General features: G+C 50.5%; 3 protein-coding genes across 10 annotated transcripts; 1 reads left to right on the forward strand and 2 right to left on the reverse strand.

Annotated features, from left to right (window-relative positions):
- Positions 1–7,984: 7,984 nt before the first annotated feature.
- On the reverse strand, positions 7,985–53,586 carry LOC138739701 (uncharacterized). Of its 3 annotated transcripts, none has more exons than XM_069892283.1 (4): positions 53,216–53,586; positions 39,509–40,214; positions 9,480–10,564; positions 7,985–9,446 (listed from the first exon to the last, which is right to left on the reverse strand). In XM_069892283.1, exons 1-4 carry the CDS (start codon positions 53,291–53,293, stop codon positions 8,061–8,063), a joined length of 3,255 nt encoding a protein of 1,084 aa, XP_069748384.1. In that variant the 5' UTR covers positions 53,294–53,586; the 3' UTR covers positions 7,985–8,060. The 3 variants fall into 3 exon arrangements, with proteins under 3 accessions (XP_069748384.1, XP_069748385.1, XP_069748383.1); XM_069892284.1 differs by having other exon boundaries at positions 7,985–8,810; positions 8,871–10,564; XM_069892282.1 differs by having other exon boundaries at positions 7,985–10,564.
- Positions 53,587–66,143: 12,557 nt separating this feature from the next.
- On the reverse strand, positions 66,144–95,972 carry LOC138739700 (ankyrin repeat domain-containing protein 50-like). Of its 4 annotated transcripts, XM_069892281.1 has the most exons (5): positions 91,634–91,722; positions 82,414–82,959; positions 73,769–73,998; positions 68,353–71,428; positions 66,144–66,234 (listed from the first exon to the last, which is right to left on the reverse strand). In XM_069892281.1, the coding sequence occupies exons 2-4, from the start codon at positions 82,812–82,814 to the stop codon at positions 68,355–68,357; spliced, it is 3,705 nt and encodes a 1,234-aa protein (XP_069748382.1). In that variant the 5' UTR covers positions 82,815–82,959; positions 91,634–91,722; the 3' UTR covers positions 66,144–66,234; positions 68,353–68,354. The 4 variants fall into 4 exon arrangements, with proteins under 4 accessions (XP_069748382.1, XP_069748380.1, XP_069748379.1 ...); XM_069892279.1 differs by lacking the exons at positions 66,144–66,234; positions 91,634–91,722 and adding an exon at positions 95,524–95,972 and having other exon boundaries at positions 67,679–71,428; XM_069892278.1 differs by lacking the exon at positions 66,144–66,234 and having other exon boundaries at positions 67,679–71,428.
- A 7,040-nt stretch (positions 95,973–103,012) lies between these two features.
- On the forward strand, positions 103,013–121,577 carry LOC138739702 (hemopexin-like). 3 transcript variants are annotated; one of them, XM_069892286.1, is made up of 10 exons: positions 103,013–103,173; positions 111,926–111,987; positions 112,764–112,841; positions 114,206–114,348; positions 114,601–114,748; positions 115,159–115,371; positions 116,626–116,736; positions 117,658–117,788; positions 118,343–118,493; positions 121,179–121,577. In XM_069892286.1, the coding sequence occupies exons 1-10, from the start codon at positions 103,028–103,030 to the stop codon at positions 121,403–121,405; spliced, it is 1,410 nt and encodes a 469-aa protein (XP_069748387.1). In that variant the 5' UTR covers positions 103,013–103,027; the 3' UTR covers positions 121,406–121,577. The 3 variants fall into 3 exon arrangements, with proteins under 3 accessions (XP_069748387.1, XP_069748388.1, XP_069748389.1); XM_069892287.1 differs by lacking the exon at positions 121,179–121,577 and adding an exon at positions 119,190–119,322; XM_069892288.1 differs by lacking the exons at positions 114,206–114,348; positions 114,601–114,748.
- The last annotated feature ends 319 nt before the right edge of the window (positions 121,578–121,896 follow it).

Consider the following 121,896-nt stretch of genomic DNA (forward strand, 5'->3'; position numbering starts at 1 on the left):
ATTAGAACTAGATGAATTAGGGGAGAAGATACCCGAACATATATTATATAAATGGGATGAAAAATTGGTACAACGTAGGAATTCTCCAGTATTACATCATCTGCTCAATATTTGGAAGAAGATTCATGTAGAAAGAATAAAACAAATTGCCAATTACCAAAACTAATACTGACGCAAAATCAGCTAATCCCTTTTACAATAGATAACCTTTCCTTTAGAGAATGGGAGATAAAAGGGATCAAAAGAATAGAAAATTGTTTTTCAGGAAATAAATTACTATCCTTTGAACAAATTAATGATAAATATAATATAACTCAAGATACAGTGCTGGCGTATTACCAACTGAAAACCTACTTGAAGGATAAATTGGGAAGCAGTCTGAGGTTACCAGAGGGAAGTAACTTTGAATATGTGATTACAGACACAATGATAATCAAAAGATTTATAACAAATATGTATATTAAACTGCAAGAAAAGGAGAATGAGGAAACAAATGGTAAAACTAAACAAAAATGGGAACAAGATTTAAATATAAAGATAAAGAAGGAAACATGGGAGAAGTTATGTTCTGGAACGATGAGAAATACAATAAATACGAGGTTACGTATGATACAATATAACTGGATACACAGGCTATACATTACACCTCAAAAGTTAAATAAATGGGACCCAACAGTATCTGACAGATGTTTTCGTTGTAAAAAAAGAAATGAGAACAACAATTCATGCAATCTGGACATGTGAGAAAGTAGAAAAATTTTGGGAAGATCTAAACCAGATATTAAATAAAATTACAGTAAACAATATTCCAAAAAACCCAGAGATCTTCCTCCTAAGTAACTAAAAAACAAAGAATTTGGACTCGATTTGGATGGAGCACAAAAAAGATTTGTTAGGATAGCTCTAGCCATAGCAAAAAAATGTATTATGTCAACCTGGAAATTAGAAGACAACTTGAGAATACAACAATGGTACATAGAAATGAATAAATGTATTCCATTAGAAAAATAACATATAATTTAAGAAATAATATTACAATTATTTGAACAAATATGGGAGCCATACATGAAACACAATAGAGAAACCTACCGGGGACATCTACCACCTAAAATGACAGAAGGAGAAGGAAATGAGAAGAATTGACTCAGTGGAATTTCTTGTTTATTTTTATCGAGTGACAACATTGTTTGACTGGTTTAATGTATCTTCGATTCTGAACTTTAAATGAATGGGAAGGGAGGTAGGGAGGGTGGGAGGGGAAGAGGAGGGTGGGGGAGAAAACAACACTGTTAATATTTGAAAAGAAAATATATGTATCCTTGATCAATGTGGTTTATAGTGTGAAAAATAAAAAATTTAAAAAAAAAGAATTGGGTGCATGGAGTGGAGGTCCTCGAGACTGGATCTGGGACTCGATAACTGTAGCTGGGATGATGCTGATCTGGGCCCTGGTGTTGATGATGAAGCATCAGCTGCCGATTGCATCTCACAGGTAGAGAAGGGTGTGTCTTGGCCAGCCGCCGTAGCCATTAACACCGTCCAGCACTTCCGAGCCTTAGCTCTCCAGTGCTGGTGGAAGAAGCAGAGGCCTGAAGTGGATGGCTTGCTTCTGGCTATGTTCTTTGAGGCCCTTGCTGGGATGAGTGTTCCTCCGCAGTGCTAGAGCGATTCCACGTGTATAGAATACCTCGCTATAAATCTATTTACAATTCTTTTGATTGTTTACATGTTCACATTCTGTACAGTTTATTTTTTTCCACTACCAGTTAGTGGTAATCCTTCTGCACCAGCAGGAAAAGGAAGCTCTTGTGTGTGAAATGTCATGTATGTACTCTAACGATAAATCTGAACTGAGGGTACGGATGACACAGGACATTTAATCATCCATATGATACTAACTGTGACGATTATAGTTCCTGTTAACTGTTACGATACATTTTTTTTAAATGTTTCTGACTGTTGCATATTGCAACTCCATCTGACTTGAAAAAGTAATATTACAGCAGAAGACACCTCAGAGTTCATTTTTAAATGGGATTGGGAATCGTTCAAGCCATAGCTCCTGAGCCTTTTGAGCGACCTTCCAGGGGTCATCAAAGCTCTCCTGGGACAGTAATGGCCAGATGTCTTTGGGCATCTGGTCGAGGGAAGATGCACTGAAAGGATGGGCAGTCGGTGTGTTTGCCCATGAGGGCGAGCATCTCGTCCATCAAAGTCATTGGAGTTCTGTCTCGCAAGGTGTCGAGGTGCAGCATCCAAGTAGCACGCTGGCGCCTGGAGAAGCCGAGGGAGCCAGTGAGCACCCGCTTGATGGTCCCTGTACTTATCTTCCGCGGGAGGGTGCTGAACTAGGTGCAGCACTCGTTTGGTGGTGGCCTGGTCCAGGACAGCGACCACATGATAAAACTTGGTCGTATCTGATGAAATCTGGTGGAGGTGAAACTAAGCCTCTCTGTGGCTGAACCAGGTCTCAGGCTCCTGAACCCAGAAGTCAGGAAGCTTGATGGCTATAGTGTTGATTGAAGAGTCATTCATATCGGGTTCAAAGGCATTTGATCCTGTCAGGGTCACCAATGTAGCGACGGCTACTCTGTTACTGAATAACTCCACAACCAAACGGGTTGAATTCAGTGAGCAAAACTGATTTATTGAGATCTGCTTGGCTGGTCTTACACTCCCAGCCCAGACCTGGCCTGAGAACTGCGCCATGGGCCCCGACGCCGCCAGGGCATCATGTGGGCCGCAAAGCGTGGGCTTCTAAGCCTGGTGCCGAGGTTGGGAAGAAACCCCCAACAGCGTCATTTTGGCTGGCCGCCCCGCCGTGTGCGTGACATGCAGGGCCAGTTCGCCTGCCTAATGGCGTGCCGCCACAGTGGTCGATTTTTTGAGTTTGAGATTAGGCTTCTTTGTGGCCATCTTCTGAGAACCCAAGAAGCTTATTTAAAAAAAATAATTTAAAAATTCAGGCATTAATTAATTCTCCCAGAGAGGCAATTTCCAAGTTTTCCTCCTACGGCGTCACCCCAAGCCCCCCACACCCCCACCCCCACCCCCCACTGTGAAGGGGACTTGAGCTCGAGATAATTTTATTGAATCTGTCATTCTTCTTGTATCTCTCTTTGAAGTTAAATCTCATTATATTTTAAATACAGTAAATGCTTTGTTATTTATCATTATGCGAGGTGATGCAGAATGTTTATCCATTTATCAATGAATTAAAGCTGCATAAAGCTGCATTTACAAAGTTTGGTTTCTGGATTAATAAGATAGGAATTTGGAATCTCGTCCTCACGTTTCCTTGAAATGAGCAAATACAAGAACCTGGAAAGTGTTGCGTTATAGAGGAGACCAAGAAAATGGGTAAGCGAGGAGGAGTCGATATTGTCTCGTAGACCTTTGTGGGGTCCTGGTCCAGAAGGGGGGGAACACATGGGATCGAGGAGGAGTCAGCCGATTGGATGCAAATTGCCTGTGGTATTGAAGGGTTGCTGTTCAGATCGGAGGTGGTGTTCCACAGGGGTCAGTAGCGGCCCCGACCTACACCGTGAATGGCAGTGGCCTGAGGAGTGTTGAACGAAAATGGTCATGGGTGGTGAGGAAGGCATTGGCTGCGGAGCAGCTTCACAGGGATGTGGTTATGAGGATACCCTGGATAGGAATGTGGCCGGTCTGTTTTCCCTGGAGCAGAGGTGACAGGATCGAGGTAGATAAGAGATTCCTGAAGTGTCATAAAACAGATGTAACATGTCATTAACTTTAATCTGCTTTAAGGCAGATTCACCAACAGCAGAAATTACCTGGCGCTCCTTCGAGGCAAAGAGACACTGAGTGACATGGATTCACCTCCCGCAGCCACACAGACTCCTGATCGATCCATCGGCCGCCCGAGCTGCAGATCCGAACTTCCGACACTCTCTTGCCTCCCGGTTCCGATACCGGGGGAGGGGGTAGTACAGGTAACAGTAGTGACGGGGGGGGGGGGGTACAGGTAACAGTAGTGACGATGGGGGGGGGGGGTACAGGTAACAGTAGTGACGGGGGGGGGGGGGGGGGGGTACAGGTACACAGTAGTGACCAGGCGGAGGGGGGTGTACAGGTGCACAGGTGTGGACGAGGGGAAGGGGGTGCACAGGGAGTGACAGGGAGTTGCCAGCCAGTCTCCTGCAGTCCGAGGCCCAGAGTGAATCCATCGACCGCAGTCCCCAGCAGCCGGCAGTGAGTCCCTGATCGAAGTTGCCAGTAAACCGCAGCATGCACGCATTCCTCCCCTCCAGCCCACAGCCTGCGTGATCCTCAGCCATAGAAGCCCCCACTGCTCCGTCGTCGAGGTCACCATTCCATGGAGTCATCTCCTCTGCTTCTTCTCAAACGGGGAGTGGTCTCCCAGTTTCTGGTGCCCTGCCCCAGTCCTGCACTTCCGAACACAGGCAGTGTCATTCAGGGCCCAGACCTTTTGGTCAAAGGAATTTAAAATAAAACTGTCAGCTCCCTCAACAGAGTTTAAAGCAGTTGACAGACTGGGCGATGGTAGCATGTAGAGGAGACCTGTGTCTCTGCTATTCACTCTCCAGGTGTGACGGAGTAGAATACAGCCCTCTCTCCCGACATACCTGTACACCCCCTTCCCCCTAGTCACACCCTGTGCACCGGTACAGCCCCTCCCCCTGGTCACTCCCTGTGCACCCTGTACACCCCCTTCCCTCTAGTCACACCCTGTGCACCGGTACAGCCCCTCCCCCGGTCACTCCCTGTGCACCCTGTACACCCCCTTCCCCCTCGTCACACCCTGTGCACCGGTACAGCCCCTCCCCCTGGTCACTCCTTGTGCACCGGTACAGCCCCTCCCCCGGTCACTCCCTGTGCACCCTGTACACCCCCTTCCCTCTAGTCACACCCTGTGCACCGGTACAGCCCCTCCCCCTGGTCACTCCCTGTGCACCCTGTACACCCCCTTCCCTCTAGTCACACCCTGTGCACCGGTACAGCCCCTCCCCCTGGTCACTCCCTGTGCACCGGTACAGCCCCTCCCCCGGTCACTCCCTGTGCACCCTGTACACCCCCTTCCCTCTAGTCACACCCTGTGCACCTGTACAGCCCCTCCCCCGGTCACTCCCTGTGCACCCTGTACACCCCCTTCCCCCTCGTCACACCCTGTGCACCGGTACAGCCCCTCCACCTGGTCACATCCTTGTGCACCTGTACAGCCCCTCCCCCGGTCACACCCTGTACACCCCCTTCCCCCTAGTCACACCCTGTGCACCGGTACAGCCCCTCCCCTGGGTCACTCCCTGTGCACCGGTACAGCCCCTCCCCCGGTCACTCCCTGTGCACCCTGTACACCCCCTTCCTCTAGTCACACCCTGTGCACCGGTACAGCCCCTCCCCTGGTCACTCCCTGTGCACCGGTACAGCCCCTCCCCCGGTCACTCCTGTGCACCCTGTACACCCCCTTCCCCCTGGTCACATCCCTGTGCACCGGTACAGCCCCTCCCCCGGTCACACCCTGTACACCCCCTTCCCCCTAGTCACACCCTGTGCACCGGTACAGCCCCTCCCCTGGTCACTCCTGTGCACCGGTACAGCCCCTCCCCCGGTCACTCCTGTGCACCCTGTACACCCCCTTCCCTCTAGTCACACCCTGTGCACCGGTACAGCCCCTCCCCCGGTCACTCCCTGTGCACCCTGTACACCCCCTTCCCCCTAGTCACACCCTGTGCACCTGTACAGCCCCTCCCCCTGGTCACTCCCTGTGCACCTGTACACCCCCTCCCCCGGTCTCAGTAAAACATGGAAGTACCGGGCGAGGTCCATCTCCATGTTGATTCCTGAGTGTCCCGTTTTTCTTGTGACCCATTATTCCCCTTTTCTTTGCATAAAATCTCCGGATTATCCTATTTCTGCCCGAACTAAATCCTGCCCCTCCTTTTCTCCTTTGTTTAAATCCTCCTCCTCAGTTCCCCAACCCCCTCCAGGTCTGCATTCAACCCCAGCCGCTTCTCCCTGCCCCGCGTGGCCCCCTCGCTTGTGCGTAGAGCCTGGATTTCCCTTGCCCTCGGACCTTGACCCCACTTGCCTGTCTGCCCCTTTCCTCTAACAGGAGCATGCATGTCCCCTTGGGCTCGGCAACACATGTTTCAAAGCATACCACTTCCTTCAAACAGCAGCACGGTTTGCTTCATGAAGATCCAGTGGCCCGGATCTGGTCGGGCGCTGTCTGTAAGGAGTTTGTACCTTCTCCCCGTATCTGCGTGGGTTTCCTCAGGTTCCTCCCACCATTCAAAAAACGTATGGGGGCTGGAGGTCAATTGGGTGGCCGGGCTTGGGAGTCCAAGGGGGCCGGGTGTTACTGAGCTGGGAAACCTGTTCCAGTGAACTGCAGCAACTCCTGGTCTTGTCCCTCCAATTCCAAACTTTAACTCGTGGTCCCGCTCAGTCTCTCCCTGTAACTACCTTGAACATTGGAGAACATGGTCACTGGTCCCAAAGGCTCGTCCACAATCACCCTCAATTTACCCCTCCAGTCCCCCAACCAGGTCAAGCATTGCCCTCTCCCGTGTGGGTCTCCACATATAGCCGGAGGAAACCGTCCTGAACACATTTGCCAAATCCCACCCCGTCTAAACCTTTTCCCTGTGACTTTCCTCGTCAATATTTGGAAAGTTAACCCCCCCCCCCCCCCCCACCAACTATGACAACCTTATTTGACCCACAACTGGGAGCAAACTCCCTGTATATTGCTGCTCTAATTCTCGTAGACGATTTGGGGGCCTGTAGTTCACTCCCAACAAGTGATCATGCTTTTCCTGTTCCTCAGCTTCGTCCAGACCCTCAGCTCCATTCACAGACCCTCGGCCCCGTCCACAGACCCTCAGCAGCTGACCCGTCACTATCACCACCTCTGCCCACTGCCATGACATCCTCCTTCACCAATAACACAAGACCCCCCCCCCACACTTCTTTCCCCCCTGAAGCACCTGCACAATGGGATGTTGGGCTTCCAGTCCAGCCCCTCCCTTAACCAGGTTTCTGTAATGGTCACCACGTCCCAGTCTCACGTGTTTACCTGTGCCCCAAGTTCAACCCCTGACCCATGGGGCCACAGAACAACAGGACAGAAACAGGCCCCTTCTGGTCTGTGCCAAACTATCATTCTGCCTGGTCCCACTGACCTGCCCCCAGTCCATGTCCCTCCACACTCTCTCATCCATGGACCTCTCCAAATTCTTCTTAAATGTTAAAATCGAGCCCGTATTCACCACTGGCACCTCGTTCCACACCCCCACCACTCTCTGTATGAAGAAGTTCCCCCTAAACCTTTCTCCTTTCACCCTTAACCCACGTCCTCTGGTTTGTATTTCACCTCCCCTCAGTGGAAAAAGCCTGGCTACATTTACTCTGTCTACCCCCTCATCATTTTAAATACCTCTATCAAATCTCCCCTCATTCTTCTACACTCCAGGGATTAAAGTCCTCACCTGTGGAACCTTTCCCTGTAACTCAGTTCCTGAAGACCAGGCAACATCCCAGTAAATCTTCTCTCCACTCTTTCTACCTTATTGATATTCTTTCGGTGAACAAAACGCCACACAATTCTCCAAATTTGGCCTCACTAATGTCTTCTACAACAAGCCTCCAACATTAAAATGGGCACAATTTAAACCCACAGTCCTTCTCCGCTCCCTGTCCCAAACGTTCTCTCATCACCCTCGGTCCTGACTTCTAACCTCTCCCCTGCCTGGAGAAGATCCCCTCCCCCCGCCGCCAGTCTGGTACAGCCCCACCCGTGAGACCCAAGGCAGCCTGCTGGAAATCGCCTTCCCCAGACTGTTCTCCCTGAACCGAGTCCACATTTCTCCGCCAGCTCCTTTGGCGCAATTCTGTTCGCAAGTAGAGTCTCCCCGGCTGGCTCGGCCACAGTGGGCAAGGGGTCGGCCGTGAACGTTGCCGGAGCGCGGGGTCGCCAGGACCATCAACTGCGTCTCACTGCCGAGCGGTGTTTTATTATCTAAACTGCAGGGAGTTTCTGGACCCTGATTTCCAGCCTGCGACGTGGTGGCGGCTCAGCAGCGGAGTCCGGTCGGTCTGTCCTCGGCCTCCGAGTCGGACGAGGAGGGCATCATCTGCTTCAGCACATTGCAGGGGCTCTCGGGGTCTGGACACATCGCTGCCCAGCGCTGCTCCCACTCACAGCGGCAGCTGTCAGGCATCGCGTCCGCCCCTACCCCACGGGGCGGGGTGGCCGGGGACACCCCTACCCCACGGGGCGGGGTGGCCGGGGACACCCCTACCCCACGGGATTGTGTGGCCGCTGTTACCCCTACCCCACGGGGCGGTGTTAGATCAGTCACCCCTACCCCACGGGGCGGTGTGGCCGGGGACACCCCTACCCCACGGGGCGGTGTGGCCGGGGACACCTCTACCCCACGGGATTGTGTGGCCGCTGTTACCCCTACCCCACGGGGCGGTGTTAGATCAGTCACCCATACCCCACGGGACGTTGTGGCCGGGGACACCCCTACCCCACGGGGCGGTGTGGCCGGGGACACCCCTACCCCACGGGGCGGGGTGGCCGGGGACACCTCTACCCCACGGGATTGTGTGGCCGCTGTTACCCCTACCCCACGGGGCGGTGTTAGATCAGTCACCCCTACCCCACGGGACGTTGTGGCCGGGGACACCCCTACCCCACGGGGCGGTGTGGCCGGGGACACCCCTACCCCACGGGGCGGGGTGGCCGGGGACACCCCTACCCCACGGGACGTTGTGGCCGGGGACACCCCTACCCCACGGGGCGGTGTGGCCGGGGACACCTCTACCCCACGGGATTGTGTGGCCGCTGTTACCCCACGGGGCGGTGTTAGATCAGTCACCCCTACCCCACGGGGCGGTGTGGCCGGGGACACCCCTACCCCACGGGGCGGTGTGGCCGGGGACACCTCTACCCCACGGGACTGTGTGGCCGCTGTTACCCCTACCCCACGGGGCGGTGTTAGATCGGACATCCCACGGGACGTTGTGGCCGGTGTCACCCCTACCCCACGGGGCGGGGTGGCCGGGGAAACCCCTACCCCACGGGGCGGGGTGGCCGGGGACACCCCTACCCCACGGGGCGGGGTGGCCGGGGACACCTCTACCCCACGGGATTGTGTGGCCGCTGTTACCCCACGGGGCGGTGTTAGATCAGTCACCCCTACCCCACGGGGCGGTGTGGCCGGGGACACCCCTACCCCACGGGGCGGTGTGGCCGGGGACACCTCTACCCCACGGGACGTTGTGGCCGGTGTCACCCCTACCCCACGGGGCGGTGTGGCCGGGGACACCCCTACCCCACGGGGCGGTGTGGCCGGGGACACCTCTACCCCACGGGACTGTGTGGCCGCTGTTACCCCACGGGGCGGTGTTAGATCAGTCACCCCTACCCCACGGGGCGGTGTGGCCGGGGACACCTCTACCCCACGGGACGTTGTGGCCGGTGTCACCCCTACCCCACGGGGCTGGGCGGTCTGGGCGCACCCGCACCATGGGCAGATCCCGGGGCCCGGCAGGGTACGGCCTGGGGTGGTTCTGAGCGACCAGGGAGAGGGGCAGAGGGCGAGAGGCGGCAGCTCCAGAACGCGGCCCCTCCGCGCCGTGGCACTGGGCGGCAGGACAGGCGAGAGAGGGCCCGAGTCCGGCCACCCAGCCAGCAGCCCTCGCCGGGGGATAGCGGGCCGCCGGGGAAGCTGCGGCCGGCCGTTCTCCAACTGCGACGAGCCGCTGGTTGGAGACGGCCGTGGGAAGGGCCGCTTCCTCGCCGGGAGGACGCGACTCGGCCCGCGCTGGGCTGGGTGGGGGCGGCAGGACGGCCGGGAAACGGCGGCCGGAGAGGTGGCGACAGGAGGCATCAGCACGGCCCCCACCAGGCTGATCAGGGCGCAGATGGCTGGGAGAAGGGCCGAGGCATCGACGTGGGGCAGCGGCGGCCGCTCGGCCGTCGGGGAGCTGCGGGAACCGCTGCTGGAGCTGCGGGAACCGCTGCTGGAGCTGCGGGAACCGCTGCTGGAGCTGCGGGAACCGCTGCTGGAGCTGGCGCCCCGGGGATGTTCGCCAGCCGGCCCGGGCCGCCGCCGCAGGACCGCGGATTGAGCAGGGGGCTGTGGTGGAGGGAAGGAGCCCGAGATGGACTGCGCCGAGCTGGAGCCTTTGCCGGGGAAGGGCGGCGGGAGCGCGTTCCCCGCGGGCGAGTGCGGGGACAGAGCGCCTTCCGAAGCCGCAGGTGGCTGAGATGCCACCACGACCTCCCGCGCCGCCATTGGACGTGGGGTCGAGGTTTCCGCCGGGTTCGGCGAAGCAGAAGCGGCCGAGGACCTGGTCCCGGAGTCGGTGTCGGGGCTCCGGCCGGAGGACGTGTGGGTTGATGTCCGCGAGAAGAGGCTCCTGGTTCTGAGCGGCAGTGGCGACGACAGCGAGATCCAGGCGGCCGGTGGCCGCGGCGGGGACGAGCCGGCTTCGCTGCCATTCACACAGCCCTGGTCCTCTCGGCTCCGGGCCGTGGCGGGATCGGCCCCATCGGACAGGCAGCATTCTGTGGGGCAGAAAGGAAAGGCGGCAGTTTGTAGGGGACAGGGGAAGGCTGGACGGACACACACGGGGGGCCCAGCCGCTCCGTCTCGGAGCTGAACCTTGCCCTTCATGGCACCGCACTCGGCCCCTCTCGTTCCGCCTGACCTTTCCATAGAACATTCCGGCACGGTTCAGGCCCTTCGGCCCACCCGTGTTTTGCCGACCCGTGTACACCTACTCTCCAACCATCTCACACCTTTCCCCACTTCACACCCATATCCCTCGGTTTTTCCTTCATCTGTGATCCTATCGGACAATCTTCCAACTGTCCCTGTCGTTCCAAGCGCCCACGACTGCAATTGTCGGGAAATTTAACATAATGACTACCCGTGTGGTCGTTCACACTGGACCCTGAGTGGAACAGTCCCGGTGGGTGACCAGCGACGAATTTTTCCAGTACAATTTACACTGCAGGCTTCCTCCAACAAGTTGTATCAGGATCAATCACGGGGCAGGAATTGCCTCTTGTAGGACGTCCTCTGGACCCGCCCTGGGAAACAGGCGCTGGCCATGTCTCTCAGAATCTTGTGGACCTCTATCAAGTCTCCTCTCATCCTTCTACGCTCCAAAGAGAAAAGTCCCAGCTCTGCTAACCCGGCCTCATCAGACTCAATTCCCAATCCAGACAACATCCTGATAAATCTCCTCCGGTCCTTCTGTAAAGGTTCAAACCTTGTGCTTTTGATTCTTAGTTGATTTTGTGCCTGTCTCTTTTGTGCCTGCTTTTTCTCCAAGATGTGAAGGAAACGTGAGCATGAAAAGTTTTCTATCTCTAAGTTTTTGAATTTGTATATATTTTTGTATCTTTATACAGTCTTCTTTCTTTGGCTTGGCTTCGCGGACGAAGATTTATGGAGGGGGTAAAAAGTCCACGTCAGCTGCAGGCTCGTTTGTGGCTGACAAGTCCGATGCGGGACAGGCAGACACGATTGCAGCGGTTGCAAGGGAAAATTGGTTGGTTGGGGTTGAGTGTTGGGTTTTTCCTCCTTTGTCTTTTGTCAGTGAGGTGGGCTCTGCGGTCTTCTTCAAAGGAGGTTGCTGCCCGCCAAACTGTGAGGCACCAAGATGCACGGTTTGAGGCGTTATCAGCCCACTGGCGGTGGTCAATGTGACAGGCACCAAGAGATTTCTTTAGGCAGTCCTTGTACCTTTTCTTTGGTGCACCTCTGTCACGGTGGCCAGTGGAGAGCTCACCATATAACACGATCTTGGGAAGGCGATGGTCCTCCATTCTGGAGACGTGACCCACCCAGCGCAGCTGGATCTTCAGCAGCGTGGACTCGATGCTGTCGACCTCTGCCATCTCGAGTACTTCGACGTTAGGGGTGTAAGCGCTCCAATGGATGTTGAGGATGGAGCGGAGACAACGCTGGTGGAAGCGTTCTAGGAGCCGTAGGTGGTGCCGGTAGAGGACCCATGATTCGGAGCCGAACAGGAGTGTGGGTATGACAACGGCTCTGTATACGCTTATCTTTGTGAGGTTTTTCAGTTGGTTGTTTTTCCAGACTCTTTTGTGTAGTCTTCCAAAGGCGCTATTTGCCTTGGCGAGTCTGTTGTCTATCTCATTGTCGATCCTTGCATCTGATGAAATGGTGCAACCGAGATAGGTAAACTGGTTGACCGTTTTGAGTTTTGTGTGCCCGATGGAGATGTGGGAGGGCTGGTAGTCATGGTGGGGAGCTGGCTGATGGAGGACCTCAGTTTTCTTCAGGCTGACTTCCAGGCCAAACATTTTGGCAGTTTCCGCAAAGCAGGACGTCAAGCGCTGAAGATCTGGCTCTGAATGGGCAACTAAAGCGGCATCATCTGCAAAGAGTAGTTCACGGACAAGTTTCTCTTGTGTCTTGGTGTGAGCTTGCAGGCGCCTCAGATTGAAGAGACTGCCATCCGTGCGGTACCGGATGTAAACAGCGTCTTCATTGTTGGGGTCTTTCATGGCTTGGTTCAGCATCATGCTGAAGAAGATTGAAAAGAGGGTTGGTGCGAGAACACAGCCTTGCTTCATGCCATTGTTAATGGAGAAGGGTTCAGAGAGTAAAAGCTTTCTTATTCACCGTTATGAAAGTCTTGTTGCGAAGTTATCAAAATGTTTATCCATTCTATCAACCAATTAAAACTACACAAAGTACAGCCACAGAGTTGGATTGATTGATTGGATTCGAGACCGAAATTTGGGATATGAGAGTTCACGCTTTGGAAGATGGTACTTTGAAATTAGGATGTATTAGAGTAAGGCAAGTGTCATCTATATTGTTACAGGTGTCGAGCGGGCACACAGCAGGGTATGGCAAACCACCACCATCAGTTCACAGACTTAACTGACACATCGCTGGCGAGCAGCGCTGCGAGCCAAAGTACAGCGAGTGGATCAGATGAAGCACCTGCCTAAAGGCACAGCCGCTAATGGCTCATCGTTTTAACCTGCTGGTCCAAGCTGTTCAATCATTAACAGGCAGGGAATAAAAGGTCTGTATGTCTGCAATAAACCAGTCTTGAGTTGACCACCTTTGTGTGTGTGCCTTTATTTAGTACCATCTACTGTATTGGTGACCCCAAAATGAAGATTCAGCAAATTTGAATCCTTATGGGAAAGGAGGAAAGTTCAACAGCAGTAACAACTGCCGCCACCGTGACGTTAATGCAATTGGACTTCATTTGCCTCCTTTCTGGACACATCAGCCTTAAATTTGGTTTCGTCAAGCTGAAAGAGTTTAATCTTCGGGGTATAACGGCGGAAGACACAAAATTTTGGCATGTCGTGAGTACATTGGATGCGGCCACTGCATCGCGAGTAAACGAATTTATTGCTCATCCTCCGGCAGAAGACCAGTACACCAGATTCCGCCAGTTTATTCTTGATACATTGGAACTTACTAGGCATGAGTGTGGCATGTGTCTTTTGAACATGGAAGGCCTAGATGACAAGAATCCATCAGACCTGATGAATGAGATGCTGGTCATTCCCATTGTCTGCTTTTCAAAACCTTATTTCTGTCAAAACGTCCTGCTCACGTTGCCATACCCATTGATAACATGGATTTCCGCCATCCCCATGACGTGGCTCGAGAGGCTGACAGGCTCTATCGTACTCGTACACAAGAGTCTGCCCGAATACATCCAGTTTTTGCTACTGAAGCATCTCCCGCATCCTACCAGCCTCCTGTATCTGCAGTCCAATCCAAGAGGAACATGCTGATGTACATTGAGAGTGGGTGTTTTTACCATCGCTGCTGGGGAAAAAATGCCCATAAGTGTGTCCAGCCATGTACCTACTACAAAAAGAAGTCGGAAAATGAGAGCCGGCTGCCAGTAGTGGCCTCGGCAGCTGGCGTACATATTTGGGTAAGCACAAATTCCTTGTAGACACAGGTGCTGAACTTAGTTTGCTCCCACTGACCTATTTTGAAAGGATGCATAAAAAATACCACTTGACCCCGTGAGTAGCAAATGGAACTGCCATTCCAAGTTTCGGCACTAAACACGTCACAATCGGAAAAGGTGGAACCATGTTCCATTGTCCTCACTTCTGTTGCTCAACCCATTTAGGGTGCAGTTTTTTTTTACATTCCCGTGACTTATTAGTAGACGCAAAATGCCAAAAATTAGTTCACGCCACCACCTTTCAGACATATCCACTGGCGTGCATCAAGGGGAGAGTTTCAAAGCTTGGAGTACATACGTTACACAAGGACACATATACTGCCCTACTCAACGAATTTCCCCATATTCTCACCCCTAACTTCAATGCCTCAACAACAGCCCATGGTGTGTCTCATTACATAGACACATCAGGCCCACTGGTCCATGCCAGGACTTGTCATCTGGCACCTGATAAATTGCAGCAGGCAAAGGCAGAATTTAAAGCAATCGAAGAATTGAGTATCATTCGATGCCTAAACAGCCCTTGGGCCTCACCTTTGCATACGGTACCCAAGAAGACAGGCGGATGGAGACCCTGCGGTGACTACCGTCGACTTAATGATGTCTCTACACCTGACAGATACCCAATTCCACACATACAGGATTTCACCGCCCATCTACATCATTGCCGCAATTTTCAAAGATTGATTTGGTTAAGGGATATCATCAGATACCGATTCATGAAAATTATATTCCCAAGACAGCAATTATTACACCGTTTGGTCTTTTTGAATTCCTCAAAATGTCATTTGGCTTAAAGAATACCGTGCAAACTTTTCAGCGGCTTATGGATGCTGTAGGCAGAGATTTAGACTTTGCATATATTTACTTGGACGACATCCTTGTAGCAAGTCAAAATGAGCAAGATCACCGTGTAGTGCGCGTTGAAAGAACCAAAGACTTGTTGATCCAAACCAAGGCTTTTATTAACTAAAAGACTGGAGCATATCACAAGTAGGTCGACCAGTCCAGAATGACCTGGTCTGGCTAGGAGCAATCCTTTAAGACCTGCCAGTAGGTGTGTCTACGCTCTCAGCCACTCACAGTCATCCTCCACTACCCTCTGTACATATGTACAAATATACATTGGTGATAGAATCTGGACTATCAAACACCGCCTGCATTTGTGCCACCTTTTCCAATGACTCCAAGACTTTGGTCTGACAATTAACCTTGACAAGTGTCAATTTGGCAAGTCAACCATAGAATTCTTAGGGCATAAAATTACATCAGAACGCATATCTCCATTATCAGGCAAGGTAAATGACAACCATACATTCTCCAGACCTGTCATCATCAAAGGGGTACAGGAGTTTTTGGGAATGATAACTTTTTATCACAGATTTATTCCCGGGATTGCTGACATCCTGCAACCCGTTTGACATCATCTCTGCTCTAAACAAAAACATTATTTGGACTGCAGAGGCAGAGGGCACATTTATGTCCGCCAAAGAGGCAATAGTCAAAGCAGCAATGCTTGCGCATCCAAATCCTGAAGCGGCTTTGACGCTTAGCACAGATGCCTCAAGAACAGCTGTGGGTGCAGTTTTGGAACAGTACGTCAATGGCCTTGCCTTCTTTAGTCGTCATCTAAGATCAGTGGAAATGAAGTACAGCGCCTTTGATCGAGAACTATGAGCACTTTATCTGGCTGTAAAGCACTTTCGTTATATCTTGGAAGGTTGACATTTCACCATATTCACAGACCATAAACCACTAATTTTTGCCTTTAGCAAAGTCACAGATCCTTGGTCGGCAAGAAATCAATGACATTTGTCCTACATTTTGGAGTTTACTACGGACATGGCATCATATTTTGGGAAAGGACAATCTTGTTGCAGATGTGCTCTCTAAATCAAGTTTGTGCCATATTCAGGGTGGAGTCAACATTGCTGAACTGGCTGCGGCACAATCCGCGGATCCGGATATATAGGCATACAGTACAGCTATTACTGAACTCGACATTCAACAGATGGCACCACAACAAGGTAGTCCAGAACTCCTTTGTGATGTATTGTTGGGCTATCCTCGACCATTGGTCCCATCATCTTGGAGACGCCGTCTTTTTGATGACATTCACAATCTATCACACCCATCCATCAGGACTTCAGTCAAAATAATGTCAAACAAGTACATGTGGCATGGGCTTAAAAAAGATGTCGCGCAATGGGCACGAACATGTATATCCTGCCAATCTGCGAAAATTCAACACCGCACCAAGGCACCCCGCAGCCTTTCCAGACACTACGCAGAAGATTTGAGTATGTGCACATGGATCTGGTTGGACCATTACCAGTATCACAGGACATGAGGTATATTCTCACAGTAGAAGACCGCTTCACATTCTGGCCAGAGCCATTCCATTACCAGTCAGTGATACTGAGGCATGTGCTAGAGCGTTCATCTTAAATTGGATTGCGAGATTTGGAGTGCCTACACACATAACTTCGGACCGTGGACCACAGTTCACTTTGGTGTTATGGGCCACCTTGGCTCATTTGTGTGGTACACCATTGCACCACAGTCCAATGGCCTGGTGGAACGTTTCCATCAACAACTTAAATCTTCACTGAAGGCCCGACTCACCAGACCCAACTGGGTCAATGAAGTACGATGAGTATGAACAGCTCCAAAAGAAAATCTGTCTGCATCGTCTGCAGAATTTATGCATGGTACGGCCTTTATGGTTCCAGGAGATATTCACTTCACAAGCAATTAAGACATGGATGTCCTGCAACAACTCCGCAAGGGTATTGCTAACAGCAAACCATCTTCTACCAACTGGTATGGCAAACCCAGGCAACAAGTGCCCCAATCACTATTAAACACTGAATTTGTATTCGTACGAAGACATGTTCCAGGGGCACCATTACTAAAACCACACGAAGGACCATTTCGTGTGATCAAGAGAGATGGAATGGTATATGCATTAGACATCAGAGGGCATCTGCAGCTATTCAGCGTGGACAGACTTAAACCCGCCCATACAGACCCTACTTCACCAGTTCAGTTCCCTCAACCCAGGTGACGTGAACGTCCACCTAAGTCAAGTGTATCTGACATCTTAAGTTATGGTGTCGATTCTAGGGGGATGATGTAGCGGGCACACAGCGCGGTATTGCAAACTGTCACCGTCAGTTCACAGACTTACCAGACACAACGCGGGCTAGCAGTGCTGGGCGCCAAAGTACAGCAAGTGGATCAGATGAAGACCCTGCCTAAAGGCATGGCCACTAATGGCTCATAGCTTTAACCAACTGTTCACTAACGAGCTCATTAACAGGTAGGGAATAAAAGGTCTGTGAATGTCTGCAATAAACCAGTCTTGAGTTGACTACCTTTGTGTGTGTTTGCCTTTATTTAGTAGGATCTACCATAGTAGCCGCTACACAGGGTATATTATATTTTACATTATATATTAATATGTCTTTAAATGAGATAGATTGTGGGGGGGGGGGTTAGTATAGGTCACTTCACAAACAAACATTAACATTTCACAAAAGACACATCATTTGAAATGGAAGAGCTGTGCATAAGCAGAGATTTCATGTCCACAGTGACTTTACAGAAACTTTGAACAATACCTGCGGAAACTTCACAAGTAGGTGTTAATTGGACTGACATCTTTAAAGTATGACAGAATATGTTGTGCTTTATATTGTAAATAGACATGATTTTGGAAGATAAAGTGTGGCAACTTTTTTAATGTAGGTCACATACAAACATTTCAAAACAGATCGCATTTAAAATACTAGAGTTCTGCTCAAGCCAGACAGGACGGCTTCTGGGGGCCTTTTCAAAAACTTTGGAGAGTGACCAAGTGACTTCACTAATGGATTGTTGTTTGGAAAAACAACAGATGAAAGAACTCAGAGGATTAAGTTCGGAGCTGCAGGCTGTATTGGAGAGCTGTTTGCTGCTCTAAGAGGGTCATGTAGTTTTTTTGTAGGGGGTTAAATAGGCTTTTCTCTGTGAGAGAGATCAATTCTGCAGTTTTACAAGCAGCAGCTGGGACTGGAACAGGACAATCTGGCAAGACTATGGAAACCCCCATTTGAAAGATGGGTTTTGAGTGCTTAGTTCAGCCGAGTTAAAGCCCTTGTGGTTCAGACAAGAGGAGAGGACTGGTGCCTAATGTTTCACTTGAAATCAAGGAAACAAAATGGAACTCTGTGGTGACCTGAATAAAAGAGGTTATCATCTGGAAAACCCTGATGGGGCAAATTTCTTTGTCAAGACACTGATTAAAAGGGAACAACAAATCTCTCTCTGCAAACCCTACAAAAACCTTCTTGAGTTGTAGCCATTTACCTTTCAAGCACCAAAGCCTGGTGAACTTTATAAATGTTAAATTCTGTGCACAATACAAGAATTGCCTGCAACCAGTGAACTTGGAGAAGTGAGAAATGAGATTGAACTGTGAATTAAAGAACTTTTCTAAATTTACATACACATGCAGGTTAAGTTAGGTTAGTTAAGTTAATAGTAATAAGTTAAAATTTGATCCTGTTTTCATGTTTAAAGATCATTAAAAGCTGGGTTTTGGGGTCCTCTGGGCTCATAACAAAAGCAAAAGATGCCCAGGCTCAGAAACTGATTCCGGTGCCAGCAATCTGTCTGGTTAAGAAATAGGAAACAAAGGGTTGGGGTAAGCGGGTCGTTTTCAGGATGGCAGGATGTGACGAGTGGGGTGCCGCAGGAATCGGTATTGGGTCCTCAGTTGTTTGTAATTTATGTAAATGATTTGGATGAGGGGATTATTAATAATTTGAGCAAATTTGCAGATGACACGAAACTGGGTGGCGGTGTGGGGTGTGAGGAGGATGTCAGGAAAATGCAGAGGGACTTGGACAGGTTGGGGGTGTGGCCTGCTGAATGGAAGATGACGTTCAATGTGAGCAAATGTGAGGTTATCCATTTTGGGGGCAATAATAGGAAAGCTGAGTATTATTTAAATGGAGACAAGCTAGGGAGTGGGGAGGAGCAAATGGATCTGGATGTACTTGTTCACCGGTCACTGAAGGCTAACATGCAGGTTCAGAAAGCTGTGAAGAAGGCTAATGGCATGTTGGCTTTCATAAAGAGGGGATTGGAGTATAGGAACAGAGACGCCCTTCTGCAGTTATACAGGGCCCTGGTGAGACCCCACCTGGAGTATTGCGTCCAGTTCTGCTCTCCAATTTTGAAGAAGGACATACTAGCTATAGAGGATGTGCAGCGCAGATTTACAAGGTTAGTTCCAGGGATGGCGGGGTTGACATATGCTGAAAGGCTAGAAAAACTGGACTTGTATCTGATGGAGTTTAGAAGGATGAGGGGGGACATGAATGAGGTATACAAAATCATCAGGGGGATAGACAGGGTGAAGTCGGATTACTTGTTCCCAATGATGGGGGAGACGAGGACTAGAGGGCATAGTTTAAGAATACAGGGTAGGCCCTTTAGGACGGAGATGAGAAAACATTTTTTTACCCAGAGAAGTGTGAATCTGTGGAATGCTCTGCCACAGAGGGTGGTAGAGGCAGATTCGCTGACTATGTTCAAAAGAGAGTTAGATAAGACTCTAGTGGGCAAAGGAGTTAAGGGTTATGGGGATAAGGCTGGAAAGGGGTACTGATGGTAGTGATCAGCCATGATCTGTAAAATGGCGGTGCTGGCTCGACGGGCCTACTCCAGCTCCTATTGTCTATTGTCATTCCGAAGGCAGCCAGAAGGATTCAGACCAAGCCAGTGGTTCCTCTCTCTGCAGAAACACAAGACAACTTTGAATTTTGTGCTCTCTCTCTCTCCCTCTCTCTTTCCCAAAGATCTTTTGGCTTCAGTTTACCAAACAAACTGAATTTTGTTTATGATCTTTGCTTCATTTGAGATCGAAGTTTTGTGAGCCTTGTATGTTTTGTGTCAAAGTTTTTCTGTGGGCTGGTTGGAAATATAACTTACACTTTAATTCCATATGTTATATTTAGGCTGGGGAATTTATTAGTTTTACATTGTTACAGGAATTTGCATAGTAACCAGTGGGAATTGTTATAAAAGGGGGGATTTTGAATTAAAGTTTGAAGGTGAATTTTTTTGTTAATAAAGAAATTGTTCATCTTTACCCCTGTGTGATCTGCCTTCTTTGTGGTTGCTGGTTTCATCTTGTAAAAATACCAAATATGATTTCTCTTTTAGAGAGAGAGAGAACTAAGTTCTGCAACATGACTAGCTGGCAGGCTTGTTGAAACCCCATTTTGTAGATGGGTTGTGAGTTCTAAGTTTAGCCTATTGAAAAACCTCTTGTACAAGAGGAAATGGCTGGTTACAGCATTTCTCCTGAAATAAAGGAAAGAGGAGGAACTCTGTGGTGACCTGGAACAGGAGGTTATCATTTGGAAAAACCATGATGGGGCAAGTTTCTTTGGCAAGACACTGAAGTGGCTGATCGGAGGAAATCAGTTTGTGTGTGTCCAACAAGCAACAAATTTCTCTGAAATCAAGAATCTTCCTGAGTGGGAGCTTTAAGCACCAGAGCCTGGTGAAAATTCATAAATGTTAAATTCTGTGCAGAGTCTAAGAATTGCCTGAGACCAGTGAACTTGGAGGAGTGAGAAGAGAGATTGGACTGTGAATCAAAGAACTTTCCAGAACATATACATACATATTACATATACTTGAGCTTAAAATTAGAAGGGGGTTAAGGTAAGAGTAATAAGTTAAAGTTTTATCCTGTTTTTAGGTTTAAAGAAAATTAAAAGCGACTTTGTTTAAGTAATTATTTGTCTTCGTGAATTTCTATTGCTGCTGGGTTTTGGGGTCCTCTGGACTCATAACTACATTTTCATTCAAATAAAAACTTAATTGTGAACTTTGTTTGGAAGAAAGGCTTGTAAAATTTATCTAAATGAATTAACAACTAATTTTAAAGCCAAGAGACAACCACACTGTAACAGTAGAATATTCCAGAAGTGTGTAAACATTTCTGTGAATTGCGCAGCTTGAAATTGAGCCAAAAGCCAGCCAGACCGTTGGCGACCTTGATAAAGAAAACCTACAGCTCTCGTAGTAGAATTGTCAGGAAGCCCAGAAATTGTAAACATAAACATTGAGATAAAAAAGTTTGTGTGCAGAACCACAGAGAAAATCCAGCCAGCAGCAAATCTAAAAGGGCCGAATAAGATAAAAAAATTTTTTTTACAGATCCAGCAAGAACCAGGAGAAGCCAGGTTGCAGAGTGAAGAACCAATACCATCACTTACATACCAAGGATCCCCACCAAAGTTGCAGAGATTAAAATGATTCCTTGAAGCTGAGGATGTTATACAATTTTTGGAATGACTTCTGCATGTTTATGCTATACCAGCATTTGGAAATATTAAGGATACTTCAATAATTCCTAAAGATGTAAAGAAGTCTAAATCATTGTCTCAATAGAAATGTTTGTTACTGCTGGGTCAGATACAAGCACAAGAAATAACAAGGAAACAAAGGAGAAGGAAGATCAGACTGTTCAGGAAAGCTGTTTGTATTACAAAGATAAGCACGTTTTAGAAAAATGTTCACAATTGGAGAAAAAGTCGTATGATGAGAAATTAACCTTTTTAAAGAAGAATGGAATATGTTTCGACTGCTTGTATAAATGACACATCAGCAAAACTTGTCATAAACAACTCAGGTGTGATATATGCAGTTTAAAACATCCCAAGTTACTGCTCACTCAACGAAGTTAAGTTAAGGAGGAAGTCAAACAATCTGAATCCAAGACTAAAGACACAGTCAGAGAGGATGATTCAGCTTCAGTTCAGACAAACAGTCTTACTGGGGCCGGCGACAAAGCCCCCTCAATAGTTCCTGTACAGGTTAAAGCTAAAAGAGGAGCTTCATACTGAAGACCTGCACATTTCTTGATCCAGGAAGTACCACCTCATTTTGTACTGTTGAATTAATGAATATACTTAACCTTCATGGTAAAAGGTCACAGATCTTGTTGAAGACAGTGAACGATGAAAGGAACATTGAACCTAATATAGTTTCAGATTTACAGATTGCTGGATTGAATAGCAATGAATTTTGCCATTTTCCAAGTGTATATACTCAGAAGTCTAAGGCTGTGAATAAGGAGAATATTCCCTATCAGGAAGATATCAGCCAGTGGGATCATCTAAAAGATGTTTGTTTACCAAAGGTTGATGTCAAGATTGAGATGTTAATTGGATTAGATGCACCAAAAGCTCTCGAACCTCCAGAAGTAATAAGGAGTCAAAATGACAGACCTTATTCTGTGAGAACGTTGCTCAGATGGACAATCAATGGACCATTAGGAGGAAAAATGGATAATGATCAGGAATCATCGAACATAAATATCAACAGGATTTCAGTTGTGAAACTTAATGAGCTGTGGGAACAACATCTTAAAATTGATTTTCCTGAATGTCTCACAGATATTCAAGAACTTTCAAATGAGAACAAGCAGTTTCTGGATTTAGTTTCAAGTTCTGTTTAACATGTTGATGGTCATCACTGTATATCATTACCTTTGAAAAAAAAGAGAAATTTGTAGGCCAGACAATAAAATAATTGCAGAACAGCATATGCTGAATTTGAAGAGAAAAGTCAAGAGAAATTCTTCCTTTCATTTGGAATATACCCATGTCATGTTGGACATGATAACCAAGGGTTACACAGAAAAGACTCCAGAAGATATTTTGGAACGTAAAGATGGTGGAAAATGGTATTTATCTCATCATGGATTTATACATCCACAAAAGGAGAAACTACACATAGTATTTGATTGTGAAGCATCATTTCAAGGAGTTTCCTTGAATTCTCAACTTCTATAAGGTCCAGACTTAACCAGTAGTTTAACAGGTGTTCTGATAAGATTTTGTAATGATCCCATTGTAATTACTGCAGATATTGAAGCGATGTTTCATCAAGTGAAAGTACCATCAGAAGATCGTGATTTTCTACGATATTATAGTGGCCTAATGGTGATTACAACAGTTATCAACAATATGATTGAACACAGAATGACAGTTCATTTATTTGGAGCCACTTCATCACCGAGTTGTACAAATTTTGCTCTCAGGAAATGTGCTGAAGATAATGAAGAGCAGTTTCGTTCTCAAGCAATTAGTATAATTAGAAATCATTTCAATGTTGATGATTGTCAAACTTCAGTAGTTTCAGAAAAAGAAGCAATAAATCTTTATCAGAGTTAAAGGGGATCTGTAATAAGGGAGATTTCTTCCCTATGAAATGGATGATCCACAGTGGAGATGTGTCGGCTGTTATTCCTGAGGCAGAAAGAGCAAAGGAGGTAAAACATCCTGACTTGGATTGTGACCTTCTACCTGCTGAGAGAATTCTAGAGATGCAATGGTGTGTTCAATCTGATGTTTTCAAATTCAAAATTGTTTTGAAAGAACACCTTTAACAAGAAGAGGTATTTTTATATTATTATAAGCCACACGTGGTCAAGTAAAGGAATTATGTTCTGATAATGGATCTAACTTTACAGGAGCTCAACTAGAGTTATGAAAAGCAATTCAAAATTGAAATCCACATCAAATTCATGATGCCTTACTTCAGAAAGAAATTAGTTGGATATTTAACCCACCCACAGGATCACATCAAGGATGATTCTTCACCAAGAAATTCTTGGTTGGGGGGGAAAATCATGGATATAGCTCCAGACGGGGGGAGTCACGTGATGGAGTAGTGGCCGGACGGTGAACTCCAGCCCTCTCCAGGAAAGTCAGAAAAAACAAAGCAAAACACAAAGGCACAGAAATAAAAATCAAAGTAAAGTGAATATAAAGGTGGAAAGAAGATGGCGACGAAAAAAGAAAAGTCGAAACCAACGGTAAGAAGAGAGGAAGAGAAGACAACAGAAGATGAAGGAAAAGGCCTTACCTGCTCGAAGAGGCCCGCGGTGGAGAGAGAAACCCGCTCCCTCAGGTCGGTAGAAAGTGGACTACAAAAATGGCTCGCTGAGCCGAGTAAAAGTGCGCAACCGCGCATGAAAAAAAACACACCGACGGGAGGGGTGACCAGCTGGGGAGTCGATCTCCACAGCCGGCAACGACAGCTGCAGAACACCTGCAGCAAGAGGAGAACATAGAAGACAACGAAAACAAGAAAGAAGAGAAGAAAAGGGCAACAAAGAAACAACAGATGGCCAACCCAGAGGAAGAAGAGGAAGAGGAAGAGGACAGTGAAATAGAAGAAGAAGGGAAAGGCAAGATAAAGGATTTACTTTCTCTTATTAAAGAATACATGGAGTCATTTAAAGAATGGCAAGCGCAGGAATTTAATGATTTAAGAAGAAGAATAAACAATACAGAAGAGAAAATGAATAAAATAGATATGACCTTAACAGAAATGGGAAAGAGAATGGACAAGATGGAAGAGCGGGAAACAGCAGTAGAAATGGAGGTAGAGGACTTAAAAAAGAAATTAGAGGAATCTAATAAAAAAGTTATAGAGACACAAGAACTGTTAGCTCAGAAAATAGATATAATGGAAAATTATAACAGAAGAAATAACATAAAGATAGTGGGCCTTAAGGAAGATGAAGAAGGCAAGAATATGAGAGAGTTTATAAAAGATTGGATCCCCAGGATCCTAGGATGTCCAGAACTACAGCAAGAAATGGAAATAGAAAGGGCACATAGAGCATTGGCCTTTAAACCACAACCACAACAAAGGCCAAGATCTATTTTAGTAAAATTCCTAAGATATACTACAAGAGAAAAGGTACTGGAGAAGACAATGGAAAAAGTAAGAGAGGGCAACAAGCCACTGGAGTACAAAGGGCAAAAAATCTTCATTTATCCAGATATAAGTTTTGAACTCCTGAAGAAGAGAAAGGAATTCAATACAGCAAAGGCGATTTTATGGAAGAAAGGGTATAAATTTATACTAAAGCATCCAGCGGTATTGAAAATATTTATTCCAGGACAACAAAACAGACTATTCTCGGATCCGGAGGAAGCACGAAAATTTGCAGAACAATTACAAAATAGACTGAGAGATGAAGACGTGTAACGAGAGTACAAAACACTGCAAACTAAAAAGACATAAGTTTTGAGCTCCTGAAGAGGAGGAAAGAGTTCAAAACATCGAAAACGATCTTATGGAAAAAAAAACTATTCTCGGATCCAGAGGAAGCAAGGAAATTTGCAGAACAACTACAAAACAAACAGAGAGATGAAGACATGTAATAAGAGTAAAAATGACCACGATTTATATGTATGTGGGTAAAGGGGTATATGTGTGTATATGTATAATGTGCATACATGAGTGTATCCGTATTTAGAGGAAAATATAGATAGTATGGACAAGAATTAATAAGGGAAGGAAAAGGAATAGAGGGAATAAGGAGGGAATTAAAAGAGTGACCTTTGTCACATATGAAAAGCAAAATCTTTTCTGGGGGGGCTGGGTGGGGGGGTATTACGGTCACTGCAAAATCAGCTGACGCTTGCGAGTGAATTCGCAAATCCAAATGGAGAGGGGAGATGTGGTTGTCCGACAAGGGATAAAGGACAACTCAGGAGGGGAAGGGGGGATTGGGGCTAAATAAGTTTTAAATAGGAGAATAAGGAAAATGTTTGATGTTTTAGGAATGTTGTCTTATAAAGGATTCAAAACAAAAAAACAGAAATGGATAAGAAGGAAAAGTAATGATGGAGAAACAGAAAGGGAAGATAAACAAAGTATAAAATGGCTACGTTGAACTATATGACTTTAAATATTAATGGAATACATAACCAAATTAAAAGGAAGAAACTGCTAAGTTTACTGAAAAAAGAAAAAATTGATACAGCATTTGTGCAAGAAACACATTTAACTGAATTGGAACATAAGAAATTAAAGAGAGATTGGGTAGGACACATAACAGCAGCATCGTATAATTCAAAAGCAAGAGGAGTAGCTATATTAATTAGTAAAAATGTGCCATTTAAAATAGAAGAGGAAATAATAGATCCAGCAGGGAGATATGTAATGATAAAGTGTCAGATATATTCGGAGTTTTGGAATCTACTCAATGTATATTCACCTAACGAAGAAGATCAAAAGTTCATGCAAGATATCTTTTTGAAGATAGCAGATATGCAAGGGAACATATTAATAGGAGGGGATTTAAACCTGAATTTGGATTCAAATATGGACAAAACTGGGAAAAAAATTAACAGAAAGAACAAAGTAACCAAATTTATAATTAAATCGATGGAAGAAATGCAACTTTTGGATATATGGAGGAAACAACACCCAAAGGAAAAGGAATATTCATATTACTCGGCTAGACATAAAACATATTCAAGAATAGACCTATTTTTGTTATCAGCTAGTATGCAAGATAGAGTAAAAAAAACAGAATATAAAGCTAGAATATTATCGGACCATTCACCCTTGATATTGACAATAGAGTTAGAGGACATCCCTCCAAGAATGTATAGATGGAGATTAAACCCCATGTTGCTTAAAAGGCAGGATTTTAGAGAATTTATTGAAAAACAAATTAAAATGTATTTTGAAATAAATACGGAATCAGTGAAAGATAAGTTTATACTATGGGATGCAATGAAAGCATTCATTAGAGGGCAAATAATAAGTTATGTAACCAAGATGAAGAAGGACTATAATCAGGAAACAGAGCAGTTGGAAAGGGAAATAGTAAATATAGAAAAAGAATTAGCAATGAAGGAAGGCACAACTAAAAGAAGAGAATTGGCAGATAAAAAAATAAAATATGAAACACTACAAACATATAAGGTGGAGAAGAACATAATGAAGACAAAACAGAAATATTATGAACTAGGAGAAAAAACGCACAAAATTCTAGCATGGCAGATTAAGACAGAACAAACTAAGAGAATGGTATTGGCATTAAGGAAAAAAGACAAACAAATCACATATAATCCAACGGAGATCAATGAAAACTTTAGAGAATTCTATTAACAATTATACCAAACTGAAAACGAAGGGAAGGAAGACAAAATAGATGAATTTTTAACTAAAATTGAACTACCAAAATTACAAATAGAGGAACAAAATAAATTAACAGAGCCATTTGGAATAGTAGAAATACAAGAGATAATAAAAAAATTACCAAATAATAAGACACCAGGAGAGGATGGATTCCCAATAGAATTCTATAAAACATTTAAAGACTTATTAATTCCACCCCTCCTGGAAGTAATCAACCAGATTGATGAAACACAAAGCTTACCAGATTCATGTAAAACAGCAATAATTACAGTAATACTAAAGCAAGGAAAAGATCCACTCTCACCAGCGTCATATAGACCAATATCCTTACTTAACACAGATTATAAGATAATAGCTAAACTATTAGCAAACAGATTAGCAGAGCATGTACCGAAAATGGTAAATTTAGACCAAACTGGATTTATCAAAAAAAGACGCACAACAGACAATATTTGTAAATTTATTAACTTAATTCATGCAGTAGAAGGAAATAAAGCACCTCCAGTAGCAGTTGCTTTAGACGCAGAGAAGGCCTTTGACAGAGTAGAATGGAATTATTTATTCAAAGTATTGCAAAAATTCAGTTTACCGGAGAAGTATATTAATTGGATTAAAGCATTATATAAGGGACCGTTAGCGAAAGTGACAGTAAATGGACATGTATCAAAGCAATTTAACTTAAGCAGGTCAACACGGCAGGGATGCCCACTATCACCTTTATTGTTTGCATTAGCTATAGAACCACTAGCAGAACTGATAAGAATAGATAATAATATAAAAGGAATAAAAATAAAAGACAAGGAATATAAAATCAGTTTATTTGCAGATGATGTTATAGTGTACTTAACAGAACCAGAACTATCAATAAAAGAATTATATAAGAAATTGAAGGAATATGGAGAAGTGTCGGGTTACAAGATAAACGTAAATAAAAGTGAAGCAATGCCTATGTATAATGCGGATTTCTCAAAATTTAAGAAGGAATCACCATTTAGATGGCAAATGCAAGCAATAAGATACCTAGGTGTACAAATAAACAAAAATCTCGGCCAACTATATAAACTCAATTATTATCCACTAATGAAAAAAATTACAGGACGATTTAGAGCATTGGAAAGATTTACCACTAACACTAATAGGAAGGATGAACTGTATTAAAATGAACATTTTTCCAAGGATATTATACTTATTTCAGGCATTGCCAATACAACTGACAGAGAAATTCTTCAAGGAGTTAAAGAAAATAATAAGGAAATTTTTATGGAGAGGGGGGAAACCGAGGATAGCACTAGATAAATTAACAGAATGGTATAAACAAGGAGGCTTACAACTGCCAAACTTTAAAAATTATTATAGAGCCGCACAATTAAGATACCTATCAGATTTTTATCAAACAAGGGAAAAGCCAGATTGGACGAGATTAGAATTAGATAAAATAGGGGAAAAGATACCTGAACACATATTATATAAATGGGATGAAAAATTGGTACAACATAGAAGTTCTCCAGTATTACATCATCTCCTCAATATTTGGAAGAAGATTCATGTAGAAAGAAATAAAACAAATTATCAATTACCAAAACTAATATTGACGCAAAACAAGTTACTCCCTTTTACAATAGATAACCTTTCCTTTAGAGAATGGGAAAAAAAGGGATCAAAAGAATAGAAAATTGCTTTTCGGGAAACAGATTATTATCCTTTGAACAAATGAAAGATAAATACAATATAACTCAAGATACAGTGCTGGCATATTACCAATTGAGATCCTACTTGAAGGACAAATTAGGAAGCAGTCTGAGGTTACCAGAGGGAAGTAACTTTGAATATGTGATCACAGACACAATGATAATCAAAAGATTTATAACAAATATGTATATTAAACTGCAAGAAAAGGAGAATGAGGAAACAAATGGTAAAACTAAACAAAAATGGGAACAAGATTTAAATATGAAGATAAAAAAGGAAACATGGGAGAAGTTATTTTCTGGAACGATGAGAAATACAATAAATACGAGGTTACGTATGATACAATATAACTGGATACACAGGCTATACATTACACCTCAAAAGTTAAATAAATGGGATCCAACAGTATCTGATAGATGCTTTCGATGTAAAAAATAAATGGGAACAACAATTCATGCAATCTGGACATGTGAGAAAGTAGAAAAATTTTGGGAAGATCTAAACCAGATATTAAATAAAATTACAGAAAACAATATACCAAAAAATCCAGAGATCTTCCTCCTAAGTAACATAAAAAACAAAGAATTTGGAATTGATTTGGATGGTGCACAAAAAAGATTTGTTAAGATAGCTCTAGCCGTAGCACAAAAATGTATTATGTCAACCTGGAAATTGGAAGATAATTTGAAAATACAACAATGGTATATAGAAATGAATAAATGTATTCCATTGGAAAAAATAACATATAGTTTAAGAAATAATATTGAAATATTCGAACAAATATGGGAACCTTACATTAAATACAATAGCGAAAACCTACCGGGGACAATCATTACCTAAGTTGATGGAAGGAGAAGGAAATTAAAAGAATGGACTCAGTAGAATTTCTGGTGTATTTTTGTTGAGTGACAACATTGTCTGACTGGTTAAATGTATCCTAGATTGTATACCTTAAATGGACGGGGGGGGGGGGGGTGGGGAGAAAATGGCACTGTATATGTGTGAAAAGGAAAAAGTGTGTACCATGGTTAATGTGATTTATGGTGTAAAAAATAAAAAATTTAAAAAAAAGATATAATTCCAGACAAGAAAGGTTTTGTTTGGCAAGCAAGGATTAAAACAAAGACTGGTTACTTAAATTGACCTTTTTCTAATCTTATACTCCCATATTTACTTTGTGGATCTGAAATAGTAATTATTACATAAAATAATGTCTATTATAATAATTAGGGGCCAAAATGTAAAGGTTAAAACCTTATGTTTTTCGATTCTTAGTTAATTTTGTCCCTGTCTCTTTAAGAGAACTATTGTTTGTTACCATAGTGACTATGATGTAATATGTCACAATATCCACCCAGACTAACAGCTTCCTCATTATTCGACAATATGTGAAGGAAGCGTGAGCACGGGAAATTTTTCTTTGAAATTTTGTATCTCTAAGTTTTTGTATCTCTATATATTTTTATATGTTTTACAGTAAATGCTTTATTATTCATAGTTATGAAAATCTTGTTGCGAAGCTATGCAAAATGTTTATCCATTTTATCAACAAATTAAAACTACATTAAGAAACAGCAACAGTTTGATTTGTTGAATTAAAGAGATTGAAATTTGGGATATCGCAGCTCACACTTTGGAAGGTGATACTTTGAAATTAAGATGTCAGAATAAGGAAAGTCTTGTCTTTACCCTCTCCAAACTCTTCCTACAATAAGGTGACCTGAACTGAACACAATACTCTGTGTGGTCACAACAGAATTTCATAGAGCTGTATCATTACCTTGAGGAAGAGCTCAGGCCCGAAATGACAGTAACATATCTTTACCTCCTATGGATGCTGTGAGACAGGCGGAGTTACTCCAAAATTTCAGTGTGTGTTTTACTACAAAGCTGCAGACCTTCCTGCTTCACATTACCTCAGGATTCTTGATCTCAATCCCCTGACTAATGATCTCAATCCCTAGCACTTCATAAGCCTTCTTAACTTGTGCCACAACCTTGAGTGATCTTTTGGATCTAGACCTGAAGATTCCTCTGGTCCTCCACACTGTTAAGAATCCTGCCATTGAGTATGGACAGCTGGAATTTCCAAAAAGCATCACCTCACACTTATGGGATTAAACTCCATCTGCCACTTCTCTACCCAACTCTGCATCCTGTAAAATTTAAAGTGAAATTTATAATTTTTAAACATTTTAATTATAAATTTAGACATACAGCACAGTAACAGGCCCTTCCAGCCCACAAGCCCATGCCACCTAATATCACCTGATTTACCAGTAGGTTTTTGAACGGTGGGAGGAAACCGGCGCCCTGGCAAAAACCCATGCAGATAACAGGTACAGACTCCTTGCAGACAGCATGGGATTCAAACACTGGTCCCAATCGCTGGCGCTGTAAAGGCAGTGTGATAAGAGCGAGAGCGAGAGCGAGAGCGAGAGCGAGAGCGAGAGCGAGAGCGAGAGCGAGAGCGAGAGCGAGAGCGAGAGCGAGAGCGAGAGCGAGAGCGAGAGCGAGAGCGAGAGCGAGAGCGAGAGCGAGAGCGAGAGCGAGAGCGAGAGCGAGAGCGAGAGCGAGAGCGAGAGCGAGAGCGAGAGCAGATGAGGTGGCTAGTTGCATTACCGGTTGCAGCATCTACAGGCCAGGTCTGACCCCCTGGAATCCAACATCCCACAGCAGCTGAGAAATCATTGCATTTCAGTTCACAAACTCATTTAAAAAGTGGAACAAAACTACGAGTGGGGAGAGAACGAGTGTGAACCACTCATGTCAGTGAGATCCTTGTGCTCAGTTTATTCTGGTGTGTGTCTGTCCATCCCTGCCCATCTATCCAAGCCTTGCAGGATGCTCACACCCAGCTCCTGGTCTAGAACTGGACCCAATGTCTGACAACATGCTCAAAGCTCCATCACCACCACTCCCGGTCACCACGTTCCTTCCCTCTTACACACCAGCTGTGAGCTCACTGTGGCAGAAGGTCCTCCTTGCTGGAGCATGGGAGATGACCCCCTCACACCCAGCTAATCTTGGGGTCCTTAGTGCTGCAGGGTGCACGGTGGAAGGCTGGCATCTTTTCACCAGGTTTGTTCTGGTCTTCTTTGTGGTGTCTCAGATGTGCAGTTGGTACCGGGATGGGGGGAGCGGAGGGAGGAGGAAGGCACTGGCATTGATCAGTGAGAGGGGTGGACAGGCCACCTTCTCACCAACCAGTTGCTCCCCAGCCAGTGTCAGGACTCTCCACACACAAACTACAAGCAGACCCTCACTTTGCACACTGTGTGGACTGGTGAACCTGGAGGTCACCACGGAGTGGTTAACCACCGTACCATCCCATTCGCTGTGGTAAGCACAACCCATCAGGTGGCATTCCTTCATGTTCTGGATATGGACCACCAGAGCCAACATCTATTGCTAGTCCTTCAACATCCTGGAGAACATTTTGCCCAGCTGCCTTCTTGAACACCAATGTGAGGGAGGGCAGTTGCCACTGAACACAGAAGGTGCCCTCTCTCCCAGTTTGTTGTTGCTCTGTGGCCAAGTACATAAAACCTGTGGCAGTCAACTGGTTTGTACAAACATCTTCATCCTCTCAGTAGAACGGTCAGAGGCCCAACCTGGTTGAAAAGGACATCCATCATTCCAGGGGCCCAAGGCGACCTGCCTCAACCACTATTGGCTGGATGTCTACAGTGGTGAAGAGCTTGGAGGAGTTGTGGAGCAAACCAACTCCTGTCTCAGGAAGGACCTGCACCCACTCCCATTCACATATCGTCAGACACCATCTCACTGGCCCTCCACTCTGCGTTAGATCACCTGGGCCACAGGAACACCCACATCTGGCTGTTCATCACACCAGCAAAACCTGAGACGTTGTCCCGCCTTCTGCAACTGGATCCTTGACTTCTTCATCAGCAAACCCAATCCACGTGGATCAGCCACATCACTCCCTCCTTGCTGAATCCCCTACTCTACACCTTCTACAGTCACTCATGACTACACAGCCCCGTTCAGCTCAGACACAATCTGCAGATTTGCTGATGACATCACTGTTGTTGACTGAATAACAGGAGCCAGTATCCAGGATGGGGATCGCAAACTTGGTTGGGTGGTACCAGAACAACCATCTTCTTTCAGCATCACCAAGTCCAAGGAGCTGGTTGTGAATTTTAGGAAGAAGTCCAGGGACTACGCACCTGTTCGCATTGATGGGACGGAGGGGGAGAGAGTCAGAACCTTCAAGTTCCTGGGAATCCATATTTCAGGAGACTTTCCTGAAGCCAACCTGAAGAAGGTAGAGATGCCCCTACAGAGAGTGTGAGGAGAATTGGCATGTTGTTGAATACTCCATCACACACTGTGTGGAAAGTTTGCTGGCTGGTTGTGTGAGAGATGAGTAAAGCTAATATGAAAATATGAGAGATGAAGAAAGCTAGTATGGATATTGTGTAATGAATAAAGCCAGTATGAATAGATAAGGGTAGGGTTCATCTGAATGAGATAAGGGTCTTCTAGACAGCAAATTCTGCATATTGAATTAGTAAGCCCTGAGGGTTGGGAAGGTGTGAATAAGGACAAAGGCAGGTTTGTGAATAAGGACAATGACATGATGGGACACAGACAGGATACCCCCCCCCCCCCCCCGGTCCTCCAAGTTCACAGAAACAGCACATAGGCAGACAAGATTGCCTAATGCCAAACTCATCCAGGAGGCAGAAGAATGTAAGGGGGGGGGGGTACTTCTATACTGAAATAAACTGTATAAAAGTTGGGTGAGCCCCAGTGTGTGTGTGTATTCCCAGGGTGAGGGGAATCACCCAACTTTGCATTGTTGTATAATAAATGTTATTTGTTCTCAATTTTTGTCTCGAGCAAATTCTGTGAAGGTACTTCTGTTTCTCACAGTTGTATCAGTCTTGTTTGGGAATTCGAGTGCCCAGGAATGCAGAAGGTAATAAACACAGCCAGGACCATCACCTGCTCTGACCCCCCCCCCTCCATTGCACCTGTCTACAGGCAGCCAACATCTTGAAAGACCTCCATCATCCTGATCACAACCTCTTCTCACTGCTACCTTCAGACCACTACCTTTAGGTTCAAGAGGTTTTTCTCCCCAACAGCTATCAGGCTCTTGAACATCTCGTTGTTACACGAATCAGGGACTGATCTGACATCACAAAAGGATCATCTGCACAATTGCTAAAGGCACTTATCTTTCTCAAGGATAACTGCGAATATTTATTATCTATATTTTATTTATTTATTACCCTTTTAATGCAAGTAAATTATTGTAGTTGTATCTTCTTGTTTGGCCACAGCAAGAATTTTGCACCATCCGTACATCCTACAATGCCCATGACCATAAACTCAATGACCCGTAAACTCATCATCAATGGGAACATTTTGCTGGAAATGGTCCAGAAAAGATTCACAGGATGTTACTGGGACTTGGTGGGGAGGGAGCTTGAGTTGTGGGAAGGAGCTGGAGAGACACAAGATGATAAGATATGGGAGCAGAAGTAGGCCATTTGGCTCATCGAGTCTGCCCCACCATTCCATCATGAGCTGGTCCATTCTCCTTCTCAGCCCTACTCCCCTACCTTCTCCCCATAACCTTTGATATCCTGACTATTCAGATTCCTGTCAATCTCTGCCTTAAATGTATCCAATGACCTGGTCTCCACAGCTGCCCGTGGTAGCAAATTCCAGAGGTTCACTGTTCTCTGGCTAAAGAAATTCCTCCCCATCTCTGCTTTAAATGGACTACCTTCAACCCTGAAGCTGTTCCCCCTTGTCCTAGACTCCCCTACTGTGGGAAACAACATTGCCACATCTACTCTGTCCAGGCCTTTCAACATTCAAAATGCTTCTATGAGAATCCCCCCTCATTCTTCTGAACTCCAAAGAGCCCGGTCAAAGAACCGAGAAATGTTCCCCATCTGCTGATCCCTTCATTCCAGGAATCGTTCTTGTGAATCTTCTCTGAACCCTCTCCAACACCAGCACATCCTTTCTTAAATAAGGAGCCCAAAACTGTCCCCCATCCCCCAAGTGAGGCCTCACCAGTGTCTTAGAAACCCTCATCATCACATCCGTGCTCTTGTATCCTGTCCCTCTAGATATGAGCATAAACCACTGATCAGCCTGGAGGTGAACCTGCATGTGGACTCCCAAGTCCCTCTGAATTTTCTCCCTAGCCAAATAATAGTTGGCCCTTTTATTCCTTCTGCAAAAGTGCATGACCGTACACTCTCCAACACCTCTTCACCCATTGTCTTGCGTCTCTCTGCAGCCTCTCCATTTCCTCATCAGTACCTGCCCCTCCACCTCTCTCTGTATCATCTGCAAACTTGGCCACAAAACCATTTATTCCACAATCCAAATCATTAACATACAAGGTGAGAAGAAGTGGCCCCAACACTGCCCCTGCGGACACCACTGGTAACCGGTCACCAACTGGAATAGGAGCTACCCTAGCTCCCATCTCCACTACCTACTCTTTGTCCCATTGAAAATCCCCTGCCTGACCTGACCTGTAGCACATCCTCACCCTCTGCTCGTGAAGCCTCCAACTCCCCAATCCCGCACTGGCCGCTCTACCTGTAGCACAGACTCCCACCCATCGTTGCTCTGCTTCACTTACAAACACCCCCTGAAACAAGGTACTGCCCCCAACAACCCTCAGATGCTGAGGCTAGGATTTTCTTCTCCGCTCTCTGCCTCCTGCCAGTCTGCCAACTTTCTATACAGGGACAGGGTTCCCCCTCATCCTTACCTACTACCCCACCAGCCTCTGCCACCTACAACATGATCCCACCACCAGCCACCTCTTGCCTTTCCCTCCCCTCCCTGCTTTCTGCTGGGACCACTCTCACTGTGATTCCCTCGACCATTCCTCCCTTCCCAGCACAAGGCAACTCTCTGTCTGCCTTATGGTCAACAAGGTTAAGGAGTTGTTTCATGGTTGTTGGATCCTAAATGTAGTGTCATATTGACAGTGATGGAACCCTCACCTTTAACTGTGCCCTTGGTCCCTTCCCCTGTGGCCGCACGAAACACCACACTTGAGCCTAGATCCTCCACCCTCACCACCATTCACAACGGTCGGCTGCAGCCACCGCTCCCACTGTGGGCTCCTCTGCGTCGGAGAGACTGGACGCAGGCCGGAAGGTCACTTCGCTGGGCACCTCGGCTCTGTCTGCTGCAGTACCAGGGGCCTCCTAGTGGCCACCCATTTTAATCTCACACCGACATCCGTCCATGGCCTCAAGCTCTGCCAAACCGAGGCCTCCCGCAAACTGTGCATTTCAGCACAGGTCCTTCAGCCCTTGATGTGATGGTGACCTTTGTAAATCTGACCCTTCCCTATTGCACATCCTCTACTGTGGGTGGGGGCAGTACTGAGGGGGTTCAAACTGTGAGAGGACATGGAACATTGCAGCACAGACCCTTTGATCCATGATGTTGTGCCAACAGATAGAAACCTACTCAACAATCTAATCCTTGTCTAGCTCACACCCACAACTCTCTTGTATCCACGTGCCCATCTGTGAGTCTTTTAAATGTCCCCATTGTTCCCACTCCCCATGTTAAGAAGGTGGCCCTCGTATCCCCTTTAAATCTCCCCCCCTCACTGGAACTCTGTGCCTCTTGTCCTAGACCGACCCCCCTCCAATCCTGTGGAAACGACTGTGACCCTCCACCTCATTGATGCCCCTCAGGATTTTATAAACCTCGACAAGATTTCCCCTCTGCCTCCTGCACTCCAGGGAGAAAGTCCCAGCCTGTCCAGCCTCTGTGTACAATCCAAGTCCGCTGAGCCCAGCAATAAAGAATTTGCCATCCGGTTTCCTAAGCACCTTACCTGTTACATCAGGGGCAAGGAGACCCCGTCTCTCTGCACTTCTACATTCAGTCCATGTCCCATTGTGGCGTCACTACTGGAATATAGAACATTTCAGCACAGGGCAGACTGTAACGCCCGGGCTGACGTGCTGATCTTTGTAAACCTACTCACCACAATCTAACCCTTCCCTACTGCATATGCTCTACTGACAGGGCGGGGCAATACTGAGGGGGTTCAAACTGTGGAAGGTCATAGAACATTACAGCACAGTACAATGTGATAACCTACACGTATCTACCAAAGCCGTTGACATACCCATCCTCCTGTTCGGACTCCGAATCATGGGTCCTCTACCGGCATCACCTACGGCTCCTAGAACGCTTCCATCAGCGCTGTCTCCGCTCCATCCTCAACATTCATTGGAGTGACTTCACCACCAACATTGAAGTACTCGAGCTGGCAGAGTCCGCAAGCATCAAATCCACGCTGCTGAAGACCCAACTGCGCTGGGTGGGTCACGTCTCCAGAATGGAGGACCATCGCCTTCCCAAGATCGTGTTATATGGCCACCGAGACAGAGGTGCACCAAAGAGGTACAAGAACTGCTTAAAGAAAGCTCTTGATGCCTGCCACATTGACCACCGCCAGTGGGCTGATATCGCCTCCAACCGTGCATCTTGGCGCCACACAGTTCGGCGGGCAGCAACCTCTTTTGAAGAAGACCGCAGAGCCCACCTCACTGACAAAAGACTGACCCCTGATTTAATCGTGGTTATGTGGGAAACATTGTGGTTTCTGGAGAATGTAATTTTGTTTATAACTGTGTACTCAGTACTGGTTTTTTGCAAGTCGGGAAGGTACCCTTCCTCAGGAGAGTGAGGAGGGCAAGGCCTCGGCCTCCACCTAAGCAACATTTTACAGGAGCACAACTGAGAGTGTCCTGTCCAGCTGCATTACTGTAGGGGACGGTAGCTGGAAAGCATTGGACTGGGTCAATGCAGAGGGTCATCAAAATGGCTGAGAAGATCCCTTTCCTCTATTGACAACATTCACCAGGGGGTGATACTTAAACAGGGCTGAAGAGAGTAAAGAAGACCCTCTCCATCCAGCACACAGCATCTTTAACCCACCACCATCAAGAAGAAGGTAGAGGCTGGGGAATAGCTTCTTCCTGCAGGCTGAGAGACTAATGAACTGCGGCAATCATCCCAATGTCTAAACTTGGAAACCAAGCAGGCTCAGGACTGGTCAGTAGTTGGAGGGGAGACCGCCTCAGAACACTGTAGGAATCTGTGAGTAGCGCTGGACAAAGTGGATTCTCTCTGACTGCCTCATGGTAGACAAAAGTCAAAGAGCATCATGAATGTTACATTCTCAATGTAGCATTATGTGACAGTAATGGAATCTTTGTAACGGGCCAAGCATTCGTGCGGTTAGATGAGCCGAATCGCCGCCCTTGTCGGTTGGCACAAGATGGTGTGGGCTCCCCCTTCCCTTCTCAGGAGAAGCCAGCGTTTAGCAACACGTGAGCAGGCAGCGACTCCACAACGCGCAGACATCACTCCCTCAAACCAAGGCGTTCCAGACAGGAAATGGCTCGTACCCTTACAGCAGCGTGTGAAATTCAAGAAAAGTCAGTTACTGGTTCACTCCTGTGTGAGTGGAGAGAGAGCAAGAGCGAGAACTGTTTATCTGATTTTGTGCGTGCACCGTGGTCTGGGGAGACACTGTTAGGTCAGGCTGTATATGTGGAGTCAGCTGATAATAAATGATTCTGCCTGGGCCCATTCAATTCCACTTATTCACCATGGTCGATGAACCCACTGACTGGCATATGGGGGAAACCCACATGGTCACAGGGAGAAAATGTGCAAACTCCACACAGACAGCACGGGTCGAGCCGGCTCTCAGACCCATGCAGCAGCACTGTGCCTCCAAATTTCTTAGCTGCCAATGTCAGCCCTCCTCCAACCTGCAGACATTCTTCATCATCCTCTAGTTCCACGTCCAGCCTCTCCTCTCTTCCTCAGGAAATTCCTCTTGTTCCCATTTCCCTGACACACCAGACTAAAGCGTACCCACATCCCGTGCCCACAATTCGTTCTTATAGAGCCTCCCCTCAGATGACCCCAATACCCCTGCAGTTAAAACCCTTCTTCCTGTCCCAGACACTTCCTTCTCCCACAACAGCCACTACTGAGACTCAACACCTCCATTGGAGGTCAATCCATTGGAGGAACAACTCTCTTCAGTGTCTCCTTCAGAGAGGTTTTGCCCAGCTGTGGGAGATGGGCAGCACGGTTAACAAAGCAGCCAGGACAACACTGCTAAGGTTTCAGGGATCGGCACCGAGCTGTCAGTAAGGAGTTTGAATGTTCTTCACAGGTCTGGGTGGGCGGGGGCTCCAATTTCCTCCCACCGTTCAAATTGTAGCGGGGGGGGTGTAGGTCAATTGGGTGGCACAGACTGGTGGACCGAAATGGCCTGTTACCCTGCCACCTATCTAAATAAATACAGGTAAATGGGTGGGCATTGCGAAGGGGATGTGGGACAAATGGGGAAAGCCACTTCCTCTTGCCTAATGGCCTGTGCTCCTCCCCCTGCCCCTTCTTCCCTCCTACCTTTTCATTCAGGCACCTGCCTGCTCTTTGCTCACACCTGGACAAAGGGCTCAGGCCCGAAATGTTGGTTCGATATCTTTGCCTCCTATCGATGCTGCAAGACCTGCTGTTTCTCTAGTACTTTCATGCATCACTCTGCCATCACAGCACCTGCAGGCATTCCTGTTTAACTGCATGATGCAGGAGACAAGAGGGGTGGTGGAGACAAAACTGAGGAAGAGGGGTGGTGGAGACAAAGCTGGGCACCGTTGGTGGACAGTGAGGAGTTTGCCAGTGTGACACGGGTGGTGAAAACATCAACATTCATTGAATGTGCCCACAGAGACGACACTTCTCCCTCTCAGGACCCATGAGGTACCTGTTAAAATGCATCGGAGAAAACTGGAAACCTTCTGCCTCGTTGAGGAGGTGCTGCAGGCTTCACCCGCCGCCCTGTGGTGTTGACTGACATTTGCCACACAAGTGATGGATCGTGTGTTGACAAAGGTGGCCTCTCTTGGAGATTTCTTGATGTGCAACTCCTCTCCAATCATTCCATTCGATTCCAGCCTGAACTTCTTGCAGAGGAAGCCTATCGGAATCCTGCGTTCTGTCTTGAACTGCTGAATGAGCCTGTTGTGTGTCACCAGAAGCTGAAAGTTGGTGCTGTAGAAAACCTCATAGACAATGTAAATACTCCTGACTGAATTGATCCAAGGGACATCCTGGGAGACCTGCAGGAACCAAGGTTTTAGCAAGAACAGCGAGACTTCCTTGTTGATGTTTTTAACAATCAGTTTGATGGACTTCAACACTCCCTCATCAATAACCATCTCCTCGTGTTTCAAGTCTCCTTGGTATTTGATGCTGTGTTTGATTCTTTGTTCCATCATTTGGATGTTACTGCTGTCAGGGCTGGCCAGTATTCCGCTCAGCGGCCCCACAGGGTAGAGGGCTTTGGATTGGAAGAGGCGAGACCCCATGTCCTTGGACCTTTTCAGGACCACATTCAGCAGGTCATAATGTTCAGCATCTTCCAGGTAGGGGACAGGGATCACTTGCATTCCCAGGTACGCAGCACACACCTACAAAACAGGCAGAGCACGGGACAGACTGGCAACGATCATGGTTTGTCATGCGCTTTCTTTTTAAATACAATATAGTTTTGCGATAATTTAGGGGTCTCTCATGAGTATGTCCAAAACAATGAATGGAAAGTGTTGTAGAGCTGAGGGATCTAGGATGAGGTGACCGGGTACGTGGAGGCACATGACAGGAGAGGCCAAAACCAGCTTTGGTTCCTCAAGGGAAAATCTTGCTGGACTAACCTGTTGGAATTCTTTGAGGAAGTGACCAGCCGGCTGAATAAGGGAGATGCAGTAGATGTTGTGTATTTGGATTTTCAGGCCTTTCACATGAGGCTACTGAACAAGATAAGAGCCCAGAGTCTAACAGGAACTGTTCTAGTGTGGGGAGAGCATTGGCTGATTGGCAGGAAGCAGAGAGTTGGAATACAGGGATCATATTCTGGTCGGCTGCCTGTTGTTAGTGGTGTTCACAGGGGTCAGGGTTGGGATCATTTCTTTTCATGTTGTATATTAATGATTTGGATTATAGAATGAATGGCTTTGTAGCCAAAGTCTGCAGATGATACGAAGGAAGCTGGAGAAGCAGGAAGTGTGGAGGGAACAGGGAGGCAGCAGAAGGATTAGCCAGATCAGGAGATGGGTAGAGAAGTGGAAAATGTCAGAAATGTCGGAAAGTGGACGGTCGTGCACTTTGGTAGAGAAAAAAATAAATGGGCAGATTATTTTCTAAATGGGGAGAAAATTGAAAATCCCCAGATGCAAAGGGACCTGGGGTCCTCGTGAAGGGAAGCTTACAGGCTGAGTCGGTGGTGAAGAAGGCAAATGCAATGCTGAGTTCACTTCAAGTGGAATAGAATCTAAGAGCAGGGATGTGATGTTGAGGGTTTATAAGGCCCTGGTGGGACCTCACGTGGAGATTGTGGGCAGCTTTGGGCTCCTCGTTTAAGAAAAGATGTGCTGATGTTGGAGATGGTTCAGAGGATGAACACAGGAATGATTCCGGGAATGAAAGGGTTATCATATGAGGAGTGTCAGGTTTTACATTTTAATTTTAAATTTAGACATACAGCACGGTAACAGGCCATTTCGGCCCACGAGTCCAAGCCGTCCAATTTACACCCTATTAACTTTCACCCCTGGTACGTTTTGAAGAGTGGGAGGAAACCCACGCAGACACGGGGAGAAGGTACAAACTCCTTACAAATTTAGACATACAGCTCAGTCAACGAACCCGTGTCACCCAAATACTCCAATTAACCTACATCTCCCATACATTTTTAAAGGGTGGGAGGAAACTGAAGCCCATGGAGAAAACCCACACAGACCCGGGGAGAACATACAAACTCCCCAGCAGGTTTGAACCCAGGTCACTGGCACTGTAAACTATGCTGTCCCTTTGGCGAATTAGAGAGTGGGGGAGGGGAGGGGGTAATCTTATGGAACATTTCAGATGTTGAAAGGCATAGACAGAGTAGAGGTAGAAAGGTATTTCCTGTGATGGAAGAGTCCAGAACAAGTGGACACAACTTCAGGATTGAAGGGCGTCCACTTAGAACAGAGAGTTGGAGGAATTTCTTTAGCCAGAGGGTGGTGAATCTGTGGAAGTGGTTGCCACAGGTGGTTGTGGAGGCCAAGTCTAGAAAACAATCTGAGGTCCCACCTGCGTTGACTGACCCCTGGTGTGACCAGGGAGATTCCATGTGGGTCCCCCTCATGACTGCAGAATCATCAGGTCTATGCATAATACAGGAGTAGTTGGGCCTCATCGGCATCAATTATGAGTTGCTTTACAGAGAGGAGGTTGGGCGGAGGGTAAAATAGTGCGGGAACTACAATCTGAGTCTTAACATGGACAAGACAAAGGAGATGGTTGTGGAGTGAAGGAGGATGAAGGTCACCCCCTCCCCACTGCACATCGATGGTTCCATCGTGGAGAGAGTGGGGAGCATCAAGTGCCTTGGTGTGCGTACAGGGACAATCTATCCTGGACCCACAACACCTCGTTATTAGTCAGGAAGTACCAGTAATGCCTACACTTCCTCAGGAGATATTGAGAACATTTAAGGTTCGTGATTAGCCAAGGCATCAGAAGTTATGGGGAGGCCGGGCAGTGGGGCTGAGTGGGGAAAATGGATCAGCTCATGATTGAATGGCAGGGAGACTCGATGTGCTGAATGGTCTCTTTCTGCTCCTATGTCTTATGGTCTTAGACTACAGGTACAGAGTACATTGAAAGTGGAGTCATAGTTAAATAGGGTGGTCAGAAGGCACATTGGCCTTCATCAGGCAGAGTACTGAGTGTAGAAGTTGGGTAACGGGGGCGGGGGGGGGTCACATTGCAGTTGGACCAGACGTCGGCGAGGCCCCATTTGGAGCACTGTGTTCCATTTTGGTCACTGTGCTACAGGAGATATGTTGTCGAGCTGGAGAGGGAGCAGAGAAGGTTAATGAGGATGTGGCCAGGACCTGGGGGCCTGAGCTACAGGGAAGTGGAGCAGGCCGGGGCTTTATTCCCTGGAGGGGCAGGAGGATGAGGGGTGAACAGAATCATGAGGGGAATAGATCAGGTGAACGCAGAGAGTCTTATCCCCGAGCAGGGGAATCAGTAACCAGAGGACATGGGCTTAAGGTGGTGGGGGGGAGAAAGGATGTAACAGGAGCCTGAGTGGTAATGTTGTTACACAGAGGGTAGTGGGTGTGTGGAACGGGCACCAGAGGAGGGGGGTGGAGGCAGGGATTGTTGCAATGTTTAAGATAAACGTACAAATTCATGGATAGGATGGCAGTGATTCTCAACCTTTTTCTCCCACTCACATACACCTTAAGCAATCCCTTACTAATCACGGAGCACCGACACCTAGGGATTACTTAAGGTGGGATGTGAGTTTAGGGGGGCAGTTTGAAAACCACTGGTTTAGATTTGGGCCAACACAGGCAGGGAGCAGTCAAAGCTCACTGTGCATGTTGTTATCAATGACTTGGGAGGAAGAGGTGCTGTGTATAGGGGTTAGGGAGATGGGAATGAGACTGTGGAGTAGCACCACAAAGGTTCATAAGACAGAGGAGCATAAATAGGCCATTCAACCCATTGAGTCTGCCCCACAATTTAACTGCTATTATTTTTTTTAAGTTTACATATACAGGACAATTTGGCTCTACGAGTCTGTGCTGCCCTCATTACACCAAATTGACCTACACCCCTCTGGTACATTTTGAAGGGGGGAAGGAACCAAAGCCCTGGAGAAAACCCACACAGACACGAGGAGAATGTACCAACTCCTTACAGACAGTGCGGGATTCGGTCCCGATCGTTGGCACTGTAAAGGCTTGACGCTAACCGCAAGACTAACCATGCCGCCCAAGCTGATCCATTTCCCTACTCAGCCCCCATGCCCGGCCTTCTCCCCATAACCTTTGATGCCCTGGCTAATCAAGAACCTATCAATCTCTGTCTTAAATACACCCAATGACCTGGCATCCGCAACCACCTGTGGCCACAAATTCCACAGATTCACCGGCATCTTTGTTCTAAGTAAACGCCCTTCAATCCTGAAGTTGTTCTCTCTTGTCCTAGACAGGCAAGGCAGGGACAACAGGCCGGTGAGTTTGACGTCAGTGGTGGGAACATCGCTGAGGGACGGATCTCCCGACGTTTGGAGGGTCAGGGTCTGTCGAGGTCGCCAGGGTGGATTTGTGCGAGGCAGGTTGTGTCTCACAGATCAGATAGAGCATTTCAAGGGATGAACAAGAGGGTGGGGCAGTAGATGTGGGCTTTATCAAGGCCTTTGACAAGGTCCCACAAGGATATACAAGTATTTAGATTGTCAAAGACTGATAAGGGGTAGTCAACATGGCTTTGTGGTCATGTTTAACCAATCTTATAGAGTTTTTTGATGAGGTTACCAGGAAAGTTGATGAAGGAAAAGCTGTTGTCTTCATGGACTTTCATCCGGAAGGTTGAGATGCTGGGTATTCATGGTGAAGTAGTGAACTGGATTCAACCATGATTGGACGGGATAAGCCTGAGTGTGGTGGTGGATGGTTGCTTCTCAGACTGGAGGCCTGTGACGAGTGCTGTGCCTCAGGAATCTGTGCTGGGCCCATTGTTGTTTGTTGTCTAAGTCAGTGATCTGGATGATAATGTGGGAAATTAGAACATCAAGTTTGCAGATTGGAGGCGTTGTAAACAGTGAGGAAAGTTTTCAAAGCTTGCAGAAGGATTTGGACCAACTGGGGAGGAAACCAGGGTGTTAGGGTTGACAAAGAGAAAAATAGAAAAAAGTCAAAGATACTGTGCAACAAAGATTACAAAAAGGGCAGGCAAGTGAAAAGACGAGGTAAGTTGCAGTAAAACAGAAATACAGCAAAATCAGTAACAGATACTGATTAGAGGGGACTGTACCTAAATGCATGGAGCATTACGAAGAAAGTAGATGACCTTGTAGTACAACTACAGACTGAAAGATATGACATTGTGGTCAGCACCGAGAAATGGTGGAATGACGAGTGTGATTGGGAGCAGAATGTCCATGGGTACACAGTGGAAGGATAAGCAGGTCAGGAGAGGGGATGGGGTGGCCCTGATGGGAAGCAATGATATTAAATCACTTGAAAGAAGGGACAAAGGGTCAGATGTGGTAGAATCTTTAGGGGTTGAGTTAAGAAATGGCCAGGGTAAAAGGACCCTGTTAGCAGTTATAGACAGGCCCCCAAACAGCGGCTGGGAAGTGGACCACAAGTTACAGCTGGAAATAGAAAAACTGCATCAGAAGGAAATGTAAAAATAATTATGGGGGATTTTAACGTGAAAGGGATTTGGGAAAGTCAGGAAGGTTCTGGATCTCAGGAGACAGAGATTGTAGGATGCCTACGGGATGGCTTATTGGAGCAGGTTGTTGATCAGCCCACCAGGGGATCGGCGGATTTGGATTGGGGGACATGCAATAAATCTGAGGTGATTGGGGAATTAAAGGTAATGGGACCCTTAGGGAGTAGTGATCATAACATGACAGAGTTCAGTTTCAAATCTGAAAAGGAGAAGCTGATATCAGGTGTGTCAATATTTCAGTGGAACAAAGGGAATTACAGTGGGATGAGAGAGGAACTGGCCCAAGTTGGCTGGAAAAGTCAGTGAGATGGAGGGATGGCAGAACAGAATTGGAGGATGTTTCTACAAGAAATAAAGAAAGTGCAGGATAGAAATATTCCAAGAGAAAGGAATATTATGAATGGAAAAATGGCACAAATGTGGGTAACGAGAGGGGTTTACGGCCAAAATAAAAGCAAAAGGGAGTGCAGACAAGGAAGCAAAAATAGTGGGAAAACAGGACTGGGAAACTTTCAGAAAGAGACAAAAAGTCATTAGGAAAGAAAAGATGAATTATGAAAGGAAATTGGCAAATAACATACAAAAGGATAAGAGTTAATTTAAATGTATGAAGAGTAAAAGAGAGACGGGTCGATATGGGGCCAATTGCAAATGATGCTGGAGAAATTATAATGGGAAATGGAGAGATGGCAGAGGAACTGAATGAGGATTTGGCGCCAGTCTTCACTGAGAAAGACAATAGCCATATTCCTGATAGTCTCTGGGAATAGAATTACGTCCAGTCAGGAGAGATGGTGCTTAGTCAGCTGAATGGACTAAAGGTAGATATGTCTCCGGGACCGGATGAGGGGCGTCCACAGGTTCTGAAGGAGGCAGCTTTGGAGATTGTGGAGGCTTTGGAAATGATTTTCCAGAAATCAATAGACGCAGGCAATGGTTCCCAAAGATTGGAAGGTCGCAAATGTAGTTCCGCTGTTTAAGAAAGCAGGGGGGAAGAATAAAGGAAACTACAGGCCTATTAGTCTGACGTCAGTGTTTGGAAAGTTATTGGAGTCGATCTTCAAGGACGAGGTTATGAAATACCTCGAGGTCCATGACATGATAGGTCCAAGCCAGCATGGGTTCATGAAGGGAAGAGCCCGCCTGACCAACCTAATGGAATTTTTTGAGGAAATCTCAAGTAGGATGGACAAGGAAGAGGCTGTGGATGTTGTGTATTTGGATTTTCAAAAGGTCTTCAATAAGGTGCCATATAATGAGATGAGCCCATAGAATTCCAGGAACGATATTAGACTGGGTGGAGGAAGCAAACGGTGGGATAAAGGGGTCCTGTCTTGGTTGGTTGCCGGTGACTAGTGGTGTCTGCAGGGGATGGTGTTGGGGCCATTTCTTTTTACAATGTATATCGATAATTTAGATTATGGAGTGAATGGTTTTATGGCCAAGTTTGCAGATGACACCAAGATGGGGGTTGGAGTAGGATGTGTTGAAGAAACCAAAAGGTTGCAGAGAGACTTGGACAGTTTAGGCGAGTGAGATCCAATGCTGAGAAATGTATTGTTGGACATTTTGGAAGAGGAAATAAACAGGCAGATTATTATTTGAATGGGAAGAAAATTCAAAATTTGGAAGTGCCAAGGGACTTGGGGTCCTCATGCAGGATACCCTAAAGGTTACCCACCAGGATCGGCAGTAAAGAAAGCGAATGCTACATTGATCTTCATTTCAAGGGGAACAGAGTATAAGAGTAAAGAAGTATTGACGAGGCCCTGTGGGGCACAGGTGAGACCTCATTTGGAGAACTGTCTGCAGTTTTGGGCCCCTTATCCTAGAAGGGATGTACTGATGTTGGAGAGAGTCCAGAGAAGATTTACCAGGATGATTCCTGAATGCAGGGGCTAACGTATGAGGAGTGTTTATTGGTTCCTGGACTGTATTTATTGGAGTCTAGGAAAATGAGAGGGGATCTCATTGAAACATTTCAAATGCTGAAAGGATTGGATAGAGTTAATATGAATAAGATGTTTCCCTTGGTGGGTGAGTCCAGGACAAGGGGGCACAGAATTAGAAGGTACCCATTTAAAACAGAGATGAGGAGAAATTGCTTTAGCCAGAGGGTCGTGGATTTGTGGAATCCCTTGCCACATTCAGCTATGGAGGCGCAATTATTGAGGGAGATTGACAGGTGTCTAATTAGTCAAGGTATCAAGGGACATGGGGAAAAGGCCAGAAATTGGAACTAGATGTGAGAATAGTTCAGCTCATGGTGGAATGGCAGAGCAGGCTCGATGGGCTGAATGGCCTACTTCTGTTCCTTTATCTTATAATTTTGTTTTGATCTGGATGATAATGTGATAAATTGGATCAGCAATTTTGCAGATGACACTAAGATTGGAGGGGTTGTGGACAGTGAGGAAGGATTTCAAAGCTTGCAGGGGGATCTGGACCAACTGGAAAAATGGCAGATGGAATTTAATGCAGACAAGGGTGAGGTGTTGCATTTTGGAAGGGCAAACCAAGAAAGAATGTACACGGTAAATGGCCGGGCACTGAGGAATGTGGTAGAACAGATGGATCTGGGAACCGAGAAAGAAAAGAGTTAACAGCTAGTGATAGTGTAGCTAGGTTTTGCAGCGTTCTAATAAGGTGGGCATGGAAATTCAAAAGGTCCAATTAGCATGACGACCAACTGTAGGAATTTACTCTGAACCAATCAAACAAGCAGGTCTGATAAGAGGCTGTCAATCATCTGTAGCTATGGCATTTGTACTTGGTCGGAATTGGATTGGGTAAGAATGTATTGTGTGAACTTTTGATTGGGCCAAATGTAACCCGACCATGTTTGAACAAGACAAAGGGAAAGTTTGAAACATATGATCAGACTCTGCCAGCGTTCATAGAGAGAGCATCTTTGTGAGACTCTGTGCAGATAACTCAGAATTCTGCCGAATAAAAAGTCTGACAAAGACGAAAGTTTCGGTATCGTCATTTCATGGAGTCCACCGAGAGAACTGGAATCCACAGAAATACATATACATAATTCCCTGAAAGTGGTGTCACAGGTGGACAGGGTTGTAAAGAGAGCTTTTGGCATATTGCTCTTCATACATCAAAGTATAGAGTACAGGAGTTGGGATGTTAAGGTAAAGTTGCACAAAACTTTGGTGAGGCCAAATTTGGAATATTTGTGTGCAGTTTTGGTCACCAAACTACAGGAAGGATATCAATAAGATAGAAAGAGTGCAGAGAAGATTTACTACGATGTTGCCCAGACTTCAGGAACTGAGTTACAGGGAAAGGTTAAATAGGTTAGGACTTTATTCCCTGGAGCCTAGAAGAATGAGAGGAGATTTGATTGAGGTATTTAAAATTATGAGGGGATGAACAGAGTAAATGTAGGTTGGCTTTTTTCACTGAGGGGGAGATGAGATACAAACCTGAGGACCTGGGTTAAGGGTGAAAGGGGAAAACTTTAGAGGGAACGTGAGGGAGAATGTCTTCACACAGAGAGTGGTGGGGGTGTGGAATGAGCTGCCAGCTGAAGTGGTGAATCCAGGCTCAATTTTAACATTTCATAAGATCCTGGATAGGTAACTGGATAGGAGAGGTATGGAGGCTATGGACTGGGTGTAGGTCAGCGGGACTAGGCAGAAAAATAGTTTAGCACAGACTAGAAAGGCCGAAAGGATCTGTTTCTGTGTTGTAGTTTTCTAAGGTTCTATAGATCAGTATGTGCAATTACAATGTTGTGGCCATTACAGGGACTTGGCTGGCACAAGGACAGGATTAGCCATGCAGGTTTAGATAGTTTAACAGGGAAAGGTTGCAGGATAAAATGGGGGGGGGGGGGTTTGTCTAGCATAAATGGTCAGGGATAGTAACAGTTGCAGAAAGGGAGGATATTGTGGAGGAAGTGTCTACTGAGTCAGTGTGGGAGGAAGTCAGAAATAAGAAGGGAGCTGTCACTGAGCTGGGAGTTGTCTATAGGTCTCCAAATAACCCTCAGGACCCCATGGAGCAGATCAGCAGGCAGATTTTGGAATGTGTGGAAATAACAGGGTTATGGTTATGGGAGACTTCAATTTCCCCAATATTGACTGGCACCTCCTGAGTCCAAGAGGGATGGATGGAGCTGAATTTGTCAGAAGTGTCCAAGAAAGATTCCTGACACAATGTGTGGACTGGCCGACAAGAGGAGAGCTCAGACTGGATCTGGTTCTGGGGAATAAACCGGGTCAAGTGCCAACCTCTTGGTGGGGGGAGCATTTCGGTGACAGTGACCACAATTCCCTGACTTTTACTATAGCTATGGAAAAGGATAAAAGCAGAGAAAATGGGAAGTGTTTCATTGGGGAAGGGCTAATTATGATGGGATGAGGCAGGAACTAGTGAGTGCAATTTAGAAACAAATATTCAAGGGAAAAACAACAGAACTAATGTGGAGGAAGTTTAGGGACCACTTGTGCAGGGATCAGGATAGGTTTGTCCCACTGAGACCAGGAAAAGATGGTCAGAAAAGGGAACCGTGGTTGACAAAACAGGTTAGGTAGCTGGTCAGGAGGAAGACGGAAGTCTATATTAGACTGAGGAAGTGAAAAACAGGAAGGGCTCATGAGAATTATATGGTAGCCCAGAAGGAACTTAGAATGGACAGGAGAGTTCAAAGGGGGCATGAGAGAGCCTTGGAAGTAGGATTAAGGAGAACCCCAAGGCATTTTATGTTTACATGAAGAACAGGATAATGACAGGATAAAGGAGGCAACATGTGCCTGGAGGCAGAAGAGGTTGGGGAGGTCCAAAATGAATATTTTGCTTCAGTATTCCCAAAGGACCTTGGATCAGGGTGAGGTCAGAATAGGACAGATATGTGTCCTGGACAATGTGGAGATTAAGAAAGAGGAAGTTCTGGATCTTCTTAAAAACATTAGTATTAAATAAATCCCGGGGTCAGATGAGAGTCCCCAGGTGGCTATGGGGAGGGAGGGAAGAGGTAGCTGAGGCTTTATCAATGATCCTTGCATCCTCCTTGGCCCCAGGGGAGATTCCGGAGGAATGGAGAACAGCAAATATAGTCCAGATAATAGGGAGAATCCTGGGAATTACAGACCGGTGAGTCTTACATCAATGGGGTGTAAACTAATGGGGAGGATTCTTAAGGACAGGATCTATGAGCATTTGGAGACATCCAGTCTACTCAAGGATAATCAACAGGACTTTGTGAAGGGAAGGTCGTGCCTCATGAGTCTAACTGAGTTTTTTGAGGAGGTAACAAAATAAATTGATGAGGGTAAGATGGCAAATGTGGATTTTAGCAAAAAACAGAATCATAGAAAATAGGTGTAGGAGGAGGCCATTTGGCCCTTCGAGCCTATACCACCATTCATTATGATCATGGCTGATCAGTACCCAGTTCCTGCCTTCTCCCCATACCCTCTAATCCAACCTACATTTAAATATTGACAAGGAGGCGGCCACAACTTCCTGTGGCAAAGAATTTACACATTTACACACATTTACCGCTCTCTGAGAGAAGACATTTTTCTTCATCTCAGTCTTAAAAAAATTGTATTGTTGAATTTTTTGAGGAGGTGACTAGGAAGGTTGATGAGGGTTGAGTAGTAGAGTAGTCTAAATGGATTTCAGTAAGGCTTTCGATAAGGTTCCACAAGGAAGGTTGGTGAGGAAGGTTCAGACACTAGGGATTAATGTTGAGACAGTCAGATGGATTCAATGGTGGCTAGAAGATAGGCACCAGAGAGTCAGGATGGAGGCCGGTGACGAGCAGTGTGCCTCAAGTATCGGTGTTGGGTCCCTTGTTGTTTGTCATTTACATTAATGATCTGGATGATGGGGTGGTAAATTGGGTGAGTAAATATGCGGATGATACAAAAATAGGGGGAGTTGTGGATAATTAAGATAGTTTTCAGGGACTGCAGAAGGATTTGGACTGTTTAGAAGAGTGGGCTGAAAGGTGGTAGATGGTGTTTAATGTAGATAAGTGTGAAGTCCTTCATTTTGGAAAGAATAACCAAAACAGGACACCTGCAGTGAAGGGGGGGGGGGCATTGAGGAATGCAGAGGAACAGAGAGATCTTGGAATAACAGTTTATAGTTCTTTGAAAGTGGATTCTTGTGCAGATAGGGTGGTGAAGAAAGCTTTTGGTTGCCTGGCCTTTATAAATCATAGCATAGAATTTAGGAGCTGGGAGGTGATGTTGAGACTGTTTAAGGCATTGATGAGGCCAAGTTTGGAATATTGTCGGCAGTTCTGGTCTCCAAATTATAGGAAGGACATCAATAAGGTAGAGAGGGGGCAGAGAAGATTTACTAAAATGTTGCCTGGATTGCAGTATCTAGAATACGGAGAAAGATTGAGTAGACTGGGACTTTATTCTTTGGAGTGGAGAAGGTTGAGGGGAAATTTGATAGAGGTATTTAAAATTATGCGGGGGATAAATAGAGTAGATGTGAATAGGCTCTTCCCCTTGAGGGTAGATGAGATTGGAACTAGGGGTCATAGGTTGAGGGTTGGGGGCAAAAGTTTAGAAGCAACTTGAGGGGAAACTTCTTCACTCAGAGAGCGTTGGCTGAGTGCAATGACCTTCCGCAAGAGGTGGTTGCAGCAAGGTCAATTTTGTCATTTAAGAGGAGGTTGGATAGGTGCATAGATGTGAGGCGGTTGGAGGGTTATGGGCAAGGGAGTGGGTAGGTGGGACTAGTGGAGTTCTCTTAAATTGATGCAGACTAGAGAACCCGATATGGCCTGTTTCCGTACTGTAATTGTTATATGGTTATTTCTCAAGGTCCCCCATGAGAAATTCGTTCAGAAAGTCATAAGGCATGGGATCAGTGGAACCTTGGCTGCATGAATTCAGATTTGGCTTGCCTGTAGAAGGCAGAGAGTAGTGGCGGAAGGAAAGTATTCTGTCTGGAGGTCGGTGAGTAGTGGGGTTTTGCATGGATCTGTTTTGGGACCCCTGCCCTTTGTGATTTTTATAAATGACCTGCATAAAGAAGTGAAAGGATGGATCAATAAGTTTGTGGATGATATGAAGGTAGGAGGCATTGTTGATAGTGTTGAAGGGTATCATAGGTTACAACATGATATCAACAGGATGCAGGCAGATGGGGTTCAATCTGGATAAGTGTGAGGTGATGCATTTTGGAAGGACAAACCTGAAGGCTGAGTACAGGGTTAATGGTCAGTTAACCATATAACCACAGAACAGGCCAGTTTGGCCCTACTAGTCCATGCTGTAACAAATCCCCACCTTCCTAGTCCCACTGACCAGCACCCGGTCCATAGCCCTCCAGACCTCTCCTATCCATGTAACTAGCTAGTTACTGAAGAGTGTGGAAGAACAGACTTCCATACATCTCCCAAGGTTGATAGGATAGTTAAGAAGGCCTATGGGATGCTGGGCTTCAGTAATAGGGGGATTGAATTCAGAGCAGTGAGGTCATGTTGCAACTCTACAAATCTCGGTGTTCTGTTCTGGTCACCTCATTCCAGGAAGGGTGAAGAGGGTGCAAAGGAGATTTACAGGACATTACCTGGATTGGAAAAGATGTCTTGAGGCAAGGTTAGCAGAGCTGGGACTTTACTCTTTGGAGTGTAGAAGGATGAGAGGAGACTTGATAGAGGTCGACAAGATTCTGAGAGGCATAGATAGGGTGGACAACCAGCACCTGTTCCCCAGGACAGGATCAGCAAACACCAGAGGACGAGTGTCCAAAGTGAAGGGGAGATGTCAGGGCGGCCTGGAATGCCTTGCCAGGGATGGTGGTGGAGGTTGGAACATGAGGGATATTTAAGAGTCTCTTAGACAGGCACATGGATGGAAGAGGGTTAGCAGGTAGAGAGGGTTAGTTTTTTTTGGGGGGGGGTAGGTCAAACATGATGGGCTGAAAGGGCTGTCCTATTTCAGGAACCTTGCTGAGTGCAGGTCGAGGACGTCCACCACTCAGCCCTGATCAACACCATGAACTCACTCCCATTTGTCCACTGGCCGAAGGAACTGGAATGTTTTCCAGAGAAACTATTAACAAGGCCTTCAGGAAACCAGTGTTTTCAGGAGTGGGAAGGATTGGGGGGACCGAGAAGGTGGGAATGGACGGCACAGGGCCAGCCTTGGGGCAGTGGAGGGGCCGAACAGCCTGCTGTGCTCACCTCCTGCCGGACCAGCACCCAGTAATCATCCGCCTGCTGCCGGTCGATCTGCTCCAGCCGCTCGCTGCTCTCACTCATGCTGGCCCGGGCGGGGAGCGCCTCGGCTCGGCCGGGGCATCTGTCTCATCCCCTGGGCGCAGGGGAGCGGCCGGACCCGATGAGCGAGCGAGCGAGCGCCGCGCCCGCTTCTCCCCAGCCTTCGCCCTGACCTCACACCGCCCATTGTGACGGGCTCCGGCCGCCCGTGGTCGGTCTGGGACACCGGCGTCACGGCTCCGTGACCACCCCTTCACACAGGTCCCGTTGTGACCAATCAAGAACCAATCCAATCACTTGTGAGCAGTGGCCAGGTGTGACAATCAATGACCAATGACTAGTCATCAAGTAGTGACCAGAGACCAATGACCAGGCAGTGACCAATCAATGACCAATGACCAGGCAGTGACCAATCAATGACCAATGACCAGGCAGTGACCAATCAATGACCAATGACCAGGCAGTGACCAATCAATGACCAATGACCAGGCAGTGACCAATCAATGACCAATGACCAGGCAGTGACCAATCAATGACCAGGCAGTGACCAATCAATGACCAATGACAAGGCAGTGACCAATCAATGACCAATGACCAGGCAGTGACCAATCAATGACCAATCAGTGACCAATCAATGACCAATGACCAGGCAGTGACCAATCAATGACCAGGCAGTGACCAATCAATAGTGACCAATCAATGACCAGGCAGTGACCAACCAATGACCAGGCAGTGACCAACCAATGACCAGGCAGTGACCAATCAATGACCAGGCAGTGACCAATCAATGACCAGGCAGTGACCAGTGACTCTGGTGTTTGCTACCACGGGTGCTTGTGGAGGCCAGGTCGTTGCGTATATTTACAGCCTAGATTGAGCGGTATTTGAATAGTCAGGGTATCAAAGATGATGGGGAGTGGGGCTGAGTGGGAGAATTGACCAGTCAGGATGGAATGGCCGGGCAGACTCAATGTCTTACTTCACCTCCTATATCTTATGGTCCAGAGGAGAGAGCTCTCGTGCAGAGAAAATTTACAAGGATGTTGTTCAGACTGAGTGACAGGGGAAGGTTCAACTGGATAGGACTTTATTCCCTGGGGTGTAGAAGAATGAGGGGAGATTTGATCGAGGTATTTAAAATTATGAGGGGATGAACAGAGTCAATGTAGGTCAACTTTTTCCACTGAGGGGAGGTGAGATACAAACCAGAGGGGTGAAAGGGGAAATGTTTAGGGGGAACATGAGGGGTGGGAAACATGAGGCGGGGGGAACATGAGGGAGGGAACATGAGGGGGGAACATGAGGGGAGGGAAATGTTTAGGGGGAACATGAGGGGAGGGAAATGTTTAGGGGGAACATGAATGGGACAGGAGGGGGGGAATATGAGGTGGGGGAACATGGGGGGAAATGTTGAGGGGCAACATGAGGGTGGATGTTTAGGGGAACATGAGGGGGGGATTAATTAGGGGGAACATGTGGGGGGAAATGTTTAGGGGGTCAAGAGGGGGGAACATTAGGGGGACGGGGGGAAATGAGGGGGGAACATGAGGGGGGTAACATGTGGGGAGGAACATGAGGGGGGGGGAATGTTTAGGTGGAACATGAGGGGGGGAAGCACCTCACTGTTGATCATGAACAGCAATGGTCCCAACACTGACCTCAGTGACACTCTGCTCAACCCTGCTTCCTCACCAATGTTGATGCATTGGTAAAGAAAGTGCCCGAGTGAGGTTGCCTGAATTCCTCACCAACTCCCACCTGTTCACCAGGGAAAGAATCCTACCTGGACATGTCACTGCCCAGGGTGGGAACTGCTCTGCCCAAGACTGCAGGAAACGGCAGAGGGTTGTGAAGGTGGTTCAGACCCCCTTCCCTCCATCATACACCCCCTCCCCTTCATCAACTCCATCACAGACCCCCTCCCCTCCATCAACTCTATCACACACCCCCTCCATCAACTCCATCACACACTCCTCCCCTCCATCAACTCCATCATAACCCCTCCCCTCCATCAACTCTATCACACACCCAATCCATCAACTCTATCACACACTCCCTCCCCTCCATCAACTATCACACCCTCCCCTCCATCAACTCTATCACACACCCCCCTCCATCAATTCCATCACTCACCCCCTCCCCTCCATCAACTCCATCATAACCCCTCCCCTCCATCAACTCTATCACACACCCCCTCCATCAACTCTATCACACACCCCCTCCATCAACTCTATCACACACCCCCTCCCCTCCATTAACTCTATCACACCCCCCTCCATCAACTCCATCACACACCCACTCCATCAACTCTATCACACATTCCCTCCCCTCCATCAACTATCACACCCTCCCCTCCATCAACTCTATCACACACCCCATGTCCATCAACTCCATCACACACCCCCTCCATCAACTCTATCACACACTCCCTCCCCTCCATCAACTATCACTCTCCCCTCCATCAACTATCACACTCTCCCCTCCATCAACTCTATCACACACCCCCCCTCCATCAACTCCATCACACGCCCCCTCCATCAACTCCATCACACACCCCCTCCATCAACTCCATTACACACCCCCTCCCCTCTATCAACTCCATCATACCCCCTCCCCTCCATCAACTCTATCACACACTCCCTCCATCAACTCTATCACACACCCCCTCCATCAACTCTATCACACACCCCCTCCATCAACTCCATCACACACCCCCTCCATCAACTCCATCACACACCCCCTCCATCAACTCCATCACACACCCCTCTTCCGTCCATCGACTCTATCACTCACCCCTTCCCTCCCCTCCTGCATCTACATCCTGGTGATTCTGCCATGCCCGCGGGGAAAGGGATCTCAGGGTGATGTCATGTATGCCATCTGACAAGAAACGTGAACTTGAACTACCTCGCATCTCATCTCACCCCGGCCACACTCTCCTGTTGGAAGGATTATCGAGTGGGAGATTGCACCACCTGATCCAAGGACTGTTCCCCTCCTTCTGTAACCAGATTCCTGAGTGGACCCAAAAATAGACACCAATCTCTCTGGAACTCGGCACTGCGTCTTACTTGTGGTCCTATGTACGAGATGTTTCCTGGACTGCTCACAAAACAACCTCTTGAGCCTGAAATGCTGGCTTTGTATCTTTATCTATAAAGGGCGCTGTATGACCTGCTGAGTTTCTCCAGCGTTGAGTTTATACTTGAACCGCAGTGTCTGCAAACTTTCCTGTTTTACCTCTATCAGTGTGTCATTTTTTAATCTAAAAATATACTTTATTCACAATAAATTATTTATAAACCATTCAAGTCTTTTTACACTCATAACGTCAGTCATATCGCCACATCCTCATCAACGTACATCGTTACATTTGTTTCATCAGTACCCTGAGGCACCTTGTCATGTGGGTTGAGGGACTTCCCCTCAGTCTCTGCCCCTCAGTGCCTGGCAATGGGAGGACTCCAGACTGTGCTCCTTCCCATAGCGCCCTCACGTTGGCTGCGCCAAGCTTCAGTGTGGCTCCTGCAGTCTGGAATGTGCCAGTCGGCAGCGTCCCTTCACCGACTTCTCAGTCTGCTGGAAGACCAACAGGTTTGGGACGGTCTTCGAAGCTGAACGTTTGCTGTTGGGAACTGGGCAGGTTCCCACATGCTGTCCTGCTCCTCAACTATCATGTTCCCTGGCAGAGGCAGAGAAGCAGCAACTGTACCAGTCACTGGCTGCCGGCAGGTAACCGAACCAGCCCGCTCTTCTCTTGGCACTGCCGCGGTTCACGGGCTTCACGGATACACTGACATATGTCAACGCACACCGACACACGTACACACTCAAACACTCACAGACACCGACACACGTACACACTCAAACACTCACAGACACTCCGACACACGTACACACTCACAGACACACTGACACACGTACACACTCAAACACTCACACTCTGACACACGTGCACACTCACAGACACACGTACACACTCAGACACTCCGACACATGTACACAATCAAACACACACCAACACACGTACACACCAACACACGTACACACTCAAACACTCACAGACACACCGACACAAGTACACACTCACTGACACACATACACACTCAAACACACACCGACACACATACACACTCAGATACACACTGACACACTCAGTCACATGCCAGCACACTGACACATGTACACACTCAGATATACACTAACACATTGACATCCATACACACTCACACACAAACATACACACTCAGACAAACTGACCAGCATTTTAGTATACAGTACAGTACATCAAAGGAACAGGCCCTTCAGCCCAGGTGTCTATGCTGAACCTGATAGATATCTCCCCCCCCCCCAAAAAAAACCCTTCATATTCATGCCTCTTAACCACTACCACTGTACCTGCCTCTACTGGTACTCCTGGGCCTGGCAGCTCATTCCAGACCCCCATTACTCTATGTGCCAAATCATTGCCCTGCGCATCTCCTTTAAACCCCCTCCCCTCTCCCTGTTTAAATGCATGTCTGTTTAGGGAACTGTTTGGCTTAACCAGGATTAGAGTCCTGTCCCCTTCCAATCCTCCCTTCTTGTATCTCTGTACAACTTCCAATATTGTCTACCTGTTTAATTAACTACCAAATAATCTCGGCCTCCTCAGATACACAAGCTTGGGGCTGTTTTTCTGACTGTGTGTGAAAGTACGTGTGTGTGTGTATGCGTGCATGAGTGTGTGTGAGTATGGGTGTGTGTGAGTGTGTGTGTGAGTGTGTAAGTATGGGTGTGTGAGTGAATGTATGGGTGTGTGTGAGTGTGTAAGTATGGGTGTGTGAGTATGGGTGTGTGTGAGTGTGTAAGTATGGGTGTGTGAGTATGGGTGTGTGTGAGTGTGCGTGTGAGTGTGTAAGTATGGGTGTGTGAGTGAATGTATGGGTGTGTGTGAGTGTGAGTGTGAGATGGTGGGGCCACGGCCCGTTTCTCCCTCTTGCCGAAGCTCCGTCTCCCATTTTGCCGCCAGCGAGCGGCACCCACCCACTCAGCCCCTACAAGTTTAATGACGCGACCCAGCGCCAGGTCTGCTCTCAGTTTCCTCACCCACGCAGCTCCTCTCATTGTTTGATGTCGGCGAAGAATTTGCAATGCGGCTGAAGGTGCCTCCGGCCACAAACGTCGCTCCCTGCCTTGCCCCCAGACCCCTTTCTCCGGCACTTTGCCTCTTGAACTCCTTGTGTTTGTTTCTTGCGATTCAGGTTCCTGCCTGATGGTCCAACCTGTTCTGTGGCTCGTTGCCGCCAGCCTGGAGAGGAAGGGGGGGGGGGGGGAGACAGTGGAAGGAGCTGCAGTTTACCGCCTGCCCCCAGCTGCCCCCCCACTCCGCTCCACTCCGTCCTCCTCACACCGTACAAACTCTGCAGCCGGGTCCCCGTCCACTGGGAACAACCAAGGCACCGGAGGCTGCGACCCGGGGCAACAAACCACCTGCTGGAGGAAGAGGCTCCGGGCCGGAACCTGCACAAGGACGGAGAGGGAAGAGGGGAGAGTCGATGAAGGTGAGGGGACGTTGATGGGCAGGCGGAGGGGGGGTGGGAGGGGGTGTAGTAGGTGGGGAGGGATTAAAACGGAGCCAGATAGAGAAAGGGGAGAGGAGGGGAAGGAAGGAAGGAAGGAAGGGAGGGAAGGCAGAAAAGGGGGAGGGGAAGGGGAGGTAAGGGAGGAAGGAAGGAGCGGAGAGGGGGTTTCAGGGAAGGAGGGATGGGAGGGGGTGGGGTGAGGAAGGGGGAGATGAGAGGGTTAGAGGAAGAAAGGGGACGGAAGAAGGAAGGGGAGGGGAGAGGAGAGGATGGAAGTGAAAGGGAGGCAGAAGGGGACGGGAGGGGTTTGGAGGGGGAGGAGAGGGGACTGGAGGGTGACCGAGACCAGGAGGTATTGAGTGGAAAAGTTATGTGATGGACCGATTCTGGAAGCGGATGTCAGAAAGGTCGAGCTGGGGAGGGGAATGATCTGGGTGACGGCGGAGCTGGGGCACTGAGGAAAGAGGTGGGACGGATCAGAGAGAGAGAGGAGGCGCGGATGGGAGAGGCCCCCGGGATTGGAACATTCTCTGTCCAAACCATCGTGTTGCAGACTGCCCAGGCAGAATATGTGGGGTTGTTCCTCCAGTTTACGTTGGACCTCACTCTGGGAGTGGAGGACAGACAGGTCAGGATGGGAACGGGAGAGGGAGTTGAAATGGCAACATCCGGAAGCTCAGGATGCTCATTGTGGACAGAATGCAGTTGCTCTATGAAACAGACCCAAAGTCTCCATTGGTCTCACCGACGTCGAGGAGGCCACACCGGGAGCACCGAATGGAGTTGGTGAGGGTGGACGGGATGACTCTTTGCCTCATCTGGAAGGGCCGGTTGGGACTCTGCATGGTCATGGGGGGGGGGGGGGGCGGGGGGAAGTGTTTCACCTCCTGTAATTGCATGGGAAAGTACTGGGGATTATGGAGAGATGGGTGGGGAGGGATGAGCGGAAAAGGAGAGAGTGATCCCTGCAGAAGGGGGGAAGTGGTGGGAGGATTAGATGTATCTAGTGGTGGGGTCTAGCTGCATCTGGTGGAACTATCGCAGGGTGATGTGCTGAATGCAGAAGTCGGTGGGGTGAAAGGTGAGGAACACATTCCCCGTTCTGTTTGAGGGGGGGGGGGGGTATTAAATGGAACTAGACTGAGAAAATGGGGGAAGATGGCTCTGTTGCCAACAGTGGCGGGGAATCTGCACCCGCCCCCCAAAAGGACACGTTCAGATGTCCTGTAGTGGGAGGCCTCATCTGGAGAGCGGACGAGGCAGAAACTGGGAGAATGGGGTGGCAGGAGGAGTTGTCCCGCAGCCGGCAATGGTCCGTCAAGGATCATTTCCACCCGATAGGAGCGGGGCGCATGGGCCCGTGGCTTTGGCTGAGACACGTTGGGGTGACTGTGATGTCCTTTGTTCAGGGAGCGGAGGAGGGGTGGACATGTCCGAGCAGCGCCTCTCCCACCCAGAGCTGCGGTCTCGGCTGAAGGAAGCGCAGTGAGCGCTGGAGGAGCTCAGACGGAGCATCGTGAAGGAGCACGAGAGGGTCCTCAACATGTGCCAAGAGGCGCGGCTCCTGCTTCCGCAGCATCAGCCAGGTGGAGGAGGAGGGCGCCGAGTTGGAGCGGCGACTGGCGACCCTCACCCATCGCAACCAGACTCGCCTGCAGGAGGGCCTCGCCGAGATCCAGCGGAAGCAGGAGCAGATGTGGCAGCTTTGTGACCGGCTGCAGGCGCCGGTCCCGGCGACCGGCAGCGCGGACACTCACCGCCACGCAGGACAAGAGCGTGGATATCTCGCTGAAGGCGCCCCGGTTTGTGCCTCGGCCGCGACCTGGCCTGGCCCTGGGGCAGATCGTCTCCGACGAAAGGTCCGTCCGCTTCTCCGAGCCTGCCCTGTGCCCAGGCACCGGGGGCAAGCAGCGAGGCGCCGAACGGCGGCTCCGCTGCAGAGATCAGAGCCCCGGAGCGTGGGACAGGGACGGAGACCTCTCGAGTGGACGGCAGAGCCGAGCAGAGGTTCGCCATGTCTCCAAGTGTCTCGGATGTCTTACAGGGCAGCGTGGAGGGTCAGGGACGCTGGGGCAGAAATGGCTCAACGGGTCAGGCCGAAGACAAGACACTGGCCTCAACTCCGGGAAGGACGACGGGTGGACACGGGGGGACACTGAAGATTGTGTCCACGGCGCAAGCCTTACTGGAAAGGCGGGGGACCCGGAGCCCTCGCCCGATGCGCTCGTGGCACGAGAAGAGGTTTGGGGGAGGTGGGTCGCGGCGCCCTTCACATCCCCGGTCCCAGTCGGTCGCTGGACGCGGGCTCCGTGACTGCTTCGGAGGCCAGAGCCCCGCGTCCAACTGGCAGCCACGCTCCGGATGAAGTCTCCACACCCGGTCGTGACTCCCACCTCCCGAGACACCAGGAGCCACCGAGAGCCCTGCACCCAGAGACGGACACAGAGCGCTTCTCTGACCCCGTGGCTCCGGCCCGCGGGCCCGTGGCTCTGAGCACTTACCCCCTCCACCAGCCTCCCTCCCAAGTCAGAAGCCGTCACCGCGCTGACGAGTCCGAGCCTCCGAGGGACGGGCGGACAGACTCGCCGCTCAGCTCCCCGGCCGACGGTGGCTCTGTGTTCAGGGTGTCCAGGGTCTTCATCTCTGAAGAGGTCCCAGTAGGTTCCCGGTGTACCGAGCAGGGGAGCGCGCCCGACACCGACCGGAGCAAGGTGGAAGGTGCCAAGCCCTGCCAGCTGCCTGCTGCCAGCTCCGGCGTGTCAGGGCCATCAACCCACGGGAATTCCTTCAGCACAGAGCCGGCCGCGCAACGTTGCTCCGGGATCCCAGTCCGGGCCAGAGGGGCCGCAAACAGCTGCAGGAGACTGAAGAGGAGACCGTTCAGTCGGAGCTGTCTGGATCTCAGCACGAGCGGCGAAGCCCCAGCCCTGCGCCCGCCGACAGCGCACCCAGGGCCGGCGGACACAGCCAGTCTCTCCCAGAGATCGGCCTCGCCCAGCGAGAGCGTCGACTCCGCTGAGACTTTCCTGGATGATTCATCTGGAGGCTCCGGGGGGAGGCAGGAGACGACCTCGGGGCAGCGGGCTCAGTGAGTCTTCAGCGCAGAGGGAGCGCCGGCTCCCACATCACCAGGACCCCAGGGCGGGAGGTCAACGCAGCGGCTTCATCCAGGCTCCATCCTCGCCAAGATCCAGCGCTGAAGGCAGAGAGGGCGAAGCCTCCCGGACACCCGAGGGCAGCAGCAGCGGCGTTTCAGGCGAGACGAGCGGGCCGGGACCCCGAAGTCAAAGGGTCGCGGCTGAGCTGGGGGTCCCAGCCCAGCGGATCTCTCGACCTGCGCCACACCGTCGCCTCCCCGGAGCTGGGCAGGTGGGCCGCCCCTCGTCCCCGGAGCAGAAGCGAGGCCAACCCGAGCGGGGCTTGACGGGGAGCGGCGCCGTTCTGCAGGAACGGGAGGTTCGGCTGCGGCCGGGGAGACTTGAATCTCCCCTACGGCATTCACGCCGGCCGCCGTGTAGGCGGTGGATTACGGCAACCGGCGCCTGCAGGCCCGGGACCCGAACGGAGAGGCGAGCGCGCATTCGGCGGCGGCTGCTGGGCTGCGGCAACCGCTGGGGCGTGTGCATTGACGAGCGGGGCCGCCGTCACTCGCTGCCGCTCTTCCCGGCGCAGGGCGGCGCCTGTGCCGTGGGGCAGAGTGGCCTCAGCAGCCCGCGGGGCTCGGCGCTAGTGCGGCACGGCCGTGTGGCCGTGATGGACAGCATGCACAACTCCATCCAAGTGTTTCGCTACCTGTAGCGCGGGCGGGCCAGTCCGCAGGGGCCTGCCCAGTTCACGGTGCTACCTGCCCGGCTCTGAGCCAGAGTCGGGGTCCTGAGGAGAAGCGAACCCGCCAGTCGTCCGGACACGCCGTTGTGGTCGGGTTTAGCGCCCTGCGGCGAGCGGGGTCCCCGGTGGAGGTCACTACACTCAGGAGCCCTCAGGGGACCTGGGTGGAGGGTGCTGCACCGAGCAGTGCCCAGTCACCGTGTCCTGAGACGGTTCACCGACACCCCGGCCTCCTGCGGCCTGGAGGAGAGGGGGTCCCACACCTTTGTGGAGTGTGTGTGAGGTTGTAGCCCCTCTTCGCCCACCTGAAGGGGTGGCTCCTCAAATTCTAGTTGCACTTCAGCCCCACGCTCCTGATCGACGGCCGCCCGGTGCGGACGGGGCCGGACGTTCGGTCGATCTCCTCATGGGGTTGGCGCAACTGGCTGTTCATGGGTCGAGGCGGTGGGCAGAGAGGGGTGGGGGGGGGGGGTGTTGGGGAGAGCTGACTGCCTGCCAGTCTTTCGGGGAGACGTCCGGGCCGTGAAGTGTTGGAGCGAGAGGGAATGGCCCCGCACTAGTTGATGATGAAAATCGTGGTTGAATTTGACGTGTCAAACTGTGTCATAGAGGGGTGGTCGCCATCACTGCCTCTCGTGGGTTTGTTGCCCCATGTTACGGGGGGTTTGGTTGTAGATCCGTGGGGTTTTGTGTTTGTAACATTGTTGTTTGTGTTAAAATAAAACTGGGGGGTGAAGCAGGGAACGGGTGGGTGGCCGTGGGACTGAGTCAGGGTCGGGGGTCCTGGAGGAGGAGCAGCGGGGGCGGGAGGCTGCTGTGGACATATTCAGGGAAACTCCCACCGCCCGCCACATCCTATCAAGACCCCGAGCCCAGCGCCGACCTCGGAAGGAGATCCAGAATGAGGAGGGATCTCACGGAAGGTGCTTCTCCCGGCCGAACGGACCACGACCCAGGCGCCAGGATCTCAGCTGAGCGGGGACGGGTTCATTCGGAGGCGGCCAACTTTACGGGAAGGGGCCTTGAACCCATCCAAGAGGTGGACACACTTCTAGGCATTACTGGCAACGGGAGGTGGGGTGGGGGGGGGGGGGGGTGTGTGGCGATGTGAACATGACACCCGGATCATCCGCGACCGCGTCAATCACTCAGTCGGCATGGCAGGCCAGTCCCATTCGTGCCGTGGAAATCCTCCGACCCATAAATCTACCTCAATGTCCCCTGAACTTAGTAATCGTCCCCACTTCCACAGCTTCCAGATACGACCCCTCCCCCCCATCACATGAGTGAAAATGTCACCCCTCAGTTCCCTCTTCAACCCTAAACTCTTCTCACTTAAACTTGTTCTCGAATAATCTCTCCCAGAAAACAGACTGTGAGCGTTCCCTTTATCTGTGCAAAGCCTTTTAGAACCCTTCCTCTGCCTCCCACCCACACCCCAGCGAATAGCCTGTCCAACCTCCTGATACCCTGTTAGGACCTAAGCATTGGAGTAGAAGTAGGCCATTCAACCATGATCCCCACTGCCCGGCCTTCTCCCCATCACCTCTAATCAAGAACCGATCAATCTCTGCCTTAAATACACCTAATGAACCGGCCTCCACCACCACCCTGGCAACAAATTCCACAGATTCACCTCTCTCTGGCTGAATAAATTAATCCGCTTCTCTGTTTTAAGACCACCGTGGGAAACAATCTTTCTCCATCTACACTGTCCACGCCTTTCAACCTTCGAAATGTTTCAACGAGATTTCCCCTCATTCTCCCAAATTCCAACTATTACAGGCCAAAAACTGTAAACGGGACAAAAACACAAAAACCAGACTGGTCGTTTCCTGCTTCGCCCGTCCCTCCTTCCATTCGTCTCCTCCAAGTCGCAGGCACCCAACTGCGCCGTGGTGGGGCCACCTTTGCTGGTGTCCTCACGAGGGTGGGGGCACTAACAAGCTTTGTCCACTGGTCTGCGTGCTGCTTACAGACGATTTGAACAGAGCTTCGGTCCCGTTAGTTTCTCTCGAAGAGGTGTCTTCAGTCAAGTGTCGTCCACCCCTCCAGAACATTAATGTCTCAGCTGGGAGCGGCAGGGACTCAGTTCCAGCCACCGATCAACGAGGTCCCTGCCAACGTAGCGGACACGAGGTAACGCCAAGGGTCGGGGAGGACCCCTCCCCCCTCAGTGACCGGAGCAGGACATCAGGGGAACGTGGTCCAATCTCTGTGCACAGCCATTGAAACACGTGCGAAAGTCAGCACCGGGCCCGCATCTGTCCACACCACCCCCAGGCCAAGGCGTCGCTGCGTTTCTTGGACGGCGCCAGGCCTAACCCGGAGTTTGGCGCTCCCTCTGCGCTGCGGTGAGGAGGTGCGATCCCCTTCTCCCCACCGGTATCCGTGTGTGTCTGCAGGCATTCAAACCCAGAGATAGAAGCGACGCGGTTCAACCAAAGCCTCCAGTGGGGCGAGATTTATCCCAAACCATTACAGTATCAAAAGCAGAGAGGTGAGCGCAGCATCACGCTGCTGATGTCCCGCCAGGGAACCGCGTAGAAAAGGTAAAAAAAGAAACCGTCCATGGCTGGCCAGCAACTGCGCTACCCCGCACAGAAGAATCAGGGAGACCTCAGGACACGGGAAAACCGCAGCCGAAATCACTGCAGGGTCGAGGTTGGAGCCCGGACCCCATCCACGTGGCACCACCAAGTCTTCAGCTGATCAACGCCACCCCTCGGGAGGAGTCCTGGAATCCGTTCCCCCCCCCCCCCCCCCACCCATGCCTGGGGACCTGGCACCCACCGTTATCTGGGAAGGAAAGGACTCTCTGAGTCACATCAAGGGTTAAACTCAACCGTAGCTTGTGGGAGAACTTCCCCACAAGAGTCCAGCCCGTCCCCGATCTCTCCATGTCTGGCTACGTGATGCCCAGATTGGGGCAGGCCCCACGGCTGTCCCAGAGAAGGTTCCTTCCTCCGCCAGCGCTGCGTGGCGGGGCCGGGAGCAGCTTTAGTGCAAGGACCCGGTCCTGGGGAGGTGGAGCTGGGACTCGCACCAGGGCCGCAGCCAGATGTCCCAACCGCGTAGAAACGCAGTTGGGTTTCCAAACACAACTTGATCCCATACACATATCCCAAACGCAAAACCTGTACACAGACCCAAACAGTCCCTTCACCAAATATCTCCCCAAACCCCCCGATCTATGTAAAACGTGAATCAACCACCGCCAGCAAGCCGGCACCTGCAGCGGTGATGTTGGGTACGGGTCTTCCCCCAGTCCGCCCCTAGTCTCCAGGCTTTTGCATTGGCAGGGGCCGACCCCTGGGTTGCAGCAGGAATCACCCCGGTTCAGCACTTCACACCCAGGCCCTGTTAAAGTTGATGCTGGAAACTTGCGTCCTCACACCAGGACGGGCGCTGAATACTATCCAGACGCAAGCCTGGTCCACTCCAGACCGGCAGGACCAGCTCACGGAGCGCAGCTCCCCAATCCATTCAGGATTGTCCCACACAGCAGGTCCCGAGGGAGAACGGCTGGAGGCCGCAGTCAATAATGCACCGAGGAATCTCCCCGTCAACGAATCTCCACGAGCAGTCGCTCTGCCAGGAACAGAGAAAAGACGGTTCAGAATCTGCAGCCTCCCCGTCACTGCCGGGGGGGGGGGGGGGGGGGTGGGCGCCAAGCCAAGGGAGCGCAGCAATATGGGAGGGGATGCTGAAGGCGGTGTCGCGGGAGGAGTCGTGCCGAGGAAGGGATGCTGTGAGGGAACGTCGTGCTCCTGCAAGGGAGGTGCTGAGGGAGCGTCGCGCTGTTCAACAGTGTGCTGAGGGAGGGGCAGTGCCGAGGGTGCGCCGCGCTCCAGGAGAGACGGTGCCAAGGGAGTGATGAGGGAGCGCCGCGCTTCGGGAGAGGCCACCTGGTCTCATGAATGCGTTTGTAAAATGGGAACGGGGAGGTGCTGGAGGCGAGGTTTGAGTCAGTCGCGGGGAGCTCAGGGTGACCCCAGGAACCCGAGCCAACGGCACCACCCTCTGACCGCGGTTCGTGCCTGGCGACAGGAGATGGTCAATAACTGGCGGCGGGCCACATAAATCGATGCAGGGCCCAATCCACCGGTGTTTGCGTTGGGCGGGATGGTGCATTGAACAGGAAGAATAACGAAGGGGTCATTACAATGGTTTGTATAGTGCACAGTGAGGATCTGAAAGTGGGTCAAGGGAAGGCAGTTGGAATTTAACTGGGACAAGTGCGAGGCGGAGTTACTCGGTGAATGACAGGGCCCTGGGGTGAGTGGTAGAAGGGGGAGACGTGGGTGGGGAGGGGAGAAGAGGGGCTGGGTGCATAGTTCCCTGCCTCAGCTAGTCAAGAAGGCGTTTGACACGGTGCCCTTCATCGGCCAGGCCACCGAGTACAGGGACAACTAGACCAAGACTTGGTGTTCTGTATCCAGCTCTGCACTCGCAGCTCTTACCAGGGTGTTGTGAATCTGTTCTGTACCGACATGCCTGCCCATGGCTTCATGTGCTGCCAATCCAAGACCACCCGTAGACTGGAGGATCAACACTTGATTCCCCGTCTGGGCCCTCGCCGACCGCACGGCATTAACACCGACTTCTCTGGTTTCCACCAGCCCACACCCCGTTCTGCCTCCCCTATCTCTTTTCTCCAGCTCCTTTCCTCTCTATTCAGAGTCCCCCTCCCCCCTTATCCACCTATTACCTCCTGTCTGTGGGACAGTGTTCCTCCCCCGATTTGATTCAGGCGCCTACTGACATTTCGCTCAGACCTTAATGAGGGAGGGGCTCAAGCCTGCAACGTTGGTTATGCAGCTTTGCTGTATAAAGTGCACGGCTGGACCTGCTGAGTTGATGCTTCCTGCAACCGTGGGTGCACGGGGTCTGTGGCAGTGGATGGGACTGGGTCGGACAGTCTGGCCGTGGGGGTTACAGCCAGAAACTGCAGCGTGGCCTGATCAACACCCTGCAGGCAGAGTTAGAAACACAAAGGCAAGTGTCCTCCCAAATCCTGCCACTTCCCGCCGAGTGCGGGCTCACAAAACACCAGATCGTCACGACGTCTTCACTAAAGTGCGAGTGTGGCCAATTCACTTCAATGTTTGATCAAATTACAGCCCAGCTCCTTCCCAGAAAAACACAGCCTTTAATTCTGGATTGCTTGGACGCACCAAAGAATTCAGCTGCCTGGTCAACTCGAAGAGCGTCAAGACGGTATCTGCCTCTGGGCCGACTGCCTTTTACGTCCCGTGGATGCGTTTGACCTGCTGAGTTTCTCCAGCACCTTTGTATTTTTACTTCAAGCTCGGTGTCTGCAGACCTTACTGCTTTACAAGGATGCGGCTGGAACTGGGAGCTTAAGGAGAGGCTGGGAGTTTTCTCCCCGGAGAGTCGGGACCTGAGGCGAACAGAGGGGATCAGAAAGTCACGAGGGCCGCTGTATTTTTCCCTCCAGGGTAGGAATCAGGTTTAAAGGGAGAGAGATTTAAAGGGAACCCAAGTCCATCTTCTTCACACAGAGTGGTGGGTCGTCTGAGCGGCCAGAGCGGAGAGTTACTCCACCTGGAAGATGTTTGGAGGGAACCAAGGGAAGAGGCCAAAGGCGAGCCGGACGGGGCATCTGAGCCAGAGAGCGGGTCGAGAGGGAAGAGACGGACAGAATCACCCCATTCTGAGCCTCGGGCACCCCAAACCCCGCCTTACCCTCACAACGGGGTCTCCTTCTTGCAGCTGAAGCCACTGGTCGGACCCTCGAACTGCAGCTTGATGGCCTGCTTCAGGTTGAGCTCGGGGTCCAGGCTGGTGATGGCGATCAGCGGCCCCGCACCGCAGAGCTTCCGAGGGGAGGTCTTGGGGCCGCCGTTCCCGCAGCTCGGCGTCCCGTTCCGCCGGTCCTGCGGCGCCGGGCGCCGCTCCACCGGAGTCGGGCTGTTGGCCTGCGAGAGCCTCGGGCTGCCAGGCGCCTCGCGGTGGGGGCTGGCGTGCGGCGGCGCCGCCGGGGCCCGGGGCAGCGTGGAGCCGGGCGCGTGCTGCTGGGCGAAGCTGAGGCCGTCGACGGGCGCAGTGGACAGCGAGGGCGACGCGGACGCGGCGAGCGTGGAGGGCGGCGACTCGCGCTGCTCGCCGGTGGGGTCCGGGGCCCCGGGGCTGGGGGAGCGCCGGGAGGCGGCTGCCGGCGCCAACGGGCCGTTGAAGGGCGGCGCGCCGAACCTCTGCAGCAGCGCCATGACCTGGGTCTGGCCGCGCCTGGCCGCCACCTTCATGGGCGTGCGGCCATACTGGTCGGCGTGGTGGGCGTCGGCGCCCTCCTCCAGCAAGATGCGCACCACCTCGGCGTGGCCCTCCTGCGCCGCGATGCCCAGCGCCGTGGCGCCCTGACGGCAGGCCTGTTCCACCGGGGCCCCGGCGTCGAGGAGGGCGCGCAGCACGGCGGCGTGGCCCTGCCAGGCGGCCGAGTGCAGCGCCGAGCGCCGCTCGTGGTCCAGCGCGTTGACCTGGGCGCCGGCCTCAAGCAGCAGGCCGACCAGCTCCAGGTCCCCCTGCCAGCTGCAGACGTGCAGCGCCGTGCGGCCGGCCGCGTCCCGGGCCTCCAGGTCGGGCGGGCCGGCCTCCAGCAGCAGGCGCACCATGTCCCGCCGGGGCTCGAGCGCCAGCAGGTAGAGCAGCGGCCTGCCGTCCGCGTCCACCACCTCCGCGCTCGCCCCCCGGCTCAGCAGCAGCCGCGCCGCCTCGCCGTGGCCCTCCAGCGCCGCCGCGCACAGGCAGGTGCGGCCGTCGGCGCCGCGGGCCTCCAGGGGCGAGCCGCGCTCCAGCAGCAGCCGCAGGCAGTGGACGTGGCCCTCCTGCGCCGCCAGGAGGGCGGGCACCCGGCCGTCGTGGTCCCGCTCGCCGACCCGCGCGCCGTGCTCCAGCAGCGCCCGGCACACGGCGCCGTGGCCCTCGAAGCAGGCCGCGTGCAGCGGCGTCCAGCCCAGGTCGTCTCGGTGGTTCTCGTCCAGGCCGCGCTCCAGCAGGGCGCGCACCGCGGCCGGGCGGCCGTGCGCGGCCGCCGCCCCCAGCGCCGTGCGCCCCTCGCCGTCCAGCGAGTCCACGGCCGCGCCCCACTCCAGCAGCGTGCGCACCGCGGCGGCGTGGCCCAGCGAGGCGGCGGCCAGCAGCGGCGTGCGCCCCGCCGGCGCCGCCTCGTTCACGTCGGCGCCGGCCTCCAGCAGCAGGGCCACCACGTCGGCGCGGCCCTCCAGCGCTGCCAAGAGCAGCGGGCTCAGGCCGTCGCGGTCGCGCTGGCCCACGTCGGCGCCGGCCTCCAGCAGCAGGGCCACCACGCCGGCGTCGCCGCGGCCGGCGGGCACGCAGAGCGCGGCCACCGACAGGGCCGAGCGGCCGTCGCGGTCGCGATGGTTGACGCCGGCGCCGTGCCGCAGCAGGATCTCCGCCGTGTCGCGGTGGCCCGCGGCGGCGGCGGCGATCAGCGGCGTGCGGCCGTCGCGGTCCTCCCGGTCGACGCCGGCGCCGCGCCGCAGCAGCGCCAGGACGATCTCGTCGTGGCCGCCCCGGGCGGCGGCCCGCAGCGCCGTGCGCCCGTCCGCGTCCGCGGCGTCCACGTCCGCGCCGCCGGCCGCCAGCAGCGCGTGCACCGCGGCGGGGTGGCCGCCCCAGGCGGCGGAGCGCAGAGCCGTCCAGCCCCGGCGGTCGGCGTGCTGGAGGCGGGCGCCATGCGCCAGCAGGCACTGCACCACCTCGGCGTGGCCCAGGCGGGCGGCCAGGGTGAGCGGCGTCTGGCCCTGCTCGTCCTCCGCCTCCAGCTCGGCGTCCCGCGCCAGGAGCAGCTTCACCGCGTCCAGGCTGCCGCCGAGGGCGGCGCGGGCCAGCGGGGTCCGGCCGCGGGAGTCCCGCCGCTGCACGCTGGCGCCGCTCTCCAGCAGCGCCCGCACCGAGCCCTCCCGCTCCGGGGCGCCGTGAACGAGCGCCGCCGAGTCGGGCCGCTGCTGCTCGCCCGCGGACGCGCCGGCCTTCAGCAGGACCTGCAGCACCTCCTGCTCGAGGGGAGGCGCGCCGGCCGGCGGGGTCTCTCCGCCCAGCGGGGCCCCGCACCACACCATCCAGAGCGCCAGGCCCCAGGGCTCGGGCAGCAGCCGCGAGTGCACCAGGTGCCGCGCCAGCTCCTGCACCTGGGCCGGCCGCAGTCGGCCAGCCTGGAGGCTCAAGCCCATGGCCAGCAGGGCGTGACCCTGCGCCGCGCTGCACAGGTACCGCTGGGTGCAGTGTTTCACGTCGAGCAGCCACTCGGCGAAGCTGTGGTGGAAGAGCAGCCGCGTGTCGTGGGGCCCGGGCCGCAGGAGGGGCGCCACCGCCTGCAGCCGGCGCTGGAAGTCGGCCTGGCTGAGGCTGCGGCAGCGGCTCCACACGGCCCGGTAGAGCTGCGGCAGGCTGAGCGGAGAGCGGGCGGCCAGCAGCGCGTTCAGGAGGGGCTGCACCTTGGCGAAGAGCTTGCGGCTGAAGAGGCGCTGGCACATCCAGAGGTAGAGGCCGTGCAGGGTGCCGGGGATGTGGCGGATCTCCCGCAGCGCGACGCGCCCGTCCCGCACGCCGTCCAGCACCCGCTCCAGGTACAGGAAGCAGCCGGTGCTCTTGATGTGCAGCAGGTTCAACATCTCGGCCGTCTCCCGGCTCAGGTGGCGGCGCAGCGCGGCCTCGCGGTCCAGGCGGCTCAGGATGTACTGCTGCACGTCCTGCACCGTGTGCGGCTTGCGGAGGTCGTCCAGGCACAGGCGGCGGAACCCTGCGGAGACGGGGAAGCGGCTGAGTGGGTGGGTGCAAGGGCTGCGAATGCTCCGGGGACGGGCCCCGCCCCCAGGGATAGGCCCCGCCCCCAGGGACAGACCCGCCCTCAACCCCGTCCCCAGGGACAGGCCCCGCCCTCAGCCCCACCCTCAGGGACAGACCCGCCCTCAGGGACAGACCCGCCCCCAGGGACAGACCCGCCCCCAGGGACAGACCCGCCCCCAGGGACAGACCCGCCCTCAACCCCGTCCCAAGGGACAGGCCCCGCCCTCAGCCCCACCCTCAGGGACAGACCCGCCCTTAGGGACAGACCCGCCCTCAGGGACAGACCCGCCCTCAACCCCGCCCCCAGGGACAGACCCACCCTCAACCCCACCCCCAGGTACAGACCCGCCCTCAGCCCCGCCCCCAGGGACAGACCCGCCCTCAGGGACAGACCCGCCCTCAAGGACAGACCTGCCCTCAGGGACAGACCCGCCCTCAACCCCGTCCCCAGGGACAGACCCGCCCCCCAGGGATAGGCCCCGCCCTCAGGGACAGGCCCCGCCCCCAGGGACAGACCCGCCCTCAACCCCGTCCCCAGGGACAGGCCCCGCCCTCAGCCCCACCCTCAGGGACAGACCCGCCCCCAGGGACAGACCCGCCCTCAGGGACAGACCCGCCCTCAGGGACAGACCCGCCCCCAGGGACAGACCCGCCCTCAGGGACAGACCCGCCCTCAACCCCGCCCCCAGGGACAGACCCACCCTCAACCCCGCCCCCAGGTACAGACCCGCCCTCAGCCCCGCCCCCAGGGACAGACCCGCCCTCAGCCCCGCCCTCAAGGACAGACCTGCCCTCAGGGACAGACCCGCCCTCAACCCTGTCCCCAGGGACAGACCCGCCCCCAGGGATAGGCCCCGCCTTCAGGGACAGACCCGCCCTCAGGGACAGGCCCCGCCCCCAGGGACAGACCCGCCCTCAACCCCGCCCTCAGGGACAGACCCACCCTCAACCCCGTCCCCAGGAACAGACCCGCCCTCAACCCCGTCGCCAGGGACAGACCCGCCCTCAGGGTCAGACCCGCCCTCAGGGACAGACCCGCCCTCAGGGACAGGCCCCGCCCCCAGGGACAGACCCGCCCTCAACCCCGCCCCCAGGGACAGACCCACCCTCTGACCCGCCCCCAGGGACAGACCCGCCCTCAGGGACAGACCCGCCCTCAGGGACAGACCCGCCCTCAACCCCGTCCCCAGGGACAGCCCCGCCCCCAGGGACAGGTCCCACCCCCAAGGACAGGCCCCGCATCCAGAGACAGGTCCCACCCCGGAAAAGTCCCCACCATCAGTCCCACCCCCAGGGACAGGTCCCGCTTTCAGAGATAGGCCCCGTCCTCAGTGACAGGTCCCACCCTAGCACAGGCCCCGCCCCCAGGGACAGCCCCCGCCCCAGGGACAGGCCCCACCCCCAGGGACAGGTCCCACCACATCCCGGTACAGGCCCCGCCCTCATCCCCACTTCCAGACACAGGCCCCGCCCCCAGGACCCACCCTTGGACCTGCTTCCGGATGTGCAGGCCCTGGCCCCATCCCCACCCCTGGCACATGTCCCACCCAGGGACAGGGCCTCAGCCACGTTTCCATGGTCCGGCCCCACCCCATTCCACCCTCTCAGGCACCACTCCCACTCTACAAGCACTGCCCTCAGCCCAGGTTCCAGAAAGGCTCTATCCTTGGCTGGCTTCCAGAGACAGGCACCGCCCCCAGGGACAGCTCCTTCCACCCCAGGGGAGGCCTCACCCTCAGCCACCTTTCCAGAGACTGGCCCTGCCCCATCCCACCCTCTGGCCTCCCCCAAGGACATGCCCCACCTCTTCGAATAGACCCCAGCCTCAGCACTTGGCATTGCCTCCAGGCACAATTCCTGTCCCCAGCCACAACGAGGATCAGTGTGTGTGGGACCCGTCCCCTAGTGAGGATCAGTATGTGGGACCCATCCTCCAGAGAGGGTCATTGAGTGTCGGAACCGTCCGCCAGTGAGGGTCAGTGTGTGTGGGATCCGTCCCCCAGTGAGGGTCAGTGCGTGTGGGACCCGTCCCCCAGTGAGGGTCAGTGTGTGTGGGACCAGTCCCCTAGAAGAGGGTCATTGCGTGTGTGACCCAACCCCCAGTGAGGGTCAGTGCATGTGGGACACGTCCCCCAGAGAGGGTCATTGTGTGTGGGTCCCATCCCCCAGTGAGGGTCAGTGTGTGTGGGACCCGTCCCACAGTGAGGGTCAGTGTGTGTGGGACCTGTCCCCCAAAGAGGGTCAGTGTGTGTGGGACCCGTCTCCCCCACCTCCCCTCGCCTTCTTGCCTCACCTGTAAACATGCGACTGACGGCCTTGTTCTCTTTGCGTACTGAGCAGACGACCAGTAACCAGGAGGGGAAGAGCTCATGCTGATTGGCCAGGAGCTCAGCGATGCTAAGACTCGGTCCTGAGGGTTTGCATTCAGGGTCACGGCAGCTCTCGCCCTCGTCGATGGAATCCACCAGTAGCAGGAGGGTCTGGGCAGGGGGATCGAGGTCCAACAGAGGGAGGAGTACAGCTCTGCAGCAGGGAAAAGGAGCAGGTCAGAGCTGGCATCAGGTGCACACCTTTCTCTCCCCCCAAACCCCAACCATGACTTACTGGGGTTGGCAGCCTTCATATCAGAGTATGGGGCGAGTGAGTGCCTGCATCAGGTTGGATGGGGAGGGGAGAGATGGGGGTGGGAGCAGTGAGTTACAAGGAGGGGTATTTAGGGAGGGTGGTCAGGAAGGGGAGTAGGTAGGGGAGTTTGGGATTATTGCACTTCTCACTGTGATCCCCTCACTTAGTAGTGCACCTCCCACAATGTGTCCCTCCCTCAGTGTGGATGTTTCATGGTGCAGTAGTGCGCAGCTCGAGGGTGACTGAGGTGGAGGGACCATGCCGGTGGGGGCAAAGGGTGTGTGAGGAAACTGCAGGCTGCCTCACCAGCCCCGTGAACCATGCTGTGCTGTAATGACACTCATTGGGTGAGATCCCGTGGGCCCGGACAGGCACATGACCTGCACATGCGTGAGCTGAATATGGAGTCTTCTGCCTGTGAGGCAATGTGAGTCGAAGCTGTGTGAACACACCCTGCCTCACCGACACGCAGCAACTCCTTACGTGCAGCAAGGAACAGCTGGTTCATCTGAACCCTCGCCCCAAGGCACAGGTTTAGGGCATGTTGGTGTGGGGGGGGGGGGTCCGTCAAGGGTAATTCAGCCCAGGGAAGACCTGGTTTGTACTTTACCACCACCCAACCCAGAAAGAATGCAGGTGACATGTAAGCTCAGCGGTACACCCCTCTCTGGGGTCACGCCCCCAGCATCATGACCAGGATCACGACCCCTCCCAACACACCAACCCGGAGTCAAGAACTCTACCACACCCCATCCCGGGGTTACGAACCCAACACTTCGATGTCACAACACTGACAGTCTGAGCCCCGGTCACGACCCCAACATCAGGTGAGGGGAAGGGGCTGAGGGAAGGGAAGGAGAAGGGGGGGTACAGGAAGAGGAGCGAGGGGGAAGGAGGGTGAGGGAGGGGGTGAGGGAAGGGGTAAATGGATGAAGGGGGTTGAAGGGAGGGGGTCGAGGGAGCCTGTACAGGGACAATCTCTTGAGCCAACTGGTCTAAATCAAATTAAATCTCTGTTGCACCTGGCAGATATCTCACCATCTCCCTCATATTCATGACATTAAAACCATAAAACATAGGAGCAGAAATAGTCTATTCAGCCCATTGAGTCTGCCCCATCATTCAATCATAAGGTAATCCATTTTCCCGCTCAGCATCTTCTTCTCGGCCTTCTCCCCATAACCATTGATGCCCTGGCTAATCAAGAACCCATTGATCTCTGCCTTAAATACATCCAGTGGGTCCGTCTCTTTCTTTGGCTTGGCTTCGCGGACGAAGATTTATGGAGGGGGTAAAAAGTCCACGTCAGCTGCAGGCTCGTTTGTGGCTGACCAGTCCGATGCGGGACAGGCAGACACGATTGCAGCGGTTGCAAGGGAAAATTGGTTGGTTGGGGTTGGGTGTTGGGTTTTTCCTCCTTTGCCTTTTGTCAGTGAGGTGGGCTCTGCGGTCTTCTTCAAAGGAGGCTGCTGCCCGCCAAACTGTGAGGCGCCAAGATGCACGGTTTGAGGCGTTATCAGCCCACTGGCGGTGGTCAATGTGGCAGGCACCAAGAGATTTCTTTAGGCAGTCCTTGTACCTTTTCTTTGGTGCACCTCTGTCACGGTGGCCAGTGGAGAGCTCGCCATATAATACGATCTTGGGAAGGCGATGGTCCTCCATTCTGGAGACGTGACCCATCCAGCGCAGCTGGATCTTCAGCTCCTTAAATACCACTATTGTACCTGATTCCACCACAACCCCTGTTCCAGGCACCCACCATTCTCTGTGTAAAATACCTGCCCCACACATCTCCCTTAAACATCCACCCACCTTCCACAAACATCCCACTGTGAGTGACGCTTTTACCCTGGGGACAAGATTTTGACAGCCCACCCTGTCGATGCCTCTATAGACCTCCCCTCAGCCTCCAACGATCCAGAGGAAACAACCCGTCTGTCCGACCTCTCCACATAACCCATCCCTTCTTAACCAGGCAACACCCTGGGGAACTTCTTCTCTCCTCGTAAGCCATCCCCTTCAAACTGGGAAACATCCTGGTGAAACTCTTCTCTCCCTATAACCTATCCCCTCTAAACCAGGCCACACCCTGGTGAACCTCTTCTCTCCCCATAACCCATCCCCTCCAAACCAGGCAACACCCTGGTGAAACTCTTCTCTCCCCATAACCCATCCCCTCTAAACCAGGGGACACCCTGGTGAACCTTCTCTCTCCCCATAACTCATCCCCTCTAAACCAGGCAACACCCTGGGGAACCTCTTCTCTCCCCATAACCCATCCCCTCTAAACCAGGCATCACCCTGGTGAACCTCTTCTCTCCCCTTTCCAAAGCCCCCACATCCTTCCTGTAATGGGCAACCAGAATTACACACTGTTCCACAGGCAGACTAACCACAGTTTGTATCGCTGCAACCTGACCTCCTTACTGTTACACTCAATGCCCCACCCAAAGAAGCCCAGCAGACCACACGCCTTCTTCACCACCCAATCTATGTGTGAGGCCACTTTCAATGAGCTGTGGACCTGAACCCTCAGATCCCTCAGCATATCAATAAGAGCTCAGACATTTGGGGGCAGGATGCATCAACTCTTAGACAGGCACATGAATGCAAGAAAAATAGAGGGTTATGGGTGTCAAGGAAAGAAGGGTTAGATTTATCCGGTGATTTACATGGTTTGGCACAACATTGTGGTGGAATGTTCTATGTTCACCCATATGATTGAGAACCATAGAATATTAAAGTACAGCCCCTTTGGCACCTCAGGATCATGGTAAACTATTATTCCTAGTCCCAATGACCAGTCCATAGCCCTCCATACCTCTCTCATCCATGTCATTGTCCAAATTCCTCTTAAATGTTAACATTGACCCTGCATTCTTCATTACTTCAGGTAATGAAGTTCCACACCCCCACCACTTTGTGTGAAAAAATTCCCTCTCATGTTCCCCCTAAACTTTTCCCCTTTCACCCTTAATCCCCCATGTCCTCTGGTTTGTATCTCACCTGCCCTCAGTGGAAAAAGTCTACCTACATTTACTCTATCTATCCCCCTCAGAATTTTACATATCTCGATCAAATCTCCCCTCATTCTTCTACGCTCCAGGGAATAAAGTATCTAACCTGTTTAATCTTTCCCTGTAACTCAGTTCCTGAAGTCCGGGCAACATCCTAGTAAATCTTGTCTGCACTCTTTCTATCTTATTGATATCCTTCCTGTAGTTCGGTGACCAAAACTGCACACAATCCTCCAAATGTGGCCTCACCAATGTCTTCTACAACTTCACCATAACATCCCAACTCCTGTACTCAACACTTTTGATTTATGAAGGCCAAGATGCCAAAAGCTCCCTTTACAACCCTGTCCACCTGTGATGCCACTTTCAGGGAATTATGTATCTGTATTCCCAGATCCCTCTGTTCTACTGCACTCCTCAGTGCCCGACCATTTACTGTGTATGTCCTTCCTTGGTTTGTCTTTCCAAAATGCAACACCCCACTCTTGTCTGGATTAAACACCATCTGCCATTTTTTTGACCGTTTTTCCAGTTTGTCCAGATCCCTCTGCAATGTTTGAAAACTTTCCTCACTGTTTACAACGCCTTCAATCTTTGTCATCTACCAAATTACTGATCTAATTTACCACATTATCGTCCAGATCATTGATATAGATGACAAACAACAATGGTCCCAGCACCAATCTATGAGGCATAGCACTGATGCATGAGGCACAGCACTAGTCACAGGCCTCCAGTCTAGAAGCATCATCCACCACTACTCTCTGGCTTATCCTGTGTAGCCAATGTCAACTCCAGTTGAAGACCTCCACATGAATACCCAGCATTTAAACTTTCCTGACTAACCTTCCATGTGGGACCATGTCAAAGGCCTTACTAAAGTCCATGGAGACAACATCCACAGCCTTTGTCAACTCGCCTGGTAACCTGCTCGAAAAACTCTATAATGTTGGTTCAACATGATCTACCACACACAAAGCCCGTTGACTATTCCATCAGTCCATGGCTATCCAAATAATTGTATATCCCACCTCTTGGAACACTTTCCAATAACTTACCCAATAATGAGCCAGGCTCGCTGGCCTATCATTTCCAGGGTTACTTTTGGAGCCTTTTTTAAACAATGGAACAACGTGAGCTACCTTCCAATCCTCTGGCACCTACCCGTCGCTAAGGACATTTTAAATATTCCTGCCAGAACCCCTGCAATTTCTACATGAGCCTCACTAAAGGTCCAAGGGAATATCTTGTAAGGCCCTGGGGATTTATCCACCCTTATTTGCTTTAAGACAGCGAGCACTTCCTCCTCTTTAATCTGTACAGGTTCCACGTCCTCACTGCTTGTTTTCCTTACTTCCTTCAAATCTGTGCCAGTTTACTGAGTGAATACTGATGTAAAAAATCCTTTTAAGATCTGCCCATCTCTTCTGGGTCCAAACAGAGAACATAAAACAATACAGCACAGAACAGGCCTGTCAACCCTCAATGTTGGGCCGACCCATATATTCCTTTCTAAAAAAAAGTACTGAACCCTCCCTACCCGTAACCTGCTACTTTTCTTCCATCCATGTGCCTGTCTAAGAGCCTCTTAAATGCCCCAGCCTCCACCTCCACTCCTGGCAAGCCATTCTAGGCCCCCACAACTCTCTGTGTAAAAAACTTACCCCTGACGTCGCCCCTAAACTTCCCTGTACACTCATCCTTTGGTGTCTGGACATGTGGCCGCAACACCGGTGTGCTCCTCTTTTAGACCTCTATCAAGTCTCCTCTCATCCTTCTACGCTCCAAAGAGAAAAGTCCCAGCTCTTAAGACTTGTTTCCCAATCCCAGGCAACTACCTGCTAAATCTCCTCTACCTCCTCTCCACAGTTTCCACATCCTTCCTATAATGAGGTGACCAGAACTGAACACAATACTTTGTGTGGTCTCACCAGAGATTTGTAGAGCTGCAACATGACCTCTCTACTCCTGAACTCAATCCCGCTGTTAATGAATCCCAGCATCCCATAGGCCTTCTTAACTATCCTATCAATCTGTGTGGCGACCTTGAGGGATGTATAGATTTGGACCTCGAGGTCTATTCATCCACAATCTTGTTACGGACAATTGACCCTGTACTCAACCTTCTGGTTTGTCCTTCCAAAATGCATCACCTCACACTTATCCGGATGGAACTCCATCTGTCATTTTTCTGCCCCACTCTGCATCCTGCCTATATCCTCTTGTAACCTTCGTGTCATCTGCAAACATATTGGCCCATCATTCTGCCTCTTCATCTAGGTTATTTATAAAAATCACAAAGAGCAGAGGTCCCAGAATAGATCCCTGAGGCCCCTCCACTAGTCAATAACCTCCAGGCAGAAAATTTTCCTTCCACTAGTCGCTGCTTTCTTCCTACAAGCCATTTTTAAAATTCATACAACTAATTTTCCACTTATTCTGGGACTCAATTTTCTGAACCTTGTCAAATGCCTTGCTAAATCCATGTAGACCGCCTGACCCTCATCAATTTCTTTTGTTACCTCCTCAAAAAACTCAATTAGACTCGTGAGGCACGACCTTCCCTTCACAAAGCCCTGCTGACTATCCTTGAGCAGTCTGTACCTCTCCAAATGCTCATAGATCCTGTCCTTAAGTTTGCACACCACTGACGTAAGACTCACTGGTCTGTAGTTCCCAGGATTCTCCCTATTACCTTTTTTTAAACAAGGGGACTACATTTGCCATTCTCCAATCCTCCGGCACCTCCCCTACAGCCAAAGAGGATTCAAGGATCATAGCTACTGCCCTAGTTATCTCTTCCCTCACTTCCCACAGCAGCCTGGGGTTTATCACGTCTAGCCCTGAGGACATCAATCTTGATGTTTTAAGAAGATCCACTTCCTTAATCTCCACATTGAACCATACAACATACATACAACATTACTGCATAGAAACAGGTCCCTTCGGCCCTTCTAGTCTGTCTCAAACCATTTTTCTGCCTAGTCTCACTGACCTGCGCCCAGTCCTGAGCCCTCCATACCCCTCCCATCCATGTACCTGTCCAAATTCCTCTTAAATGTTAAAAATGAGCCCGCATTCACCACTTCAGATGGCAGCTCATTCCACACTCCCACCACTCTGTGTGAAGAAGTTCTCTCTTAACCAGGGGTTCTCAATCCTTTTATTCCCACTCACATCCACTTTAAGTAATCCCTATGCCATCGGTGCTCTGTGATTAGTAAGGGATTGCTTAAGGTGGGATGTGACTGGGAAGGGAAGGTTGAGAACCACTGTTCTAAACCCAATTGTTACTGAAATATGTTGCTTGAGAAAAATTGTCATTGGCCAATTTCCTTTGGAGTTCTGAAACCGTGCACAGAACGAGTCAATGAGGTACAATTAAAATAATGGCTTTCAAACTTTTTCTTACCATCTTCTTTGGCTTGGCTTCGCGGACGAAGATTTATGGAGGGGGTAAAAAGTCCACGTCAGCTGCAGGCTCGTTTGTGGCTGACAAGTCCGATGCGGGACAGGCAGACACGGTTGCAGCGGTTGCAGGGGAAAATTGGTTGGTTGGGGTTGGGTGTTGGGTTTTTCCTCCTTTGCCTTTTGTCAGTGAGGTGGGCTCTGCGGTCTTCTTCAAAGGAGGTTGCTGCCCGCCAAACTGTGAGGCGCCAAGATGCACGGTTTGAGGCGTTATCAGCCCACTGGCGGTGGTCAATGTGGCAGGCACCAAGAGATTTCTTTAGGCAGTCCTTGTACCTTTTCTTTGGTGCACCTCTGTCATGGTGGCCAGTGGAGAGCTCGCCATATAACATGATCTTGGGAAGGCGATGGTCCTCCATTCTGGAGACGTGACCCATCCAGCGCAGCTGGATCTTCAGCAGCGTGGACTCGATGCTGTCGACCTCTGCCATCTCGAGTACTTCGAACTTTCTTACCATCTACATACCACCTTAATCCCTTACTAATCACAGAGCACCGATGGCATAGGGAATACTTAAAGTGATATGTGAGTGGAAAGAAAAAGGTTGAGAACCACTGCTTTAAACCTTTAACCCATGTTCTCTGGTTTGTATCTCACCTCCCCTCAGTGGAAAAAGCCGATCTATATTTACTCTGTCTGTCCCCCTCATAATATGAAATCTTCCCTCATTCTTCTGCACTCCAGGGAATAAAGTCCTAACTGTTTAACCTTTCCCTGTAACACAGTCCTGAAGTTGATCAACTTCCTAGTAAGTAAATCTTCTCTGCACTCCTTCTATCTTATTGACCACTCTCATCTTCAAGGGAACCAATTTTGTCCCTTACTATCCTTTTCCTCTTAATATACCTGTAGAAACGCTGAGGATTTTCCTTACCAGTGTCTGCCAAAGCAACCTTGTGTCTTTTACCCTTCCTGCAAGGTTTTTCTTGCATTTTTTACACTCCTCAAGTACCTCGTTCGCTCCCATGTTGCCTAAACCTGTTATCCACCTCTCTCTTCTTCCGAACTAGACCAGATCCCCAAAATCTCTTGAAAACCAAGGTTCCCTGTGCCTGTGAACCTTGCCTTTAATCCTGACAGGAACATACAAACCCTGTGCACTCAACATTTCACCTTTGAAGGTCATCCACTAACCTCGCATGTCCTTGCCAGAAAACAACTTATCCCAATTTATGCATTCTAGATCCTTTCTCATTTCCTCAAAGTTAGCCTTTCTCCATTTTAGAATCTCAACCCGAGGCCCAGACACATCCTTCTCCATAATTAAACTAATGGCATTATGATCACTAGATTATAGAAGTAGAAGCAGGACATTCGGCCCATTGAGTCTGCCCTGCTGTTCCATCATGAGCTGATCCATTCTCCCATTCAGCCCAACTCCTCTGCCTTCTCCCCATAACCTTTGATACCCTCTCAATCTGTGCCTTGCATATACCAACAAACTAGCCTTCATAGCCGCCCACTCTGGCAAAAGAAATTCCTCCGCATCTCTGTTTTAAGTGGGTGTCCTTTAATCTTGAACTTGTACTCTCTTGTCCTAGACTCCCCTACTGTGGGGAACAACTTTGCCAACCACTCAACCTCAATGGAAAAAGCCTGCTTGCATTTAACCTGCCTGCTCCCCATCTAGAAATAAACCTGGTGTGAATCCCTTAACATTGTGCCTGTACTATGGTGAAAAATTCTATGTTTTATTAACTGCACATGTTCAAAGGAGCTATATTTGAGAGGTGTTGATACAAACGGAGGGTGTGTTCCTGTGCAGGGCTCTTCCACATCGTAATTTGGGATGCTTGTGGCTAGACCAAGACCACTGCGCCTCCTCACCTTTTGAAGGCCTCTTCGGGGTTCCTCTCACACTCGCTGGGCTGCAGCGCTGCCTGCACTGAGCTCTCCTGAAGCCTCTCCCGGTAACCCTGCAACAGCGGGCACCTCTCAATCTGCTGCACCAGACTCAGCACGAAGCCGCTGATGGACAGGGTGCCCACATCCTGGGCCTGGCAGAAGTGATGGGCCAGCACTCTGCCAGACAGTTCAAGCCTCTGCCCCTGCTCCGACAATGGCCACAGCACCTCGGTGCACAGTGCCGTCTTACCACTGCCTGGACCCCCGGTGAGGAGCACGCCGGTGTTACGGCCACTGGCACACGTGTCCAGGCAGTGCTGCAGCTTCCTCAGGGCCCAATCCCGGCAGTAAAAGACCTTCCCCTGCACCAGGCTTTGTGTCATCTCTCAGTCCTTTCCACACTCCCACTGCCACACCTCCTGCATGCTGCACTCAGGCACAACCTCCTCTGCACCTGGGCCTCTGGGGTCGAATCTGGGGCTCCAGGCTGCTGCACCGTAACTGGGGCTCCATCAGGGCACGGTCAACCTGTGGGGAGAGAGCCCATAATTAGGGCAGGCTAGGCCCAGGTCCCTCCACCAGCTCAGGACATCCAGGCCGACATAGGGTCATACACACTACTGACACGGTGACAGTAACCCTCCCAATGCAGGCCGATGTACGCAGGATGTCATACATCTTACTGATGCAGGGCTACAGTCACCTTCCCTATGCAGGCCGATGTAACCCCTTAAAACACGCAGGGTGATGTACACTGGCCAATGTATGCCCTTCCTTTGCATGCTTATGTACACTCTCCCAATGCAGGCCGATGCACACTGGTGGACATATGCATACCCAACACAGGGCAATGAATCCAGGCCAATATATTCCCTCACGACACACAGACTGATGCATGGCCTCCCATTGTGACAAACACAACACCCACCACACACACAGGGTGAAAGGTGGGGTAGATTCCGGCCCAAGGATGTGAATCGAGACTGGCCCGGGAGCTGGAGGAGCATCTGGTCCAAGGACCCAGCTGGGGGAACCTCCCACTCCAACGAGAAAACTTGGCTGAATGTCTGGTCCAAGAGACAGTCTGGAGCTCTGCCAGATGGCTGCACAGTGGACGAGTCGTCCTCAGCCAGGATTCAAACCACAATTCGGCAGATGGGAAATTGAAACCGTGAATGACATAACCTGGATAAATTGCTAATATCAGTGATATCAACCATTTAAAATCCATCACCCCGATCCCTAACAGCTTCGCCTGTGCTGTCTGCCACTCAACAGTTCAGGTGGGAGTGAGCAGAAATATACACCTCACCCCACTGAAATTATGCTCCACGAGTCTCTCAGCACAGAGAGAAAGGAGTCGGTCAACTTCACAGGGAGGGAGCTCAGCTTCAAACCTCACCCATACTCACCCCACCCGGAACTGTGACTGTACAGCAGGAGGGAGCTTCAACCTGTGACTCACCTGTACTATCCCAGCTCAGGGTGTGTGAGTGTCCCGTGGGAGGGAGGTTTCTCCCATACCGACCCTGCCCAGGGAGTGTGAGTGTCCCGTGGGAGGGAGGTTTCTCCCATACTGACCCCACCCAGGGAGTGTGAGTGTACTGTAGGAGGGAGGTTTCTCCCATACTGACCCTGCCCAGGGAATGTGAATGTCCCGTGGGAGGGAGGTTTCACCCATACTGACCCTGCCCAGGGAATGTGAATGTCCCGTGGGAGGGAGGTTTCACCTGTACTGACCCCGCCCAGGGTGTGTGAGTGTCCCGTGGGAGGGAGGTTTCTCCCATACTGACCCCGCCCAGGGTGTGTGAGTGTCCCGTGGGAGGGAGGTTTCTCCCATACTGACCCTGCCCAGGGAGTGTGAGTGTGCCTTGGGAGGGAGGTTTCTCCCATACTGACCCTGCCCAGGGTGTGTGAGTGTCCCGTGGGAGGGAGGTTTCTCCCGTACTGACCCTGCCCAGGGAGTGTGAGTGTGCCTTGGGAGGGAGGTTTCTCCCATACTGACCCTGCCCAGGGAGTGTGAGTGTGCCTTGGGAGGGAGGTTTCTCCCATACTGACCCTGCCCAGGGAATGTGAATGTCCCGTGGGAGGGAGGTTTCACCCATACTGACCCCGCCCAGGGTGTGTGAGTGTACCGTAGGAGGGAGGTTTCACCTGTACTGACCCTGCCCAGAGAGTGTGAGTGTCCCGTGGGAGGGAGATTTCACCCATACTGACCCCACCCAGGGAGTGTGAGTGTACCGTAGCAGGGAGGTTTCACCCATACTGACCCTGCCCAGGGAATGTGAATGTCCCGTGGGAGGGAGGTTTCACCTGTACTGACCCCGCCCAGGGTGTGTGAGTGTCCCGTGGGAGGGAGGTTTCTCCCATACTGACCCCGCCCAGGGTGTGTGAGTGTCCCGTGGGAGGGAGGTTTCTCCCATACTGACCCTGCCCAGGGAGTGTGAGTGTGCCTTGGGAGGGAGGTTTCTCCCATACTGACCCTGCCCAGGGTGTGTGAGTGTCCCGTGGGAGGGAGGTTTCTCCCGTACTGACCCTGCCCAGGGAGTGTGAGTGTGCCTTGGGAGGGAGGTTTCTCCCATACTGACCCTGCCCAGGGAGTGTGAGTGTGCCTTGGGAGGGAGGTTTCTCCCATACTGACCCTGCCCAGGGAATGTGAATGTCCCGTGGGAGGGAGGTTTCACCCATACTGACCCCGCCCAGGGTGTGTGAGTGTACCGTAGGAGGGAGGTTTCACCTGTACTGACCCTGCCCAGAGAGTGTGAGTGTCCCGTGGGAGGGAGATTTCACCCATACTGACCCCACCCAGGGAGTGTGAGTGTACCGTAGCAGGGAGGTTTCACCTGTACTGACCCTGCCCAGAGAGTGCGAGTGTCCCGTGGGAGGGAGATTTCACCCATACTGACCCTGCCGAGGGACTGTGAGTGAACAGTGGGAGGGAGGTTTTACCTGTACTGACCCCACCCAGGGAGTGTGAGGGTCCCGTGGGAGGGAGATTTCACCCATACTGACCCTGCCGAAGGACTGTGAGTGAACAGTGTGAGGGAGGTTTTACCATACTGACCCTGCCCAGGGAGTGTGAGGGTCCCGTGGGAGGGAGATTTCACCCATACTGACCCTGCCGAGGGACTGTGAGTGAACAGTGGGAGGGAGATTTTACCTGTACTGACCTCACCCAGGGAGTGTGAGGGTCCGGTGGGAGGGAGATTTCACCCATACTGACCCTGCCGAGGGACTGTGAGTTAACAGTGGGAGGGAGGTTTTACCATACTGACCCTGCCCAGGGAGTGTACGATGGGAGTTGGGAGCTTAATCAATGGCTAGAACGCAAAGGTCAGAGTTTATGTGGAGACAATAAATAGGTACATGAGGTGGCCATTAATCTGCTGCCCATTCCCTCAGGTCGTGGCTGAGGATTCACCTGTGTTCTGATTCCCTGCACCGTTCCATATCTGTCTATTCCCTTCATATTCAAAAATTGATCCCTGCCTTCTGCAGACAGCAACAAACTTGTTTTGCCTGCCGCCGGGTGTATAAATTGGGATTGGTCTCCACTCCACCACAAGCACCCAACCCTTCGATGAGTTTTAAATTCCCTGCCTGTGGATCTGGAAAACTCATTCAGAACATAAAGCCATGAATCACCTGCTGTTGGATCTGTCTATACTCGCAAAGCAGGAAGGTCAGCGATTCATGAAACCTTGGGGCTCGGATCAAGGCAGCTCGAGTGCAGCCTGATTCACACACGGCCCTGGATCACTGTGGCCTGGTTGTCAAGAACCCCGCGGTTAACAGATGTGCGTCCCCTCACCCACACGGACTCCTCCCCTTTGAGACCAGTCCAGGGAGTGAGTGAGTTCTGCTGGTTCAACAGAAGAATCCCTAACCCACTTCTCTGTCCAGGAGAGCTGGATTTTTAACCCCTTCCCTCCCAGTAACCCTGTCCCAACACTAAGGATTCAATCTCCCCAGGACCTCAGCCTCAACACCAATAAGTTTAACCCCACAAATCCCTAGTGGTTCCACACAACAGACAGCCATTGAAGGCAGGGCCAAGCGAACATAGAGCTGAAAGGAGATGGCTCTGGAGCAGCAATAAAGGGGTCCAGGCAGGAAGATCAGACACAACGTTGGCATCGAGTACAATCAGCTCTTGGCTATGGTCTGCAGGCTCCATGAACCCTGCCCCTGCACCCCAACTCACTGTGGGCAAGGGGAGCAGGTACAGTGCAGCATGGCACTTTGTAGCTCCAACCTAACAGACTCGATCTCAACCTCATCCCCAGAACACTGGAACCGCAGCACTTCAGTTGGACCCTGGAACCCCACCTCCCCCAGAGTGATCCTGGAACCCCACCACCCAGTATGAACCACCTCCCTCGTGTGACCCAAGAACCCCCAGTCTGAGCCTGGAACCCCACCTCCCCCAGTCTGACCCAATCTGTAATCCTGTTACTTAAAGACCTGTGTTCTGAGATACTCCAGTTAAATTTCTGTCCCTCTCTACGATTTTCACATCCCTTCCAGACAGGTGTCCAGAATTGCCCAGTGTGTTTTTGGTGACTGTATCAGAGCTATGCACGGGGGGGGGGGGGGGTACCAGAGAGATTGTCAGAAAGGGACAATCAAGGGGAAATTGGAAGCTCGACATGGACTGTGTAATCGGCTGAGCAAAGGCGACGTGGACTGTGTAATCGGCTGAGCAAAGGCGACGTGGACTGTGTAATTGGCTGAGCAAAGGTGACTTGGCTGTGAACACTATTGGAATTTTTTTTTGGATGCCTTATTAGATCAGCTCATGGACCCAACCAAAGAAAAGGTCTTTCCAGAATTGGGTGTTGCATAACAAGATGAGTTTAATTAATGATCTCATAGAGGGGGAGCTTCTGGATAGCAGCAATCATAATGCAGGCTGAATTTTACATTCAGATTGTGAGAGAGAATGGGTCCCAGACGTGTTTACATTTAAGGGTAACTTTGAGAGCTGAATGATATGGTGAGCGAAGTGGTATGTAAGCTGAAAGCATCAGATAATTACGATGATTTTTCAGAATATTAGAATTTTGTTGAGAAATAACATTTTAAGCCAGTACCCACCTACCCTGGTTAATGGAAGCTGCTAAAGACAGCATCAAACAAAGTGCATAATGACAAAAAGATGGGTGGCAGATCAAAGGTTTGCAGCAATATAACAAGACTGTAAAGAATGGCTAAAAGATTAACCCGAAGAAAAAAGTGGACTGAGAAATACCTGGATAAAGGTGAACTCAATCCCGGAGAGAACTTCCAAAGGGTATTAGGGAAAATGGAAGCTCCCAATATAGATGGCAATGTACTGACATGGATGCAAGATGGCTGGCTAAAAGTATCGAGGGACTTTTGTTAGTGGTGTGCCTCAGGGATCGGTGCTTGTTGTTTGTCATCTATATCAATGATCTAGATGATAACATGGTAAATTGGATCAGCAAGTTTGCAGATGAGACTAAGATTGGAGGACAGCGAGGAAGGTTTTCAAAAGTTGCAGAAGGACCTGGACCAGCTGGAAAAATGAGCTGAATCATGGCAGATGGAATTTAATGCAGACAAATGTGAGGTGTTGCACTTTGGAAGGACAAACCACGAAAGGATGTACATGGTAAATGGTCGGGCACTGAGGAGTGCGGTAGAACAGAGGGATCTGGGAATACAGATACATAATTCCATGAAAGTGACATCACAGGTGGATAGGGTTGTAAAGAGAGCTTTTGGCACATTGGCCTTCGTAAATCAAAGTATTGAGTACAGGAGTTGGGATGTTTATGGTAAAGTTGTATAAGACATTGGTGAAGCCAGATTTGGAATATTGTGTGCAGTTTTGGACATCGAACTACAGGAAAGATATCAATAAGATAGATAGAGAGCAGAGAAGATTTACGAGGACTGGACTTCAGGAACTGAGTTACAGGGAAAGTTAAACAGGTTAGGGCTTTATTCCCTGGAGTGTAGAATGAGGGGAGACTTGATAGAAGAATTTAAAATTATCAGGGTATAGAGTAAATGTAGGTCGGCTTTTTCCACTGAAGGTAGGTGAGATACAAACCAGAGGACATGGATTAAGGGTGAAAGGGGAAAGGTTTAGGGGGAATATGAGGGGGAATTTTTTTCACAAAGAGTGGTGGGAGTGTGGAACTAGTTGCCAGCTGAGGTAGTGAATGCGGGTTCAATATTAAACATTTAAGAGGAATTTGGACGGGTCGGAGGGGTTTGGAGGGCTATGATCAGGGTGCAGGTCAGTGGGATAAGGGAAAATAATGGTTTGGCACAGACTAGAAGGAGTGAAGGGCCTGTTTCTGTGCTGTACGGTTCTATGACTGTGTGAAAAATGGTCCTTCTCTGTGACGTGGGGATGTGACTATGTAATATTGAAAGCTCAAAGGATTGTGCAGAGTCTGAGAAGTGGGTAACTGTTTTGGAATTTATTCTGAACAGTGAGAGGTTGCAAAGTCTGAGATCTGAGGGATCTGGGTGTCCTGGTGCACCCATTTTCAATGGCCCCCCGGGCTGGGTCGTGTTGGGGGGGCAGTGGGGGGCACAGCACATTTAAGTAAAAGCCTAGTTTTCTTTTCACCTCACGTAACATCAATAGTTTTTCTACTTTTTATGTGGTCGGGAGAAGTGCAAAACAAACCAAAACCTGACTGCTTCACAGAGAAGGGGGCCCAGAGACTTGGGGGGGAGGTCATAGCCAAAGAAAGGTTGAGATGACCCCATGCATCATTCACAGAAGGTCTGAATACAAGTAATTACAATGTTGTTTACAGTGAGAGTAATCAAATACAAGGGGAAAGGTTATGACTGGGTTATATAGGACACAGGGGAGACCACATCTGGAGTAGAGGGCCATGTCAGTCACTTCACGGACGATAGTAATGAGTTGGAAGCAATTCAGAGATGAATTAGACCAACAGCTGGAGTGGACACAGGTTGTCTCACAGCAGACATGCTGGACTTGTCAACAGGCGTTGAGAAGTGAGACAGCATTTCGTTCAGGTTTAACACCCAGGGGTCTTCAGTATTTTAAACATTTCCTCTTGTGGGAAAACCCAACACCAGTTACAAACGTTCACATAGAAGCAGTTGGCCAGCGAACACAAGAGATGCTCCAATGCTGAGGCTTCATGAGGCACTGGTGGGACCTGGCTTGGAGCATTGTGAGCAGATCTGGGATCCTCATTGAAGGATGTGCTGATGTTGGAGAGGGTTCAGAGGAGGTTCACAGGAGGATTCTGGGAATGAAAGGGTTATCATATGACAAGTGTTTGACAGCTCCTGGCCTGTACTCGTTGGAATTTAGGAGAATGAGGGGGGGATCTCACTGAAACATTTTGAATGTTGAAAGGTGTGGTCAGAGTAGATGTAGAAAGGTTGTTCCCCATGGTGGGAGAGTCTCGGACAAGAGGGCACAACTTCAGGACTGGAGGGCGACCCCTTAAAACAGAGATGCGAAGGAATTTCTTCAGCCAGAGGGTGGTGAATCTGTGAAATTTGTTGCCACAGGCAGTTGTGAAGGAAAGGTCATTAGGTGTATTTAAGGCGGAGATTGATCGGTTCTTGATTAGTCAGGGCATCAAAGGTTGTTAGGAGAAGGCCGGGCAGTGGGGCTGAATGGGAAAATTGATCAGCTCATGGTTGAATGGCAGGGCAGACTCGATGGGCTGAATGGTCTACTGCTCCTATGTCTTATGGGCTTATGGTCTAAAAATGCATTCTCTTGGCAAGTTGTCAGTCTTGAGAACTCTCTCGCTCAAACAGCAATAGAAGCAGACTCTCCAAATGTTTGAGGGTGAAGCTGGGTGGACTGATGTTCACCCACAGGGTGAAAGGTTACTGGGGGCACGGAGGTTACCATCCGATCATCCACCATGTTACACAACAGCAGAGCAGGTTTGTGGGACCAAGTGACCACCTTCTCTCCCAATGACTATATCCCTCTGTTCCTGCAGCTCTACAGAGTTCCTCTTCACCCCTTCTTGCAGTCAACTACTGACAGGTTCATCACACCTCCCCAGTGAAGCAGTCCCACCCACCTCAACCGCAATGGGAACTACCCACTCGTCTCCTGAACCACTTGTACAGAGTGAACTCTGCGCTGCACCCCGACACCTAGTCTATCAACGTGCCTTTGCTCAGGAACCCTCGCCACTGGTGCAGGGAATTGCTGGCAATGCCAGATTGCTCACTGGCTTCTCCACCCCTAACATCGGCCTGTACCATGTGAGGGGAAGGTCCACAGTGGGAGGACGTTCACTGTGTGATGGCTACTCTGAGGGAGGAGCTCGCTGCAGGAGGAGTTTGTTGTGTCCTGAAAGTCCCTCCACAACACATGGGCGCGGACAGCCTCCACCCAGCCAATGTGAGGGTTGAACACAGCTCACCCCTGTCTCCTCACAACCCGGGAGAGGTGGGCGAGTGACAATAGGAGGCTTTAAACCTGCTGACATGGGCACAGGTTTTCCAGAACACTGAGGCCATCACTGAGACTCACTGTGGAGTCAGGCCAAGGAACAGAACCCCATTTTTCAGACCTCCCACTTGTCACCCCAACCTCTGGGGTCTCAGTCTGTCCACCCAGCACCCAAGGATTTGAGTCGGTATCTCACCAACCTCCCACCCACCCCCTCACTTCCCACGGGAGTCAATGACATAACCTTCCTGGTTCTCTCACTCCCTGGACCCTCCCTTTTCTGGAGGTCCCCACACCCCCATCGGTCGTATGAACCCCTTCTTCGACCATCCCCTCCATTTCTTGGGGGGGGGGGCAGGGGTTTCACTCTCCCCACAACCCATCCCTTCCATTGTGTTCATCAACACCCCGAAGGGGCTCACACCCCATCCCCTCGCTGATCCCCGGGCGCTCCCTCCCCGCTCTCCTGGGCGCTCCCTCTGCTGTCCTGGGTGCTCCCTCCCTGCCTGCTCTCCCAGGCACTCCTTCCCTACTCCCCAGGCACTCCCTCTCTGCTTTCCCGGGCGCTCCCTCCCTGCTCTCCCGCGCGCTCCCTCGCTCCTGGGTGCTCCCTCCAACTCCCAGGTGCTCCCTCTCCACACCCCAGGGTTCTCCCACCCTGCTCCCTTCGGCTCTCCCTCTCTGCTCCCCCGGGCGCTCCCTCCCCGGGCACTGCCTTCCTCGGCGCTCCCTCCCCGCCCCGGAGCCCTGGGCTCTCACCACGGTGTTCGGCGCCGCTGCAGCGGGATCCCCCGCCGGGGTCTGTGCGAGAGGCTGCGGCTCGGGTCTGCACTGGGAGCGGGGACGGAACGGGGCGGCCGAGCGGCCGCTGACACTCGGCTCCGGGACGCCTTCCGCCGGTGCCGGACAGGAAACGGGGCTGCGGCCTGTGGGAGGCGGGACCAGGGCGGAGCCGCGCCGCCTGCCCCGTCCCCAGCGCGGAGCCGCGCCGCCTGCCCCGTCCCCAGCGCGGAGCCGCGCCGCCTGCCCCGTCCCCAGCGCGGAGCCGCGCCGCCTGCCCCGTCCCCAGCGCGGAGCCGCGCCGCCTGCCCCGTCCCCAGCGCGGAGCCGCGCCGCCTGCCCCGTCCCCAGCGCGGAGCCGCGCCGCCTGCCCCGTCCCCAGCGCGGAGCCGCGCCGCCTGCCCCGTCCCCAGCGCGGAGCCGCGCCGCCTGCCCCGTCCCCAGCGCGGAGCCGCGCCGCCTGCCCCGTCCCCAGCGCGGAGCCGCGCCGCCTGCCCCGTCCCCAGCGCGGAGCCGCGCCGCCTGCCCCGTCCCCAGCGCGGAGCCGCGCCGCCTGCCCCGTCCCCAGCGCGGAGCCGCGCCGCCTGCCCCGTCCCCAGCGCGGAGCCGCGCCGCCTGCCCCGTCCCCAGCGCGGAGCCGCGCCGCCTGCCCCGTCCCCAGCGCGGAGCCGCGCCGCCTGCCCCGTCCCCAGCGCGGAGCCGCGCCGCCTGCCCCGTCCCCAGCGCGGAGCCGCGCCGCCTGCCCCGTCCCCAGCGCGGAGCCGCGCCGCCTGCCCCGTCCCCAGCGCGGAGCCGCGCCGCCTGCCCCGTCCCCAGCGCGGAGCCGCGCCGCCTGCCCCGTCCCCAGCGCGGAGCCGCGCCGCCTGCCCCGTCCCCAGCGCGGAGCCACACCGCCGGTCCCTGTCCCTGTCCCCAGCGCGGAGCTCCACTGCTTGACCCCGACCCCAGTGCGGAGCTGCAGGAGCCGCGCCGCCTGATCCAATCCTCAGTGTGGAGCTGCACTGCTTGATCCTGTCCCCAGCGTGGAGGTGCACACCAGAGAGTAGTGGATTTGTGGAATTTAAAGGGGAAATTGATAGGTATCTAATTGGTCAGGATATCAAGGGATATGGGGACAAGGAGGTTTCCACGGAGCAGACTCGATGGGCCAAATGGCCATCTTCTGTTCCTTTCTCTTGAGATCTTTTGATGCCCAGGTCACGTCCCCAGTGTGGAGCCACACCACTTGACCCTGTCCCCAGTGTGGAGGTGCACAGCCCAGCCCTCTTCCCCAGTTTGGGGACAGGCGGCCTGGCCTCATTCCCAGCACAGAGCCATGCAGCCGAGCCACATCCCAAGGGCTGAGCCGAGTGGCCTACCCGTGTCCCCAGCACAGAGATGAGTGGCCTGGCCCCATCCCCAGCATGGAGCTACACCTTTGCCTGCTGAAGGGGGTGGGTTCAGGCTGGTCACAGGGCAGTGTCAAGAGCAACTGTGGACCTGGGGCATCAAGAAGCCTGGCTGGTGGGGCACCCATAGAAACAGACCCCTTTAGTCTGTGCCAAAACTGTTTTTCTGCTTAATTCCACTAACCTACACACCCAGTCCACACCCTCATCACTCTCTGTGTGAAGAAGTTCCCCCCCCTCATTTTCCCCCATAAACCTTTCCCCTTTCACCCCTAACTCATGTCCTCTGGTTTGTATCTCACCCACCCTCAGTGGAAAAAGCCAGCCTACATTTATTCTGTCTACCCCCTCATAATTTTAAATATCTTGATCAAATCTCCCCTCATTCTTCTGTGCTCCAGGGAATAAAGTCCTAACCTGTTTAACTGTCCCCTCTCTCCCCCCTCTTTCCCACTCCCTTCCTCTCTCTCTCTCCCCTTCCCCCTCTTCCTCTCCCCCTCTCTCTTTCTCTCTTACTCCACAGAACCAAACTCAATGATAATATCTAATTAACACCTTTTATTTGTTGGTCTGGACTCTTTCCCCCCCCCCCCCCCCATTGTTTCCCCTTTCTCTCCCAGAGATGTTCATTCAGTTGCCTGCCTGCTTTTTGCTTCTATGTTGAAGAAGGGCTCAGGCCCGAAACATCGGTGATATATCTTTACCTCCTATGGACACTGTGAGACCAGCTGAGTTCCTCTAGAATTTATTGTTTTCACTACATTCACAGCATCTGCTGACTTCCAAGTTTCACTCATCTGCTAATCCCTTCATTCCAGGTATCATTCTTGTGAATCATCTCAGGACCCTGTCAAACACCAGCAAATCCTTTCTTAAATAACGAGCCCAAAACTGTCCCCATACCCTAAATGAGGCCTCACCAGTGCCTTATAAACCTTCAACGTCACATCCCTGTTCTTGTATCCTATCCCTCTAGATATGAACGTCAACATTGGATTCACCTTCTTCACCACCGACTCAACCTGGAGGTGAACCTTTAGGGTATCCTGCACGATGATCCTGAGTCCCTTTGCACATCTGAATTTTCTCCCCATCCAAATAATAGTCAGCTCATTTATTTCTTCTGCCAAAGTGCACGATCATACACTCTCCAACACCTCTTCACCCATTCTCCTACGTCTCTCTCTGCAGCCTCTCCATTTCCTCATCAGTATTTGCCCCCTCCACCTCTCTCTGTATCATCTGCAAACTTGGCCACAAAACCATTTATTCCACAATCCAAATCATTAACATACAAGGTGAGAAGAAGTGGCCCCAACACTGCCCCAGAATAGGATCCCTTTATTCCCACTCTCAGTTTTCTGCTGAACAGCGAATGCTTTGCCCACACTAATATCCTTCCTGTAATTCCATGGGTTTGTGGCCATTGGAATCACAGTGGAGACGACGAAGTAACCACACAAGGCATTGTGCAACCTTTTAAAACCCCGAATCACACGGTCGATTCACGCTGATGTCATCACATACTGACATCACGTGCCCGGTTTGATGCCTCCTGGGAGTTGTGGTGCTGCCATAGCGCCACTACATGGCCCCCAACCCCACCCCCAGAACCAGCAGAAAGGTTTGTCTGTCTTTTAGATGATCAACCTCTGTGACTGACTGTTGCCTGCTGCAGTGGGGAAGACTTGATCGATCATGAGCTGGTTTAAGCCTGTCAATAGTGAAAGATTGTGGCTTCCCTCTAATGTCCAAAATACAGGTCAACCTAGTTTGTCTGAGTATCCTATAAGGTCCTTCATAGGACATCTGCAAAGATTGACCAAGTGTTCCTCTTTGGAAGAAGACATATTCGCAGTTTTTGAGGTCTTCAGGCACAAAACAAGAGTGTTCTCCATGTGACGATGGTGAATAGGGATCAATTTTCCTACGGTCCCCCTTAGCCTGCTCAACAGTTCCTTAGGATCATCGTTAGAGTTGAAATGATAGGGGACGAACTCCCCTGGAACCACCAACAGTGTGCCGTACACGAGTTCCGCAGATGAAGCTTGGAGTCCTCCTTTGGGGTTATTCTAATGCCCAGTAATACCCAGGGCAGCTCATCAGCCCAATTCGGGCCCTCTAACCGAGCCATCAAGGCTGACTTGAGATGTCGATGAAATCTTTCCACCATTCCATTGGCCTGGGGATGATAGGGGTTCATATGGTGAATTGCTGTTCTGAGCAAATGAGAAAAGGCCATTCACAGCGAGGAAGTAAATTGTGGTTCTCCATCCGAAGTAACTTGTGCCGGTAAACCATAGCGAGACACCCAGGAACTGAGGAGCTCCTGAGCACAAGTGTCTGTAGTAGCATCTACCATAGGCACAGCCTCAGGCCACCACATAAACCTGTCTATTACTGTAAAAAGATAACGGGATCCTCCTGAAACAGGAAGCAGACCAACAATGCCCTCGTGGACATGAACAAAGCGACGAGTACCTGCTGGGAAGGACTGCAGTGGGGCTTTAGTGCCGCTGAACTTCTGCTTTCTGGCAGGCAATGCAGAACCTCGTCATTTGTGTGACATCTTTTTTAAGACTGTGCCACACGAACCTGTCCGAAACCATACAAACAGTCGATCTAATCGTTGGATTTGAGAGACCATGCACAGAGTCGAATACTCGACGTTTCCATGATGTCGGAACTACTGGGGATGGGTGTCCTGTTGATATATCACAGAGGAGTAGTTTGCCATTAACTCCAAACTGGACATCCTTCAATTGAAGGTTCACGATTGCAGTCTGATAAGTATTCGCCTCATGGTCATGTCCTTGGGCTGCGGCCAAAGCTGTGTCGTTAATACCTTGATCTACAGACAAAACCTCGAGTGGAGCAGAGCGGGAAAGTGCATCAGCTACTACATTGTCTTTTCCGGAAATATGTACTTGCTTTGTGGAAAATTCTGAAATGAATGATAATCGCCGTTGTTGTCGCCCTGACCAGGGCACTACGACCTTGGAAAACGCAAATGTTAAGGGCTTGTGGTCGATGTATGTAGTAAAATCTCTGCCCTCCAAAAAATAACGGAAGTGTCAAATTGACAAGTAAATGGCCAAAAGCTCATCAAAAGCCCTGTATTTCTTCTTTGCTTCATGAAGATGGCGGCTGAAGAATGCCAATGGTTTCCATTGCCTGTTGGCATATTGATGAAGTGCACTTGCTATGGCCGAACTGTGGAAAGGGCGGTGGTTGCATTTAAAACTGGGTAGCTGAACATAGTGGCATGAATCAGCAAATCTTTTGTCTTCAAGAAGGCATTGTTTCCCTCTTCAGTCCAATAAATGGTTCTGGCGTTTCCGGACAGTAAATCGAAAAGAGGCTTCATGATATGAGCTGCTTCCGGAAGAAACCGACGGTAAAAATTTACCATTCCCAAGAATTTCTGCAGGCTTTTAACTGTAGCAGTTTTTGAGTATTTGCTAATGGCCTCAACTTTGGATGGCAGCAGAGTTGCTCCTTCTTGAGTATCCTATGCCCCAAGAAATCAATCATTTCTTGTCAAAAAACACATTTATCTGGATTGATGGTCAGTCCAAAGTTTTGAAGAGGAATTAATAAGTGTACGAAGATGTTCCATATGTTCTTCCATGGTCCCACTGGCCACTAAAATGTCATGGAGGGAAATGAAGACATTGGTCATACCACATTCTAAAGCATCCATCACCCGTTGGAATGATTGAGCAGCATTCTTTAATCCAAATGGCATTCGTTAAAATTCGAACAACCCAAACGGGGTCATTATTGCTGGTTTTGGAATGTCTTCTGGCTCTACTAGCACTTGGTGATGGCCACGCACCATCTATTTTGAAGAAGATTTTCGCTCCATGCAAATTAGCCGAGAAATCCTGAATACGAGGTATCGGACAACGATCTGGGATGGTGGCATCGTTAAACTGCCTGTAATCTCCACATGGTCGCCAACCTTCATTGTGTTTCGGGACCATGTGTAACAGGGGTGACCAAGGACCTCCAAATTATGCCTAGTTCCTCCATCTTGGCAAACTCTTCCTTAACTAAACAAAGTTTCTCTGATGGCAAGCGACGTGCTTTCGCATGGTTAGGTGGGCCTTCAGTACAAATGTGGTGAGTAACACGGTGCTCTGAAGTGGAGGCAGAAAATTGTAGAGTTAGAATCTCAGGGAAATCTTCCAACAGCTTGGAGAATTCATCTACTGATCCACTTAATGTTTGGGGGTGCAGAGCTGCGGAATAGGTGTCTGCCAGAGGAATGGTCTGAAAAGTAGTTCCATCTATTAGCCAACATCCTTTTAAATCAACGAGGAATGAATGAGCCCAAAGAAAATCTGCAGCAAGCAAGGGTCGGGAAACTGCTTCTTTAACAGATGGCCATGTGTAGAGATGATTCTCGAACTTGACATTCATCTTCCTGGTGCCAACAGTGGGAATATTGAAACTGTTAACTGCTCGTAGTTGCAGGCCAGGGGAGGATGGTGTGTGTCAAAACCAGTGGGTGGAAATACACCAACTTCTGAACCCGTGTCCACCATAAATTTTTGCTGGGACAGTTGGTCCCATACATACAGTTGGCTTGCAGGTTTCTCGCCAACCACCACAGCCCTTACTGGTGGTTGGCCTGGGTGTATCCCGCAATTGAGCAGGGTGGAAGGCACTTGCAGGCATTTACTCCCCAAAACCTGTGGTAATAACACCAAGATGAGGTGTCCACTGGCTGCTTGCTTGTCTTGGGGCATTGCCTGCTTGTAGGGAGTGATGTGCTAAGAGCACTAGAGTGTGACACGGGGTCAATATCAGGGTTTGGTTTTGCAGACTCATCTTTCCTTTCTGTCCTATTTAGCCAGCCATAGAATGTCTCCCTCCACTGCTACAGCCCTTGGGTCTTCAAATGAACATTTGGATAATGAGCCTAATATCATCTGGCATTTGCTCAAATAACATATTGGGCCTTTCGCCAGCTGCCAGGAACAGCATTTAATTTGTTAATTCTGAAGGGGCGCGGTCTCCCAACCCATTGAGATGTAGTCGTTTGGCTGCTCTTTTCCTTCAGGACATAGCATATACCTGTAATAAAAGCGCTTTGAAAGCAGGATACTTGCTGGAACGTGGTGGTTCCCATAGGAAGTTGCCAACTCTCTGAGCAACAGCCTGGTCCAGGCCATTGACAAGATGGTTATAATGAGTGGCATCTAACTCGACTTGGCGAAAGTGAAATTGAGCTTCAGCCTGTTGGAACCATAGTTCAGGCTCAGCTGTCCAGAAAGGTGGCAGGTTCACAGCAATGGCTGCAGAGTCCAGGTTTGTCCAAAACTACATTTTTGGACTCATCAGGGTCACCAATTGTGGCCACTGGAATTGCAGTGGACACAACAAAATAACCACACAAGGCGTTTTTTAGAGTGAATCAAACGGATTTTCTCTTCATCACCCGCACAACCTTTTAAAAGCCTGAATCATGCGCTTGACACGTGCTGACGTCATCACATACTGATGTCACATGGTCGGTTCGATGGCTTCTAGGAGTTGTAATGCCACCATAGCCCCGCTACAGATTGTCATCTTGTTAACAACCTCATGTGCAGCACCTTGTCAAAAGCCTTTGGAAGTCCAAAACGATAATTTCCACTGCTTCTCCTTGATCTAACCCTTCTTGTGGTTATTACAGAAAATTATGGTGGTTTCCTTTGAGGAAACCATGGGCGATCCTGTCATGTGTCTCCAGTTACTCTGTAACCTCATCCTTAACAATTGACTCCAACGACTTCCCAACCACTGACATCAGGCTAACCGGTTGACAATTTCCTTTCTGTTACCTCTCTCCCTTTTTAAATAGCGGAGTGCCCTTTGCCAATTCCAAGAATCATGGCAGCATCTGTTGATTCTTGGAAGATCATTACTAGAGACTCCACAATCTCTGTAGCTACTTTGTTCAGAGCCTGAGGGTGAATTTCATCTGATCCTGGAGACTTATCTACCCTTAGATGTTTCAGTTTCCCAGGTGCCCTCCCCCTGGCAATCGTGACTGAACTCACTACTTTTCCCCAACACCCTTGAAATTCAGGTGTCCTGCTCATGTTTTCCACAGTGAATGTGTAAGAAAATTAATTTAGACATACAGCACAGTTACAGGCCCTCTGACGCACAAGTCCGTGCCGCCCAATTACACCCAATTAACCTACAGCTCCCAGTACATTTTGAATGGTGGGAGGAAACCGGATCCCCTGGGGAAAACTTACGCAGACACAAGGAGGATGTACAAACTTCTCACAGACAGTGTTGGATTCGAACCCTGGTCCCGATCGCTGGTGCTGACCAACCGCGCCACCCATGAAGACTGATACAAGATACTCATTCAGTTCCTCTGCCATTTTCTTGTCTCCCATTCCACCTTCTCCATCCGAATGACCCTTTCCGTTGCCTTCTATAAGCTTTTTAAAACTTCCCACTCCTCAATCTTCCCACTAATTTTTGCTTCCTTGTTTCCCTCTCTTCTAATTCTTTGGCCTCTGATATGCCTCCAGAGCAGGATGGGTCAGGGGTCCTCAGCCAGGACGGCAGTGTGATTCCCGACGCTGACCTCCTGGGTAAGGTAAAGAGCCTTTCATGTGGTGTTGCACTAGAAGTGGTACAGAGCAGGGACTTGGACCTGACAGCTCAACATAGATTCACCACATCAACCTAGCACACAACTCCCTGCACTCTACTTACAGGACCTCTCACCCTTCCTACCCACATCACCGGTCCCTACATGGACCACGACATCTGGCCACTCACCCTCCCTCCTGAGAACACTGTGAACTCCATCTGAGATATCTTGGACCCCAGCACCAGGGAGGTAACGTACCATCCAGGATACTCAACCTCTTCCATAGAATCTCTTATCTGTCCCCCTAATGATGGAATCCCCTACAGCTCACCTCTTCTCCTCCCTTCCCTTCTCAGCCACAGGACCAGACTCCATGCCAGAGACCTGATCGCTGTGGCTTGACCCTGGTAGGTAATTTCCCCAACAGTATCCAAAATGTTATTGAGAGGAATGTCCACAGGGGTGCCCTGCATTGGCTGCCTGTTCCTTTCCCTCTCCTAATTGGCTCCGAGGGGTGTGAGTGTGTCACTGCAACTCCTGTCTATCACCCCCTCTGCCTCCTGGATGATCTGGAGTTCATCCAACTCCAGGTCTAATTCCTTAACTCTGTTAGTGAGGAGCAGCAGCTGGATGCACGTCTTGGAGATGAAGTTGTCAGCGATACTGGTGACTTCCCTGGTGACCAACATTCTGCAAATGGAGCACACCTCTGCCCTGGCTGTCAGTCCCATTGTCTATGAAGTAGAAACAAAAGTTAGGAAAACATGTCCCTACATGGGCCTCCTTGCTGAATCCTTCTGATCCTACACAGAGTTGTCTGTACCTGACCCCAGCTCCTGCACCAACACCTGATCCTCTGCTCACCAAGTCTCAAAATCCCACTCACACACTAGCCACTCACACACTGGCCATTCACACACTGGCTATTCACACACTGGCCACTCACACACTGGCCACTCACACACTGGCCACTCACACACTGCCCATTCACACACTGGCTATTCACACACTGGCCACTCACACACTGGCCATTCACACACTGGCTATTCACGCACTGGCCACTCACACACTGGCCATTCACACACTGGCTATCACACACTGGCCACTCACACTGGCCATTCACAGACCGGCTATTCACACACTGGCCACTCACACACTGGCCATTCACACACTGGCTATTCACACACTGGCCACTCACACACTGGCCATTCACACACTGGCTATTCACGCACTGGCCACTCACACACTGGCCATTCACACACTGGCTATTCACGCACTGGTCACTCACACACTGGCCATTCACACACTGGCTATTCACACACTGGCCACTCACACACTGGCCATTCACACACTGGCTATTCACACACTGGCCACTCACACACTGGCCACTCACACACTGGCCATTCACACACTGGCTATTCACGCACTGGCCACTCACACACTGGCCATTCACACATTGGCTATTCATACACTGGCCACTCCTACATTGGCCACTCACACACTGGCCAGTCATTCTTCTGCACTCCAGGGAATAAAGTCCTCACCTGTTTAACCTTTCCCTGTAACTCAGTCCCTGAAGTCCAGGCAACATCTTAGTAAATCTTCTCTATCTAATAAAATATCTCTCTTATTGATATCCTTCCTGTAGTTCGGAAACCAAAACTGCACACAATCCTCCAAATTTGGCCTCACCAATGTCTTATACAACTTTACCATAACATCCCAACTCCTGTACTCAATACTTTGATTATAAAGGCCATTATGCCTAAAGCTCTCTTTACAACCCTGTCCACCTCTGATGCCATTTTCGCCACTTTCAGGGAATTATGTATCTGTATTCCCAGATCCCTCCACTCTATCACACTCTTCAGTGCCCGACCATTCACCGTGTACGTCCTTTCTTGGTTTGTCCTTCCAAAATGTATCACCTCACACTTTTCTGCATTAAACTCCATCTGCCATTTTTCAGCCCATTTTCCCAGCTGGTCCAGATCCCTCTGCAAACTTTGAAAATCTTCTTCGCTGTCCACAACGCCTCCAATCTTAGTGTCATCTAAGTTAGGTTGGATGAAATACAGATCGGAGGACATGGGTTAAAGGTGAGAGGGGAGATGTTCAAAGGGATTATTTGGGGGATCTTCACACAGAGAGTGGGGGGAGTGTGCGGGACCAATGATGGACACTTAGGAAAAGCTTGGATCGTTACATGGATGGGAGAGGTATGGAGGGATATGGTCAGGGTTCACATTAATGGGACTAGGTAGAATAATAATTCAGCACAGAGCAGGTAGTCTGAAGGGCCTTTTTTTGTGCTGTAGTGTTCTATTGTTCCAAGAGGCTTCTTGTGAGACATGGAGGGGTGTAGATTGTGTATAAGCAGAGGGATGCACTTCCCTGGGTTCTGTACAGTGCCTGTCCTTTCCAACTTCCAGAGAACTGCAAATCTGTGATGTCCACCAGAGCAGTGACCCCCGCAGATTGCCACAGATGTGGTGATTGCGAACTCCTATCCCAGCAGTCCACGGCATGTCTCGCTCTTGCATGGAGGGGGCAGGTGGGGTGGTGGGGGTGTCTCCGAGGCAGAGCTGTCACACGTCAGGTGAGAGGCAGATTTGGATTGTAACGGGAAAGGGCTGGGGGTTCCGCTCGAACCCTGACTCATCTCTGATTCAGCAGGTTCACTTGTCCCATTCATGTTGCAATGCAAAGTCTGCACGTTGCTCAACACGGACTGTCCACAGGAACGGGCCAGAAGTCAAAAGAAAACGTGCTGCAATGTGTACTTTCAGAGAAAAGAGTTTTACTTTTTGCTGCACGTTGCCACTCTCCTCTCGGGGTGGGGGGGGGGGTATCCCAGTGGGAGGGGCGGTCGTGATCACTGAGTGTTCTGTGAGTGTTCTGTGTTTGTAATGTAGTTGAATAAAGTTTGTACCTTTATTTAAAAAAAGGGGGCAGATCTGAGGGAGGTCATACTGTGGGAGGGGGCAGTACTAAGAGTGCTGCTCTGAGGGTACAGTCATAACCCCCTCCACCGTGTCCTGCCACCCTCCTCATGCAACACCCCATTGCCTTCCAAAAGCAGGCATCTTGTTTATCTGCAGTGAATTCTGTTTCTGGGTCTCTCAGTTTACAGTGTCCCCAGACCTTTGGAATGATCACTCTGTACCCCAGGCCAGGACGCCGGGAGCATTCGGGAGCTACACTGACCTCACTGATCTCACTGATCTCTGCTCCTTGCTCTGGTTTTCATGTTTACCTGACAAAGTGTACTGGCAGGGCAGACCTTCACTGCCTGTAATCTGTCTCCCTGTCACACATCTTGTGAAAGAGACGGTGTACTAGGAACAATTTGTTTTGGCCTGGACTGGCTGTCCTTGGAGGATGTCGGGCTGTGTTTACATTGCATGGAGGTATATATTCAGCCCCAGCACCAACTCTGCACAGACGGAGCCACGGGACACCATGAAGTCACTGCTGTGGGAGCTGTGTCTGTGCTCAGTTCTGGCCTTCACCTCCTCACACCCTTGGTGAGTACAGAAACACTGGCCTCTGGGCAGCGAGTCTGCCATCAGGGAGATGTAGGTAGCAGTATCTTTGGTGGCTCAGTGGGAACGGCACAGTGGTGAAGTAGACAGAGCAACTGCCCCAACCCCTCCGGGTTCAATCCCAACCTCTGGCGCTGTCTTTGTGGAATTTGCACGCTCTCCCTGTGGGTGTTTCCCCCCCCCCCCCACCCCCGGACGCTCCAGTTTCTTCTCACATCCCAAAGTTGAGCGGTGAATTGGTAAAGTGCTCTTTAACTAATGAAATGGTATGATGGTGTTGAATTAGGACTTTGTACGACATTGTGGGACGAACAGATTTTGGTGGCGGGGGGAGGGGGGAATTGGGTGCAGACTGCTCGGCTTGCCGACGGTTCGGACTGGAGTCTGTGTGACTGCGGGATTGCTGGAGGTGAATTCATGGACACTCAGTGACTCTGAGGGGGGGGGGGGGGTCACCTTTGTTTCTCTTTCTCTGGGTGTAAGAGGCACCGGGCAATTTCTACTGATGGAGAATCACTGTCAGTTCTAAGGCAGAATAGAGGAAGTTCCGAGTAAGATCACATTTTCTGTTTTATTACACGGCAATAAAATGATCTTGAACGTGATTGGGAAAGAATACAACAGATGTTTAAGGGGCAAACAAATTGGAGTCCACCTTGCGTTCACCTTAAGAGAGGGGTCATGAATTGAGACATCAAGAGAAGAAAGTAAGGTCGGACAGCAATCTGGGGGGGACACAAGGACCGTAGAGGAGCTCGAGCAGGACACAAGGAAGGTCAAAGGGGGCCATGAGATGACCTTGGCAAGCAGGATTAGAGAATCCCAAGGCATTTTATAGTTACATGAAAAAGAAGATATTTACAAGATCACCGGAGAGGATTTATTCCTTGATTCGGAGGAAGTGGGTGGTGATGAGGGGAGGCCAGTGGATGCTGGTCTCCATGCACCTCATTTGCAAAGTCCCCTCTTGCAGTTGACGCAGAAGGTGCAGATACATGGGAACCCTTGGGGAGGTGATAGTTTGCCTACGAATGAGCTGGCCCACAGATTTGAGAGGGTAGAGGTGGAAGGGTGATATTCAGGCTGGAGGTCCGCAGCCAGTGGAGATCGGTGGTTGTTTGTGACATGGGTAAAAAAGTAGGTGGGTGGATTAGTAAGTTTGCAGATGATACGGAGATCGGTGGAGTTGTGGACAGTGCAGAAGTTATCAAAGAACCCAGTGGAAAGATCCAAATATGATTGATATTAATGGATGGCATAATGAGATGAAATATTGTTTAATAATGGAAAAATTTACACATGTTTCACCTGATAATTATAATTTTTTTATTACTAAGTGGCTGTTATACTCGGAATATTTATATTTCAATTTATATTGATTAGATTTTAATATGTATATTTAACTTTTTAAAATTTTTTTTCTTTTTTTATGGCTCTCCTTAGGAGAATTGGCTGAAGGGGGGGGGTCCTTTTTTTATATATGTAAAATTGTTCATGTTTAATTGCTGTAGATGTCATATATTATTTGTGTTTTGAACGAATAAATAAAGTTTTAAAAAATAGAACCCAGCAGGATCAGCTCCAGATACGGGGAGAGGAAAGGCAGATGGAGTTTAATTTGGACGGGCATAGGAACACCACACATTTAATGTCAGGGGCTCTAAAGATATTGCCTGGATTAGAGGATTTGAGCTATAAGGAGAGGGTTGTCTTTCCCGTGGGGAGACCTGAGAGAGGAGTATAACATCATGAAAAGCATTGATGGGGTAGGCAGTCAGAATCTGTGCCCCAGGGTAAACATTTCAATATTAGAGCACATCCATTCAAGCTGAGCGGGAGGGGGAAAGGTTAAAGGAAATGTGTGGGGCCAATATTTTACACAGAGATGGTGGCCGGAGTCATGGTGGAAGCTGATACAATAGTCGGGTTTCTAGATTGACTAATCAATATGAATGCCAGAGAGGAAATGGATGTGATCTGTGCTGCAGACCTGTAGGAAGCACAGAGAGGGACCCTCTGTTGCAGAGAGGGGGAACACCTCTTCAAAGCCAGCATGTGTGGAAGAGACTTCATGGTGGGGCAGTAAACTGGGGGCATGCAACCAGCTTCAGAACTCCCAAAGCGTCGGCCTTTCTTCTCCCGTGGACGCTGCTTGGCCTGCTGAGTTCCTCTAGCAGGTTGTGTGCTGCTCTGGAATCTACTGCCTGCGGTCTCCTGTCCCCAGAGGGATAAGGATCAAGGGCAGACAGCAGAGGTTTAGTATAACTGGGGATCTTGTTTGGCGCAGATCTGTGGACTGAGGGGTCTCTTCCCGCGCTGTGTTGTTCTGTGTTCTCCATGGGGAAAAACAATGGAATTGATGTGGTTGATGGTAGGCGCAGACTAGATGGGCTGAAGGGCCTGTTTCTGAGCTATATTTGCCTCTGACTGATGACTGACTCTAGAGTCAGCAATGATTTACGAAAGGGGAACCATGCTTGACGAACCGGACAGATTTGGTCCAGAGTGGAATCAGTGCAGTGGACAACAGTGGACCCATTGATGTGGGGCATTTGGACCCTGAAGAGGTTTCTGATCTTTATTGGCCGAGGTTTGGAATATAGAAGCAGGGAGGTCTGATGCAGGTGTGCACGGCCTTGGTGAGGCCACACCTTGGGTGCTGTGTCCAGTTTTGGTCTCCTGATCTGAGGAAGGGCAACCTTGCTGTTGAGGGGACTGCACCAGACTGATCCCTGGGATGACGGATGATAATAGACCAGGGTTACACTCATTGCAATTGATGAGTGCAATGGGATACATAGAACAATCCAGCTCAGGCCCTTCGGTCCACCTGTCTGTGCTGATCAGAATGTCCAAATCAAGCGAAACCGCTAAGGCACAGCTAATGTAGTGGTTAACGCAACGCCTTTACAGCCCTAGCAGTTGGACCAGGGACAGAATCCCATGGTGTCTATAAGAGTTGGTATGTTCTCCGTGTTTGTGTGGATTTCCCCGGAGGCTCTGGTTTCTTCCCACTGTTTGAAACATACAGAAGATGTAAGTTAATTGGGTGTCAATTGGGCAGCACAGACTTGAGGGCCGAAATGGGCTGTTACCGTGCTGTATGTTTAAATTTAATTAAAAAAATTAAACCTCTGGTACACCTGAGAGATATCACTCCATCCCCTTCATTTTTATAGGTCTGTCTAGAACCCTCTTTGGTAGATACATCCCAAAAAGGGGAAATATTCAAATGGAAAAATGTCACCACGGTGGCTGACGAGGGAAGTCAAAACCAACGTGAAGGCAAAAGAGAGGGCAGACAAGGAAGCAAAAATGGGTGGGAAGATCAAGGACTGGGAAGTTTATAAAAATGAAGAAGGGAATGAAAAATCTCACAGGGAGGGTGAAGATGAAACTAGACTCACAAATAATATCAAGGAGGATACAAAAAGCTCCTTCAAGTACAGAAAGAGTGAACGAGAGGTGAGAGTGGATCTAGGGCCGCTCAAAAATGATGCTGGAGAAATAATAATGGGAGACGAGGAACTAAGCGAGTAATTGGGGTCAGGCTTCACTGTGGAAGACACAAGCTTTGGGCCAGATTCCGAAGGGGATCAGGGAAGGGAAGTGAGTGCAGTGACTATTTCAAGGGAGAAGGTGCTCAGAAAGCTGGTGGTCTAAGGGTGGATTAGTCTCCCGGACCAGATGGATCGCACCTTCGGGTCCTGAAAGAGGGAGTGGTAGAGATTGTGGAAGCATTGGGAATAACCTTTCAGAAATCAATCGATTCTTGCAAATGCGATGCCGACGTTCATTTCGAGAGGAATAGAATCTAAGAGCAGGGATTTGATGTTGAGGCTTTATGAGGCCCTGGTGGGACCTCACATGGAGAATTGTGAGCAGTTTTGGGCTCATCGTTTAAGAAAGTATGTGCTGACATTGGAGAGGGTTCAGAGGAGGTTCACAAGGATGATTCCGGGAATGAAAGAATTTATCATTATTTCTCATGGTGGGAAGAGTTCAGGAGAAGAGGGCACAACTTTAGGATTGAAGGGCGTCCACTTAGAACAGAGATGCAGGAGAATTTCTTCAGCCAGAGTGTGGCAAATCTGTGGAATTTGTTGCCACAGGTGGTTGTGGAGGCCAGGTCATTGGGTGTATTTAAGGCAGTGATTGATTGGTTCTTGATTAGCCAGGGCATCTAAGGTTATGGGGAGAAGGCCTGGCAGTGGGGCTGAGTGGGGAAATGGATCGGCTCGTGATTAAATGGTGGGAAGGACTTGATGGGCTGAATGGCCTATTTCTAATCCTATGTCTTATGGTCTAAACACTAGTATTGTATCTGCTTCCACCACTACCCCAGGCATCCCATTTTTTGCACCCACCACACTGTATAAAATATTTCTCCCTTGTTTCCCTCTCCCCACCCCCATCTTCCATACGTCCTCCTGTATGTGATACTTTTACCCTGGGGGCAAGATTCTGACTGCCCACCCGGTCGGTGCCCCTATAAACTTCCCCTCAGACTCCGATACTCCATAAACAACCTCTCCCCATAACCCATCCCCTCTAAACCAGGCAACACCCTGGTGAATCTCGTCTCTCCCCATAACCCATCCCCTCTAAGCCAGGCAACACCCTGGTGAACCTCTTCTCTCCCCATAACCCATCCCCTCTAAACCAGGCAACACCCTGGTGAAACTTTTCTCTCCCTATAACCCATCCCCTCTAAACCAGGCAACACCCTGGTGAATCTCGTCTCTCCCCATAACCCATCTTCTCTAAACCAGGCAACATCCTGGTGAACCCATAACCCATCCCCTCTAAACTAGGCAACACCCCGGCAAACCTCTTCTCTCCCCATAACCCATCCCCTCTAAACCAGGCAACACCCTGGTGAACCCATAACCCATCCCCTCTAAACTAGGCAACACCCTGGTGAACCTCTTCTCTCCCCATAACCCATCCCCTCTAAACCAGGCAACACCCTGGTGAACCTCTACTCTCCCCATAAGCCATCCCCTCTAAACCAGGCAACACCCTGGTGAATCCGTCTCTCCCCATAACCCATCCCCTCTAAACCAGGCAACACCCTGGTGAACCTCTTCCCATAAGCCATCCCCTCTAAACCAGGCAACACCCTGGTGAATCTCGTCTCTCCCATAACCCATCTTCTCTAAACCAGGCAACATCCTGGTGAACCCATAACCCATCCCCTCTAAACTAGGGAACACCCTGGCAAACCTCTTCTCTCCCCATAAGCCATCCCCTCTAAACCAGGCAACACCCTGGTGAATCCGTCTCTCACCATAACCCATCCCCTCTAAACCAGGCAACACCCTGGTGAACCTCTTCTCTCCCCATAACCCATCCCCTCTAAACCAGGCAACACCCTGGTGAACCTCTTCTCTCCCCATAAGCCATCCCGTCTAAACCAGGCAACACCCTGGTGATCCTCTTCTCTCCCCATAAGCCATCCCCTCTAAACCAGGCAACACCCTGGTGAATCCGTCTCTCCCCATAAGCCATCCCCTCTAAACCGGGCAACACCCTGGTGAACCTCTTCTCTCCCCATAACCCATCCCCTCTAAACCAGGCAACACCCTGGTGAATCTCATCTCTCCCCATAACCCATCCCCTCTAAACCAGGCAACACCCTGGTGAACCTCTTCTCTCCCCATAAGCCATCCCCTCTAAACCAGGCAACACCCTGGTGAATCCGTCTCTCCCCATAACCCATCCCCTCTAAACCAGGCAACACCCTGGTGAACCTCTTCTCTCCCCATAACCCATCCCCTCTAAATCAGGCAACACCCTGGTGAACCTCTTCTCTCCCCATAAGCCATCCCCTCTAAACCAGGCAACACCCTGGTGAATCTCGTCTCTCCCATAACCCATCTTCTCTAAACCAGGCAACATCCTGGTGAACCCATAACCCATCCCCTCTAAACTAGGGAACACCCTGGCAAACCTCTTCTCTCCCCATAAGCCATCCCCTCTAAACCAGGCAACACCCTGGTGAATCCGTCTCTCCCCATAACCCATCCCCTCTAAACGAGGCAACACCCTGGTGAACCTCTTCTCTCCCCATAACCCATCCCCTCTAAACCAGGCAACACCCTGGTGAACCTCTTCTTTCCCCATAAGCCATCCCCTCTAAACCAGGCAACACCCTGGTGAACCTCTTCTCTCCCCATAAGTCATCCCCTCTAAACCAGGCAACACCCTGGTGAATCCGTCTCTCCCCATAACCCATCCCCTCTAAACCAGGCAACACCCTGGTGAACCTCTTCTCTCCCCATAACCCATCCCCTCTAAACCAGGCAACACCCTGGTGAATCTCATCTCTCCCCATAACCCATCCCCTCTAAACCAGGCAACACCCTGCTGAACCTCTTCTCTCCCCATAAGCCATCCCCTCTAAACCAGGCAACACCCTGGTGAATCCGTCTCTCCCCATAACCCATCCCCTCTAAACCAGGCAACACCCTGGTGAACCTCTTCTCTCCCCATAACCCATCCCCTCTAATCCAGGCAACACCCTGGTGAACCTCTTCTCTCCCCATAACCCATCCCCTCTAAACCAGGCAACACCCTGGTGAATCTCGTCTCTCCCCATAACCCATCCCTCTACACTGACAACAAGTCATCAATCCTTGTATCATCTGCAATCTCACTTACCCACTTACTTTTTCACCCAACTCACTATATATAAAACACCAACAGAAGTCCTCACCTCTAATCACAGAACCCCAGCCCATTGCAACCCCCTTTGGCCTCTACCCTCTGTATTCTGTGGGCCATCTAATTCTAATCCAAACTATTAACTCCCCATAGATCCTATACTCATTCTGGATCAGCTACCATGTGGGATCTCACCAAATGCCTTACTAAAGTCCATGTAGTCCATGTAGTCGCTGCCCTACCCTCATCAACAATCTCTATCAGCTCCTCATAAACCTCGGTGGGACTTTGCTCCTCACAAACTCATGTGGACTGTCCGTCATCTGAACATGACTTTGCAAATTGTGCATAAATCCTGTCCCTCTGTATCCTCTCCCATAGTTACTGTATGTCTGATATGGGGCTCATTGGCATGATGATTTCCCAGATTATCCCTATCTCCCCTTTTGAACACAGGCACAGCATCAGATACTCTCATGTCCTCTGAGCCCAGCAATCTCTTCACTTGCCTCTTTCAATAACCCCGGATATATCATCAGGCCTGGGGCACGTCCACCTCCCCACTCCTCAAAAGGTCCAACATCACCTCCATCTTGATCTCAAAATGTCTTACACATGAGTATTCTAGTTAGATATAGGAAGTTGGGGTCATCCCAAAATCTAGGACTTTTCTCTTTGGAGTGGAGGATGAGCAGTGTCTTAATAGAGATCTACAAGATTCTGAGGGGCATGGTTAGGGTGGATAGCCAGCACTTGTTTCCTGGGCTGGGGGCATAGACATTAGTAAATACTGGAAGTCATCTGTATAAGGTGAGGGAGGAAAGTTTAGGGGAGACATCAAGCATAAGTTTTTTTACACAGAGAGTAGTGGGGCCTGGAATACATTGCCAAGGGTGGTGGTGGAGTCTGGAAGAATAAGGACATTTAAAAGAAATCTTGAGGACATTGATGCAAAAATAGTCTATGAGTGTGAGGTTGGGAAGGGTTAGGTTGTTGAGTTGGGGGCTATCGGTTGGCATAATGTAGTGGTGTCTATAAGGAGTTGGTATGTTCTCCGTGTTTGTGTGGATTTCCCGGGGGCTCTGGTTTCTTCCCACTGTTCAAAACATACAGAAGATGTAGGTTAATTGGGTGTCAATTGGGCAGCACAGACTTGAGGGCCAAAATGGTATGTTTAAATTTAATTAAAAAAATTAAACCTCTGGTACACCTGAGAGATATCACTCCATCCCCTTCATTTTTATAGGTCTGTCTAGAACCCTCTTTGGTAGATACATCCCAAAAAGGGGGAATATTCAAATGGAAAAATGTCACCACGGTGGCTGACGAGGGAAGTCAAAACCAATGTGAAGGCAAAAGAGAGGGCAGACAAGGAAGCAAAAATGGGTGGGAAGATCAAGGACTGGGAAGTTTATAAATATGAAGAAAGGAATGAAAAATCTCACAGGGAGGGTGAAGAGCCTGTACTGTGCTGGAAAGTTCAATGATCTATGTAGAACAAGGGGGTTAAGAAGGGGAAGCCATTGAGGACTGAGATGAGGATAAACCTCTTTACCCAGAGCGTTGTAAACTTGTGGAACTCCGTCCCACACAAAGTTATTGAGGCCGATTGTTCAGATTTATTCACGAGGGAGTTGGATGAGGCCCATGATAATACGGAGTCAAGGGGTGTGAAGAGTTAGTAGGGATAGGGTACTGAGATCACATGGTCAGTTGTGGTGCTTTGAATGGTGTTGGAGGCTCGATGAGCTGAATGCCCTTCACTTGCCCCTATTTCCTAAATTAGTCTCTATTTGAACTCCCCACTCGTGGTCCTGGCCTCTGGACACGCCAGGGAACAGAACCCACTGGCTGTGACAAGACTGGCCAATGGTATCCTTTGAACCTGACCTGTGCAGAGGAGAGGATATGGATCATCCCCCCAGGGGGAGCTCACAGGGTCACAGAGCACGTACAGAGCAGCCAGTTCCAGAGTTCAGGGTACAACCTGGAGATGGGAGGCAACAGTGGGAAATGAGAGGGAAAGGCATTACTGAGAAATCTACTGACGGGAATTTGCTTCATCCAGGTTAAAGGGAAGAAAAAACATTACGTTGGACATGACGACTCCTCCAGAGCCCAGGATACCAGGTCCGTGCCGTTCTGCTGCCGCTCTCCCTCCCCCTCCCCTCTCCATCACTGCTGGGGGTGAGAGGCCATACAGTGATGCATCACCCAGCCCATTCTACCTTCCCCAGGAGAAAAAAGTCCAGCCATTAACTCCCAAGGAATCAATTTCAACAGGAACTCAATGGACAAAAATTGTCCAATAAGAATCCATTTTCAGTCCCATTTGTCAGCCACCTCCAAACAGGGAAATCCTTCCAACTCTCCCTGACATACAATGGCCTGACGATCATAGAGAGCCCACAACAATACTGACCAGATACTGGACCAGCCACAGGGGCAGCGAGGGACGGACAGTAAACACTGTTCTTGGTAATGGAGGGCCAATAAATGCTGGCCTTGGTAATGGATGGCCAATAAATGCTGGCCTTAGAAATGGATGGGTGATAAATGCTGGCCTTGGTAATGGATGGGCAATAAATGCTGGCCTTGGTAATGGATGGGTATTAAACGCTGGCCTTGGTAATGGATGGGTAATAAATGCTTGTCTTGCTAGTGATGCTTAGAAATCCACAAGAAAATCAATGAAAAAACCAGGAGAGCTTCACTGACAGTTTTTGTGTCAATGGTCGTTCAGACACTGTACCAAGTAACTCTCACCGACAGTGTTGTGACCATGGTTGTTTGGATACTCTGTACCTGGTGAGCTTCACCGACAGATGGTGTGACCATGATCATTCAGACACTCTGTACCAAGCATGCAACTCAGTATGATATCTGTACTGGATGAATTTTGCCAGGTTTTCCCGATCGATGTGATGGCCTTGGATTTAATGCGATCACGTTGGACAATGATGGAGTTTCCTACTTCTTCAGGGGTAAGACAAAGGCAGACCATCTCCCCTTCCCTGATCTCCCCCACAAAGCACCATGGAGAGTGGGCTGATGGACTTCCTATGGGGGTTTCCAGTGGGTTACCCGGGGGTATGGCAGGAAGGGATGTTTGTGTCAAGTTTGGAGTTGCCTTCACTACCGTCTGTGGCTTCTTCCGACAAGGAGCTGAGCTCAGTGCAGATGTTTTCCTGAGAACCTGATGTGCTCGACCGTTTCCACTTAACAGCGATGTAGATGGGGGTGTGGACAGGGGTTGTGAACAACGGGGTGCCTCTCAGAATCTTGTAGACCTCTACCAAGTCTCCTCTCATCCTTCACTCCAAACGTGAAAAGTCCCAGCTCAGATAACCTTGCCTTGTTTCCCAATCCAGGCAACACCCTGGTAAATCTCCTCTGCCCCCTCTCCGTAGCTTCCACATCCTTCCTGTAATGAGGTGACCAGAACTGAACACAATTCTCCAAGTGTGGTCTCACCAGAGATTTGTAGAGTTGCAACATGATCTCTCTACTCCTGAACTCAATCCCCCTATTAATAAAGCCCAACATCCCATAGGCCTTCCTAACTATCCTATCAACCTTGAGAGGGATGTAAGGATTTGGACTCCAAGTTCCCTCTGTTCATCCACACTGTTAAGTAACCGACCATTAACCCTGTGCTCAGCCTTCTGGTTTATCCTTCCAAAATGCATCACCTCACACTTATCCGAATTGAACTCCATTTGCCATTTTTCTGCCCAACTCTGCATCCTGTCTATATCCTCTTGGCACCTTCAAAAACCTTCAGCTCCATCCACAACTCCTCCAACCTTTGAATCATCCGCAAACTTACTGACCCCTTCATCCAGGTCATTTACAAAAATCACAAAGAGCAGGGGTCCCAGAACAGATCCCTGTGGCCCCTCCACTAATCACCGACCTCCAGGCAGAATACTTTTCTTCCACTACTACTCTCTGCTTTCTTCCTACAAGACAATTTTTTATCCACATGGCCAAGGTTCCATGATCCTGTGACTTTCTGGATGAGTTGCTCATGGGGGACCTTGTCAAATGCCTTGTTAAAATCCAAGTAGACAACATCTACCTCCCGACCCTCATCAATTCCTTTTGTTTCCTCCTCAAAAATCTCAATTAAACTCGTGAGGCACGACCTTCCCTTCACAAAGCTCTGCTGACTATCCTTGAGTAGATTGAACTTCTCCAATTGCTCATAGATCCTGTCCTTCAGAATCCTCCCCATTAGTTTACACACCACTGACTTAAGACTCACTGGACTATAATTCCCAGGATTATCCCTGTTACCTTTTTTAAACAAGGGGACTACATTTAATATCCTCTTTCTGCCCGACAGACGAGTTTGTGTGGAAGGGTTTCAAAGCTGAAGCCAGGCTCATTAATGCAACATGGCCTAGGCTGCCCTCTCACCTCCAAGCTGCATTTCGTCTGCATCAGCCCAGTGCTCCTGAGCTCCACGACAAGATCTTCTTTTTCAAAGTAGGTTCCCATGCCCCACACTATCCCCAGGGTGGAGGGGGGGGGGTGTGGGGGTAGGGGAGGAGGTTGGTGGTGTGAAGGGTTGGGGAGGGGTGAGGGACACTGGGGGAGGGGTGAGGAGCGCTTGGGGAGGGGGGTAAAGAGTGTTTGTCGAGTGGACCGTGAAGATGGACTATCCCGGGAAAGGGGCAGAAGGGTCTCCTGCTGGGGGTTTGTGCAGATGAGCCCAGGGTGACTTCTTGCCTTTCCCAGGGGGATATGGTGTGGCAGTATAACAACATGGTGCCAGAGGGCAGCTTCCCAATCAGAGAGAAGTTCCCAGGGATTCCGGACAACCTAACCGGGGCGGTGGAGTGTCCTATTGGTGACTGCTATGCCAATTCCGTGATCTTCTCCAAAGGTGAGGTCCAGGGGACTTGCACAAAGGCAGTGACACCAAGACAGCCTGTGCACGTCTCCCCCATCCCACAATGCCTCTCCCCCACATCCCCTCCCTGAAACCACATGCTCCTCCCCACATACCCCCTTCCCACCATCCTCCATGTTCCCTCTCCCCATCCCCCGCACCACACGCAGTCCCACCTTGCAAGGGCTCGCGATGACCTCGGGTAGGTGGGGGTGAGCAGCTGGGCGGAACCACTGCTGTCCCGGAGAAGTCAACACCACACCAGTGAAGGCGTTTCCCTGTGAGTGCTGGGACCATGCTGGAGTGTAATCAAGGCAGGGAGGGATTCAGCGCTGGGTATGCCACAATGCCAGTGGCCTGTGAGGCCGTCCCATCGGAGAGGTCATTAACCATGGTCTCTGCAGGAAACGCCATCTTTGTTTTGGATCTGACCACCAACAAGATGAAAGAGAAGCTTTGGCCCAGAGTCCGCGGGTGCACGGCTCTAATGAAATGGATCGACAAGTACTACTGCTTCCGTGGAACCTACTTCCTCCGCTTTAACCCCATCACTGGGCACGTTGCTCCACAATACCCGAAGGACTCGAGGGATTACTTCATGCGTTGCAAGGGACGAGGTGAGGTTCCACCACTCACTCCCACAGCTTGGTAACGTTCCCAATCCCAACCACGGGATCCCATTGTCTACATTTAACTACGACATTCCATACCACCCTGGGAGACTCAACAAGCCTCCGGACGCGCTTTCCAGAGGCACTCGTGCCATCCTTAACCCCATGTCCCAGTTGCAGAGCTTGCACAATGAGCTGGGCCACCCGGGGGTCGCGAGACTGTTTCACTTCATTAAAACCCAAAACCTCCCATTTTCGGTAGAGGAAGTGAGGTCAGTGAACAAGAGCTGCCCCATCTGTGCGGAGTGCAAACCGCAATTTTACCGGCCAGACAAAGCCACCCTGATATAAGCGACCAAACCTTTTGAGCGCCTCAGCCTCGATTTTAAAGGCCCACTCCCATCCAATAATAGAAATGTCTATTTCCTAAACATAATAGATGAATATTCCCGTTTCCCCTTCGCTATCCCGTGTTCTGATGGATCAGCACCCACGGTTATAAAATGCCTCCAATCCATCTTCAGCATATTTGGGTACCTGAACTGCATACACACAGACAGGGGGGCTGCATTCATGAGCGCAGAAGTACAGCAGTACCTGCACGAGAGAGGGACTGCTACCAGCCGCACTAAGAGGTACACTAAGAGGTCTTGTCTGTCTGCAAGACATACCTGGGAGGCTAGACGGTAGCTCTGGACTGCTTTATAGACAAGGTCACCGGGATGATCCCTGGTGACCTAATGGTGTCATTACATATCACCACACCCAAGCTACACACTGCTCCCACAGTCAGAGACTACAGCCCTCGCCCTGCACACAGATGGAGAACACAGGCCTCTCCCTGTACACAGTCAGAGACTACAGTCCTCTCCTTGTGAGACAGTCAGAGACTACAGTCCTCTCCATGGGGCACAGTCAGAATCTACAGCCCTCCCTGTCACACAGTCGTACACTACAGCCTGAGGACACGTGGAGTAACCACACCAGGACCTGATCTGACTCCATGCCAAGGTCTGTGGTGTCTCTGTGCCAGGTCCCAGTCTGTCTCTGCCCCATTGTCTGTGCCCCCTTCACCCCAGGGCCTAGTCTGTCTCTATCCCAGGGCTAGTGGTCTTTCCGCCTCTGGCCCCATGCTCTCTCCACTCCAGGGCCCGTGTTGTCTCCACCACAGGGCTTGGTCACCATGACCCTGCCCATCCCTGGGGTGTCAGTCTATGCAACTGGTTGCTGGTGTTGGATGGGATTTAATCTCCTCAACAGGACATTGGAGCAAGAACTCCACAGTGGACCGGAACATCTTCAACTCCTGCAGCAACCTGTCGTACGACGAGTTCACCCAGGACCAACTGGGAAGAATATACGCCTTCCGTGGTGAGTCCCACATCACAGGAGCGGCGCGAGCCACCCGGCCCCAATGGCTGTAATAGCTTAGACCTTCATTTCCTTATAATGTGGAAATGACTGACCTTGAGATTTACTAGGATGTTGCTCGGACTTCAGGAACTGAGTTGCAGGGAAAGGTTAAACAGGTTAGGATTTTATTCCCTGGAAGAATGAGGGGAAATTTGATTGAGGTTTTTACAATTATGAGGGGGGGGGGGTAGACAGAGTAAATGTAGGTCGGCTTATTCCACTGAGGGCAGGTGAGATACAAACCAGAGAACATGCGTTAAGGCTGAAAGGGGAAAAGTTTAGGGGGAACATGAGGGGGAATTTCTTCACACAGAGAGTGGTGGGGGTGTGGGATGAGCTGCCAGCTGAAGTGGTGAATGTGGGGTCAATTTTAAACATTTAAGAGGAATTTGGACAGGTCCATGGATGGGAGAGGTATGGAGGGATAAGGACTAGGTGCAGGTCAGTGGGGCCAGGGGAATAATGGTTTGGCACAGATTAGAAGGACTGAAGGGCCTGTTTCTCTGCTGTAATGATCTATGGTTCCAAGGCAACACCTTGGAGGAGCTAGTGCGGGCAATGGTGGGCATGGACAAAGTGACCTGAGGGGTCTGTTCCTTCTGATAGAGACAACTTCTCCTCCTTGAATCTCCTCAATGGAATGCAGAGCTGATCCACTCTTTGTTGGGTGTGGGGTCGAGGTCTGCGGTCAGCACTCCCGGTGAGTCTCACCCACACCTCTGTGGCTGGAACCCATCGCCCCATGGTTCCAGGGCCAACGACGGTGGCAGGAGCCTTCCAGCAGACACCCCATGGTCAGGGAGGTCAGGGTGAAGATGTGGGTTTCCGGGGGTGGGGGCACAACCCGGCATTGAAACCGTGTTTTTGTGGTGACTGCAGGCAACTGGTACTTCCGTCCAGACTTGAAGCGAGACGGCCGTCACCCCTGGTCCCTGAACAGCAGTTGGCCTTCACTTCACGGAAAAGTTGATGGCGTCTTCAACTGGGACCACAAGATGTACTTCATCAAAGTGAGTCCCATCCATTCCCCTATCCAGCCATTCCCCATCCCTCTGTCCATTAGTTGGCCTGTCCCTCCATTCCCCATCTATCTGTTCTCTGCTTCCTGTCACGACATCCCCCTGTCCCTCTTGTCCCACTGTTCCTCTCTACCCCCGTCTGACTTGTTCCTCAGAGTGTATTTAAAACTGAACTTAGTGTATCTTTCACCATTCTTCAGAGTATATTTCCATCTGAATTTCTGCATGTAATAACAACTGTATCACTGACTGTGTTCTGGTGTGTATTACCAGGAATCGGGGCAAAGCCTTTTTCCCTGTAATATCACAACACTGGTGACTTGTGTGACCTAATTGACGACTACATTGGGGCTGCCTTCTACACTCACGATGAGCTTGTCTTTGTTTACTTTGCTGCCAAATTCCACCCTGATTTCTTATCTAGATGAAGGTCTCAAGCCAGAAACGTTGGTTATGTACCTTTCCCTTTGCTATATGAAGTACACTGTTTGACCTGCTGAGTTTCTCCAGAATTGTGTTTTTATCTTGACCTCTCCCAATTCCAGGGACCACAGCTGTTCATATACAAAGCCGAAGGGAGCTACTCTCTGATCGACGGGTATCCGAAGCCGGTGGAAGAGGAGCTGGGGATCACTGACAGCCACATTGATGCCACATTTGTCTGCCCACACACATCCCTGCTGTATGTCATTCAGGGTAAGTACCACGTATCCTCCCTGGGAAACTCCTCCAGAGACGTCAATTTGCCGCCAGCACAGGCGGTGTCCAGCACCAGTTTGATGTCTCACCATTGGTCAGAGATTTGGTCCAGTGATCATACCCTGTATGCAGGCATTCAATCATCCATGGAGTTAAACAAATGAATCTGGATAAAACCAGCTTTAACCTTTGCTCCAGCACATACGCCTGTGACACAAAGTCCTCACATGCACCAAGACTGTGGTGAACGTTAAAGAAAAGTATTAATTTTGGACTTCCCCTACCTCTTCTGCCTCCAGGCACTTGTTTTCCCTTTATTCCTAGTTGGTCCTACTCTCACACGATTCATCCTTCTGTACTTCATGTACCTGTAGAATGCTTTAGGGGTTTCCTTAATCCTACCTGTCAAGGGTTTCTCATGCCTCCTTCTCGCTCTTGTAAGTCCTTTCTTAAGGACCTTCCTGCCTTTTGCTTCCTAATCATTCTGTGTTTCCTCACCTCTCCACTTTTCCTACCATCTTTTCCCTGTCTCACTGGGACAAAACTATCTAGAACCCCATGCAAAGGGTCCTTGAACTTGTTTCCTGTGGTAGCCAAGGGTATATCTCATCCATTCCCATGGACTTGTCAATCTAAGTGTTTTGCAGAAGTTACCACACAACCTCATTTTTTTTAACCCTTGATGTACTCCAGAACATTTCTGCTGTGCTTTTCACCCAAGAATATCTCTTCCCAATTTACTCTGAGTGAAGTATGAGAGTCTGCAGATGATGTGATTGTAGTAAAAACACTGAAACACTGGAGGAACTCAGCCGGGCACACAGCATCCACAGGAGGTAAGGCTATAGAACCGACGGTTCAGGCCTGAACCCTATCTGAAGGTGTTCTTGAGGAAGGGCTGAAGCCTGAAATGTCAGTAGAACCATACAACATCGTAGCACAGAAGCAGGCCCTTCAGCCCTTCTAGTCTGTCCCAAAACATTATTCTCCCTAGTCCCACTGACCTGCACCCACTCCATATCCCTCCATACCCCACCCCCCCCCATCCATCCATGGACCTGTCCAAATTAGTCCTAAATGTTAAAATTGAGCCCACATTCACCTGGCAGCTCATTCCACACTCCCACCACTCTCTGTGTGAAGAGGTTCCCCCTCACGCTCCCTCTAAACTTTTCCCCTTTCACCCTTAACCCATGTCCTCTGTTTTGTATCTCACCTCCCCTCAGTGGAAAAAGCCGACCTACATTTACTCTGTCCTCCTTCATAATTTTAAATACCTCGATCAAATCTCCCCTCATTCTTCTATGCTCCAGGGAATAAAGTCCTGCTGTATTCCTCCAGCATTTCTGTATTTTCCCAATTTACTCTTGCTAGCTCCTGTCTAATCCCATCATATTTAGTCCTTCCCCAGTTAAACACTTTCTCATTTTGCCTGCTTTTATTTTATCCATAGCTATGCTAAAGCTCAGGGATTTGGGGTCACTCTCACCAAAATTCTTCCCCACCAAGAGGTCGCCCCCTGACCAGATTCATTCCCCAAAACCAGATCCAGTGTGGCCTCTCCTCTCATCGGCCGGTCCACAGACTGTGGTCAGGAATCTTCTTGAACACACTTGACAAATTCAGCCCCATCCATCCCTCTTGCAGTTAGGAGGTGCCAATCAATATTAGGGAAGTTGAAATCACCCATCACTACAACCCTGTATTTCCCACCATTCTAAAATCTGCCTGCTGATCTGCTCCTCAGGGTCCCGAGGGCTATTTGGGGGCCTATAGATGACTCCCAGCACAGTGAGAGCTCCCTTCTTGTTTCTGACTTCCACCCACCCCGACTCAGTGGACCCTCCCTCTCTAGCTTCCTCCCTTTCTACTGCTGCATCAACCAGCCAATCACATGCTGAGCTGCATCAACCGGCCAATCACATGTTGAGCTGCATCATATAGATAACACTTTCCAGGTTCTTGTATTTGCTAATTTCAAAACATGTCATCTTTGAGGAAATGTGAGGACGAGATTCTGAATTACTATCTTATTAATCCCAGAAACCAAACTTTGTAAATGCAGCTTTATGTAGCTTTAATTCATTGATAAAACAGATAAACATTCTACATAACTTCGGATTAAGATTTTCATAACAATGTAACGATATTCAACTTTAAAGAGAGATACAAAAGGAATAAGATGAATTCAAAGAAAACGATCTCGAGCTCACGTTCCTGTCATGGTTTGTCGAAGAATGAAATGCAAGCTCTTAGTCTGGGCGGATATTATGACATATTCACTATGGAAACACTACAAACAACAGTCTTTCTTAAAGAAACAAGCACAAAATTAACTAAGAATCAAAAACTCAAGGTTTTAATCTTTACACATCACACAGCCAATCACACACTGAGCTGCATCACGCATTGAGCTGTCAATCGCAGCCAATCATATGTTGATTGAGTTCCATCAGCTGCCAATCACATGCTGAGAAGTGTCATGTGACCAGTTCCACACTGTGGTGTATCTCATGACCTGCCTAGTGCCAAGGCGTGTCATGTGACCAGTCCCCGCTGAGGTGCATGTGTCCTGCCTGTGGGATCTTGATGTCTACAGACTGGAGCAGCTGAGTTGAAGATCTGATAGATGCAATGGGGGACCCACTGAGCCCCTTCTCACCTTGATCTGTTACCTTGCAGGGAACCACATGCGGGTCATCAACCTGGAGCAGACCCCCAGGGTCCTCGGTAACGGGACACGTATCAGTCATTCCCAAGTGGACGGGGCGATGTGCAACAATCTAGGTGTTTACCTGTTCATAGGCACCCAGTACTACCTGTACGACTCACCTGCACACATTGCTTCATGGACAAAGCCCCCAAGCCCGAAGAGCATCAAAGAGGACTTTATGGCCTGTTCACACTGAGGGGCTACATCCACCCTGGCGGACGGTTCCTGCTTCCAGACCATCTTTTCTGCTTAGCTTGGACATTCCCTCCAATCCAGTCAAAGGGACTAAGTCCCTTGCTCACATCAGCTGTGCAATGATTCCAACTGCTTTGTGACTTACTCCCTTAAATAAAGCCTTTATGTTCCAACTGTTGTCTATCATTTGTCCGAGAGCTCCACAGATATCCCACAGGGCTCGATGCTGGCTCCCCTCCTGTTTGACTTCCATATTTTCATTTCAAGAGGAATAGAATCTAAGAGCAGGGATGTGACGTTGAGGCTTTACAAGGCCCTGGGGAGGCCTCACGTGGAGGATTGTGAGCAGTTTTTGGCTCCTCGTTTAAGAAAGGATGTGTTGATGTTAAAGAAGATTCAAAGGAGGTTCACGGGGATGATTCCGGAAATAAAAGGGTTGTCATATGAGGAGCATTTGATGCCTCTTGGCCTGTACTCGTTGGAATTTTGGAG

Source organism: Narcine bancroftii, chromosome 7, assembly GCF_036971445.1.
Source record: "Narcine bancroftii isolate sNarBan1 chromosome 7, sNarBan1.hap1, whole genome shotgun sequence".
In the NCBI taxonomy this organism is placed as follows: domain Eukaryota; kingdom Metazoa; phylum Chordata; class Chondrichthyes; order Torpediniformes; family Narcinidae; genus Narcine; species Narcine bancroftii.

Excerpts from the sequence above, each read along its gene's own strand:
- LOC138739702 (XM_069892286.1), top strand. The coding sequence starts at position 103,028 with ATGTCGGGCTGTGTTTACATTGCATGGAGGTATATATTCAGCCCCAGC. Across the intron at positions 114,749-115,158 it reads TTCCGTGATCTTCTCCAAAG|GAAACGCCATCTTTGTTTTG; the intron begins GTGAGGTCCAGG and ends TGGTCTCTGCAG. Across the intron at positions 116,737-117,657 it reads AAGAATATACGCCTTCCGTG|GCAACTGGTACTTCCGTCCA; the intron begins GTGAGTCCCACA and ends TGGTGACTGCAG.
- LOC138739700 (XM_069892281.1), bottom strand. The coding sequence starts at position 82,814 with ATGACACAAAGCCTGGTGCAGGGGAAGGTCTTTTACTGCCGGGATTGG. Across the intron at positions 73,999-82,413 it reads CCCGAAGAGGCCTTCAAAAG|AGCTGTACTCCTCCCTCTGT; the intron begins GTGAGGAGGCGC and ends TCCCTGCTGCAG. Across the intron at positions 71,429-73,768 it reads CGTCAGTCGCATGTTTACAG|GGTTCCGCCGCCTGTGCCTG; the intron begins GTGAGGCAAGAA and ends CCGTCTCCGCAG.
- LOC138739701 (XM_069892282.1), bottom strand. The coding sequence starts at position 53,293 with ATGAGTGAGAGCAGCGAGCGGCTGGAGCAGATCGACCGGCAGCAGGCG. Across the intron at positions 40,215-53,215 it reads GGGTGCTGGTCCGGCAGGAG|GTGTGTGCTGCGTACCTGGG; the intron begins GTGAGCACAGCA and ends CCTGTTTTGTAG. Across the intron at positions 10,565-39,508 it reads TCTCCGATGCATTTTAACAG|AATGCTGCCTGTCCGATGGG; the intron begins GTACCTCATGGG and ends TCTGCCCCACAG.